This window comes from Hylobates moloch, unplaced genomic scaffold (genome assembly GCF_009828535.3).
Source record: "Hylobates moloch isolate HMO894 unplaced genomic scaffold, HMol_V3 SCAFFOLD_15, whole genome shotgun sequence".
Classification (NCBI taxonomy): domain Eukaryota; kingdom Metazoa; phylum Chordata; class Mammalia; order Primates; family Hylobatidae; genus Hylobates; species Hylobates moloch.
Genome location: NW_026652290.1, coordinates 42,215,764 through 42,349,829, shown reverse-complemented (window position 1 = coordinate 42,349,829; position 134,066 = coordinate 42,215,764). Strand labels below are relative to the sequence as shown.

The following is a 134,066-nucleotide window of genomic DNA, read 5'->3' as shown; positions in this document are numbered from 1 at the left end:
GTATTTTTAATAGAGATGGGTTTTCAGTATGTTGGCCAGGCTGGTCTCGAACTCCTGACCTCGTAATCCGCCCACCTCGGCCTCCCAAAGTGCTGGGATTACAGGTGTGAGCCACTACGCCTTGCCTAGGCTCAAAACTCTTATAATTCAATATGAAAAGTCAAATAACTCAATTTTAAAATGGGCAAAAGTTTGTAAAAGACATTATCCTAAAAAAAGATATTTTTTTTTTTTTTTTTTTTTGAGACGGAGTCTCGCTCTCTCACCCAGGCTGGAGTGCAGTGGTGCGATCTCGGCTCACTGCAAGCTCCACCTCCCGGGTTCACGCCATACTCCTGCCTCAGCCTCTCCGAGTAGCTGGGACTACAGGCACCCGCCACCACGCCCGGCTAATTTTTTGTATTTTTAGTAGAGAAGGGGTTTCACCGTGGTCTCGATCTCCTGACCTCGTGATCCACCCACCTCGGCCTCCCAAAGTGCTGGGATTACAAGCATGAGCCACTGCGCCCGGCCAAAAAAAAAAAGATATTCATATGGCCACTAAGCACATGAAAAGATGCTCAACATCATTATTCAGTGAGGAAATGCAAATCAAAACTATAATGAAATGCCACTTCCCACCCACCAGGACAGCTATACTCAAAAAGATGGACAGTAACAAGTACTGACACAGATGTGGAGAAATTTAAACCCTGATACAATGTTGGTGGGAATGTAAAATGGGGCATTGGCTTTGGGAAATAAAACTCCTCAAAAAGTTACACAGAATTGCCATATGACCCAACAATTCCACTTCTAGGCATATACCGAAAAGAATTAAAAACATGTATTCATATAAAAACTTTTTTTTTTTTTTTGAGACGGAGTCTCACTCTGTCGCCCAGGCTGGACTGCAGTGGTGTGATCTCGGCTCACTGCAACCTCTACCTCCAGGGTTCAAGTGACTCTCCTGCCTCAGCCTCCTGAGTAGCTGGGACTACAGGTACCGGCCACCACGCCCAGCTAATTTTTGTATTTTTAGTAAAATGGGCTTTCACTGTGTTGGCCAGGCTGGTCTTGAACTCCACACCTCAGGTGATCCACCTGCCTCAGCCTCCCAAAGTGCTGGGATTACAGGTGTGAGCCACCATGCCTGGCCTCACACAAAAACTTTTACGCGAATGCTCATAGCAGCATTATTGATAATAGTCAAAAAGTGTAAATAACCCAAATGCCCATCAACTGACGAATGGATAAACAAAACATGGTCTATCCAGACAACGGAATGTCATTTGGCTATAAAAAGAAATGAAGTACTGAAACATGCTGCAGCATGAGTGAACCTCAAAACATTATTTTAAATCAAAGAAGCCAGATACAAAAAGCCACATATGTATGATTCCATTTTACACAGGATAGGCAAATCCACAGAGACAGAAAGTAGAGTAATGGCTGCCGGGGGGAATAATGGCTGCCCTGGGGAAAGAATACGTGGGGAGGTGAGACTGCCAATGGGCACAGGATTTCTTTGGTATTAGAGTGGTGGCTGGGCGTGGTGGCTCACGCCTGTAATCCCAGCACTTTGGGAGGCCGAGGCGGGCGGATCACGAGGTCAGGAGATCGAGACCATCCTGGCTAACATGGTGAAACCCCGTCTCTACTAAAAATACAAAAAATTAGCCGGGCACGGTGGCGGGCGCCTGTAGTCCCAGCTACTCGGGAGGCTGAGGCAGGAGAATGGCATGAACCCGGGAGGCAGAGCTTGCAGTGAGCCGAGATAGTGCCACTGCAGTCTGGCCTGGGCAAAACAGCGAGACTCCGTCTCAAAAAAAAAAAAAAAGAGAGTGGTAATAGTTGCACAACATTGAGAATGCACTAGAAACTACTGAATTGTACTCTCAAAACAGTGTATTTTATGCCACGAGAATTGTATCTCCATAAAGCTGTTATTTTAAAATAAAGCAATACAGACATACCAAAAAAAGTGAAAAACTAGAGAAATGAAATGGCCATCATTTTACTATGTTAGTCAGAGTCCAGGGAGGAAAAAAGAAGATACACTAGGTGTATTTGTCCTTTCTTGCATTGCTATAAAGAAATATCTGAGACTGGATAATTTATAAAGAAAAGAGGTTTAATTGGCTCTTGGGTCTGCAGGCTGTACAGGAAGCACGGCGGCATCTGCTTCTGGGGAGGCCTCAGGAAGCTTCTAATCATGGTGGAAGGCGGGAGATGGAGTGAGTGTCTTACATGGCAAGAACAGGAGCCAGAGAAATAGAGAGGGGAGGGCTACACGCTTTTAAACAACCAGATCTCACAAGAACTCACTATCAAGAGAACAGCATCCAAAGGAATGTTGTTAAACCACCCTTACGATTTAATCACCTTCCACCAGGCCCCACCTCCAACACTGGGGATAAACTCCAAGATTAGTAACTGCAGAAAGCACCTATCATCCTTAGGGCTAGGTAGAACAAAAGGGAAGGGATGGTGTTCCAAGAATCTGGAATGACCTGGAAGTTTGCTTACTGTAGGGTGGGCTCTAAGGAGTATTAGGACAGCCAAGGTGGGGCACTGGGCTGGTCCCACAACCCTGGAGAGGCGCTGCTGGGCATGAGAAAGGATGCTTGGGGCCCTCTCTGTGCTGCTGCTGCTGGAGGGAGGGGTGCTCACAAAATTCAGAAACAGGAAGTGCCTCTCCTCCCCGCCTCCACTGCTCTGTCATCTTGCTTGCCAGAATCAGAACCTCGCAGGAGGCCAGCGAGGAGGGAAGTGGCAATAATTAGTTTGTGGGTCCCAGTCCCCTAGTAAATTTCTGCTGGTTGGAATTAGGGAGGGAGGACAAATGGGTCTATGATTGTCCACCACAAATCTGACACAAGTGAGGTAATGTTTTGTATACTGATTTCATTTGAAGGAGACACTGTTTTAGGTGTTGTAGTAATACTATATTGTATCTCCTACTTATACCTGCTTTTTTCTACTTGATGTTATATAATGACATGGAAAATGCTTATGATAGTCTTGACTATTTTTAAAAGATCAAATAGAATTTCAGTAAAACACCGAAGTAGTATTAAACATAATGTGGTCTAAAGACCACCAATACCTGAATCACCTGAAATAGTTATCCAAGAGGCAGGTTGCTGGGCTGTACCCCAGCAACCCGCAGGACTTGAATTTTTTAACATTTTAAATTTAAAATTTTACATGACCAAGGTTGGTAAACCATCCTTTATACAACTACAAAACCTACATAGTAAATGTTTTTTGTTTGAGACGGAGTCTCGCTCTGTCACCCAGGCTGGAGTGCAGTGGCGCGATCTCGGCTCACTGCAAGCTCCGCCTCCCGGGTTCACGCCATTCTCCTGCCTCAGCCTCTCCGAGTAGCTGGGACTACAGGCGCCCGCCACCACGCCCGGCTAATTTTTTGTATTTTTAGTAGAGACGGGGTTTCACCGTGGTCTCGATCTCCTGACCTCGTGATCCGCCCGTCTTGGCCTCCCAAAGTGCTGGGATTACAAGCGTGAGCCACCGCGCCCAGCCGAGTAAACTGCTCTTAAAATCAAAAGCTGTATTGTATTTTCATTTTGTTTCTTTTCCTAGAAAATTGTTGCTGAATTTCTTTCTTTTATTTATTTATTTTTTTTTTTCGTTTTGAGACAGTCTCACCCTGTTGCCCAAGCTGGAGTGTAGTGTGTGATCTTGGCTCACTGCAATCTCCACCTCCCGGGTTCAAGTGATTCTCCTGCCTCAGACTCCCAAGTAGCTGGGACTACAAGCACGTGCCACCACACCCGGCTAACTTTTGTATTTTTAGTAGAGATGGGGTTTCACTGTGTTGGCCAGGCTGGTCTTGAACTCCTAACCCGGTGATCCACCCACCTCGGCCTCCCAAGGTGCTGGGATTATAGGTGTGAGCCGCCACACCCAGCCAGTGTTGCTGAATTTCAATAGCCAATTAACTTTCTGTGGAAACAGGCTGGGTGTGGTGGCTCATGCCTGTAATCACAGCACTTTGGGAGGCTGAGGCAGGCATATCACTTGAGGAGTTTGAGACCAGCCTGGCCAACATAGTGAAGCCCATCTCTACAAAAAATTAGTTGGGCGTGGTGGCGCATGCCTGTAATCCCAGCTACTGAAGAGGCTGAGGCAAGAGAATCACTTGAACCCAGGAAGTAGAGGTTGCAGTGAGGTGAGATCGTGCCACTGCACTCTAGCCTGGGTGACAGAGCAAGCCTCTGTCTCAAAAAAATAGAAAAATAAAAAACCTTTTCTAGGAAAATAGCTCTGCCCATAATCATGGGTTACCCAAACTTTCCTGTAGATGTTTATTTCAGTGTTTGCCTCACTGGGTTCAACACTCCTAAAAGTTCTACAACCTAGATGTTTTTACTGTAGACACTATTTTAGCATCTAGTTGTACCTTCAGCCATCTCTTAATCATCTTAATTTTCAGCTAATCTGAAAACGGATAGAAGCCAGCAGCCATGAACTCAGCTAAATAACACACCAGCACACACTCTTTCCAATTCCTTTCTTTCTTTTTAATACAACTAAATCAGGGGTGAGAGACAATTTGATGAAAGGAAGGGGAAAGGAGTTTCCTTTTCACTGAAAAGTTTTTCACTGAGAAATTACACACAAGTAAATCTTGGGAAGATGGTTGTCTAAAGATCAAACATAAATCACATTTTAAAAAATGGAATTTCAGTGTATGTGGCAGTAGTCATGGAATCCCACATTTAATGATAGCTCATTGAAATTGCTCTTTTAACCACTGCCACTCAGCTGAATCTTTATATACAGGCCTTTTATCTTAGAAGGAAATGAAATTTTGACATCGCTTATTGTGTTACTCTACTTGCCTGTTCCCCTTAAGGAGCAGAAGGAACTGTGAGCTAATAACATCATTTCTATGTCCAAGATCCCATGAGGGCAAAGACTTACAGTCATCAAACTTCAACACCAGCTGCAGCAGCTTTTCCAACAATTTGCACAAGAGTCATTAATACCAGGTATTTTGAGATGGAGTCTCGCTCTGTCGCCCAGGCTGGAGTGCAGTGGCCCAACCTCGGCTCACTGCAAGCTCCTCCTCCCGGGTTCACGCCATTTTCCTGCCTCAGCCTCTCCGAGTAGCTGGGACTACAGGTGCCCGCCACCACGCCCGGCTAATTTTTTTGTATTTTTAGTAGAGACGGGGTTTCACCATGGTCTCGATCTCCTGACCTCGTGATTCGCCCGCCTCGGCCTCCCAAAGTGCTGGGATTACAAGCGTGAGCCACCGCGCCCAGCCTAATACCAGGTATTTTGCTTAGAAAAATTGCTCTTGTAAAGGAAGGGTAACGTCTTACACAGTTGTACATCGAAGGAGTCCTATGTAAGTCTAGGCATGAGTCACATGACTATGAGTGCTTGAGCTAAGTTGAAACATTTTTCTAGTACTTACTTGCTAAGAAATCCATACATTGTATAGAACTTTAGGATTTGTCTTCCTCTCTGTTTTATTAAACCCATTTATCTTTTGTGAGGGATCATAAACACCTAATCCAGAAAGGACTGGGGAACAAGCAGGCACTGTATGAAGGGCAGACAGGCCAAACCCAGGTCTTCCGTCTCTGCAGTGAGCAAATGTGTGCAAACATATCAAGAAAAGTTGACATTGTTACAGACACTGCTGGAGGTAAGGAGATAAAATCAACATCTGGTAAAAGCCATCCCAAAGCTTTGTACACACATCAAAAAAAAGGTTAATTGGTAGAAATTAGCTGCAAATAATGAAGTGGTCTCCAATTAACTGGAAATCACTATGGCTAAGGGAAAGCTGAATTGAGGGTAGATTTACTGATAAGTAGTTGCGTGGTTTGCAGTTGTCTCCATGCATGATTATTGCTGGCCATCTCAGGGCAGAAATGACTTCCAAGAATACCACTACCAGCCACTCATTCAGTGATATGACATGAAGTTTCAGAGCCAGAGAATATAATGGGATATGAATATAATCTTTGGAGCTCTGTTTCGATGAAGTAGTTGTGTAGTTCCAGAAGAATATTCTAAATATTCACATTCATGCCTAGTTTTTCAGTCCTAATTTTGTATTCTTAAAGAGGGCATTTGTCTTAGTCTGTTAGTGTTGCTGCAAATGAATACCTGAGGCTGAGTAATTTGTAAAAGGAAGAGGTTTACTTGGCTCACAGTTCTGCAGGCTGTACAAGAAGCATGGCACCAGCATTTGCTTCTGGTGAAGCCTCAGGCTGCTTCCACTCATCGTGGAAGGTGAAGGGGAGCTAGTGTGTGCAGAGATCACGTGGTGAGAGCACAGGAGAAAGAGAGAGAGGACGGAGGTGCTAGGCTCTTTTTAACAACCAGCTGTCTTGCAAACTAATGGATGGAGAACTCACTCATTCCCACGAGAACAGCATCAAGCCATTCATGAAGGATCTGCCCTATTACCCAAACATCTCCCATTAGGCCCCATCTCCAACACTGAGGATCAAAATTCAACGTGAGGTTTGGGGGTCAAACATCTGAACTATAGCAGCATTCAGGATTGAAAGTGCTTAAAGTCTATTTGCTCCTAAATAAAAGTTTATCAGAAGAATCTCATTTCTATCTCTGTCCTCACCACTTCATCAGCTCCCTCCTCAAATAGTTAACCATTTCCAAAAATTCCCCATTTCCTCTTCCTATGATACTTTTTATAAAATTAAGCAAATGTGAATATACACAGAATTTTTTTTTTTTTGAGACTGAGTCTCACTCTGTCTCCCAGGCCCAAGTGCAGTGGCACAGTATCGGCTCACTGCAACCTCTACCTCCTGGGTTCAAATGATTCTCCTGCCTCAGCCTCCCCAGTAGCTGGGATCACAGGCATGTGCCACCACGCCAGGCTAATTTTTTGTATTTTTAGTAGAGACAGGGTTTCACCATGTTGGTCAGGCTGGTCTTAACTCCTGACCTCATGTGATCCAGCCTCCTTAGCCTCCCAAAGTGTTGGGATTACAGGCGTGAGCCACTGCCCCCGGCCGACATAAATGTATTTTATTTCACCTTTTATTTTACACAAAAGGCAGCATGCTTATATACATTATTCCTATACAAAAAAACTAAGTAGTAGAATCTATCATTGTGTTAATTTGATTTCTTTTAGACTTTGAGTAATCAAAGTTTTTTTCCATTTTTAGGTTATAAAGAAATTATGCCATGTGTTCTCCTAGTACTTTTAGTTTTTACTTTTTATTCTGATATACACTGTGAAGTATGTATCCAATTTTACCTATTTCCAAATGGTTATCCAATTGTCCCAACACCATTTATTTAAAGTCCATCCCAGCAGATTGAGATGCCGTCTCATCTAAGCATACACTAATGTTTATACATACTGGGCTCTATTTCTGGGATTGTTCTGAACTTGCTATGCTGCTCTCTTGATCTCTTTGTCTATTTATGTACTAACACCACACTGTTTTAAGGTTTAGTAGGGCTAGTTCTCCCTCCTGCCTTGTGCTATTCTTGATAAAAACTTTGGAGTCAAGCTGCCTAGCCTCAAAAAATAATTTGTTGGATTTTTGACATTGTGTTAAATTTTACATATTGACTTGGAGAAAATTGGTATTTCTATGATGTTGAGTCATACTATCCAAAAATAAAGGATGTGTGTCCATTTGTTCTAGTCTACTTTTGTATCTTCAGAAAAGTTTTTAAATTTACTCATGCAGGTTTTGCCTACTTCTTTATTTCAAAGAGCTTTTTGTTTTCTGTTGTTATTGTAATTGGAGTCCATTATATCTTGTAGTTTGTTATTATAAACACGGATGAAGACTATTTTTATGTTAATTTTATATCCTGCTCCTATAGTGAATTCTCATATTGTTAGTATGAATTTAAGACTCAGTTCCGCTGAGTTTTCCAGGTATGCTATATCATCCACAAATAGAAATAGCTTATTTTGCCGGGCGCGGTGGCTCACGCTTGTAATCCCAGCACTTTGGGAGGCCGAGGCGGGCGGATCACGAGGTCAGGAGATCGAGACCACAGTGAAACCCCGTCTCTACTAAAAATACAAAAAAATTAGCCGGGCATGGTGGCGGGTGCCTGTAGTCCCAGCTACTTGGAGAGGCTGAGGCAGGAGAATGGCATGAACCCAGGAGGCGGAGCTTGCAGTGAGCCGAGATTGCGCCACTGCACTCCAGCCTGGGAGACAGAGCGAGACTCCGTCTCAAAAAAAAAAAAAAAAAAAAAAAAGAAATAGCTTATTTTTTCTAATTCGCGTGTCTCTAATCTTTTCTCATAAGCTGTAATTATTTTCTCCACAGCCAAGAAGGATGGAAAGATGGAAGAACTCCCTGAGGGAGGTGAGAGGATCTGGAGCACAGGTGGAAAGAATAACAAAAGAATGATTTTGACAAGTAAGAGGGATAGGGCCAGGTGTGGTGGCTCACGCCTGTAATCCCAGCACTTTGGGAGGCCGAGGATGGCAGATCACGAGGTCAAGAGATCAAGACCATCCTGGCTAACACAGTCTTTACTAAAAATACAAAAAATTAGCCAGATGTGGTGGCAGGTGCCTGTAGTCCCAGCTACTCTGGAGGCTAAGGCAGAAGAAAGGCGTGAACCTGGGAGGTGGAGCTTGCAGTGAGCGGAGATCACGCCACTGCACTCCAGCCTGGGCGACAGAGCGAGACTCTGCCTCAGAAAAGAAATAAATAAATAAGAGGGACACCTTTCAAACTGCTGATAGGGCAGTAGGGTATGGGCGTTTGGTCTGTTAATCCCTGGAGAGGGATTGTTAGCAGAAAGAGGGTCCCAACCCAGACCCCAGGAGAAGGTTCTTGGATCTCCGGCAAGAAAGAATTTGGGACAAGTCCACAGAGTAAAGTGAAAGCAAGCTTATTAAGAAAGCAAAGGAATGAAAGAATGGCTGCTCCATAGACAAAGTAGGGCATTCCAGAAAGCAAGAGGAGGAACGCATCCACCTTAGGTACAATGCTTGTGTAGATATAACAAAGCGAAAATCATGAGCACACGTGCTCTACTACCAAGGCTTGTGACAAACGACTTTGTGTAACTGTTACCAAAACACCACGGGTTAGGTCTAGGTCCTGCTGCTGGCCACAACGAAAGCCAATCACTGAGATGACAAGTATTCCCAAGGAAGAAGCCTTTAATTGGGTGCTGCAGCCGAGAAGACAAGGAGACGAGACAGGAGATCAGTCTCAAATCCATCTCCCCGTCTGACTAAAACTAGGGGTTTATATAGCAGGAAAGAAATGTAACATTGTGTAAGAAGACAAGAACAGGGAGGGGCAAGGAGGCATCTGGTGAGGTGATCTGTTGAGTTTCAGTTCTTTGATACTTTTTCTGAGAGGCCTGAAGGTCCTTTCCTGAGGAAGAAACTCAGATAAAACAGATACAGGTTTCAAGCTTTAACAGCAGAAGGGTCAGTGTCTATGTTTATCCAAAAACAACTGTCTATGGGACTATTGGGCCAGGTTTCATAACTACTGTCTTTCCCAATAATTTATGTTATTGTTTTTTTTTTTTTTTTTTTGAGACGGAGTCTCGCTCTGTCGCCCAGGCTGGAGTGCAGTGGCATGATCTCCGCTCACTGCAAGCCCCGCCTCCCGGGTTCATGCCATTCTCCTGCGTCAGCCTCTCCGAGTAGCTGGGACTACAGGCGCCCGCCACCACGCCCGGCTAATTTTCTGTATTTTTTGTTTGTTTGTTTGTTTGTTTTTTGTTTGTTTTTTGAGACGGAGTCTTGCTCTGTTGCCCAGGCTGGAGTGCAGTGGCGTGATCTCGGCTCACTGCAACCTCCGCCTCCCGGGTTCACGCCATTCTCCTGCCTCAGCCTCTCCGAGTAGCTGGGACTACAGGCGCCCGCCACCACGCCCGGCTAATTTTTTGTATTTTTGGTAGAGACGGGGTTTCACCGTGGTCTCGATCTCCTGACCTCGTGATCCGCCCGCCTCGGCCTCCCAAAGTGCGACCTCGTGATCCGCCCGCCTCGGCCTCCCAAAGTGCTGGGATTACAGGCGTGAGCCACCGCGCCCGGCCTAATTTATGTTATTGTTAAAACAAAACTTTAAGAATGCTTTTGTTCTTGGACGGGCGTGGTAGCTCACACCTGTAATCTCAGCACTCTGGCTCACGCCTGTAATCCCAGCACTTTGGGAGGCGGAGCTCAGGAGATCGAGACCAAATGGCGAAACCCTGTCTCTACTAAAAATACAAAACTTAGTATTGGTGGTGCATGCCTGTAATCCCACGTACTTGGGAGGCTGAGGCAGGAGAATCACTTGAACCCAGGAGGTGGAGGCTGCAGTGAGCTGAGATCTTGCCATTGCACTCCAGGGTGGGGAACAAAGACAGAATCTCTCAAAAAAACAAAACAAGGCCGGGTGCGGTGGCTCACACCTTTAATCCCAGCACTTTGGGAGGCCAAAGCAGGTGGATCACCTGAGGTCAGGAGTTTGAGACTAGCCTGGCTAACATAGTGAAACCCCGTCTCTACTACAAATACAAATACAAAAAAAAAAAAAAAAATTAGCCAGGCATGGTGGCACGCACCTGTAATCCCAGCTATTCGGGAGGCTGAGGCAGGAGAATTGCTTGAACCTAGGAGGTGGAAATTGCAGTGAGCCGAGATCGTGCCATTGCACTCCAGCTTGGGCAACAAGAGTGAAACTCCATCTCAAAAAAAAGAAAGAAAGGCCGGGCGCGGTGGCTCACGCCTGTAATCCCAGCACTTTGGGAGGCCGAGATGGGTGGATCACGAGGTCAGGAGATTGAGACCATCCTGGCTAACACAGTGAAACCCCATCTCTACTAAAAATACAAAAAATTAGCCGGGCGTGGTGGCGGGCGCCTGTAGTCCCGGCTACTTGGGAGGCTGAGGCAGGAGAATGGCGTGAACCCGGGAGGTGGAGCTTGCAGTGAGCCAAGATCGCGCCACTGCATTGCAGCCTGGGTGACAGAGCAAGACTCTGTCTCAAAAAAAAAAAAAGTAAGAAAAAAGAAAGCTTTCAGGACACCAGGACATCTCCTGGGTCTGTTAAGTCTTAGGTCTGTTTGGTAAACATTATTAATTTTTTCCCTTAAGTGTAAATATTCTGTGACTAAGCATGCGTAACCTTCTGGGAATACAGCCCAGTAGGTCTCAGCCTCATTTTCCCCACCCCTATTCAAGATGGAGTCGCTTTGGTTGGAATGCCTCTGACCGGATCATGTGGGGAAGAGCAACTGTAGAATAGCTGAGTCCTAGAAAACAGGCCTCAGGGAACAGCAAAGGCTGGGGATGAGGAAAGGACAAAACACCACCTGCTCTGTTTCTGTGCAGGACTGAGCAAGAAGCACAGGATCAAACTCAAAGTAAGTCCCAGTCCTGACTTTGGTGGTGAGACCCAAGGAAAATTCATTAACAAACATTGTGCTGCCAGATACATTAATAAACAAATCCCTAAAAGGGCCTGTAATTCAGTTGAAATGAGTTAGAAAAATCTTAAGGATCCTTATAAATTAAATAAAAACTCCTTGCTCTCAAGCAATCATTTGATTCATTCTATATCAACGATTGTGCACCTTAGCATCACCTGAGGATCTTTAAGAAAATCTGTGCCAGGCCTCATTTCCAAGGATTTGATTTGTCTAGGGATGAAGCCCCAGGACAGTCGTAGTTTTTGAGGGCTTCCAGGTGATTCTAAAGCATAGCCACGGTTGGAAGCCCTGCGCCTATCTCACAGGTGTGTGGGTCTCCACTATCTGTGTCTGCTTAGTTGCCAGGAGGCAGCAAGTTAGCCCACGTGTGCAAGATGCTTCCTTCCATACCAGGTAGGAATATTGCTCTCTTAAACTCAGAGTGTGCCTGGGCAGAAGCTCTGGAGCCCAATACCTGCATTTTACAAGTCAGATTGCTGCGTTTTGCTCAGTGCCTGTGTGCCTGCATACGTGGGTCTCCTGATACTCAGGCACGGCAGATGACTTTCACCTTTGTTTTAGTGTTTTGCTCACTGCTGCATCTGCAGAGCCTAGAATGGTGCCTGGTACACAGCAGGCTCTCAATGTCTTATTAATGAGTTGCCTTTTCCAATGCTGAAGTGATTATGGGTGAATTCCAGAAGACCCTGCATCATTTTTTTAATTAATTAATTAAATAATTTGAGACGGAGTCTCGCTCTGTCACCTAGGCTGGAGTGCAGTGGAGCGATCTCAGCTCACTGCAACCTCCGCCTCCCGCGTTCAAGCAATTCTCCTGCCTCAGCCTCCAGAGTAGCTGGGATTACAGGCAACGGCCACCACGCCCGGCTAATTTTTTTGTATTTTTACTAGAGACGGGGTTTCACCTGTTGGCCAGGCTGATCTCGAAATCTTGACCTCAATTAATCCGCTCGCCTCAGCCTAGGATTACAGGCGTGTGCCACCGCGCCCGGCCTAGAGGCAATTTTCTATTTCTGACTTGTTAGGCTAGTCAGAGCGAGACGTCTTTACAGGTTTAGACCGGCAGCTGGAAAAGGCACAGGGCCCCGAGCTCCTCCTCCAGCCAGCCCCACCCCTCCTCCGTTGAAGACCAGCCCTAATAAGGCAGTGACCAGAATTAGAACCAGGTGGAGTGCACTCCGGGCAGGACAGTGGGCAGATCCTATCTCGCGCATGCGAACAGCTTCTGTGCCGGTTCCTTGAAGAGCGGGCGCAGACTCAAAGCTGTTGCTTCCGCCCTTACTCCCTTCAGCTCGTCCTGGGCGGGGCGAAGCCAGGCTGGGGGAAGAGGCGTGGCGGCGCTGTGCGCGTGCACAAAAAGGAACTGAGGGGCGGGGGCGTTAGGGCACAGCTGGCTTGAGCAGCTGAACTGGAAACAAGATGCAGGTGAGCTAGGACGGGGCTTGGGTCTGGGGGCTGCGGCCCGTTCGTTTGTTTCGTTGGGCCCAGGCCGGCGGTGGACGCCCGCCCTGTGGGAAGCATCGGCCCCGCAGGCACGAGGGAGGCCCGGCGCGTCCAGGCCCTGCGCAGGCGCAGTGCGGGAGGGCGGGCGTGGTCCCACCAGGACTCGCGGCCTGGGCTACCCGCCTCGGTGTGCCCCGTTCCCCAAACCTCGTCCTCTGGGACTACGTCTCCTCGAGGTCTCTCCCCACCCGGGTCTGTGAAGGTCTTGCCGGATCCCGCCTAACAAAAGTTACCTCCTCTCCTGAACTCCCCTAAGGCACACCTGGGCAGAGGTGTTAGGAAGTAGAGGGTCCGGCCCGGGGTCTTCCGCACGTAAAGCAGCGGCGCAGCCGGTGTTTCTGGCTCCGCTGAGAGCCAAGTGAGGGCTTAGTTACACCCTCTTCACCCGAGCCCTGGGGTCCAGTTGGGGCGCGCTCCCTATCTGACCGCTCGGGTTCCAGAGCTCCCCGCGAGGGTCCTTCTGTTTCGTGTTTTTTTTTGTTTGTTTTTAATTGAATTAGGTAAAATTATTTTTCTGTAGCTGCAATTTACTAGCGGAATTTGGTTAAAGCCTAAAGAGAATGAATGAAAACACCGTGGAAACGGGCACCATTGTGGGCAAAAACCTATGCCAACTAAATTTTGTCACTGTCCAAGGATCTCGGCTGTGGTCAGAAATTCTAATCTCTGCTCAGTGGCGGATGGAGAGGAGATGGTGCGAGTTTTGCTGGGGAGGGACGCATTAGGGGCTGGAGGGGAGGGCGTGTCTGCCAGGAGCCAGACACTTTTTTTTTTTTTTTGGAGACCGGGTCTTGCTCTGTTGCCCAGGCTGGAGTGCAGTGGCTCTATCACAGCTCACTGCAACCTCGACCTCCCGGAGCTAAGCCATCCTCCCTTGTCAGCCTCCGGAGTAGCTGGGACCACAGGCGTGCACCCACCACTCTGGGCTACTTTTTTGTACAGATGGGGTCTCCCTATGTTGCCCAGTCTCAGCCTCCCAAAGTGCTGGGATTACAGGATGAGCCACCATACCTGGCCTAGACACTCTAAATGGTGAAGTGGGAGCTTGAGGGCTGCCCTGGCCTCCTTTGCATCCCCTGTCCTTCAGGTCCCTTGAGGCCTTCCCTGACCACCCTGTAGAAAGGATTCTGCTCTTTTTGTTTGTTTGTTTTTTTTGAGACAGTCTTGCTCTGTCGCCCAGGCTGGAGTGCAGTGGCGCGATCTCAACTCACTGCAAGCTCCGCCTTCCCGGTTCACACCATTCTCCTGCCTCAGCCTCCCGAGTAGCTGGGACTACAGGCGCCCACCACCACGCCCGGCTAATTTTTTGTATTTTTAGTAAAGACGGGGTTTCGCCGTGTTAGCCAGGGTGGTCTCGATCTCCTGACTGTCGTGATCCGCCCACCTCGGCCTCCCAAAGTGCTGGGATTACAGGCATGAGCCACCGTGCCCGGCCTGGAAGATTATTTTTAAGCCCCCAGACTCCTGTCACAGGTTGCTTTCCACCCTCAGACGGAATGTCACCTCCTCTGTAGGGAACATCCCTATCTACTCTGTGGAATGTGGGTCCTGGGTAATTCTCTAAAACGACAGCCTGTTTGTCATTGCACTTGCCACAGTTTTATTTCTCTATGTGCAGTTTGTATATATACTTGGTTGTTGCCTGTCTCTTCCTCTTGACTGTAACACAGGTGACTCTTGCATTCACCACTCTTCCCCATTGCCTACAATAATTTACGTGTGGTAGATACTTAAATTTTATCTGTTGAATGAATCACTCTCAGTCATTATTATTATTATTTTGAGACTGTGTCTTGCTCCGTTGCCCAGGCTGGAGTGCAGTGGCACAATCTCAGCTCACTGCAAGCTCTGCCTCCTGGGTTCACGCCATTCTCCTGCCTCAGCCTCCCAAGTAGCTGGGACTACAGATGCCTGCCACCACGCCCGGCTAATTTTTTGTATTTTTAGTAGAGATGGGGTTTCACCATGTTAGGATGGTCTATATCTCTTGACCTCGTGATCTGTCTGCCTCAGCCTCCCAAAGTGCCGGGATTACAGGCATGAGTCACCGCGCCCGGCACTCAGTCATTATTAAAAATATTGAACACAGGCCAAGTCAGAGCCTTAGTATCCGTATTGATACAGATCTGCACGTCCTATCCTAATTTTTACCCCAAGAATAGCTCCTCCATTCAGGGAGGCGTAACACAGGAAGAACAAAACAGGGGCTGTGGATCTTTTGACACTTTCTCAGAAAGTGTTCACAGACTGGTATGAATTCCTCCCTTCCTGTCACTTTTCCCATTTGGCCCCTTGCTCAATATGGCGCCCTACATACTAGACTTAGCACTCATAGTAACCTTGGTCCTGCTCTTCTAGGACCCCAACGCAGACACTGAGTGGAATGACATCTTACGCAAAAAGGGTATCTTACCCCCCAAGGAAAGTCTGAAAGAATTGGAAGAGGAGGCGGAAGAGGAGCAGCGCATCCTCCAGCAGTCAGTGGGTGAGTTCACTCGCTTTCCTCTGCATCTGTCTGGGTTAGGAGATGGCTCCCTAAGCCTCTGATTGCCAGGAGACAGGTCGGAGTGGCAGCATGGACACTCTGTGTCTGTGGGACCTCAGACAAGACACAGGGCATCTCTCACCTTCACCTTCCTGAGCCATAGACTTAGGGGACTTCAGATATGTCCCACAAGTCCTTGTCCGTGTCACATGAGCACAGAAGAAAATACTTCTTTCTGCTTTCTGGTCTGTGATTCCCATTGATAATGTCATGGAAATTCGTTCAAGGTTTTTATTATTTGTATTTTCCTGAACATATACTTTATTTATTTATTTATTTATTTTTTTGAGACGGAGTCTTTCTCTGTCCCCAAGGCTGGAGTGCAGTGGCGCGATCTCAGCTCATCGCAACCTCCACCTCCTGGGTTCACGCCATTCTCCTGCCTCAGCCTCCCGAATAGCTGGGACTACAGGCGCCTGCCAACATTCCCGGCTAATTTTTTGTATTTTTAGTAGAGACGGGGTTTCACTGTGTTAGCCAGGATGGTCTCGATCTCCTGACCTTGTGATCCGCCCGCCTCGGCCTCCCAAAGTGCTGGGACTACAGGCTTGAGCCACCGCGCCCGGCCTACATATACTTTATTCTCTGTGGTTTCATTGAGGATATTAACTAAAAATAGCTTCATTTGGGGAGGTGTAAGATGTTTGCAATGTGTGGGAGCCAGGGGGCGTTTTCTCAAAGGCAGTCGTACTGTCTGTATTGGAGTCCCTTGGAGTGCTGGTAACCCCACCCACCTAGTGTTTACTGAAGCAGTCTCTGGAATGAGGCCCAGAAATCTGCATTTTAAACAAGTGCCTTAAAGGATTCTGATGCGTGTCATAGTTTGAGAAGCATTGGTCACAGGTACTAGTACTTTTGTTCTCTGTTGACACATTAGCGCTAATTTAGTTAAGGATTTATTAGAAAGTATCCAGTGAGTGCTTACTGCATGATTATCACTGTCAGGTGCTTTTCTGGGGTTGGGGATTTAGCTCTGCATAAGCCAGACACAATTCTCTGCCCTCAGAGAACCAGCATTCGAGTGGGGGAGACAGTAAACAATAAAGAAAATAAGGCAGTAAAAGGGACTAGAAAGGGTTGGAGGAGAAGCCAGGGTCAGAGAGGGCCCCACTGAGATGACATTTGCATGGACCTGAAGGAGGTGAAGTTGGCATTTGGGTAAAGACCTGAAGGAGCTGAAGAACACATTTGAATAGACCTGAGGGAGTTGTTGAGACCTGAAGGAGGTGAAAAAGACATCTGGGTATTCCTGAAGGGGGTGACGTGAGCAAGTGAAATGTGGGCCCTGGCATGGCTGGGAATTCCTGAGGAGCTGGAGGCACTGGGGGAGAGTGAGTTCAGAGCAGCCTCAGCAGACCCAGTAGCTTCTAGTAAGGACCTTGGCCTTTACACCTAATGAGGCAGGAAGCTTTTGGAAGTTTAAACGGAGGAGTGACATTGTCTCTCTTTTTTTGAGATGGAAGTCTTGCTCTCTTACCCAGGCTGGAGTGCAGTGGCACAATCTTGGCTCACTGCAACCTCTGCTTCCCAGGTTCAAGCCTCCCGAGTAGCTGGGATTACAGATATGTGCCACCACGCCTGGCTAATTTTTTGTGGAGATGAGGTTTCACGATGTTGGCCAGGCTGGTCTCAAACTCCTGACCTCAAGTGATCCGCCCACCTCAGCCTCCCAAAGAGCTGGGATTATAGGTGTGAGCCACTGCACCCGGCCAAGGGATGCATTAACTTTGAGATCCCTATTAGACAAATAGCCACATTAAGAGGGCCCTTGGGTATGTTTTTCTCCACGTTAGAGAAGTCTGGGCTGGAGGCCTATACTTTGGGAGTTGTTAGCATATTGATAGCATTGAAAGCCATGAGATTAGATGCAATCACCGAGGGAGTGGGTGTGGGTAAAGCAGGAAAGTAGTCAAAGGTTTGAGCCTGGGGAATTTTAATAAAAAAAGGGTTCAAAAGTAGGGCGGTTGGCTCACTCCTGTAATCCCAGCACTTTGAGATGGGCAGATCACTTGAGGTCAGAAAGTTCAAGACCAGCTTGACCAACATGGTGAAACCCTGTCTCTATTAATGATAGAAAAATTAGCTGGGTGTGGTGGCACACGCCTGTAATCCTAGCTACTCAGGAGGCTGAGGCAGGAGAATTGCTTGAATCTGGGAGGCAGAGGTTCTCAGTGAGTCAAAATCGCACCATTGCACTCCAGCCTGGATGACAAGAGTGAAACTCTCAAAAAAAAAAAAAAAAAAAAGTGGGGCAGGGTGAGGCGGGGTAGGAGAAGAGAGGGGAGGAGGATCTGAGGGCTTGGGGAAAATGCTGTCAGTCAAGAAATTGGGATTACAGGTGTGAGCCACCATGCCCGGCCTCAGCTTCTAATGTAGTTGTGGTGCTGCCTTAAGTAATTTTTGTTTAGATGGGCTAAGGATCTGGTGTTGTGTGCATATCTTTAGGAGAAAAGAGAGAGGAAAAAAGAAAAATGCATGTTTGTTCATCCTTTTAAATTTTTGCTTTTTGCCAATGTAACTAAATTCAGTGAAAACATATGAAGATATGACTTTGGAAGAGCTGGAGGATCATGAAGACGAGTTTAATGAGGAGGATGAACGTGCTATTGAAATGTACAGGTAAGTGCCACCCAGAGGGGCTGTTTGTTTTTTTGTTGTTGTTTTGTTTTGTTTTGGCGTGGCAATAAAATGTGTGGGCTGAGCATGGTGACTCATACCTGTAGTCCCAACACTTTGGGAGGCTGAGGCAGGTGGATCACTTGAGCTCAGAAGTTTGAGACCAGCCTGTGAAACCCCGTCTCTATAAATATACAAAAACTAGCTGGGTGCAGTGGCGAACGCCTATAGTTACAGCTGTTCAGGAGCCCGGGAAGTGGAGGTTGCAGTGAGCTGAGACTATGCCACTGCACTCCAGGCCGGGCGACAGAACCAAACTCTGTCTCAAAAAATAAAATGAAATGTGTGACCTTCAAAAAATTAATTTTCATCTGAGCGACTATAGTTAAATAATAATATTGTGAATTTTAGCAAACTGATCTTAGATTTTTGCCATGAGACCAATAAATAAACCTGGGCTTTTACAAGGATTGCCTTCTAGAAGATGTGTGTGTACACTTGTTTGTGTGTGTGATGTAAGATGTTTCTCTCCGTGTTTTGTGCAGACGGCAGAGACTGGCTGAGTGGAAAGCAACTAAACTGAAGAATAAATTTGGAGAAGTTTTGGAGATCTCAGGGAAGGATTATGTTCAAGAAGTTACCAAAGCTGGCGAGGGCTTGTGGGTCATCTTGCACCTTTACAAACAAGGGTGAGCTGATCTTCCACTCCATCTATCAAATGTTAATTTGAATTTATGTCTTCAGGATCTCAGGCCTTACCTATATCAGAGGATTTAAAAATTTTTTTTTCTGGGCCAGGCGCGGTGGCTCACACCTGTAATCCCAGCACTTTGGGAGGCCGAGGCAGGTGGATCATGAGGTCAGGAGATCGAGACCATCCTGGCTAACACGATGAAACCCTGTCTCTACTAAAAATACAAAAACAAAATTAGCCAGGCGTGGTAGCAAGCACGTGTAGTCCCAGCTACTTGGGAGGCTGAGGTGGGAGAGTGGCATGAACCTGGGAGGCAGAGCTTGCAGCGAGCCAAGATTGCACCACTGCACTCCAGCCTGGGTGACAGAGTGAGACTCTGTCTCAAAAAAAAAAAAAAATTTCTAGTACTGAGTTTTTTGTGTTTTTTTTGCCGGTTTGCCCAAACGTTATTACTTAATTTTTTATCTTAAGACTTTCAATTTAATATCTGTGACTAATACGAATGCCTTTGTTAAAGTATAGCAATGAAGACTATGCTTTTCTGTTTTTAAAAAGGAATTCCTAAGTTATTTATTCCTTTACAGGAACTGTGACATTTCAACATTCTATGTAATGAATTTATCCTCATAGATGGCAAGGTTGGCCTTTACAGTAGTAATTGTCTGAACTGTGTGATACTGAGGGCCTCTGATGTTTCTCAGCTCTCCACTCTTGTCTTAAACTATAGAGTCCAGTGCTTATTTAGGAATTTCTTTTCTTTTTGAGATGGAGTCTCACTCTGTTGACCAGGCTGGAGTGCAGTGGCGTGATCTCGGCTCACTGCAACCTGTCTCTCGGATTCAAGCGATTCTTCTGCCTCCGCCTCCCGAGTAGCTGGTATTACAGGCGACTGCCACCGCACCCAGCTAATTTTTGTATTTTTAGTAGAAACGGGGTTTCACCATCTTGGCCAGGCTGGTCTTGAACTCCTGACCTCGTGATCCACTCTTCTTGGCCTCCCAAAGTGCTGGGATTACAGGCTTGAGTCACTGTGCCCAGCCAAGAATTTCTTTAAAGCAGAAAACATTTTCCGACATTTCACACTTTCTAAACCTTCAGCGTTTTCTCATTCAACTTTATAAGAAACGTATAGCCATTATCTTTTACATTGAAGCTGTTTTTCTGACTTGTTTTGTCAAATAAATTGGACTTTGGATTTGTGTTCTTCACTTTCCCTCAGCATATTAGGAAATTTTTAAGAAATGTTAATTCAGCTGGGCATGGTGGCTTACACCTGTAAACCCAGCACTTTGGGAGGCCATTGCAGCCAGATCTTGAGCTCAAGAGTTCAAGAGCAGCCTGGACAACGTGGTGAAACCCTGTCTTTACAAAAAAAAAGCAAAAAAAAAACCAAAAAATTAGCTGGGCATGGTGGTGTGTGCCTATACCCCCAGCTACTTGGGGGGCTGAGGTGGGAGGATTGCTTGTGAGCCGACATCACACCACTTCACTCCATTTAGCCTGGGTGACAAACAAGACCCTATGTCAAAACCAACAACGTTAATTCATCTTAGCTAGCAGCAGAATTACTTGTGAAACTGTTACAAGGTTTTACGTAGGGTAGAAGGGTCATTGAGCTTTGTTCTGTATAAATGTAGGATCATAATTGCTTCTGTTTTCTATATGTGTTTTATAGAATTCCCCTCTGTGCCCTGATAAATCAGCACCTCAGTGGACTTGCCAGGAAGTTTCCTGATGTCAAATTTATCAAAGCCATTTCAACAACCTGCATACCCAATTATCCTGATAGGAATCTGCCCACGATATTTGTTTACCTGGAAGGAGATATCAAGGCTCAGTTTATTGGTCCTCTGGTGTTTGGCGGCATGAACCTGACAAGAGATGGTAAGGGCTCTGGGAGACAGGTGGGGCCGTGAGAGATGGGAGGTGCATTTCTGTTGGAGAGAGTGTCTGTTTCCTGGACTCCTGTTATGATGGTGGGTCAAGTTCACCTCTGCCTGTGTATGAGTGACTGTTAAGAGGACAGAAGCACATTTAATCTCTCATCTTAGTTGCATTATCAGGAGCAGTTACAACTGGGCTCTACGGATTCTTAGTTCAAGGAAGGCATTGATAGACTTAAATATAAGCATTTTTTCTATTGGTGTGGAATATATTTTGTCTCTACAGTTAGATGTTTTTGTAGCTTGAGATCACAACATTCAGCTTTGCTTTAATTCACATGAACACAGGGAGATGTTAATGTATACATCTGTATTTTTCTATAGAAATATTCTCGGTTGAGTATCTTAGTAGCGTTTACATTTATTTACATATTTATTTATTTATTTATTTATTTATTTATTTATTTATTTATTTATTTTTGAGACAGAGTCTTGCTCTGTCACCTAGGCTGGAGTGCAATGGTACGATCTCGTCTCGCTTCTGCCTCCCGGGTTCAAGTGATTCTCCTGCCTCTGCCTCCCAAGTAGCTGGGATTACTGGCACCTACCACCACGCCCAGCTAATTTTTGTATTTTTAGTGGAGTCGGGGTTTCACCATGTTGGCCAGGCTGGTCTCGAACTCCTGGCCTCAAGTGATCTACCGGCTTCAGCCTCCCAAAGTGCTGGGATTACAGATGTGACCCACTGCGCCCAGCTAGTAGCTTTTATTTATTTTTTTTGAGACGGAATTTCACTCTTGTCATCCAGGCTAGAGTGCGATCACGTGATCTCGGCTCACTGTAACCTCTGCCCCCCAGGTTCAAGCGATTCTCCTGCCTCAGCCTCCCTGGTAGCTGGGATTACAGGCATATGCCAATATGCCCGGCTAATTTTTTTGTATTTTTAGTAGAAACGGGGTTTCTCCATGTGGTCAGGCTGGTCTAGAACTCCTGACCTCAGGTGATCCGCCCGCCTCGGCCTCCCAAAGTGCTGGGATTACAGGCGTGAGCCACTGCGCCTGGCCAGCTTTTAAATTAAATTAAAATTTTATTTAATTCTACCTGTTAGCTTGGAAGGAGGTGGTGTTTGTTTGTTTGTTTTTTGAGATGGAGTTTTGCTCTTTCACTCAGGCTGGAGTGCAGTGGCGTGATCTTGGTTCACTGGAACCTCAGCCTTCTGGTTTCAAGCAATTATGCCTCAGCCTCCCAAGTAGCTGGGGTTACAGGCGTCCACCACCACTCTTGGCTAATTTTTGTATTTTTAGTAGAGACAGGTTTTCACCATGTTGGCCAGGCTGGTCTTGAACTCTTGACCTCGTGATCTGCCCACCACAGCCTCTCAAAGTGCTGAGATAAGAGGCGTGAGCCCCCGTGCCCGGCTGTGTTTTTTAATTCCTTTCTACCTGTTAAACATGGAGGTATCAAAATACATATCCACACAGAATGTGAAAGAGAACCTCAGCCCAGAGGCATTCTTGCCAAGTGAAACTCTTGATCTCTTTATTGAAATAATATTTCCAACTATGCTTTACTAGAAAAACATTTTTAAACATGACTTTATATACTAGACCACTAAGATACTCATCTGGCGGCCAGGTGCAGTGGCTCATGCCTGTAATCCCAGCACTTTGGGAGGCTGAGGCGGGCGGATTGCCTGAAGTCAGGAGTTCGAAGTCAGCCTGGCCAACATAGTGAAACCCTGTCTCTACTGAAAATACAAAAAATTAGCTGGGCATGGTGGCAGGCACCTATAATCCCAGCTACTCGGGGGCTGAGGCAGGAGAATCACTTGAACCCAGGAGGCGGAGGTTGCAGTGAGCCGAGAACGTGCCATTGCGCTCCAGCCTGGGAAACAAGAGTGAAACTCTGTCTCAAAAAAAAAAAAAAAGATACTCAGCTGGGGAAAGTATAAATATACAAACACACACGTATAGGAGATACATCAGTACATATTCCAGTGTTCAAAGGCGTACAGCATTTCAAACTAAATACATGTTTTCATCTTATCTTGACCTTTTTTGAATGTACCATAAGGGGAGAGAGAAGTGTGTAATTGTCTTTATTTCTAAAAAAAAGTCTTGAGGTCTAGTGAACTTACATATAACGATTGCTTTGTGTAAGTGAACAGTAACATTAAATACATTTATGTACATATGTGTGGATATATAAAGATTTATATATATATATTTTTTTTAAATAATTTTTGAGACAAGGTCTTGCTCTGTCACCCAGACTGGAGTGCAGTGGCGCAATCTTGGCTCACTCCAGCCTCTGCCTCCCGGGTTCAAGCGATTCTCGTGCCTCAGCTTCCTGGGTTCAAGTGATTCTTGTGCCTCAGCCTCCTGAGTAGCTGGGACTACAGGCATGCGCCACCATGCCCGGCTAAGTTTCGTATTTTTAGTAGAGATGGGGTTTCACCATGTTGCCCAGGCTGGTTGTGAACTCCTGACCTCAAGTGATAAGCGATCTACCCGCCTCAGCCTCCCAAAGTTCTGGGATTACAGGCGTGAGCCACCACGTCCAGCTGGATATAAATTCTTGAGTAAGGAATTCGAAGTCTTTTTTTTTTTTTTTTTTTTTTTAAAGAAACAGGTTGAATTTGCATAACATTCAACCAAAGTACCTAGAGCTGAAAATACTGGTGTTACTCATCTTCGTGGTGCACTTTTTTTTTTTTAACCCAGCATGACTGAGGTATGATTGACCAAAACAATTGAATATATTTAAGATATACAACATGGAGATTTAATAGCGGTACAATGTGAAGTGATTACCACATCCAACTAATTAACCATCCATCATTTCACATAGCTGCCATGACTGTGGTGAGAATCCTTAAGATCTACTTTCCTAACAAATTTCGGGTATATAATATATTATTATTCACTGTAGTTACCATGTTCTACATTAGGTCTTCAGAACTTACCCATCTTATAACTGAAAGTTTGTATCCTTGGCCAACATCTCCCATTTCCACTCCTGCCCCCAATAACCACCATTCTATTCTGTTTCATGGAACACTTTAAGTTAATAAGACAAGTAAAATTCGACTGAGCACATTGGCTGACGCCTGTAATCCTAGCATGTTGTGAGGCTAAGGCTGGAGGATCGCATGAGGCCAGGAGTTTGAGACCAGCCTGGGCAACATAGCAAGATCCCATCTCTACAAAAAAGAAATTAGCCAGGTGTGGTGGTGCACACTTGTAGTCTCAGCTACTAGGGAGATGGGCGGGAGGATCATTTGAACCCAGGAGTTCAAGGTTACAGTGAGCTATGATTGCACCACAGCACTCTAGCCTGGGTGATGGAGTGAGAGCCTGTCTCCAAAAAAGTAGATTAAGATAAGACTTCAGTAAAATTTGTTTTCAGATTTTTTTTATTTTGAGACAGAGTCTCACTCTGTTGCCCAGGCTGGAGTGCAGTGGCGCGATCTCGGCTCACTGCAAGCTCCGCCTCCCAGGTTCACACCGTTCTCCAGCCTCAGCCTCCCAAGTAGCTGGGACTACAGGCATCTGCCACCATGCCTGGCTAATTTTTTGTATTTTTAGTAGAGATGGGGTTTCACCGTGTTAGCCAGGATGGTCTCGATCTCCTGACTTCATGATCCGCCCGCCTTAGCCTCCCAAAGTGCTGGGATTACAGGCGTCAGCCACCACGCCCAGCCTGGTTTTCAGGTTTTAATCGATGTGTCCAATTAGCAGAACGCTCTGCCTTGATGTTCCTTTAAGCGAAGCCATTTGTTGTAGAATCTCTTAGGTAGTCCTTTGGTTCTGCCGGGACTCTTCTCTGAAGTAGGCAAATACGTCACTTGATTTTGCTTCACTTGGTCTCAGACCGCAGGAATTTTGCTGATTTTAAGAGTGAAGTATTGGAGCTGAGTCTTCAGTTACTAATTCTTTATCTGGTGCTTTACTTTTTTTTATTAGTTGGAACAAATGCGTAAGTTCTAGGGTATCACCACATTCTTTGACCCCAATAGATTGAGATACTGGACATGAGGCTGAAGAGTTTATTAAAATTGGATTTAATGATTAGATTGCCAGCAGGTCTGTGAAAATTATTTCCTTCAAATTTTTCATGCTGATTTCCTTCCTGGGAAATTGTCCAAACTGGGAAATTGTAGTCATCAGAGGATAGGTTTATTCTTTGTATTTTTGAGACAGGGTCTTGCTCTATTGTGTAGGCTGGAGTGCAGTGACATGATCATGGTTCACTGCAGCCTTGAACTCCTGGGCTCAAGCGATCCTGCCACTTCAGCCTCCCAAATAGCTGGGATTATAACACACCACCACTGTACCCAGCGAATTTTTATTTTTATTTTTATTGTTGAGACAGTCTCACTGCTGCCCAGGCTGGAGTGCAGTGGTATGATCTTAAATGTCTGCAACATCTGCCTCCCAGGTTCAGGTGATCCTCCCACCTCAGCCTCCTAAGTAGCTGGGACCACAGGCACATGCCACCATGCCTGGCTAATTTTTCATCATGTTGCCCAGGCTGGTCTGGAACTTCCTGGGCTTAAGCAATCCACCCGCTTTGGTTTCCCCAAAGTGCTGGGATTACAAGCGTGAGCCACAGCACTTGGCGTACCCAGGTAATTTAAAAGTTTTTTGAGACGAGGGTCTCACTATATTGCCCAGGGTGGTCTTCAGCTCCTAGCCTCAGCTGATCCTCCTGCCTCAGCCTCCCAAAGTGTTGGCATTACAGGCATGAGGCATTGTGCTGGGCCAAATTTCAATAATTGTATTTTCTACTTAGAAAAAACTAGCTTGATGGACTTAGGGTGAGGGGACCTTTGCAGCACACTGCCTTAGGTGATTTGCTTTTCCTTTACCATGTAGAGTTGGAATGGAAACTGTCTGAATCTGGAGCAATTATGACGGACCTGGAGGAAAACCCTAAGAAGCCGATTGAAGACGTGTTGCTGTCGTCAGTGCGACGCTCTGTCCTCATGAGGCACAGCGATTCCGAGGGTGACTGAGGCTACAGCTGCTATCACATGCCGAACTTCCTTGTGACAAATTGGCTGGATTTTTTAAAAAAGGAAAAAGCAAGAACGAATCCTTGTGGTTTTTAGTTTTGTATAAATTATGTTTCAAATCTTTACATTTTGGAAATAATCATTGCTGGAGATTCTGTTAAATATTTTGGAACTCTTTTTTTTAAATTATAGTATTTCCTCTAAAAAAATTAAAACCAGCCATTTGTATGGCAAATGTCTGTTTTCCTCATTTATATTTTAAGCCATAAAACCTAGTCACTATTTTTTGACATATAACTATAAAAAGAAATAGTTTTAAATGTGAATAAATTATACAGTGGAAAATTGCAAACTAAGCCTTTAGATACATTGTTTATTTTTATTTTATAAAGAGCAATGAGATTATTAACTCTACAGGAATGGTCTCTAGGGCAAAAGAATCTTAGTATTGAAGAAAGAGACAAATTTTGTGAAACATTCCCTTATCGAAGCAATAACTGAAAGGTTCCAGTTTACTGCCATATTTGGTTAAATGTGTTTTCTTGTTAAAATAGTTTATCTCAGACTGTTAACTAATTTTTTTTTTGAGATGGAGCTTTGCTGTGTTGCTGAGGCTGGAGTGCAGTGGCACAATCTCAGCTCACTGCAACCTCCGCCTCCCGGGTTCAGGCAATTCTCCTGCCTCAGCCTCCTGAGGAGCTGGGATTACAGACCTGCACCACCACGCCCGGCTAATTTTTGTACTTTGAGTAGAGGTAGAGTTTTATCATGTTGGCTGGGCTGGTCTCAAACTCCCAACCTCAAACTCCTGATCCACCCGCCTCAGCTTCACACAGTTTTGGGATTACAGGTGTGAGCTACCGTGCCTGGCCTGTTAACTAATTTTGATTACTATAAGAGGACATTAAATTTATGGAAACACATAAGCATACACATAAATAAACTAAATCAACTCATTTTGTGGTTCATAGGTATCTCGTGTGTGAGATGTGCCCCCCTCAAATATTGTTAGGCTGTTGGCACATTACCCATATGACATGAAAAAAACAACATATCAAGATGTTTTGTCAACCAGATCCTGTTAGTATTTCTCACTTAACAAACAAACATTGATACTGAACAATTAGAGGAAATATTATTTTCTGATATTTGTGTTGAATGATGTACTTAGTGCTGGTTAGGATCTTAAGAATCAGCATGGAGTTCTTTTAGATTATGTTGTAAAATTTATTTTTGCTCTAATTCAAAGAATGACAAGCAACTTGGACCCATTTTATCAGAGGTGTCTGAGATTTGGATTCCACCCCCCCTTTTTTTTTTTTTTTTTTTTTTAAATAGAGACGGAATCTCCCTGTGTTGCCCAGGCTGGTCTTGAGCTCCTGGGCTCAAGCAATCCTGCCATCTCCGCCTCCCAAAATGTTGGGATTACAGGTGTGAGTCACTGCACCCCGCCCACATACACAAGAGCCAGCACTGCCAATAACATATTCACTGGTGGTGTACTTTGAAAGTGTTTCATGGAATTTTAATTGCAGGGTTGGAACAAATTTGGTCAGTCCTCTTACTTGGATGCTGGTTCCGTGGGGTTTGTAGGAGAGCTACCTTCTTAGATTTTGGTCTTGGTAGCTGACATTATTATGAGATCTTGAGGGAAGAACAAAGGTGGAAAGTTCAATGCTACATGTGCCTGAGAGCCTTAATGTGCACATTTACAAAGAAAAAAAGGTGGTGCATGAACGGGGCAGCGTCCACAGTGACAGATAAGAGCTTGAGTCCACTATGAAGCCCACACAGGATCTAATTCTAAATTATTAGTTGTGCCACTGCAAAGTGTGAAAACTGCACCCCATAATTTTGCCTGCACACCAGATGAAGGCATTTAGTTTGAGCACAGCAAAAGCTCAGGTGCCTGTGGCATTGGCAAATGAGCCCTGATTAATTCTCGGAGACTTCCCTGTAATACTATTATCTTTCTAATTCCTTTGACAGAGGTGATAAGACTTGGTGCTTAAGCACTGAGTTCCCCCAGTTCCACAGCAGTGACCAGTGGGGGACACAAGGACACCTGGAAGCTGTCTTCTGTGCTTGGAGGAAAGGGTTGTGGGGAAAGGTTAAGCAGGTACTAGGTAGCCACCCCTACCCCCACTTTTTTTTTTTTTTTTTTTTTTTTTGAGACAGGGTCTCCAGTTGCCCAGGCTGGAATGCAGTGGCATGATCTCATCTCACTGCAGCCTCAACTTCCCAGGCTCAAGCGATTCTCCCACCTCATCTTCCTGAGTAGCTGGGACTACAGGTGAGCACCACCATACCAGACTAATTTTTTTTTTTTTGTATTTTATGTTGAGACAGAGTTTCACCATGTTCCCTGCCTGGTCTCGAACTCCTGGGCTCAAGCGATCCACCTGCCTCAGCCTTCCAAAGTGCTGGGATTACAGTTGTGAGCCACTGTGCTCGGCCTGGGTAGCCCTTTCTTAAGTGATTGGTGGGAAATGGTTCCAGAAAATTGGGATAATAAATGATTGGGAATAGTGAAATTGATAGGATTGTATAATCAAATACTTCCTTCTTTTGTGGAGGAGAGAAAGGATGTGGATAGATGACATACACCTCCTTCATTGCACACCTAACTTCACCTTCTCACACCCTGAGTCATTGCTTCTGCAGAGACCTACAGCGGAGCCGCTTCCTGGTGGTTCAGAAGGACTTCAGAAAGTTGTGCTGGGCTGGGCGAGGTGGCTCATGCCTGTAATCCCAGCACTTTGGGGGGCCAAGATGGGCAGATCACCTGAGGATAGGAGTTTGAGACCAGCCTGGCCAACATGGTGAAACCCCATCTCTACTAAAAATACAAAAAATTAGCAGGGCATGGTGGCACAACGCCTGTAATCCCAGCTACTTGGGAGGCTGAGGCAGGAGAATCACTTGAACCTGTGAGATTCAGTAACTTCATGGGCCCGGCTTTTGGACTTCCGTTTCCAGTACTTGAAGAACACTGAACAACCCACCTGACGACGACTCAAGCTGTTAGATAAAACTTATTTTTTTTAAGTTGCAGTGGAGGTTGCAGTGAGCCAAGCACACCACTGCACTCCAGACTAGGTGACAGAGTGAGACTGTGTCTCAAAAAAAAAAAAATTGTACTGGCTATGAAAGGCATCTATGAGAGAGATGGAAGGGCAATTTAGAGGGGTGTCCCACATCAGGGAGGGCCAAAAGTTGTGGGTTTTTTTTGGCATTTATTACCTCCAGCTTTAAACTCAACCTTCTTATATAATCCCAAATATATCTATATATATATGTATATATATATATATATATATGTATTTTTTTTTTTGAGACGGAGTCTCGCTCTGTCACCCAGGCTGGAGTGCAGTGGCACGATCTCGGCCCACTGCAAGCTCCGCCTCCTGGGTTCACACCATTCTCCTGCCTCAGCCTCCCGAGTAGCTGGGACTACAGGTGCCCGCCACCACGCCCCACTAATTTTTTTTTTTTTTTTGTATTTTTAGTAGAGACGGGGTTTCACCATGTTAGCCAGGATGGTCTTGATCTCCTGACCTTGTGATCTGCCAGTCTCGGCCTCCCAAAGTGCTGGGACTACAGGTGTAAGCCACCGCGCCCAGCCTATAATCCCAAATCTTGACCAACTACTTTTCAGGTATGGCAGGCAACAAGTGTTGTGACTGCAGCACCTGGGTGAGAAACATGCTCCCATGAAAGGGGCTAGGTACAGTGGCTCACGCCCGTAATCCCGGCACTTTGGGAGGCCGAGGCGGGTGGATCACCTGAGGTCAGGAGTTCCAGGCCAGCCTGACCAACATGGTGAAACCCCATCTCTACTGAATACAAAAATTAGCCGGACATCATGGCGCCCTGTAATCCTAGCTACTTGGGAGGCTGAGGCAGGAGAATTGCTTGAACCTGGGAGGCAGAGATTGCAGTGAGCCAAGATAGCGCCATTGCACTCCAGCCTGGGCAACAAGAGTGAAACTTTGTCTCCAAAAAAAAAAAAAAAAGACAGAAAGTGCTTTTGTCCTGCTTACAGAAACCAGCTATTACTCACAGATATAACCTTGGAGACAGGTGGCTCTCAGTGTCAAGTGAAGACGTGCCTATCTCCAAGTCCCCTCCCTCCCTCTCTACCCCATTCTTTGCTCCAGTAATCATCCGTCTTGATTTCTGCTTCTCCCTGGACATGGGGCCTTCAGGTAGTAACAGTGTTAGGGTCCTGTGGCAGAGACTGCTGGTTGCCCACCAGTATCCAGGATTCTCCCCCCCTACTCCAGTGGCAATGGGACCAGCTGAAAGAGTAAACCCTGGCCTCTTTTGAGCTGTGGGTGGTTGGCTGGGAGTTCAGTTCTGGGCAAGCTGCTACAAGGGAGAGACAACTGCCATGTGCCCTTTGTGGACTTAACCCCCTTCTACTTTCTGACAGAAGTGTGGATGCGACTGCAGCCTACGTGGGCCATGAGGTATTTATATATAGAGGCAAAGCAGTAAGGACAATATTCCCGAAGATGCTGTGGAGCCACTATATCCCAGCCCTTGACTGTCCTCTCTGGACTTATGTCATTAGGAAAGACATAACTTCCGTCTTGGTCTCTGTTAGCAGCAGCTGATGCATTTCCTGATAAAACCACCTGTCAAAGAAAACCTCAAACAAAACATTCATTCTAGCTTTCTACTGCCCGATGCTGAATTACTTGACATAACACAAGAGTAGTCTGTATTCCCTGCCACTAGCTGTCATCATTGCCTTTCAGTAACTTCATGGGCCCGGCTTTTGGACTTCCGTTTCCAGTACTTGAAGAACACTGAACAACCCACCTGATGACGACTCAAGCTGTTGGATAAAACTTATTTTTAAATTTTATGTTCTTAACTGTTTCACTGAGTTGGTAAGAAAGGAAAACATTCTGAGAGGCCAAAAACGAAGTGAAAGCAGAACTCCAGGAAGGTAAGGGGGCATTCAACTTTTCTCCCTAGGGACACAAACCAAATCTTAGTGATGCTGTACTTCTATTAGGATGGACTTGTGGGGCCCAGGTGACAGGGGATTAGCCTGAGGAGTGCCTAAGTTGGGGGTCTGATTAGGAAGTCTCCCTGCAAACAGCTGGAATCCCAAAAGATTGCATTCAGTGTTAGGGGAAACTGGCACTAGTTGGGAGAGAACATAGTTGTCTCTGAGATGCCAACTACAAGCCTTCCCTCATGCAGGTTTGTAGTTCTAATTCTCGTGCTACATCAGGTCTAAAATCCTCTCAAACCAGGTTCTCAAAGAGGTCCTAGGCTGGGTGCGGTGGTTCATGCCTGTAATCCTAGCACTTTGGGAGGCCAAGGAGGGTGGATCATCTGAGGTCAGGATTCCAGACCAGCCTGGCCAACATGGTGAAACCCTGTCTCTACTAAAAATATAAAATTAGCTGGGCGTGGTGGTGGGCACCTGTAATCCCAGCTACTTGGGAGGGTGAAGCAGGAGAATCACTTGAACCTGGGAGGCAGAGGTTGCAGTCCAGCCTGGGCAACAAGAGCGAAAGTCTGTCTCGAAAGAAAGAAAGAAAAGAAAAAGAAAGGAAGGGAGGGAGGGAGGAAGGAAGGAAGGAAGGAAGGAGAAAGAAGAAAGAAAGAAAGAAAAAGAAAGAGAAGAAAGAAAGAGAGAGAGAGAGAGAGAGACCCTAAGCTGGTAGTACCTCTGAGTTCACGGCCAAAGCAACTGCATATCTATGCTAGAGCACACCTTTGATTTAACCTCAAACGCTCTCCACAGATAAAGCCCCAGCCAGGTGTGGTGGCTCACGCCTGTAATCCCAGCACTTTGGGAGGCTGAGGTGGACGGATCACGAGGTCAGGAGATCAAGACCATCCTGGCTAACACGGTGAAACCCCGTCGCTACTAAAAAATACAAAAAATTAGCTGGGCGTGGTGGCGGGCACCTGTAATCCCAGCTACTTGGGAGGCTGAGGCAGGAGAATCGCTTGAACCTGGGAGGCAGAGGTTGCAGTGAGCTGAGATCGCGCCATTGTACTCCAGCTTGGGCAACAAGAGCAACTCTGTCCCCCACCCCCCGCCTCCACGCCCCCAAAAAAAGGCCGGGCGCAGTGGCTCACACCTGTAATCCCAGCACTTTGGGAGGCCGAGGCGGGCGGATCACAAGGTCAGGAGATGGAGACCATCCTGGCTAACATGGTGAAACCCTGTCTCTACTAAAAATACAAAAATCAGCCGGGCGTGGTGGCGGGCGCCTATGGTCCCAGCTGCTCCGGAGGCTGAGGCAGGAGAATGGTGTGAACCCGCGAGGCGGAGCTTGCAGTGAGCCGAGACTCCGTCTCAAAAAAAAAAAAAAAAAAAGATGCCCTAAGCTGGTAGTACCTCTGAGCTCACGGCCAAAACAACTGCGTATCTATGCTAGAGCACACCTTTGGTTTAGCCTCAAACTCTCTCCTAGAAGCTCCAAGGAACATGAGCTTCTAGTAAAAATATCACAAACCCACAAAATCACAGGATGCCACAGATAAGGCATCCTGAATGAAAGCCAGCAGAAAACAGACAGCACAGCCAGACCTGCAAAGACAGGAGAGTGGAATTTTCAGGCATAAAATATATGATGAATGTTTTTTATATGTTATATAAAAGTGTAAAAACATATTTAAAAAAGTTTTTTATGTTATATAAAAGTGTAAAAAAAACAGACTACCTTATATAAAAATGAATTCCTTAAAAAAAAAACTAACAGAACAGCGAATTAATGAACTAGAAAGCAGAGCCAATTCCCCCAAAGCACAGGGACAAACGGGTGGGACAAATTTTAAATGTTACATTTAAAATCGTGATCCTGGCTGGGTGTGGTGGCTCATGCCTGTAATCCCAGCACTTTGAGAGGCTGAGGCAGGCAGATCACTTGAGGTAGGAGTTCGAGACCAGCCTGGCCAACATGGTGAAAGCCCGTCTCTACTAAAAATACAAAAATTAGCCAGGTGTGGTGGTGCACACCTGTAGTCTCAGCTACTCTGGAGGCTGAGGTAGGAGAATCACTTGAACCTGGAAGGCGGAGGTTGCAGTGAGCTGAGATAATCGTGCCACTGCACTCCAGCCTGGGCACAGAACGAGATTCCATCTTAAAAAAAAAAAAATGTAGTCTTGTGTTAATTTGCTTAAGAAAATAGATGTGGAAGACTGAGGTGGTCTTGCATGTCTCAAATTTTAGGAGAGAACTGGAAGTATAAAGTATTTGAAAATATAAAGACATTTTCCAGAATTGAGGCAAGACACCGATTCGCAGATTTGGAAACTTACACAAATCCCAAGTGAGTTAAATAAAATAAATCCATACCTCCATATATATTGAAGCTGCAGGATATCAGGCAGCGACAAAAGTCAGACAACCTATGAGATAGTAATGATGAGGCTTACTGACTTCCCAACAGCAGGAAGGAAAGCCAGAAGACAGTGGAATAGTGTCATCAGTGGCTTAAGGGGAAAAGCAACTCTTAACCCACAGTTGTTTACAGCCAGTAAAGCTGTATTGTACGGATGAACTAGAATGAACTAGATGAAATAGACATTTCAGACATAGAATAGATGTGTTTGTCACCAGTGGACACTCACTAAAGGAAAGTTAAGGAATTTGCAGCCAAGAGCGGTGGCTTACACCTGTAATCTCAGCACTTTGGGAGGCCGAGGTGGGTGGATCACCTGAGGTCAGGATTTCGAGACCAGCCTGGCCAACATGGTGAAACCTCATCTCTACTAAAAGTACAAAAATTAACCGAATGTAGTGGCAGGCACCTGTAATCCCAGCTACTTGGGAGACTGAGGCAGGAGAATTGCTTGAACCCGGGAGGCTGAGGTTGCAGTGAGCTGAGATCGCACCACTGCACTCCAGCCTGGGCAAGAATGAAGCTCTGTCCAAAAAAAAAAAAAAAAAAAATGAAATTTGCTTTGTGCAGAAGGATGATGAACTGATGAAAGGTCTAAGGTTCAAGAAAGCATGTTGGCCTAAAAAGGGGGAGTGGAAATCTTAATGAACATTGACTTCACATAGTAATGCAAAGAATGTCTTGTTTGGGACATAAAGAACCAAATACAACTAAAAAAAAGGACAAAAGAGTACACAAGCTGAAGGAGGATAAACTGGAGTTCAAGCATTCTTAGATCTTTACAAAGTATTCAAGAGGTTGGCAAAGTTATGCATGTTAAAAATATTTTATTCAAGGTAACAGTAAAAGAAAAAAAATTGAGTGTATAACTTTTAAAGTAATGGGGGAAAAAATCTCAGTTAATTCAAAAGAAGACCAGATGGAAGAATAAAAAGAAACAGGAAAGCAGGTCTTAGAAAGTCCAAAATAAGATTTTAGAAGGAAATCTAAAACAGTAATCACAGTAAACATAAATAGATAACACTCTTAATAGTCTTACCATATGATCCAGCAATCATGCTCCTAGGTATTTCCCCAACTACTTGAAAACTTATGTTCACATAAAACCTGCACACAAATGTTTAGAGCATCTTTAATCATTATTGCTCAAAACTGGAAACAATCAAAATGTTCATCAATAGATGAATGTGTAAACACACTGTGGTATATCAGGACACAACAAAAGGAAATGCGCTATCAAACCACACACACACACACACACACACACACACACACACAATGTGGATGCTAAGTGAAATGAGCCAGTCTGAAAGGGAATGTGGATATTTATCTCCTCATCCTCATGATGAAACTTGACCCCAATGTTGGAAGTGGGGTCTAATAGGAGGAATTTAAGTCATGAAGGTGGATCCCTCGTGGATAGATTAATACCCTCTGTTATGGTCTGGATCTGTGTCCCCACCCAGATCCCATGATGTTCAATTGTAATCCCCATTGTTGGAAGTGAGGACTGGTAGGAGGTGATTATGTCATGACAGTGGATTTCTCATGAATGGTTTAGCGCTATCCCCCTTGGTACTGTCCTCACAATTGATAGTGAGTGAGTTCTTATAAGATCTGATTGTTTAAAAGTGTGTAGCCCCTCTCCCTTCACTCTCTCTCTTGCTCCTGCTCCCACCATGTGAGGCGCCTCACTCCCGCTTTGCCTTCTGCCATGATCGGAAGCTTCCTAAGGCCTCCCCAGAAGCAGATGCCAGCATCACGTTTCCTGTACAGCCTGCAGAACCGAACTATGAGCCAATTAAACCTCTTTTCTTTATAAATTATCCAATCGCAGGTATTTCTTTATAGCAATGTGAGAACAGACTAACACACCCTCCCTGGAAGGGAAGGGGGTACCCGCAATGGGATGAATACTCACTCTATTAATTTCCGTGACGGCTGGTTGTTAAAAACAGCCTGGCACCTCCCTCCCCTCTCTCTCACCATGTGATCTTTGTACATTGGTTCCTTTCGTCTTTCACCATGAGTGGAAGCAGGCTGAAGCCCTCACCAGAAGCAGATGCTGGTGCCATGCTTCTTGTACAGCCTGTAGAACTGTGGGCCAAATAAGCCTCTTCAGAAATTACCCAGCCTCTGGTATTTCTTTCTAGCAACACTAAATGGACTAAGACATAACATTCTGGAAAAGGCAAAACTGTAGATACATTAAAAAGATCAGTGGTTGCCAGGGGTTCAGGGGAGAGTGGAAGAGTTGAATAGGTAAAGCACATGGCACTTTTAGGGAGTCAAACTATTCTGAATGATACAGCAATGGTGGAGAGATGATAATAGGGGTTCGTCAAAACTCATAGAACTTCATGGCACAAAGAGTGAATCTTAATATATGCAAATTTCAAAAAATCTTTAGAGGGTTGGGGAATGCCTGGATGAAATGCAGAATGGGACAAGACAATCTAACTGCATTACAAATGTATGAAACAACCTCACAGAAAGGGGCTGGGGGAAATGTGCTAACCTAAGCAGCACTGGAAATGAGTGGAGTCCATGAGGGGAAGGGCAAAAGAAGCTGTACACAAGCCCTGTCTCTAGTTGTTAAAGTCATTTATCACATGGGTGTGAATTAACAGTTGTAACACTGCTATACATGTACAGAGAATCAAACAGTTAAATACATAGATGGAAGATGGTGGGAGCCAGGTTTCTCACTGTTAGCGTCAGAGGTTACAGATAAGTGGGGCAAAGGTGAGTGTAAGTGAAAATAATCCATGTGGTAATGGATTAGAGTTGGAGTCATCACCATGAACTCCTGCTTAGGTTTTGTTTTTGTTTTTGTTTTTGTTTTTGAGACACAGTCTTGCTCTGCCGCCCAGGCTGGAATGCAGTGGAGCGATCTCAACTCACTGCAACCTCCGCCTCCTGGTTCAAGCGATTCTCTTGCCTCAGCCTCCCGAGTAGCTGGGATTACAGGTGCCCACCACCACGCCCGGATAATTTTTGTATTTTTAGTAGAGACAGGATTTCACCATGTTGGCTAGGCTGGTCTCGAACCCCTGATTTCAGGTGATCCACCTGCCTCTGCCTCCCAAAATGCTGGGATTATGGGCATGAGCCACCGTGCCTGGCCACTCCTGTTTAGTTTAATATAGATACAGATGCTTATGAACAGAAATATTTAGGTAATGTACATGCATGGGGTAGTATACACACGCATATTTCCTTGCTCTGTCAGTTCAGGGAGGCTTAAAAAGGAATGACACCCCAGTAGCAAAGAACACACCTGACACTTAGATCTTGATTTCTAATCTCATTCTCCAAAAAAGGAACCAATGCTCTTTGAAGAAATGGCTGATTCTAAAACTGGAGCAGGAAATATACAGGATAAGCCTGGAGCGTCTTGTAATTCCAGAATGCAAAAAACTGCTGAACAAACAAACACAAAACCACAATGATGAGAGTATGTCAGAGGTCCAGGAGCCAACTGACAGATCTCCCAATGGCTAAAGCTAGAACAATTTGAGCAATACAATAAATATTGGATTATAACCCAAAATGTAAAGTACATATCTATGAGTTCATACTGATAAAAAAAAAAGATTGAATAAATAAGTTGCCGGGCGCAGTGGCTCACACCTGTAATCCCAACACTTTGGGAGGCTAAGGTGGGCGGATCACCTGAGGTCAGGATTCCACGACCAGCCTGGCCAACATGGTGAAACCTCATCTCTACTAAAAATACAAAAATTAGCCAGGAGTGGTGGCAAGTGCCTGTAATCCCAGCTACTCAGGAGACTGAGGCAGGAGAATTGCTTGAGCCCGGGAGGTGGATGTTGCAGTGAGCCGAGATCACGCCTTTGCACTCCTGCCTGGGTGACAAGAGTGAAACTTCGTCTAAAAAACAAACAAACAAACAAAACACAAAGAAACCCATATATATACGTATATATACACGTGTATATGCATAATATATACGTATATATATATGAATGAAAATAAATAAGTGGAGGAGAAGAGACTGTCACCCAGGCAGCGTTCCAAATAACGTATAGATACTCTACTTAAGATATTCCACTCTTTAAGTGTGGGTTGTCCATAGTAACTTCCTTCCAAAGTGTACAATATGAAAAGGGAGGTGGGAAGAGTACCTTTTTTTTTTTTGAGTTGGAGTCTTGCTCTGTTGCCCAGGCTAGAGTGCAGTGGCTCGATCTCAGCTCACTGCAACCTCCGCCTCCTGGGTTCAAGTGATTCTCCTGCCTCAGCCTCCCCAGTAGCTGGGATTACAGGCACCCAACACCATGCCCAGCTAATTTTTTCTTTAATTTTTAGTAGAGATGGGGTTTCGCCATGTTGACCAGGCTGGTCTGGAACTCCACCTCAGCCTCCCAAAGTTCTGGGATTACAGGCATGAGTCACCGCGCTCGGCTGGGAAGAGTATCTTTGTAGTGTAGAATCCTAACACTATCTCAGCTGGGTGATCAAGGTCAAAATCAACAGTGACGAGTCATATTGGTAGTATGGACCCTGGGGATGATGTAATGAAAATGACCCTTTGCTTCTTTGGTCTTCCTCCAAAAAACCAAACCACAATTAAGACAAAAACATCTGACAAGTCCAAATTGAAGAACATTCTACAGAATAGCTGACCAGAAAAACTATCAAGGTCATCAAAAACAAGGAAAATCTGAGAAACTTTTATAGCCAAGAGGTGCCTAAGAAGACCTGACTAGTAAATGGAATGTGGTGTCCTGGATAAGGTCCTAGAACAGAAAAAGAGCATCAGTCAGAAACAACAGAACTCTGAAAGCAGGTAGACTTTAGTTACTAATTATGTATCAATACCGAATCATTAATTGTAACAGGTGTACCATGCTCATGTAAGATGTTAAGAGGAGAGAAAACTAGTGCAGGATATATGAGCACTCACTGTACTAGCTTCTGAATTTTTCTGCAAATCTAAAACTAAAAAAATTAAATTTATTTTAAAATATGGCAGTTCATGAATCACATCAAAATGGAAATTGTGCCAGACACAGTGGCTCACCCCTGTAATCCCAGCACTTTGGGAGGCTGAGGTAGGTGGATCACTTGAGGTCAGGAGTTCGAGACCAGCCTGGCCAACATGGTGAAACCCTGTCTCTACTAAAAATACAAAACATAGCCAGGTATGGTGGAATACACCTGTAATCCCAGCTACTTGGGAGAATGAGGCAAGATAATTGCTTGAACCCAGGAGGCAGAGGTTGCAATGAAGTGAGATCATACCTCTGCACTCCAGCCTGGCTGACAGAGACTCTGTCTCAAAAAAAAAAAAAAAGAAAAGGAAAAGGAAATCGTAACTCCTGTAAGAAAGGTGGTACTCAGTTCTTGATTGTCATGTGTCTATAGTAAAGTGCCAGAACTAAAGGGACACATAGGTGTTAGTTTGGGTCTGCCCAGATGCAGAGCCTGAGCAGGGACTTGGATATAGTTTGTTTGAGAGGAGATCCAAAGTTGCAGGCATGTGGTTGGGCACGGTGGCTCACGCCTATAATCCTAGCATTTTGAGAGGCTGAGGCAGGCGGATCACCTGAGGTCAGAAGTTCGAGACCAGCCTGTCCAACATATAGCGAAACCCCATCTCTACTAAAAAATACAAAAATTAGCTGGCTATGGTGATGCACGTCCGTACTTTAAGCTACTTGGAAAGCTGAGGCAGGAGAATTCCTTGAACCCAGAAGGTGGAGGTTGCAGTGAACCAAGATTGTGCTACTGCACTCCAGCCTGAGTAACAGAGCAAGACTCCGTCTCTCAAAACAAAACAAAACAAAACAAAACGAAAAAACAAAGATGAAGGCATGAGGGCTTTGAGAGACAGAGGCAGGGAAAGAGAAAAGCTGACAGAAGGATGGGAATGTGAGGTCAGGGCTGGTGGCAGTGGAAACCGAATCCCTTTGAAACCTCTAAGAAGCATGTAGATGACCTTCCAGAGTTGTCCACCCACAGATGGGATCTTGCTTTATCACCAACTCTGGCCTCCACCACTTGAGGGTGCCCCAGGGGAGTGAACTGCCCTGCACTTCGAGGCTGTCCTTATGCAAAGGCTGAGCAAGTGTCTGTGCCTTGGAGAAGGACTTCACAGACGACCCAGTGTGGATGCTTGTGGTGCAGCATGAGTCTGAACTTGCATGGAGCTTGGTTCTATATTTTTTTTCCCAAGCCAAACTGTACGCAGCTTTATTAAAGATACTTTCCATAAACAATCATGGTATTTCAGGCAGGACACGGGCAGACAATCGTTAACAGTACAGAACAACTTTCAAACTCTCTTCTTCGATGGACTACCAGAAATCAGAAAGCCATTATAAAACCCAATGAAGTCTTCGTCTCATGCTCTGAACAGGGGAAGTTTGGAGTGAGGGTTGACATTTCACATTTAGCATGTTGTTTAACAACTTTTCACAAGCCGACCCTGACTTTCCGGAAGTGAAATGAAAATGGTAGAATTTACCTGAAAATGCACAATCTAGAAATGGAACCACTGCTCTTTTGACAGGTGCCATCTCAGTGGCATCACTGGAAAGTCCAGATTGCCTGACACACTGGTAACCAATGATTGAGGGTCAGGTCCCAACAGATGTCTGGGTTTAAGGGAGTTAAGTCTCTGCTGAAAGATGGAAAGGGAGAAGAGGACATAAAAACGAATTTGTTTTCCATACCACAAGGCTTTTGTGCCAAGGTGGTCATGTGTGTCAAAGTCAGGGAATCCCTCCTCCTGGGAGCCAAAAGGAAGTCTCTCAAAACTGGAAGGGAAAGGTGTTTTCCCCACATCGATCCAGCTTCAGAGACATTCTATTAGTGACACATGCCCCGTCTCCCTAAAACAACAATGAAGTGTTCTGTGTGCTAACAACATAGCTTAAAAAAAAAAAAAAGTCAAACAAAATTCTGCATTTTTATAAAACATGGTAAAAAATAGTATTTCAAACTGTACAGTCACCAGAAGTACGTAGTTATCAAAAATGCACACACATGGGCCGGGCACAGTAGCTCACACCTGTAATCCCAGCACTTTGGGAGGCCGAGGCGGGCGGATCACGAGGTCAGGAGATCGAGACCATACTGGTTAACATGGTGAAACCCCGTCTCTACTAAAAATACAAAAGATTAGCCGGGCGTGGTGGCCGGCGCCTGTAGTCTCAGCTACTCGGGAGGCTGAGGCAGAATGGCATGAACCCAGGAGGCGGAGCTTGCAGTGAGCCTAGATCATGCCACTGCACTCCAGCGTGGGCCACAGAGCCAGACTCAGTCTCAAGAAAAAAAAAAAAAATACACACACTTCACTTGGCCTCTCCAGCACCTTCAGCTTTCTGTCCTGCCCTGTCTTGGCATCTCCATTTACTGCAGGGTTATTCCCCTCTTTGGCAGCATCAGCTTTTCCCTTTTTCCCTTGGGTACTTCTCTTCCTTCTTTGCAGAGGCCTTTTTAGGCTTGGGCTCTGGCTTTGGAGGAGCAGGTTTAGCAGACAACCTCGCAGATCTTCTGTGTGGTTCGTCCTTCACCTTGGTTTTATCTCCTTTAGCATCCCCTTCAGCCTTTCTCTTGGGCATGGTGGTGACGGCAGTGACAGTGGCAGGACGTGGGCGCTGGGCATGGGATGCAGCGGCACATGGGCTTGGTTGGTCAGGGGGTCATTCTCGCTTTTTCTTCTTCACACTGCTCCCTTGGTTCTGTTTTATATGTTTAAAAGATCTTGCTTGGACAAAATGGAATGTAGATTTTTGTTACATATCCCTCTTGTGCATACAGTTTTTAAAAGGTAAAATACAGACATAAGAGAGATATTGCAGGCTCAGTTCCAGACTCAATATTGCAATAAAGCAAGTCACACAAAGTTTTAGTTTTCTCAGTATGTATGACAAATATGTTTACATTATATGATTACTGTAGACTATTAAGCGTGTGTAAAAAAAGTTCATACGCTAATTAAAAAACACATTATTGATTAAAAAATGCTAACAATCATCTTGCCTTCAGCAAGTTGTAATATTTTTGCTGGTAGAGGGTCTTGCCTCAATTTGTGTGTATGTGTGGCGTGGTGGGGGGGGGACAGAATCTTGCTCTGTCACCAAGGCTGTAGTTCAGTGGCACAATTTCAGCTCACTGCAACCTCAACTTCCCAGGCTCAAGCGATTCTCCCACCTTATCCTCCCGAGTAGCTGGGACTACAGGTGTGCACCACCATGCCTGGCTAATTTTTTTTTTTTGTATTTTTTGTAGACATGGGGTTTTGCCATTTTGGCCAGGCTGGTCTTGAACTCCTGGCCTCAGGCAATCTGCCCACGTCGGCCTTCCAAAATGCTGGGATTACAGGCATTTAATCCTGTGGGAGCCACTGCACCCAGTCCTTGCCTCACTGTTAATGGCTGCTGACTGATCAGGGTGGTGGTTGCTGGAAGTTGGGGTGGCTGGAGCAATTTCTTAAAATAGATAACAATGAAGTTTTCCTCATTGATTCCTTTCATGATAGATTTCTCTGTAGCATGAAAGGATGTTTGATAGAATTTTATCCACAGTAGAACTTGTTCAAAATTGGAGTCAATCCTCTCAAACCCTGCTGCTGCTTTATCAAGTACATTTATGGAATATTCAACAGTGGAATGTGTCATTTCAACAATGCTCACAGCAATCTTCACCAGGAGTACATTCCGTCTCTCAAGAAACCACTTTCTTGGCTCATCCATAAAAAGCAACTTCCGGTTTGTTAAAGTCTTATCATGAGATTGTAGCAATTCAGTCCCATCTTCAGGCTCCACTTCTAACTCTAGCTCTCTTACTGTTTCCACCACATCTGCAGTGACTTCCTCTACTGAATTCTTGAACCCCTCAAAGTCATCCAGGAGGATTGGTATCAACTTTTTTCAAACTCCTGTTGATGTTTATGTTTTGACCTCCTCCCATCAATCACGAATGTCCTCATGGCATTTAGAATGATGAGTCTGGCTGGGCATGGTGGCTCATGACTGTAATCCCAGCACTTTGGGAGGCCGAGGCAGGCAGATCACTTGAGGTCAGGAGTTTGAGACCAGCTTGGCCAATGTGGTGAAACCCTGTCTCCACTAAAAATACAAAAACTAGCCGGGCGTGGTGGTGTGCACCTGTAATCCCAGCTACACACAAGGCTGAGGCAGGAAAATTGGTTGAACCCCAGAGGTGGAGGCTGCAGTGAGCTGAGATCACACCATTGCACTCCAGCCTGGGTGACAAGGACAGACTCTGTATCCATATATATATATATATATAAAATAATGAATCCTTTCCAGAAAGTTTTCAATTCACTTTACCCAGAAGCATCAGAGGAAACACTATGGCAACTACAGCCATATGAAATAAATGTCTTAAATGATAAGACTTGAAAATCAGAATTGCTCCTTGACCCCTGTGCTGCAGAATGGATGTTGTGTTAGCAGGCATGAAACAACATTCATCTCCTTGTGCATCTCCTTCAGAGCTCTTTGGTAACAAGTGCATTGCAACACGCAGTAATACTTAGAAAGGAATCTTTGTATCCTGAGCATTAGGCCTTCAAATATTTTGTAAACTATGCTGTAAACAGATATGCTATTATCCAAGCTTTGGTTTTCCATTTATAGAGCACAAGCAGAGTACATTTAACCTAATTCTTAAGGGCCCCAGGATTTCTGGAATGGTCAATGAGCATTGGTTTCAACTTAAAGTCAGTAGCTGCATTAGCTCCTAACAAGAGAATTTGTCTCCAAATAAAAGAGTATGTCCTTTGAAGTTCGAAGCAAGGCATTGATCCCCTCTTTAGCTATGCAAGTCCTAGATAGTGTCTTCTTCCTACAGAAGGCTGTTTCATGTACACTGAAAATCTATTGTGTAATGTAACCACCTTCATCAATGACCTTAGCTAGATCTTCTGGATAACTCGCCGGAGCTTCCACATCAGCACTTGCTGCTTTACCTTGCACTTTTGTGTTATGGAGATGGCTTATTTATTTATTTATTCATTTATTTATTTAAGACAGAGTTTCACTCTGTGTCCCAGGCTGGAGTGCAGTGGTATGATCTCGGCTCACTGCAACCTCTGCCTCCTGGGTTCAAGTGATTCTCCTGCCTCAGCCTCCAGAGTAGCTGGGATTACAGGTGCCCGCCGCCACACCCAGCTAATTTTGTATTATTAGTAGAGATGGGGTTTCTCCATGTTGGTCAGGCTGATCTCAAACTCCTGACCTCAAGTGATCCACTCACCTAGGCCTCCCAAAGTGCTGGGATTACCGGTGCAAGCCACCATGCCCAGCCGAGGTGGCTTCTTTCCTTAAACTTCACGAACCAACTTCTGCTAACTTCAAGCATTTCTTTTGCAGCTTTCTCACCTCTCAGACTTCATAGAATTAAAGAGAGTTAGAGCCTTGCTGTGGATTAGGCTTTGATTTAAAGAAATGTTGTGGCTAGTTTGATTTTCTATCCAGACCACTAAAACTTTCTGCATATCAGCAATAAAACTGTTTGCTTTCTTATCCATCATGTGTTCACTGGAGTAGCACTTTTAATTTTCCTTCAATAACTTATCCTTTGCATTTACTACTTGGCTAACTGTTTGGTGCAAGAGGCCTAGCTTTGAGCCTATCTCATCTTTTGTCATGCCTTTCTCACAAAGCTTAATCATTTCTAAATTGTGATTTAAAGTGAGAGATGTCCAATGCTTCCTTTCACTTGAACACTTAGAGGTCATTGTAGAGTTACCAGTTAGCCTAATTTCAATATTGCTGTGTCTCAGGCAATAGAGAGGCTCAAAGAGAGGGAGAGAGATAGGGAAACAGCCCATCTGTGATGCAGCCAGAACACACAACATGTATCGAGCAAGTTTGTTTATCTTGTATAGGTGTGGTTTGTGGCCCCCCAGACAATTGCAACAGTAACATCAAAGATCACTGATCAGATCATCCTAGCAGACATAATAATAATGAAAAAGATGGAAATATTGCAAGAACTATCAAAATGTGACAGAGACATGAAGTGAGCACATGCTGTTGGAAAAATGGCACTGATAGTCTTGCTTGATGCAGGGTTGCTGCAACCCTTCAATTTGTAAAAAACACAGTATATGTAACATGCAATAACATGAGGTCTTCCTGTAAGTTGGTGAAGGTATTCCTAAAAATGTCCTTCCATTGAGAGTCCAGCTCTAGTGTCTTTTCAGCTAGTTTTGATGCTGGTGCTTTCTTGATCCCACCAGAAGGTGGCATGCAGTGACAACTTCTTTTTTCTTTTTTTCTTCTTTTTTTGAGACGGAGTCTCGCTCTGTCGCCAGGCTGGAGTGCTGTGGTACGGTCTCGGCTCACTGCAACCTCCGACTCCTGGTTCAAGCGATTCTCCTACCTCAGCCTTCTGAGTAGCTGGGATTACAGACATGCACCGCCATGCCTGGCTAATTTTTGTATTTTTAGTAGAGACAGAGTTTCATCATATTGGCCAGGATGGTCTCAATCTCCTGACCTCATGATCCACCTGCCTTGGCCTCCCAAAGTGCTGGGATTACAGGTGTGAGCCACTGCGCCCGGCCTGTGACAACTTGATCACAGCTGCCACCTGCCACAGTAACCATAAGATGCACCCTGACCTCAGAGATACTGACAATGAGGGGAGGATGCTTAGAACCCATGAAATGTTGTAGTTTTATCCCACAATGGATGAAGGTATGTTAGGTTATTTTAACTTGACCCTTCTGGCTTTTAATTTTGAAGGCAGATCTTTAACTTTCTGAATCTGTTTATTGACATTTAAAATACTGAATATACCAACTTCCTGAGAAGAAAAAGGCTGTTAATATCCCTGGAATATATATAAAATACAACTTTTTAAAGAAAAGTTAAAAACCAATACTTTTCTTTGGTAAGTAACTCTCTCTGAGATGACAATCAGAACAATTTAAAGAAACATTGCAAAATACATCTACATGTTTTACATGAAAATTATAGTTAATAAAAAGTTGAATAATTAACAAATCAATCCTTTGTCTTTTAGCAAATGTTGCAGAAAAGCATCACAAACTTGCAACTTTTTGTTCTATCTGAGATTTGAGATACCTAAATAAAACAATGTATTACATGCCTGCACCCAGACACACACACACACACACACACACACACACAGTAACTGCAATAACTAGATCTATCATCCCCACATTATCTCTCTGGGCACCAAAGGCTTTCTGACTCTGATTTTGTTTCTCAATCCTATTGGGAACAAAAAAAGTGAGAAGTCCAGTACGCTCGGCAGTTATCTTTTCCTTTCTTTTTTTTTTTTTTTTTTTTGAGACCGAGTCTCGCTCTGTCGCCCAGGCTGGAGTGCAGTGGCGCGATCTTGGCCCACTGCAAGCTCCACCTCCCGGGTTCATGCCATTCTCCTGCCTCAGGCTCCCGAGTAGCTGGGACTACAGGCGCCTGCCACCATGCCCGGCTAATTTTTTGTATTTTTAATAGAGACGGGGTTTCACCGTGTTAGCCAGGATGGTCTCAATCTCCTGAACTTGTGATCCGCCAGCCTCGGCCTCCCAAAGTGCTGGGATTACAGGCGTGAGCCACCGCACCCGGCCGGCAGTTATCTTTCTTAAGTAGCAGTTCTATTTCTTAGTATAAATTAATGCTGCAGTTCCTAAACTATTTGCCGAAGTGCCTCAGACCCCAGTAGCAAGTTCGTGGGCACGAGATAAGTTCTCAAGGGAAGCGCTGCAATACCGAACATTTATTGAATACTTCAGGAACCACTAGCTCCAAACAGTTTGCAGTTCCAATATTAGCTTGTGCTACATTCCTTTGATTTTTCTGAAGTTGGGTTTTTAGCAGTTGCTGTGATAAGAGCAGGTACAGCTCAAATCAATGTGGAGCAGGATACGAGGGAGTGGTATCTCCAATTTCAAGGTTGGAGGACTTATACAGCATCCAACAGGTACTTACTCACATTAATAGGTAATTTTCCTTTCACTTTTCATATATATTTGGTCAAGCATCTAAAAGTTTAAGACATAAAACCTTATTAAATTGTTTGAAAAAATAAAAATAAAAATAAATTGTTTGGCGCTAACTGCTTAATAAAAGTCTTTACAGTCTCACTGAGTGTATGCGGGGAATCGGTGCCAGGACCATCAGCAAATAACCAAATCCGCGTACTCAATCCTGCAGTCAGCCCTGCAGAACCAGCCTATACTAAAAGGTCTTTTTAGGCTGGGCGTGGTGGCTCACGCCTGTAATCCCAGCACTGTGGGCGGCCAAGGTGAGCAGATGACTTGAGGTCAGGAGTTCAAGATCAGCTTGGCCAACGTGAGAAAATCCCATCTCTGCTAAAAATACAAATATTAGCCAGCCGTGGTGGTGCAGGCCTGTAGTCCCAGCTATTTGGGAGGCTGAGGCAGGAAAATTGCTTGAACCTGGGAGGTGGAGGTTGCAGTGAGCAGAAGTCATATCACTGCACTCCAGCCTGGGCAACAGAACAAGACTCCATCTCAAAAATAAATAAATAAATAAAAAGGTTTTGTTTTGTTTTGTTTTGTTTTTTGTTTTTTTGAGACAGAGTCTCGCTCTGTTGCCCAGGATGGAGTGCAGTGGTGTAATCTCGGCTCGCTGCAACCTTCCTCTCCTGGGTTCAAGCAAGTTTCCTGCTTCAGCCTTGCAGGTAGCTGGGATTACAGGTGTGCACCATCACACTCGGCTATTTTTTGTATTTTTAATAGAAATGGGATTTCGCCATGCTGGCCAAGCTGGTCTCAAACTCCTGACCTCAGGTAGTCCACCCATCTTAGCCTCCCAAAGTGCTGACATTACAAGCATGAGTCAATGCACCTGGCCCTAAAAGGTCTTGTAGGCAGTTTTGACATCCAGAGAATACTGTATTTTCTTTTCTTTTCTTTTTTTTCTTTTTTTTTTTTTTTGAGACGGAGTCTCGCTCTGTCACCTAGGCTGGAGTGCAGTGGCGCAATCTCAGCTCACTGCAAGTTCCGTCTCCCGGGTTCACGCCATTCTCCTGCCTCAGCCTCCCAAGTAGCTGGGATTACAGGCGCCCGCCACCACGTCCAGCTAATTTTTTGTATTTTTTTAGTAGATACGGGGTTTCACCGTGTTAGCCAGGGTGGTCTTGATCTCCTGACCTCGTGATCTGCCCACCTTGGCCTCCCAAAGTGCTGGGATTACAGGCGTGAGCCACCGCACCCGGCCTGAATACTGTATTTTCAACTGGCATTTGGTTGAAGAAAAGTCACATGTAAGTGGATCCAGGCAGTTCAAATCCTTGTTGTTCAAGGGTCAACTGTATTTCTTTTGACTTAGGGGCACAATGAAAAAAATACTGAGCCATGAACCAATGGAAGTTTAGGAACCTCTGAATTAAAAATATGGTATTCTGATTTATAATTAAATCTGAACCTATGTTAATTGGTATAATTCTCGAGACTCGATTACCTCTGAATTAACAAAGGAGCTTGTTGAATATGTCAGGCTGAGGACTAGACCCTGAAACCCAGGGTGACTCCAAAGTACCCCAAAAGGACCCACCTTCCTGGAGCAGATGGCTTCATCTTTGTCTTTATCATCACCTACAGCAGAGCTTGGCAGCCTCTCATGGTGCCAAACGAGTGTGTTTAACCTCCCTATGCCTCAGTTTTCTCATCTGTGAAAAGGATCCAACTCCTATGATTGTGTGGGGATTTAATGGGCTAAGATTTCTCAGTACTTAGCTAAGGTTTTGTTTACTTAGAAGAATTTCATTGTTGTTTCTCTTGTAATAATAGTGACCATCATCATCATCACTATCATCAGCAGCAGCATCTTAGTATTTGAAAGCATTGAAGCTTTGACATCATGAAAGATTTGCTAACTCGAGATTAATCGTTTGGTCTAGTACTTGCAGTTACAAACAGGGCCTTACGTGACTCATAACTCTTAAGGTAGGTTTTTAGTACAATTTGGGGAGACTCTTAAATGACATCTTTTAATGCTTTTATTTAGAGAATTTCATACAGTTTTCTTCCCTTTTATGTTTACACCATTACACCATCCTCCTTGTATAATCTATTTTTTCTAATCATACTCTCGTATTTTTCTTAGGATGTTAAAAAACACCCATCTCTACCTCTAGATCATCCTTTACCTTTTTGGTCTCTTAGCCAGAGGTGGGTCTTGCAGTATAAAGCAGAGGAGGGCTTTGTGTTGTCACAGTGGGACATTTATCACTTTCCAAGACAACTCTCCTCCACCTGCATTACATTCTGGGTCCTTTGACTTTTTAAAATCTACAACCTCTACTGCATCACACTCAACTGGGTTATCCCAGAGTATTCATAAGCTCGTGTAATGGACCCACCCTCTAAGTTACAGGCAGAGCATCAACATGGAAAGAGGTGGTTGGAGCCATGTTAGCCCACTTGCTGAGCTCTGTTGCATCTGGGTTACTCTTTTTATCCTCGGGGATTCCAAGAGGTGAATTATTTTAGAATAATGTCCAGCCCATAGAGGCACGTGACCACATTCAAAGAGAGTGGATGAAGGTCACTGGAGTTCAAGGTACATTTTCCACTTTTCTTGGTGTTAGAATGAGTATGAGAAAAATAGAACCAGAGAGGTGCAGGCCATGAAGCAGAATGGAAGTCTCTGAACTTGAGGACTCCCTACCACGCTCCTTGCTTCCCCTTCCCTAACTTGCCTCAGCAGATCCAGTGGCTTATATTCTGCCGAACATAATCTGGGCAGTGAGAAGTTTCGGGAGAATTAACTTTGTGTTAGTGGATATGATTTTATGCTTCAATCGGCAAGCAATACATGGGGAGGGAATCTCTTCAAAATGAATTCTGAGTCATACAGGATGGGCTTGAGATGATTTGTAAACCTGTGGCTTCTATCAAATGGATGCAATTTCCTCCCAGAACTTTCCCAGTGTTCTCCTGTATTTGTGACTTCTCATAGTTCTTACCCTAAAACTGGTAAGCACATAATTTAAAGAAAGAAAGGGGCAGGGAAGGAAGGGAGGGATGGAAGGAAGGAAGAACTGGTGATGTTTGAAAGCCCTCTCTTGGCAATTATGTTTAAATTAATGTTTGTATCTTTTGTTCTGCAAGTAGAATAGTAGGTGGGTAAGAAGCGACATCATTTTTTTTTTTTTTTTTTGAGACAGAGTCTTGCTCTGTTGCCCAGGCTGGAGTGCACTGCAAGCTCTTGCCTGCTGGGTTCACGCCATTCTCCTGCCTCAGCCTCCCGAGTAGCTGGGACTACAGGCGCCCGCCACAAGTCCGGCTAATTTTTTGTATTTTTAGTAGAGACAGGGTTTCACCGTGTTGGCCAGGATGGTCTCGATCTCCTGACCTCGTGATCCACCAGCCTCGGCCTCCCAAAGTGCTGGGATTACAGGCATGAGCCACCGCGCCTGGCGGAAGTGACATCATTTATATTCAGACTTTTATTTGTTTAAAAAAGATCAACTGGGCCTGGCATAATGGCTCATACCTGTAATCTCAGCACTTTGTGAGGCCGAGGCAGACAGATTTCTTAAGCTCAAGAGTTTGAGACCAACCTGGGCAGCATGGTGAAACCCTGTCTCTACAAAAAGATACAAAAATTATCCAGCATGGTGGTACGTGCCTATAGTCCCTGCTACTCAGGAAGCTGAGGTAGGAGGATCACCTGAGCCTGGGGAGGTTGAGGCTGCAGTGAGCTGTGATCCCTCCGCTGCACTTCAGTCTGGGCAATAGAGTGAAAGCCCATCTCAAAAATAAATAAATAAAAATAAAAATAAAGACCAACCAGGCCAGGTGCGGTGGCTCATGCCTGTAATCCCAGAACTTTGGGAGGCCGAGACTGGTGGATCACGAGGTCAGGAGATCGAGACCATCCTGGCTAACACGGTGAAACCCCCTCTCTACCAAAAATACAAAAAATTAGCTGGGCGTAGGTGGGTTCCTGTAGTCCCAGCTACTTGAGAGGCTGAGGCAGGAGAATGGCGTGAACCTGGGAGGTGGAGCTTGCAGTGAGCTGAATTCACGCCACTGCACTCCAGCCTGGGCGACAGAGCGATACTCCGTCTCAAAAAAAAATAAATAAATAAATATCAACCAAAGGGAAGGATTTTTTTTTTTTTTTTTTTTGGTGACAAAGTCTCCCTCTGTCGCCAGGCTGGAGTGCAGTGGTGCAATCTTGGCTCACTGCAACCTCTACCTCCCGGGTTCAAGCAACTCCTCTGCCTCAGCCTCCAGAGTAGCTGGGACTACAGGCGTCCACCACCATGCCCAGCTAATTTTCTGTTTTTTAGTAGAGACGGGGTTTCACCATGTTGGCCGGGATGGTCTCGATCTCTTGACCTCATGATCTGCCCACCTTGTCCTCCCAAAGTGTTAGAATTACAGGCATGAGCCACCGCACCCGGTGGGAAGGATTTTTAAGTATATAGAGTGGAGGAGACTTTTGTAAGTGATTTGTACATGATCTAATGGCACTCCAAGCAGGATCTGACCCCATGGCTCCAGGAAAAACTTTTAAATGGTGGAAGTAGAGTTAGGAAAAAGAGTTTCTGCTAGAAGGCCACAAAGCATTATACTTTATTGATTAGGATGTGCTAGTGGGTGTGTATAAATGTTTGTAGAAGCAGACACATCCAACCCCTAAGAGCTCCTGAAGGCTCTTGAAGGCCACTATCATGCAGTGTCCTCTTTTGGAGACAGCAGGCCTGCTGAGTGAGCTCACAAAATCTTGGGAACTCAATGTGTACCCAAAGAAAATGACTGCTAAATGGGAGCTTGCGGCTGAAGAAGCAATCTCTGGCTGCATGCGTGGCTGCAAAGATGTAAATTAGCCCCTGCCTGGGGCCTCCAAGAAATCAGGTCAGGACCAGAAGTCATCAAGAGGCTGGTCTGAAAGACGCATAATGAACTTGCCCTTTCCTAGGGAGATGGTACCTTTTTATTAGATTTTTTCTCAAGATATGCAAAATAGATGGGTTTCCCTGGAGTCCCCAATCACTTCCTATCAAGGCAAGGCAGGAAGAAACAAAGAATGCTGGGTGGTTACCAGAGGCTGTAGGTGGAGTCAATGCATAAAGATTTGAGCAGAAGCAAAGTACTTGCCAAGGGGTTTAAGGGCATGCATTCGGCCGGGCTCGGTGGCTCATGCCTGTAATCCCAGCATTTTGGGAGGCTGAGGGTGGGCAGATCCCCTGAGGGCAGGAGTTTGAGACCAGCCTGGCCAACACGGTGAGACCCCCCCCTCTACTAAAAAATACAAAAAAAAAAAAAAAAAAAAAAAAAATTAGCCAGGTGTGGTGACGGGCACCTGTAGTCCCAGCTACTCAAGAGGCTGAGATGGAGAATTGCTTGAACCCAGGAGGCAGAGGTTGCAGTGCCAAGATTGCGCCACTGCACTCCAGCCTGGGGGACAGAGCAATGCTCTGTCAAAAAAAAGAAAAAAAAAAAAAGCATGCATTCTGTGGCCTCAGTTTGAATGCTGCCTTTCCAACTTGGTAGCTGTGTAACTTTGGGCAAGTTACCTTACTTTTCTGAGTTTCAATGTCTTCACCTGTAAAATATAGGCAGTAATAGTATTGACCTCACAGACCTGTTATAGAGATGAATTTTAATCATAACACAAATTAATATTTGCATTTTGCTTAGGACAGGGTCTTGTACACAGCAAGCTAAATAAGTGTTTATTATGTAAACTCTTTTTTTTTTTTTTTTTGAGACCGAGTCTTGCACTGTCCCCCAGGCTGGAGTGCAATCTCGGTGCACTGCAAGCTTGGCCTCCCAGGTTCACACCATTCTCCTGCCTCAGCCTCCCGAGTAGCTGGGACTACAGGCACCCGCCACCATGCCCAGCTAATTTTTTGTATTTTTAGTAGAGATGGGGTTTCACCGTGTTAGCCAGGGTGGTCTCCATCTCCTGACCTTGTGATCCGCCCGCCTCAGCCTCCCTAAGTGCTGGAATTACAGGCGTGAGCCACCGCGCCCCGCCTGCGGAAACTCTTAGATCAGACCTGGAGTTCCCGTTGCTTTTGCTACCCAGCAACCCATCACAAACCTAGCGGCATGAACAACTACCCTTTGGGACATGCTCCTAAATTCCATGGATCAAGACCCATGTGGTCAGGGCTTGCGTTTGTTCCACAATGTCTGGGGCCTTGACAAGGGAGGCTCAAAACACTGGGAGAGGGCTGGGCAGGGTGGTTCACGCCTGTAATCCCAGCACTTTGGGAGGCTGAGGTGGGTGGATTACCTGAGGCCAGGAGTTGGAGACCAGTGTGGCCAATATGGTGAAACCCCATCTCTACTAAGAATACAAAAAAAAAATCTGCAGGGCATAGTGGTACATGCCTGTAATCCCAGCTTCTCAGGAGGCTAAAGCAGGAGAATCGCTTGAATCTGGGAGGTAGAGGTTGCAGTGAGCCGAGATCACACCACTGCACTCCAGCCAGGATGACAGAGGGAGACCCTGTCTCAAAAAAAAAAAAAGCAAAAAACCCCCAAAAAACAAAACCCAAAATAAACAAAGAGACAAAATACTGGGAGATACTCAAGTGGCTGAGGCTGGGTCATCCCCGCTGTGTCTGGGGCCAGGCTGAGGTGGCTGGAAGGTTGAGCTCAGCTGGGACTGTTGGCTGGAGCACCGGTACACCCCTTGCTCATGGCTCTGGCTCTGCATGTCACAGGAGCTAGGTTCCAAGAGGGAGTGTCCCAAGAGCAAGCAAGTGAAGAGCTCAAGAAGGTATGTAGCCTTTTGTGACCTAGCCTGGGACATCACAAAGCATCACACTCACTACATTATAGAAGTTGAAGCTGGCGCAAGTTGGCTGAGACTCGGGGGGAGAGGACATAGAGACCACTTCTCCATGACATTTGCTCTGACGGGGGGGTCCCAACTGCCCCAGTAGCTTTGGACATCCCATGTGCATTGCTTGAATGAGCAGGACCCCAGGGTTCTTCCAGAGGAGCAGAAGTCTCAGGTTGATTTTGTTCACTCTGCTGGGTAGACCCTAACTGAAAGGACTCTAAGAACCCATGCCTCTTTCATAGGGACTGCAGCTCAGGACTTTGAAGTGACTTGCAAAGGCCACACTGCCAGGACCAGAGCCTGCTTCTCCATCCCTTCCTCCTGGCACAGCCGCTGATAAATCCCATTACCTGAATTCCATGCTGAGTTGCTATTCTTATCCCACGGAGGCTGCCTGTGCGCCATTGTTTTAATTACAGGCTGTTATTTCATTTGAAAAGTCAGCGATAGGATTAAGGGTACTGTCATTTTAAAAGCCAGATTCCTGGCCTAAAACCGCTCAGTGAATCAGAGGACAAATGTTCCCATTGTGCTGGTTAAAAATAGGAGCAATGGAAAAAGTGACAGAATGCGATGAATACCATTAAAGTGTAATTACATTTACTGTAGATATGAGCCTCAGGAAGAGTCTATCCCAGGCAGGGAAGCTTGGTCAGAGCCTATGACATGAAGAACCCAAAGCCTCTGTGGACGGCCCCTTTCAGGTTTTGAGTGTTTATACTGTATATTGTTACAGATCGTTCTTAGGAGCCATCCACCTTATTAGGGGTACTTGAAAGAACTGTGTCTTTCCAAAGGAAAATAAGAACAACGTAGCTCACCTTGATTCTCAGAATGTAGCTTTCCTGTATTTCTCATGAGGAACGTTATACAGTTTCTGTATTTTTTTGCCTCAATAGTCAAATGTAGTAGCTGAGTTGGACATATCTGAAAGGCAGGGCTAATTTTTTTCTTTTAATGAAAACAGTTCGTGTTTTTCTAATTTTAAAACAACACATTCTTGCCATATAAATTTTTTTAAAATGTACGAAGAAAGTAAACGTTAGTCTAAATCCAGCCACCCACAGATAAAGCACTACTAACATTTTGGTGAATATCCTTTCAAACTACAATCTTTATGCGGATTTATAGACAGTGCTTTTTTGTTGCTGTTGTCAAAGCTCAGCAATATATTCAGAACCTACTTTTTATGATAATAAATGTAGAGTTACATTACTATGTCTAATGACTATCTGGTATTCTGTAGGATTAGCCTGTCAGAATTTATTAATCATAACATGATTGATCAAGTATAATTTTGGCTCACATCTAAAAATTATTCTTTTTCTCTAATGAATGACAAATTATTTCTAGTATCTATATATATAAAGATGTGTGTGTGTATATATATGTATACATATATATACACACACACCATGCTTTGATGAACATATATCCGAATGCACTTGGCAAATTATTTTCTTAGAGAAGTATATTTCTAGAATATATATTTCTAGAAATGGACTTGCTGGGTAAAAGACATTTGCATCTCCTTTTTTTTTTTGCGATGGAGGCTCACTCTGTTGCCCAGGCTGGAGTGCAGTGGTGCAATCTTGGTTCACGCAAACCCTCCCACCCCCCCAGGTTCATGTGATTCTCCTGCCTCAGCCTCCTGAGTAGCTGAGATCACAGGTGCCCGCCACCACACCCAGCTAATTTTTGTATTTTAATTTTTTTTTTGTTTGAGATGGAGTCTCACTCTGTCACCCAGGCTGGAGTGCAGTGGTGCAATCTTGGCTCACTGCAAGCTCCGCCTCCCGGGTTTATGCCATTCTCCTGCCTCAGCCTCCTGAGCAGCTGAGACCACAGGCACCCGCCACCATGCCCAGCTAATTTTTTGTATTTTTAGTAGAGATAGGGTTTCACCATGCTAACCAGGATGGTCTTGATCTCCTGACCTCGTGATCCACCCGCCTTGGCCTCCCAAAGTGCTGGGATTACAGGCGTGAGCCACTGCGCCCAGCCAAATTTTTGTATTTTTGGTAGGGACGGGTTTTACCATGTTGGCCAGCCTGGTCTTGAACTCCTGACCTCAGGTGATCCTCCCTCCTCAGCCTCCCAAAGTGTTGGGATTACAGGCGTGAGCCACCATGCCCAGCCTGCATTTGCTATTTTGATATCTATTACGAAATTTTTCTTTGGAAATGTGCCAGTTTACACTCCCACAAATACTTTTGTCAGCATTAGTTAAGTATTACATGTTTTTAAATCCTCATTAATTCAGCAATTTTATTTCAATTGTCATATAGCTTGCTATGCGTATGTCTCCTGAAGAATTACCTGTTCTTTACCCACTTTTATTGAGTCTTTATTTTTTATTGACTTGTAACTGTTCATTGCATCTTAAAAATAGTAGCACTTTGTTGTGTGTTTACTGTTGTTTTCCCTCCGTTTTTCTTGGTTTTGAACTAGTTTATTTTTGTTTTTGTTTTTTGCCATATAGAAGGGTTACAAAGTTAAATGTTTCCATGTTTTCCATTATAGCTTCTGGTAGTAACTAGAATTTACCTAAGCCCAGAAGAAAAAAAAAGTCACCTGTGTTTTATTCTGGCTTTACACTGTTTTCATTTGTTCTGTTATAATTTTAGTATAAGAAATCTAGGAATCTATTTTGCTTCTCAAACGGCTGTCCAATCAGGATTTACTTTTTACCGCTTGGTTGGAGAGGTAGGGGAAGAAGAGACTGGAAGAAATAGAAGCTGAAGACAGAACTAGATGTGTCTCCCTCCCCAGCCTCCTTTCTCTGCAGAGGTGGAGGAATCCCAGAAGCTATCGTGGCTTTAGGTGTTGACTTTTGTCAATGTTTGCTGAAGCCAGGAGTGAAATTGAGACAATATTCCGATTCTTGGAACCTGAGTTAGCGTTAGAGGGGATGACAAACAGGCTGTTGTCAGGAGGTAGTTCCAGGTAATAGGAAGAGTTTCCACCTTCCTCAGAGGCTGCCTTTCTCGTTTCTCCAAATGATTTCACGGTTGGCCTAAGTTTCCTTTCCTTCTCCCTACGATGGTGTAACATTACGTTGAATGCTGACGCTATGTGGTGGTGAGCGGCAGTGGGTGTATCTTGCCCATAAACCCTTGGAGGACAGTGGAGGACAGGGACTGACCAACTCACCCAAGGGTACTCTGCACGCACATGGCCCCTGCACATGGCACATAGTTGGTGCTCGGAAGGCCTTTGCTGGAATCAGGGGAAACACAAGCACCCACAGCAGTGATGGCTGATTTTGTCGGGTCTGCAATGGAGATTAGTCACCACTAGGTGTCATGGTGAGTCAAGTAAAATTTTGGCTCATGGTTACAAATTATGCGTTTACTGTATTCATCTTCGTGAATGCACACATGCAATGTTTTAAAAAGCATCTGTTGAGTGTCTACGGCACAACACACACGTTCTGGTGCTGGAGATCCTGCCCTGGCTGAGCTTCTGGACCTGGTGGGGAGAAATCCACAATGAGTATTGAGATGAGGGGCAAAAGCCCGGTGAAGGCACCCAGGAGGAGGGCCTGCTTACCCTGGAGGAGTCGGGAGCAGCTTCCAGAGCCAGGAGCCTTCTAAGGTAAGTTTTGAAGAGTGAGGATAGGTAAAACAAACCAACCAACCAAACCAGGTTATACTTTCTCCCAGGAAATTCAGCACAAAATGGCAGCCTGAAGGCTGGCCCAGATTTTGTTCTTGTTGAGGACGGAGCTTTTACATCTTGTCCAGTGGCTTTGGCAGAGGTTTGTGTGTTTTTGAAGAATTACCTGTTCTTTATCCGTTTTTAAAAATTGAGGCATTCCTCCATATTAAAGACACTGAACACTTTGCTGTGTGTTTACTGTTATTTTTCCTTCATTCATCTTTGTTTTGAACTTGTTTTTGTTTTGTTATTTTATTTTCCTGAGTTTCTGACGTTTATTTCATTTGCCTAAGTTTCCTTGACTTCTCCCTACAATGCTACAATATTAATGCTAGTGCTGACTCTATGGTTTCTTTTTATCGTCTGGATATTTGTTGCAGTTTAAAGTTCATATTTCTTTTTCTTTTTATTTCTTCGAGATGAATTTTGCTCTTGTTGCCCAGGCTGGAGTTCAACGGCACGATCTTGGCTCATCACAACCTCCGCTTCCCGGGTTCAAGCGATTATCCTGCCTCAACCTCCCGAGTAGCTGGGATTACAGGCATGCTTCACCACACCCAGCTAATTTTGTATTTTTAGTAGACACAGGGTTTCTCCATGTTGCTCAAGCTGGTCTCGTACTCCTGACCTCAAGTGATCCACCCACCTTGGCCTCCCAAAGTGCTGGGATTACAGGTGTGAGCCACCACACCCAGCCTAAAGTTCAGATTTCTAAGTTCATACTATCAGTATGACTACAGTAATTACCTTGTTTGTCCTGGCCACTGTTAGGAAACAGCGGAGGTGGGCTAAAAGCAGGTTTGAGGCAGGGATGCAGTTGGCCTGTTCAGGTAGAGCCTGGAAGACAGCGTTGGGTTGGACCAGAGTCCTGGTCAGGAGCTGAGACCAGATAACCCCCAGTGGGAGTGGGACTTACCCAGGGGCCTGGTCTGTGCCCTGACTGATAGAACTCTCACACAGGTCCTTTGGGACCCTGTTGATCAGGGCAAAGCTGTGGGAGGCAGGCTGTGGCTGGAGGTGGCAGGTATGGGGGTCCCAATGTACATGGTGTCAGACTGGCCCATCTCACTGCCCCTATGCCATTAGGACTGGCAGCCAGACCACCCTCAGCTTGACCTTTAGCTCCTGCCACCTGGCTTTGAGCACCAAGCTCTCAAGAGGCACATATTTACTGTCGCTTCTTAACTTTAGTAGTTATTGCAAAAATACTAAATTATTCCTGTGATTATTTTTGAATTTTCAATTAAAAAATACCCTCATTCATAGTTAATATCCAGGATTCATAGCCCAGTGGGTCTTGAGTGAATGGTAACGGTATGATTCACTACAAAAGGTTGAATTCTAGGGACACCCGCAGGTGGCCCAGCCAGGCTCAGCTTCCATCATCTTCTGAAACATGTTTTTGTCAATCTTACTTCCGATGGCGGAGGAAGTTTCCCAAACAAACTTCTCTCAAGAAAGTCAGGAAGATAGGACAGAATTTCCTCTCATTTTGCTTGAGATAATGGGGCTTTGAGGTCACTAACTCTTGAAATCTTCTTCCACCCAGAATTTTTGTTCTTTGTCAGCATAAGTACCTGGGATCTTACATGTAGCCCCTGCATCATTTCAGAAATGATCTCCAGTGCCCAGGCTCTGATGCCCAACAGACCCAAACTTACATCCCAACCTGAACCAGCAGCTTTTGCTCTCCAGGCCTTCATTGCCCCACAGTGGGAACAATAATAATATGCACCTTCTAGGTACCCACAAGCACAAGAGACAGTGAATAGAAAGTGCTTGGGAGCCCCGTGCCCAGGTGGTGCTGGCCCCAGCTGGACTGCGGGGATAGATGTTGAGTGTCCAGGTTCTAGCATCATGGAACAGAATCTGGCCTGTTGGGAAATCCTGCCTACAAGTATACCTCCATTAATTAGTGTCTTCCGTGAACATTTTTATTAAAAAAAGAAGAAAAGCTTCTCAACCCAAGGGCATGTTCAGATTTGTTGAAAGTAGTTGTAAGGCCATTTCATTATTCACTCTACTTTTTCATATGTTGGAAATGTTTTGTAAAAATAAATACAATAATATCAGGCTGTGTGCAGTGGCTCATGCCTGTAATCCCAGCACTTTGGGATGCTGAGGCAGGCTGGCCAACATCATGAAAGCCTGTCTTTACTAAAAATACAAAAAATTAACTGGCATCGTGGTGCACGCCTGTAATCCCAGCTACTCGGGAGGCTGAGGCACAAGAATTGCTTGAGCTGGGGAGGCGGAGGTTGCAGTGAGCTGAGATTGTATCACTGCACTCCATCCAGGCTGAGCGACAGAGTGAGACCTTGTCTCAAAGAAAAAAAAAAAAAGAAACACAATGATATCAGCTTAAAACAAAATAATTCATTTGAAATTTGCCAGTCTTTTAAATTTTGTTTTCTTTTTTTAAAAATATTTGTTTTTGAGAGTCTCACTATGTTGCCCAGGCTGTTCTCAAACTCCTGGGCTCAGGTTCCTCCCATCTCAGCCTGTGGAATATCTGGGATTACAGGCACATCCCACTGCACCCAGCTTCCTTTCCTTATAAGTTCAATGAAACCGAATTGTATGCTTTTGCTTTTTAAAAAGCTGTGCACAAAAATGTCATTTTATATATTAATAATTATTTCCGGCCGGGTGCGGTGGCTCACGCTTGTAATCCCAGCACTTTGGGAGGCCGAGGCGGGCGGATCACGAGGTCAGGAGATCGAGACCACGGTGAAACCCCGTCTCTACTAAAAATACAAAAAAATTAGCCGGGCGTGGTGGCGGGCGCCTGTAGTCCCAGCTACTCGGAGAGGCTGAGGCAGGAGAATGGCGTGAACCCGGGAGGCGGAGCTTGCAGTGAGCCGAGATTGCACCACTGCACTCCAGCCTGGGTGACAGAGCGAGACTCCGTCTCAAAAAAAAAACATAAATAAAAATAAAAATAATTATTTCCCTAAATCTATTCTTTTGCATATAGGTTTGGAGAACCTCTGGAATGATACCCCCAAAATAATATTTTTAAGAGATTATTTTTGGGTGGTGGCCTATTGGGTAAATTTTTCCTGAACTTTCTATTTTGTATTCTTTTCATTATTTGGATAATTTTACAGAAACAAAAGTTGTATTCTGTGAACACAGAGGGAGAAAGAGAAATAATAAAATTCTTTCACCTTCCACTGAGCTGTATGCAGCAAGAGTTTGGGGGCAGTGAGGTCCCGGGGTCGGTGGAAGGTGGGGACAGGGAGCCACAGGGTGGGTGCTGAGGTGGACACGGCCTTGGGGAGCACATTGCCTACCCAGTCCATGCCCCCGTCACACCCTTTGCCCGCAACGCACCTCCAGCTCTGGAACTCATCCGCCACTAACCCGGCACCCGCGGGCCGAGCTGTCACGCAAGGAAGCGGCCACGCGAGGGCGCGATCTACCAGGGATCCGTGCCTGGGTCTGTGCATCCTTCCTTCTGCAGCCAGAAGAAACCCCTTTGAAGAAGCGGGTGGATAACGAGAGCTTGCAATACACCAGGGAGGGGAGCAGCGTCCCCAGAGGCTTTTCCATGCACCCTCTTTCTGAGCAGCTCTGGATACCCTGGGCCAGCTCCCACACAAATTGCTCATAACTCATTAGTCACCCTTAAACTTAATCTCTCCAACAATGACATCCTGTACTCAGGCGGTGTCTTAACCCCCTGAAAATGCCTTCGTGGCAACATCCCTGTGGCGTAAGCATGCCCCATTTTGCAAGGGAGAGAATTAAATTTCAGAGAAGTTAAGCGATCCTGGGAATTTCAATAGCAGAAATAAGTCTAGAACGGAGACTACCCAACTTGACTCAAACAAATGGCAAAACGTTTGTCATGGGGAATTTAATTCTTTAAACCTTTTCGTTGCTTTATCTCCTTGCTTGGAATACTCACCATCCATGTGCCCACTAAATCCTGACTGCTCTAGGACCACGTTCTTTATGCCAGTCTTATCTCCCGTGCCTCCTGGGCTTAGGAATCTGATGAGCCTGATTGTGGATCTGGGTCCTGCCCCCTGACTGTGTGGGGTTACTTGGATTCCCTGAACTTCGGTCTCCCCTCACGGAAAATGGGGATGGTAAGCCTTCCTATGTGGAGGTGATCTCAATATAGTTACCAGCTGGCGACTATACAGGCAGTTGTCAATCAGCCTGTGGGACACACGGGTGGCTGGATCAGGCTGGCAGGAGCAGGTGGAGAGAATTACCAGGTGATGTGCTGACCCCACGAGGACCAAGGACCGCACTGCTCAAGCCTTCACCTGCCACTTGGCATTAAAGCCTCTTTACCCTTGTCTCCCCAACTGGACATACATTCCTAGGTGCCAGGGCCTCTGCCTTTCACCGCTGCTGTCTTGGAGCTGGGCAATGTAATTTCATGTATCAGATGATGGCTGTCAAGCACTAAGTTTTGTTTGCTCCTTCTCCTGTCTCCTAAGTTCACAAATAAGCAACAGCCCTGAGAATCCTCATGGCGGCTTTGGAACCTCGAGCATCATAAAGTATATTCGGGAGTCCGGAGGGCCTTGGCTCCCTTGTGCTCGTGGGGCAGAATGAAGCTGGGGGCATTGTGTGTGCCCTGCCAGCACAAGCGCTAGCATCCATCTCAATGCTGGGGATTCCTGGAGCACCCACTGTTCTCTGGATGTCCCCTTTACCATGGCAACATCTCTGGGCCATCGTGTATGTGGAGGACTTTTTTTGGACCACGACAGCTAATTCTGAGTCTTGTTACTTCCATGCATGGAGGAAGGCACAGGTCCACCTGTATGGACGGCAGCCCCCTCTGCCCCAAGGTGGGGAGCCCAAGCTGAAAGTTCACACTGCCAAGGTGAGGGTCTTGTTTAGAAAGTAAGAAAAGTGGCCAGGCCCGGTGGCTGATGCCTGCAATCCCAGAACTTTGGGACGCCAAGGCAAATGGATCACCTGAGATCAGGAGTTCGAGACCAGTTTGGCCAACATGCTGAAACCCTGTCTCTATTAAAAATACAAAAATTAGCTGGGTGTGGTGACTCATGCCTGTAATCCCAACTACCTGGGAGGCTGAGGCAGGAGAATCGCTTGAACCTGGGAGGCAGAGGTTGCAGTGAGCTGAGATCGTGCCACTGCACTCCAGCCTGGGTGACAGAGTGAGACGCCGTCTTAAAAAAAAAAAAAAAAAGAAAGAAAAGAAAGGAAGAAAAAAGAAAAGCCCATGGGCTTTGGACACAGGGCCTGGGGAATGCCCGTTTCGTCTCCACGGCAGCTCGTAGAAGATGGAAACACTTGATGAGGCAGGGAAGGTGGCCGAGGCGTGGGATCTGCCCATTCTACAGGCATTTAGAGGGCACCGAGCCACCCTTCTGGGCCTGTGCCCTCGTGAGGGCTGTGCTGGGAGGGAGGCTGGGGCTGGAAGCCGGGGCTCCCCACCTGGCAATGGGAAGGTCTGGCTGAAGCCAAGACCCATTGAGCCTGTAGGGTACTGTGTGCCGGATGGTTGGGAAAGGGTTGAGGCCGGTTAGGGGAGGAGGCCTTCACCCCACAGCCAGGAAGCTCTGTGCTGGAGGACACAGATGTAGATGTGAGAGCCTGTGAATGCTGTGGCCTGGGCTCCCCTGGACTCTGAATATCCACCTGCTGCAGGCCCAGGGGACCAGGACAATCTTCCCTCCTGCATGGGTTGAGGACAGAGGCTCAGAAAGGTGCAGTGGCTTGCCCAAGGTTGCACAGGGTTACCAGCACTGGAAACCAAGTCTCCTCACCACCTTCCCAGCCACTCCCCTTTCTACCACAGCTTGGTGCCCACTGCTCCCTACCCTGCCCCCTTTCCCGCCCTCCTCATACCCCATGGCCTCTGTGGGTACAGCACTTTCTAGCCTGGTGCCAGATGGCTGCAAGGCAGGCAGTGGGTGTGGGGGCTGAGGCCTGAGGTGCTGGGCCTGCCAGCCCTGGGGGAAATCCTGGGACGGCCTTCCTGCAGGAAGCGCACTGCTTCTCCTGGTGGTCTTAGAATCAAACTTTCTATAGAGGGACTTGGGAAGCCATTTTGTGCAAACTCCCTCTCAACACATGGTAAAAAGCCATACGTGGCCAGGCACGGTGGCTCACGCCTCTAATCCCAGCACTTTGGGAGAATCACCTGAGGTCAGGAGTTCGAGACCAGCCTGACCAACATGATGAAACCCCGTCTCTACTAAAAATACAAAAATTAGCCGGGCATGGTGGCAGGTGCCTGTAATCCCAGCTACTTAGGAGGTTAAGGCAGGATAATTGCTTGAACCTGGGAGGTGGAGGTTACAGTGAGTAGAGATCTCACCGATGCACTCCAGCCTGGGCAACAAGAGTGAAACTTCGTCTCAAAAAAAAAAAAAAAAAAAAAAAAAATTTGCACGTGATCAGAGCCCAGAAGATCCATTCTGAGCACTTCCAGCAACAAGGGGACCAGGTAAGCACACCCAAACCAGAGCCTTCGCTTGTGAGAAACTCCTTAGGTGGAGCCTATCCCTCAATCCCTCCCCACCCCTTCCCACCCCTCTGCCTCTCTGTGCCTTCCCAGGAGGGGCCACATTTTCCTGATGGCCCAGGAGTCTGAGTCCTGTCCTGGGGCTGAGATCTCAGGCACATCTCCCAGCATCCTTGGCTCCTCGCCAGCCCCACACCTCCAAACCCACTCCATCCTCAGTTCTTCCTGCTTTAATGCTGGTTTTCTTTCTTTCTCTTTCTTTCTTTCTTTCTTTCTTTCTTTCTTTCTTTCTTTCTTTCTTTCTTCTTTCTTTCTTTCTTCTTTCTTTCTTCTTTCTTTCCCTTCTTTTCTTTCTTTCTTTTTCTTTTTCTTTCATTCATTCATTCTTTCTTTGTTTCTTTCCTTCCTTCCCCTTTCTCCCTTCTTCCTTCCTTCCTTTTTCCCTTCCTTCCTTTCTTCCCCTTCCTCCCTCCCTCCCTCCTTTCCTCTTTTCTTCCTTCCTTCCTTCCTTCCTTCTTTCCTTCCTTCCTTCCCCTTCCTCTCTTTCTCTTTCTTTCTTTCTTTCTTTCTTTCTTTCTTTCTTTCTTTCTTTCTTTTTCTTTCTCTTTCTTTCTTTCATCTTTTCTTTCTTTTCTCTCTCTCTCCCCCCTCCCTCCCTCCTTCCCTCCTTCCTTCCTTCCTTTTGATGGAATCTCACTCTGTCGCCCAGGCTGGAGTGCAGTGGTGCAATCTTGGCTCACTGCAGCCTCCACCCCCCAGGTTCAAGCGATACTCCTGCCTCAGCCTCCCGAGTAGATGGGACTACAGGCTAATCCAGCTAATTTTTGTATTTTTAGTAGAGACGAGGTTTTGCCATGTTGGCCAGGCTGTTCTCAAACTCCTGACCTCAGGTGATCCTCCCACCCCGGTCTCCCAAAGTGCTGGGATTACAGGCGTGAGCCACCGAGCCTGGCCTACTGCTGGTTTTCTAATTGCCTTCCTGCTTCCAGTTTTGTCCCCTTGCAATAGATTCTCGGCAGGCCACACAGTGATGGCTCTGAGGTACAAACCCAATTGCATCACACTCGTGTTCCTTTTGGCCTTGGGCCCCGGGGCCTGTTCTCTGGAAAGTTCCTGCCCCTGCGCTTAGCGCTCCTGGCCTGCACTGGTTGCATGTGTCACAGGGCTTGGTCCTGGCCTGCGTGCTGCTCTGTCCCACCCCAGCAGGGAGGCCCTGGAGGGCAGGAGTCCTCCTCGTTGTGTGCAGAGTAGGTGCTCAACAATGTTACCCAGAGGAGGGCGGGATGAGCATGAGGACTAGGGGCGAGCTCGTCCGTGCAATCCCAGCCTGGTTCCGGGTGCCTCGACACATGTGAGACTTCTCTGGCCATTTGATGTGGCGTCCGTGCCTCTTCCCCTCAACGTGCCCTCAGTGGAGCAGGCTGTCCTGCCACTGTCTCAGGTACACATTGTGTACTTCGGGCACATGAGAGGGAGTGAAGAGGGGACAAAGAACTTCCAAGCTCTGGCTTTCCAGTCCCTGAGGATTTCCCATCGTCAGGAGAGTCCGGGTCCTCACGGCCTCAGATGGCTTTCGGGAGCCCCTGGCAACTTTTGCCTTTATGGGCCCTTCCTCCATAAAACATGATTAAAAATTCCACTTTATGGCAGAGCGGGTACAGAGATGAATATAATCATCTTTATTAATAAAATACAATTTATTATTTTGTATTCATTATTGTGATGCTCGTTTTTTATTCTTAATTGAAGCAAATTAAAATGAAAACATTTCTGTGAGCCCCTCATAGCACTGTAGTCCCCAGGCTCTGTGCCTCCAGAGGTCTTGGGAGTGGCATCTTCTGAGCATCTTCAGAGCTGCCCCTTCATGGAGGGGATCACCTTTCCCTGGAAGTGGAAGGCCGGGCAGGAGCCCTCCTGTGGCTCAGAGCACAGAGTCAGAGGAAGCAAAGGCAGGCTTTGCAGGATGTGTGTGGGTACATAATGGCAACCTGAAAGCACAGAGGCACGCAGGTATCCTGAGACCTCCCCCACACCTCCCCAGGAGCCTGTGCATGGTATGTTCATGTTTCTGTCCTCTACCTGGAGAGTGATCACTCCATCTCTCTCTCTGTCCTTCAGGCGGTCATCCATGCCGGGGCAGCAAACATTGCCCTGCGTCTTCTGCTGATGCTCTCAAAAGCAGCGTGTGACAAGCCATGACTCACTTATCGGCACCAGTCATGTAGATCCAGTCACAATTATGGAAAGGAGCTAAGGGTGACAGCTGCTTTAAATACCCTCTGGAATAAAGCAGGATGTGGGGTTGGGGGACAAGATTATAGCGAAGGGTGTACAGACAGCGATTGGTTAGTTCTTAGAATCCCTTTGACTAAGTTAAAAAGGCTTCGTAGAGAAGAAACTGCTTTTCGAAAGGGACATTTGGAATGAAATAAAAGCAGGTGTCAACTTTGTGTACTCCAGAGTTACAGCCATAATCGTGCAGTGTTCTGGCTTTTCTCCCTGGGCAGGGGAGGAGCCTGCCATCATCTACCCATCACATCTCTTCTGAGCACAAATGATGTGTGCAGGGCACGGGGCCATGTCCCTGGTGGAGATGGACAGCCTGGAAGTCAGAATCCTGGTGAGCTCCTTGCTTTGTCAATGGTTAAGCTGTGACACTCTGGCAACCTCACCGCCCTCAACCCCCACCCCATTTCAAATGCAGACTAACACTGGTATAAAGAGAACTTCCCAGGCCCAGTGCAGTGTCTCACGCCTGTAATTCCAGCACTTTGGGAGGCCGAGGCAGGTGGATCATTTGAAGTCAGGAGTTCGAGATCAGCCTGGTCAACAAGGTGCAACCCCATCTCTACTAAGAATACAAAAAAAAAAAAAATTAGTTGGGTGTGGTGACACATGCCTGTAGTCCCAGCTACTCGGGAGGCTGAGGCAGGGGAACTGCTTGAACCCAGGAGGTCGAGGTTACAGTGAGCCAAGATCACTCCACTGCACTCCAGCCTGGGCGACAGAGTAAGACTTGATCTCTCTCTCTCTCTCTCTCTCTCTCACACACACACACACACACACACACACACACACACACACACACACAAGGGAGAACTTCCTGAGAGATAAAAGAAGAAAGAAATTACTGGGGAAAATCCCAAATTGTATCATCTTTTGGTTTCCATGAATATCTGTGAGACCCAAACTGGCAGCGTTTTACCCGTGAGTTTGGCAAATCCAAAAGATTGGCTTTCCACCAAGAATGATGGAACCCAATTCTGCATCCATGTTCATTTTTGAAACATTTCCTAGGAGTGAGAATAGTTTCTATTGTTTTCTGCTATCTGAGGCCCCCTTACGGTGGAATCTCCTCTGTGGAGACCGCACACTGAGGTGACTGTCACAAGGTCCTTCTCACCATGCCCAAGCCCAGGGGTGCAGAGCATCCCATCCCCACATCAGGTTGTCCTTCTGTAATAGTCACATGAAAAGCTCACGTGGTCCTAAAGTGGCTTCGACGCATCACACAAGTTCGTGTTGGAACCAGGGCTTGTTGCAGAAGATGATCCTGTTGACCTTCCATGCAGCCTAGTGGAGAAGCTGCTCAGAGCCTCACATTGCCCTGGAACAAAAGCAGCTTCTAGTAGACTGAGCTGAGAATCTGATGGGCCTGGCTTGGTGCCTGGTCCTGCCTCTGAGGGTGGTCAACCTTGGCAAGTTCTTATAGACAAATGCAGATGACCACATTCCTGCATGGTCATTTATGAGGGCCTTTCAGACCACAGAGCCAACAGAGACCAAGTCCAGTTGGGAGGGAATTGAACTCGACTGTTGACACTGCCCCAGCCAAAAGCTTAGGTCCTGGTCAGAAATGAAGAGACTCAAGGCAAAAAATTCACAGAATTTCTGAGAACCTCATTCCAAAGTTGGCATGTTGACAAGCTGTGGATGAGGTTTTTTACTTTTGTTTGCATTAGTATAGGTGTTTGAAAGATGAGATCTCAAGTTGCATTATAAATTCCACTGTGATTCTTTGCAAACTTTGAAATGCATCTCACTGTAGCTGAGCTGGGTCCAGCCATCAGATCAAAGGGGTGCTTGTTCCTGTTGAAGTTTTTTTTTTTTTTTTTTTTTTTGGGACGGAGTCTCACTCTGTCGCCCAGGCTGGAGTGCAGTGGCGCGGTCTCGGCTCACTGCAACCTCCGCCTCCCGGGTTCACACCATTCTCCTGCCTCAGCCTCATGAGCAGCTGGGACTACAGGTGCCCGCCACCCTGCCTGGCTATTTTTTTTGTATTTTTAGTAGAGACAGGGTTTCACCATGTTAGCCAGGATGGTCTCGATCTCCTGACCTCATGATCCGCCCACCTCGGCCTTCCAAAGTGCTGGGATTACAGGCTTGAGCCACCGCGCCCGGCCACCTGTTGAAGTTTTATTGGCCTAAGATGGAATCTAATTTTTTCTAATTAGTCATCTGTATCCATGTTCTCTGATGCCCAAGGACAAGGTAACCTGACCACAGTCATCTGCCAGCATTTTCAAGGAGAGACCAGGCCATTGAAGGCAGTTTATTATGAACATTGCCACTGGTCTTACTTGGATAAAATCATTTTCTTTCTTTCTTCCTTCCTTCCTTCCTTCCTTCCTTCCTTCCTTCCTTCCTTTTCTTTCTGAATCCGCTAAAATGTTAACTGTTTATTTAGGATGTTGAGATTATAGCTGCTATATGTTTATTTATTTGGCATCTCTTAGCTTACTTTTCTTTCTCTTTTTTTTCACTCTTGTTGCCTAGGCTGAAGTGCAATGGCATGATCTCGGCTCACTGAAACCTCCACCTTGCAGGTTCAAGCGATTCTCATGCCTCAGCCTCCCGAGTAGCTGGGATTACAGGCTCCTGCCACCAGGCCCATCTAAGATTTTGTATTTTTAGTGGAGGCGGGGTTTCACCATGTTGGCCAGGCTGGTCTTGAAATCCTGACCTCAGGTGATCCACCTGTCTTGGCCTCCCAAAGTGCTGGGTTTACAGGCATGAGCCACCGTGCCTGAGCTTCTTTTTTTTTATTTTAATTTTTCCATAAGTTGTTGGGGTACAGATGGTATTTGGCTAGATGAGTAAGTTTTTTAGTGGTGATTTGTGAGATTTTGGTGCACCCATTACCAGAGCAGTATACATTGCACCCTACTTGTAATCTTTTATCTCTTGCTCCCCCCCACACTTCCCCACAAGTCTCCAAAGTCCATTGTATCATTCTTATGCCTTTGCATCCTCATGGCTTAGCTCCCATATATCAGTGAGAAGATACAATGTTTGGTTTTCCATTCCTGAGTTACTTCACTTAGAATAATAGTTTCCAATCTCAGCCAGGTCACCACAAATGTCATTAATTCATTCCTTTTTATGGCTGCGTAGTATTCCATTATGTATACCACAGTTTCTTTATCCACTCGTTGATTGATGAGCATTTGATTTGTTCCGTGATTTTGCAGTTGTAAATTGTGCTGCTATAAACATGCGTGTGCAAGTATCTTTTATGTATAATGACTTCTTTTCCTCTGGGTAGATACCCAGTAGTGGGATTGCTGGTTCAAATGGTAGTTCTACTTTTAGTTCTTTAAGGAATCTCCACACGGTTTTCTGTAGTGGCTGTACCAGTTTACATTCCCACCAGCAGTGTAAAGTGTTCCCTGATTACCACATCCACACCAACATTTACTGTGTTTTGAGTTTTTGATTATGGCCATTCGTGCAGGAGTAAGGTAGCATCACACTGTGGTTTTGATTTGCATTTCCCTGATCATTAGTGATGTTGGGCATTTTTTCATATGTTTGTTGGCCATTTGTATATAGTCTTTTGAGAATTGTCTATTCATGTCCTTAGCCTACTTTTTGATGGGATTTTTGCCTCCAGAATCCAAAGCATGATAAGTCATTCACTTGATTCTATGATTTTCCAGGTTAGGCCACATGTCCACTGGAGCCTGAGTCATCAGGTCCACCTGAATCAGATGAGTTGAGGAAGGGAAAGAGAGGGTGCATCAGTGAAAATCCAGGTACCATTGTGAAAAGAAGGCAGAGCAGATGCTGGTCAGGCAACACGAGCAGGTGCCCATGGAGGGTAGTGAGAGCCAGGCTGGGGTTGCTCCCTGTGCCGTACTCCTAACCTCAGCCTGCAGAGCCTCCCAGGTGGACACTGTGATGCCAGAGTAGGAAGACTCATGCCTTGTTCACTCACTCATTCATTCAACAGCCATTCATTGAGAACTGACGCTGGACAAGGTCCTGTGCTAAACACTGCCCAGGATGCAAAAGATGTAAGATGTGTTCCTGGTTCTTAAAGATCTCAGCTTTCTGGGTGGCTCATACTTACGTTATGTGTGATTGTTGAAAAAATGATGCCTTCTTTCTTGCTGGAGTTTCCTCATTTCCTCCTTCTAGCAAAGAGATATAAAGAAACCTGTGCAATTTTCCAGGAGGTGTCTGACGTTCACTGAGATAATAGACTGCTCTTGTGACTGGCATGGAAAGTCCGTTTCAATGACAGAGTTCACTGTGGCCATGATAAGTGGGATTGGGAGCAGGGTGGCAGCCCACAGAGCCACCCACGTGCTCATCAGGTCTCACGGTTTTCTCTGTATCCAGAGAGGCCCCTGCCCCACTGCAGCCAAAGAACCAGCCATGGCCGTGGGGTCTGGCCAAACGATGGCTGGGAGCTTGCTAGGCCACAACTGGGGTTTCCCTGACTTCATCAGTTTTTATTTCCCATCATGCCAACTATGTTTCAAATTTCAAAAAAAGAAGAATAAAAATCAATGTGTTTTTTTTTTTTTCTTGCAATGAACTTATTCTTTCAACTTGAAGATGGAAAAATCAAAGTCAGAGTCCACAAGTTTCTTAGGAGCTCTTGACCTACTTTTGGGGAAACCAGTTCTTGTTGGAACCACAAACCAGGGCACGGCTTCCAATGGCTTCATGCGATGTGCTGTCAGAAGCATATGTGAAGCTGGGTGCCAGGGGGGCCCCATCAGAAAACCCATGGGTGAGTGATGATGACCTGATGCTTTGCTGGGTTTTATCCACACAAAGTGTCCAGATTGACACTGTAGATCTCACAGGGAACCTACCAGGTCACCCTCCCTCTAGCCCTGTCCCCACACCTCCTGCTGACCTGCACCTGCAATGCAGCCTGTGGCTCTCACTGGCCTGAGTCAGGGAACACTTGAGGAGCTCCCAGCTTAGAGGCTGGGGACTCAGTGTCCCACACATCCTGCCCTGCCCTGTGGCTCAGTCATGCAACTGGGCTCCCGCCTTTCTCCCACCAAGTTCTCATATTGCTGGCAACTCCCCCATCTGTGCCTCCTTCCCCAGGTCCCAGGACCCAGACCCACTTCTGCGCCTCTGCATCAGGGCCTTGCCCATGGCCCTGACACCACGCTGACTCTCTGACACCTCTCAGACACCTGTGGGGCACGCTGCAATTCTCACAGCTCCTTCCTGATCTCCAAGGCCAGTGCTAGCACAGACTCCTTCTTGCATATTACACCATTCCTATGAGTCATAAACCCCAAAGCTATTCTCCTGGAGGGAAAAATTAATTTTCGCATTTTATGATTTCCTTTGATAGACCTTAGTGTTCATGTCACACACACACACACACACACACACACACACACACACACACACAATCTCTCTCTCTCTATCTCTATCTCTCACACACAGGAAACAAACTGCCCAGAAAGGCTCATACTCAGGACTCACAGTCCCAAAGGCCACCCTGTCTCCCCCATAGCTGCCTGCCCTTGGGGGACTTTGTCTCACTTCATACTCAGAGAGGTTTACTTTGCTGCCCTGAGTCAGAGCACTTTCCGGATGTTGAGCATCATCATGCAATTAGGAAGAATGAACACGGCCGTCCTCCTGCCTCCCCAGGTTCGGTCCCCGAGCTGTCTGTCTCTAGCTCAGTCCCATGGCTGGAGAGTAGGAGTTCCTTGTCAGTGTTCCCAGCCAGGGGAGCTAGAAATAGTTCAGGCAATTCTTATTCTTGTCCAAAGCAAGGATCAATGCAGCTGACCACAGTGGCCCTGTGTGGGCGCCACATGTCTGTGAATGTTGACTGACAGCAGAGGCAACTATTCCTGCATAGGCTGTCATGCAGCTAAGCTGGAGCAATGCCTTGCACTTATGAAAACAAAAAGCTCCTGGCAACTCCATCGTTCTGCAGTCCACGTGCTGTCGCTCCGGGGCAGGCTTCTCCCAGCTGCCCTCTGCCTGTGGCATTCCTCCTCCTTCCAGTAACCAGGCACAGGGGAGGGGCACATCCCAGGGTGACGGCTGTGGAGGCTGTGTGCTCTACAGTGACCACAGACTCCCAGATGTTCTGGAAATGCACTAATCAAAGTGTCAATGGAATAGCAGAAAAACTCAGAAAAGAAGACACAAAGAAACACCACCATCAAATTAGAAAGGGTTGGTGTGTCCATCTTCTACACATGTATTTCTGGATATGGAAAAGCCAACCAGCATGGTCATAGCCATTCCTGTTCTTCTTCTTCTTTTTTTTTTTTTTTTTTGAGACAGGGTCTCACTCTGTTGCCCAGGCTGGAGTGCAATTGGTGTGATCTAGGCTCACTGCAACCTCTGCCTCTGGTTCAAGCGATTCTCCTGCCTCGGCCTCCTGAGTAGCTGGGATTACAGGCGCCCACCACCATGCCCAGCTAATTTTTGTATTTTTCGTAGAGATGGGGTCTCACCATGTTGCCCAGCTGGTCTCAAACTCCTGGCCTCGGCCTCTCAAAGTGCTAGGATTACAGGCGTGAGCCACCGTGTCCGGCCATTCCTGTCCTTTTGACACAAGATTCTAATCACTCTTATTGAGAACTCTCTGAACAATATACACTGTTTTAGTCATGATAAATAATTCTTATAACCAGCAATACCATCTATGATTTCATATGTGATATGGTTTGGCTCTGTCTCCCTACTCAAATCTCATATTGAAGTGTAAGCTGCAGTGTTGGAAGTGGGACCTGGTGAGAAGTGATTGGATCATGGGGGTGGAATTCTCATGAATGGCTTAGCACCATCCTGTTGGTGCTGTCTTTGCGATAGTGAGGGAGTTCTCACAAGATCTGGTCATTTAAAAGTGTGTAGCACCTCTCCCACCCCTCTTGCTCCTGCTCTGGCCATGTGACATGCCTACTCCCCCTTCACCTTCCGCTGTGATTGGAAGCTCCCTGAGGCCTCCCAGAAGCTGAGCAGATGTTAGCACCATGCCTCCTGTACAGCCTGCAGAGCCATGAGCCAATTAAACCTCTTTTCTTTATCAATTACCCAGTCTCAGATGTTTCTTTATAGCAATGCAAGAACGGGCTAACACAGTGTGCTTTTCCATTTTGTATGGCCAGTCAATTCCAGATTACCTGGACGATGGCCCTGCATGGTGGGCTGGATTATAGAAAACTCCACAGCATGCAAACCTCGTTGCTACATAGCTTCGAAATATGCCATGTAATTTTTTACACAAGCATTTCCTTCCCAATTACATGATGATGTTTTATTATTTTCTGCATCAGTGCTATTAGCGACCACATATACAGTGTGGACTCTATGACCTTTGTGTTTACTCACTCGTCGAATGCTCTCAACACCTCCTGTGAGGTCGAGTTTTAGTGAGGATAACAATAACTGCTTTAAGAAAGTGACTCAACAGTGCAGTGGCTCTAAGCAGATTGAAGATTACTTTTATATGATGATCTCATTGTCCCAAGTTGGAAGGCGACAGGGTTAGGCTGATGACCATTGTTTATAGGTGGCTTGCAAAGCCACCCTGGTCACTGCTGCTCAAGCCATCAGAAACAGAGAACAAGGGTGTTGAGGTAGCATGACAGCTCTTTTGAGGCCCAGCCTGGTCATGGCACAAGTCACTTGCACTCACGTTCCATGGGAGAGGACATAGCCACATGGCCGCACTTCAGGGGGTGCTGGGAAACCCTGGCGTAGCCAGCCAGCACCTGCCAGGCCAGAACTCTGCTATTACAGAGAAGGGATAGCTGCTCACAACCTCCACCACTGAGAGTTGCTATCTGTCTTAGCTTAGGTAGCTTGAAAAATCAGAAATTTGGCTGGGCACGGTGGCTCACGTCTGTAATCCCAGCACTCTGGGAGGCCGAGATGGGCGGATCATGAGGTCAGGAGTTCAAGACAAGCCTGGCCAACATGGCGAAACCCCGTCTCTGCTAAAAATACAAAAATTAGCTGGGCGTGGTGGTGGATGTCTGTAATCCCAGCTACATGGAGGGCTGAGACAGGAGAATTGCTTGAACCCGGGAGGCGGAGGTTGCAGGGAGCTGAAATTGTGACATTGCACTCCAGCCTGGGCAATAAGAGCAAGACTTCATCTCAAAAAAAAAAAAAATCAGAAATTTATTGCTCACAGTTCTGGAGGTGGGAAGTCTAAGATCAAGGTGTCAGCAGATTCAGTGTCTCATGAGGGCCCAATTCCTGGTTCAGAGATAGTGCCTTCTAGCCATAACCTCACAAGGTGGTAGATAAGGCAGGGGCCTCTCTGGAGTCTCTTTCATAAGGACACTGATCCCATTCATGAAGACTCTGTCCTCATGACTTATCACTTCCCCAAAACCACACCTCCTAACACCATCACACCGGGGATTAGGTTTCAATATAGGAATTTGGGGAGGACAGAAACATTCAGATCACAGCATTATCTTATTGACATTTTATAGGTGAAGGAACTCAAGCACAGATCAATTTAAAAATTCCTCTGAGAGCACAGATAATCAGAGTGGAGATAGGATTCTTACTCAGGCTACCTGACTTTAAGTCCGTGCCTTTGATCACTATGCTACGTTAGATTTCTAACACAATATTAACTTTAATATATAATCAATACACATCTTCACATTTGACTGCCTACTGTATCTTTCTGCCCCAAAGCCTCAAAGTCACTCATTTGTCAAGAAATTTCCTTGAGATATTCGATGGTGGGCTGGAGAATTAGATGCCACCCATATTCTTAAGTCCGGGGTGAAAGCCAGAACTCAGCTGTGGTCAGGCCCCTGAGTAGCTGGCAGGGAGTGGACGGGCAGGGCATCCTGCTAGACCGGCCAGTGGATATGACCTGCTCCTCAAGGGCCAGTTGGGGGATCTGTGGCTCAAGGCTTTGTATGGAACATTGCCTCCTTTTCCCCCAACTCCAGGCAGTGATATTCCTTCCTGCTGCTTTGAGAGACCCCAGGGCTACAGCAAGAACTTGTGGTGCATGCAGAAGAGCCAGACAGCAGCCCAAACATCACAGTTCACAATCCTTCTGCAATGGCGAGGGGCTGGGAGGCATCTGCTCTGGTCGGAAGAATTTTAAGAGACTTTTTGCATCTTAAAGAGCTGATTGCTACTGTCATCAACTTCATCTCATTGTGGCCTCATTTTATATTTTTCCTTCATCCCTTTGTACCCCATCATTAGTATGGGATTAAGAGACAGAGCAATTGGGAAGTCAGAAAAACAAAACAGCAAGTTCCACTTTAGGGCAATTTGCTGTTATAAAGGCATGTCCCACGTGCTACCTGGAGGTAGCCAGATCTCCTTGGGCCCGTGGTCAGAAGGGGCATGGAGGCCGGCAGTGATCTGCAGGCTGCTGTAGATCATTAGGAGGTAGGAGCAGGTCTCCCCATCCAGGCTCTGACACCTTCACCCAGAACACACTGCTGCAAAGCCTCTGAACGGACAGCAGCTTTCTCCTTAATTAGATGGTTTTCCTGGCTAGGGGTTGGCAGGGCCAGCATAGCAGCTAGCCTGGGTTAATTTAAGTGAGTATCCTGATCCAGTGATCTATAACTTTCAGAAGGGTGAAAATCAGTGTTCCCCAGAACCAGGCACTCCCATATTCAAGCACCTAGGCAGCCTCGCTTACACTTTGGAGACTCCGGGTACCCTGAAACCCTTCCTTGGGCTCCCTACATAAGGATCTGGACTTCTCAATTCCTTCACTTTATTTGTTAATCACCGTAATGAAAATAGATCAACACAATTTTGTATCATTAAAGAGTAAATAAATTATAGTAAATCCATAGAAAACTATGCAACAGTTATAAAGAGATGGATATCATATAACAAAATAAAAAAATCTAAATGACAGTTGTTTGAAAAATAAAATAAGAATTAATTCATGTAATTAACAAATGTGCATGCGTGTGTGTGTGTGTGTGTGTAAAGACAGCATGAGAGAGAGAAAATATGAGTCTGCTACCCACTGGGGATACAGCAATGAACAAAACAGTCTCTTCCCTGGGAGTCAGTGCTGCTGGAGCCACACCAGGAAACAGGGCCAAGGATGGAATTGGTGGTCCACGCAGGACCACTGGGTTTTATTCTGTGAAGACAGGGAGCTGTTGGAGGGCTTGGAGCAGGGGCATGACATCCCTGCTTTGATTTTTAAAAGCTCAGTCTGTCTATTCCAAAAAGCATTGCTTCTGGGTGGTTTGAAGCAGGGAGAGCTGTCCAGTGGTCATTGCAGTGGTTTGGGGGAAGTGGAGTTGTGTTTGAACCATTGTAGTAGGGGTGGGATGGTGAGAAGCCAGCAGGCTCTGGGTGGACTTTGAGGACGGAGTCCCCAGGATTTGCTGGTGTTTCAGATGGCGGCAACAAAAGAGAGGAACCACAGAGGATTCCCAGTATTTGGCCAGTAAATGGTGCTGACTTTACTAAGCGGAACTGGGAGAGGAGCAGGCTTGGCAGAGGCAAAGTCAAGGGTTCTGCTCTGAACCAGTTTGCACGGCTGATTCAGACTGAGGTGTCAGGTGGGCAGTTGGTGGTCCAGCTTCAGGCTGGAGGAACATATTTGAGAGTCATCTTCTTTTTTTAAAAAAATAATTTCAGCTTTTATTTTAGATTCAGGGAGTATGTGTGAAGGTTTGTTAAAAGGGTTTATTGCATGATGCCGAGGTTTGGGGTACAAATGATCGCATCACTCAGGTGGTGAGCATAGCACCCAAGAGGTGGTTTTCAGCCCTTCCCCACCTCCCCTCTCTAGGAGTCCCCCGTGTCTACTGTTCCTGTCTGTATGTCCATGTGTACCCAATGCTTAGCTCCCTCTTACAACTGAGAAGAGAGCCGTCTTCTTCTAAACATTATGTAGAGTTGTGGGGCTAGAGGAATCAATGAGGGGAGAGCTGTGATTATCCCCTCCTTTAGAGGTCACTTATATGAGGAGGACCCAGCTTGGCAGGTGGAGGAGGACCACGGGGTGAGGCAGGAGAGCCTGAAGAGGTGGAGGTAGAAGCTGGAACCCAAGGGCAGAGAGAGCTTTGGGGAAGAGGGAGTGATCCTTGCTAATAACTGCTACAGATACCACTCATGGAGGCAGTAGGTATCCACATGGGTGACAGAGACAGACGGACTCAGCAGCAGACATGGGAGGCATGGAGGGCTCTGGAGGAACACACACCTAAAGAGCTACGGATTGGGATTGGACAGGGAGGGGTAAAGGAAGCATGCTCTTTGCACTCCTGTATCAGGGGTCTGTGCATTACTCGGGAAATTAAAAAAGAACAATATGTTAAAGGTGGAATTAACTGCAGTGCAGAGAAGGTCTCTCCCTACTTGGGCTCCTGCCTTTTACATCCTTCTACAGGGGCTGCTCAGGGTGACCCACCTCTCCTTCTCCTTCCACCCTGTAGAAAGGGCTTCCTTCCATCCACAGGCACCTGCCTCTCCCTCCTCCCCGACCCAGGGCCCACTCCATATTCCAATCCTTTTAGCACGTCCTTACTTCCCTGGCAGATGTGTTTTTCCTCCAAACCCATGAACACAGGCAGGAGGAAGCAATTCCATAATTGGTTGCAGTTCTCTGTGCAGGTAGAAATAATATGCAATGCTGTGATATTTGCAACTGACTGCCGTGTTGATTTGGTTTTGTTGTGATTGCTGCTTTATCAACGAGCTTTTCCCTGAGCTGTTTCAGGCTCTGTTTTGTGCAGATGATTGAAGACATTCTGAAAATTTCTTTATTTCTGAACAATCCATTCAATCCATACTTTCCTAACCCTTTGAGGGAAAACAAATACAACACTCCATACACACACACACACAAGTGCACACACACACACTTTTTCAGTCTCTATCAAGCTGAGAGTCTCCCGGTAAATGAGCCAATTTGTTTTTATTTAAATATGAAAATGGGATAAGGAGAAGAAGTATACCTCATGAACATGCATGAGAGAGTACAGAGCCGTAAGCTGGGGAAAAATAAAGATAAATTTGTCACATCTCTCACGATGAATGATGTGTGTGCAATTAAACAGAGCCAGCCTGGCGGCTGTGAGCACCTTGGTGTGTTATATTTTTATCTGCAGGGCCGTTACTCTCATGTTTCCTGTCACAGAATCTAAACATCACAGATCTGCAGAGGATGGGCGAGGATGCTGAGTGATGCCAAGCAGTTCTGAAAGTAGGTCAGTGGGTCACCATGCGGACCTGAACAGAAAGGACATGGACCTGACCCCTGAGAGGCCAAGGCTCCCACAGCCAGGGCAGTGGCTGGTGGAAACCCTGGATGAGGAAGCTGGAGTCAAGGCAGCTGCATCCCAGGGAGCAGGATTGCCCTGGTACACACCTGAGGAAAGCCAGGCTTTAAAGTGGGGCTGCAGGAAGAGCGAAAGATGGGGCTGGTAGGGTCCCTCTGGAGTTATGCAGCTGCAGACACCTTTGGCACTGAACAAGAGAAGAGTGCATGTGTGTTTGGGTGCCCACATTTGGAGGAAAGATACAGGGTCTATGCACATTGTGTGGAGCTTACCGAAGGACAAGCAGGTAAAACACCACTTAATGCAGCCTTTCAGAGTACGGAGGGAGCTTGGAGGCTTATTCAGCTCAACCTCTTGCTCAGAGCAGGAATCCCTGCCCCGAATCCCCAACCAAGAGCCTGAATGCCCAGCTCCGCCAAATTCAAGGTGGGAAGGGTGCCTCGGGGTGTTCAGGTGGGTCCCTTCCCATCTATCGTGCTGGAGCTTCGAGGCGGGCTGGGGCCTGCAGGTTCTGTCCACCCCCAGAGTGGATTCGGCTCAGCTGCTGGATGGAGCTGTACCCCTTTCCACTCTCACGTTTCCTGCACGAGTCTTCCCAGCCTGGCATTGCGCCTGCACAGCCTTCCCACATCGAGGCTGCGGGAACCTGCCCACAGGCTCAAGGTCCCCTTAGGTGGTGCCAACATCTATTCCTCACCCCTCAGTGGCCACCTGTAGGCCCTGCTCCGGCCCTTGGAGGTGCACGCAGGCACCCACCAGCTCTGAGGCCGCCAGCCACATGCCAGGTCCTCAGTCTTCTCACTGCCTGGCTCCACCAGCCATCTCTCCTGTAGCATGGTCTCTGGCGCTGTCCCTATCCCAGCCACTTCAGGTGCCTCCTTTTAATTCCTCAACTGTGCCATGTGCAGCAGGAGGATTTTTTACATTTTATTTTAAACAAACCAAGAACATTTTAAGGAAGAATGGGGTTTGGACTGAAACAAGGTAAGCAGTTTTGGTGATGTTTGCAGGACAGGTTGAGGAAGACTCACAGTGTTCCAGGAGTTAGACAGCAGGACACTTGGAGGAGGGTCGTCTCCTGGGCTCAGTCCCCAACAGAGAGGGGAGGGGGGCTGGCGACACTTGGCTCCAGTGGCTGTTCAGGGTGGGGAGGCCCTGCCTTACCTGAGTCCGAGCTGTTGCCCTAACTCTACTTTGATGCTGCTGGGATGACTTTTTGATCAGCAGAGGAGTCTCTAGACCTGGCGACTTTGGCTAAAGGGAAAAAGGGAGCTGCTGTCCACCAGAAGTCTCCCTGCAAACCTGCAGAAGATGATCTGGGTCTCCAACCCAGTGCCTTGGGAGAAGAGTACAGTCCCTGGGATGGTGAATTTCCACCTGGGGCAGGAGGGGACACAGGCCCACCTCCTGCATGCTCCTGACTCAGAGAGGAGAGCCCTGAGGGTCACAGCTGGCTTGGCTCTGAGCCCACTCGACCCCACCCCCTGCACTGAAGCCTCCTCTGGGCACGCAGGGAAACCCCCAACTCGGCCTGCAGGGCCTGCGCTCTGGGCAGGTCTCTGGCCCACAGCAGTAGCCTCTGATTCCTTCCTTCCTTCTTTCCCTCCCTCCCACCCTTCCTTCCTTCTTTCCTTCCTTCTTTTTTCTCTTCTTTCTTTTGCTTTCTTTTTTGGAACAAGACCTCTCCCTGTCACCCAGGCTGGAGTGCAGTGGTGCAATCCTAGCTCACTGTGGCCTCGAGCGATCCTCCCCCATCAGCCTCCGGAGTAGCTGACTCCTCCTGTCTTGACTTCTGTGTTTCTTTGGCAGATGTCTTGCAGATTTGCTGGGTAATTATCCTGATTCTTATTCTCAGCCCCTTTCTAGATTTCAGGTTGCAAAACATAAGCTGCAATTTCCTCATGACTGTTTTCCCTGCAGTTTCTGCCCATGGCCCCGGGGATGGGAGGACTTCATGGAGGTCTCAGATTCCCCTCTCCACCACCTACCAGGCTTCCTGTACAAACGACATTAGTCAAGAAAGCAAACAAATGGCATGCCTTTCTACTCCGTTATTACTCCTTCTGAAAAAGAACTCGCTATTACTATATGTGGACAAAATGTCCTAGAACTTCCAATAGACAATTCTAAGAATTTTCACCTCATATTTTAAGGTGTGATTTATTTTCTATCCCCATGTATTTCTCTGTGCAAAGGACACTGAATAGCTGTTGGGCACTAGCACTAAACACACCAGGTTCTGCCAAGTTTCAGGGTCACAGAGAGATTTTTATCTGAGAAGCAGTTTGGACCACAGGACAAATGAGTCTGTGGAAGGCACATTTCTGTGTCACAGCACCCCACAAAGCTGACTCAAAGCAAGCAGGAAAATGATACTTTGAGCTACAAGATTCAATTGCTCTGCCTCCCAGACACCCCCTGGTGCAGGAAATGGGGATTCTTCCTTGAGATAAGAAACAGCAACCGAAATCGCATTGTTCTCACACCAGCAATGGTGAGCAATAAGCAAGCTCCTTGTATTTGTGCACGAAGTTGGGGGTGTGATAATGATGGTTCCTCAACAAATCCCTCTCCTGGGACCACATCTGTCATGGGGTCTAGGGGAGAAAAACATCCTAGAGAAGAGCTCCTTCTGCAGCTTTGCAAACAGCCAAGTGCAATGCTGAACCAGCGATGAGACGAACAGAGGGAGGTGAATGGAGGGAGGTGAACGGAGGCCCTCATTGTGCTCAGCCGGCACTGCATGTGTCCCTGGCCAGGGCAGAAGCTGGTCACATTGTGAATGAAACCTGCCCCAGGCATGGGTGAAAGGCACTGCAACGACTAGCAGGCATCTGTTGGTGGCTCGCTGTCTACAGCCTCCTGAGTGAGGCCCAGATTTTCTCTTCTGCAGTGCCCAATGAGCCCTCTGCACACATGTCTATCACCCTCATTGGACTGAGAGCAGCTGAAGAAGAGGCTCCATGCCTTAGTCATCTTTTTTATCCTTGCTCAAATGATGGTAGCCAGTATTTATGAAGCACTTACTATATGCCAGGCTGTGTGCTAGGTAGGTCACATGAATTGCCTTTTATTCCCCACGCCAGCCCTGAGTGGTTGATACTATTTTCCTAATTTTAAAGATGAGGAATTAGCCCAAGTTTAGCTGCTGGTGAGTAGGGAAGCCAGGACTTGAATTACACAGGCTGACTTGGCCAGGAGGCTTTTTTCTTACTTTTTTTTTTTTTTTTTTTTTTTTTTGAGACAGAGTCTGGCTCTCACCCAGGCTGGAGGGCAGTGGTGTGATCTCAGCTCACTGCAATCTCCGCCTCCCGGGTTCAAGTGATTCTCCTGCCTCAGCCTCCCAAGTAGCTGGGATTACAGGTGACCAGCACCACGCCTGGCTATTTTTTTGTATTTTTAGTAGAGACAGAGTTTCACCATGTTGGCCGGGCTGGTCTCGAATTCCTGACCTCAAGTGATCCGCCTGCCTCGGCCTCCAAACTGCTGGGATTACAGGCGTGAGCCCCCGCACCCAGCCCACCAGCAGGCTTGTAACCATTGTAGCCCACAGTTCTTTCTATAAACCTTCTGTACAGAGTTGAGTGGCACCCCTAGGTGGTGGGTGCCAGCCAGGAAGTCAACTCTCCCAGGGTCCTAAGATGCCATATCAGTACCCACTAACAGCTCATTCCAAAGCCAGTCTTCTGCTATAGAATTGGCACAAAGATCTTCCCTGTGCCATTGTCAGCTGCCTGAGAACAGGCACCATGATTCATCTGTGTTTCTCCTAGAAACCCCTGTTTAGTGCCTTGTAGATAGAAAATGCTCAACATTTGGTTAACTGAATTGAATGCATTCATTTTTCATCTAGAGTTATAGATTAACACAATATAGGGCCCTTTAAGACTAAACAACATTGATCATTTATCACATTGTAGCCGCAATGAGCTTAATGATCAGCTGAAAGATGAACACGAGAAAGAAGCACACGCCCTGCAGAAGTTGGATTGCGAGGCTGTGTCACACCCAGCGATTTTTCGAGGACACATGGCAAGTGGCTCTCTGGTGGTTGCCATGAGAACGATCACTTGGGACTCCTGTATTAAGAATGCAGTGTTTGCAGTTGTGCGTGTGATGTGTATGTGTGTGATATGCCAACGGTCTTCTCAGGGAAGATCGTCCTGGGGAAAGCTCAGAAGCAGACAACTGAAACCCTCCCAGGTATCCGTTGATGAAGATCCTGATCATTCATGCCTACTCCATCAGGTGACATCACCAACCCTAGTGTGGGAATTCTCAGCCTTCACCGAGAATCTGTGATGTGAGGAGCTCTGTGCTAGGTGTTGTGTGAGAAATCAGAAGCCAAAGCAGATCTCTTGGACCTTGAGAGAATATGAGTCCTGCTGAGGACTCTGATCCCCTATACACTTTGCCCAGCTTCCCCAGTGGTAACATTTTGTTTTTTTGTTTTGTTTTTTGAGATGGAGTCCTCTCTGTCGCCCAGGCTGTTGTGCACTGGCATGATCTCGGTTCACTGCAACCTTTGACTCCCAGGTTCAAGCAATTCTCTTGCCTCAGCCTCCCAAGTAGCTGGAATTACAGGCATGTGGCACCATGTCCGGCTAATTTTTGTATTTTTAGTAGAGACGGGGAGACGGGGTTTCACCATGTTGGCCAGGCTGGTTTTGAATGCCTGACATCAAGTGATCTGCCTACCTCGGCCTTCCGAAGTGCTGGGGTTACATGTGTAAGGCACTGTGCCCTGCCCCCAGTGGTAAGATTTTGTAAAACTGTGTATAACATCATAACCATGTCATCAACATTGATACAATTCACTGATTTATTCAAATATCCCGTTTCCCTTGTACTGGTGCATGTGTGTTTGTGTGTATATTAGGTTCTGTATAATTTTATCACCTAAGTAGGTTCATGTCTCCACCGTAGTCAAGATACTAAATCCCTTTAACATCCTAAGAACCCCTCATGTTGCTCTTAACTCTCCTTAACCCCTATCCTTAACCTCTGGCAGCCACTAATTTGCCCATCATTTTAAATATTTTTTCATTTCAAAAATGTTATAGAGAAAAAATCATACAGTATAGAAGCTTTTGAGATTGGCTTTTTTTTTTTCCCCACTCAACACAAATTGCTGGAGATTCATTCACCTAAGTTGTGTGTATTAAGAGTTTGTTCTTATTTATCACTGAGTAGTGTTCCACGGCATGTATGAAACACAGTTTGTTTAACCATACACCTATTGAAGGACATCTGGGCAAATTCCTAGACTATAACGAATAAAGTTACCATGGACATTCATGTATAACATGTACAGGTTTTTGTGTGGATGTAAGTTTTCATTTCTCTGGGATAAAAAAGAGAGTTCAGTTGCTGAGTCATACAGCAGTTGCATGTTGCATGTTGACTTTAGTTTTTAGAGACAGGGTCTTGCTCTGTCACCTAGGCTTGAGTGCAGTGGTCCAATCACAGCGCACTGCAGCACTGAACTCATGGATTCAAGTGATCCTCCTGCCCCATCCTCCTGAGTAGCTAGGACTTCAGGCATGCACCACCACATCTATCTAATTTTTAATTTTTTTTTTTTTTCAGAGATAGGGTCTTGTTATGTTGCCCAGGCTGGTCTTGAACTCCTGGCCTCAAGTGATCCTCCTATGTCAGCTTCCCAAAGTGATGAGATTACAGGCATGAATCACCAAGCCTGGCCTGCAGGTTTAGTTTTATAAGAGATTTCCAAATTGTTTTCCAGAGTGCCATTTTACATTCTCACCAACAGTGTATGAATGATCCAGATTATCCTCATCCTTGCCAGCTTTTTGTATTGTTGCTATTTTTTATTTAAGTCATTGTGATAAGTGTGTAGTGATATCTCATTGTGTTTTTTTCTTTTTTGGGGGGGGTGGGGTGGGGCAGTCTCACCCTGTTGCCCAGGCTGCAGTGCAGTGACACAATCTTGGCTCACTGCAACCTCCGCCTCCTGGGTTCAAGTGATTCTCATGCCTCAGCCACCCGGGTAGCTGGGATTACAGGCACATGCCACCATGCTGAGCTAATTTTTGTATTTTAGTAGAGATGAGGTTTCACCATGTTGGCCAGGCTGGTCTTGAACTCCTGACCTCAAGTGATCTGCCCACCTTGGCCTTCCAAAGTGCTGGGATTACAGACATGAGCCACTGCTCCCAGCCTCATTGTGATTTTAATTTGAAATTCTTTAATGGCTAACAATGTTGAATATCTTTCCACGTGCTTATTTGCCATCTGTATATCCTCTTTGGTAAAATGTCTGTGTATGTCTTTTGCCTATTTTTAAATGGGATTGTTTGGTATTTACTGTTGAGTTTTGAGCATTCTTTATATATTCTAGATACTAGTCCTTTGTTGAATATGTGGTTTGCAAATATTTTCTCCCAGTCTATAGCTTGTCTTTTCATCCTCTTAACATGAGCTTTCACAGAGCAAAAGTTTTTAGCTTTGGTGAGGTCCAATTTGTCAATTTTTTCCTTTTATAGATCATGCTTTTGGTGTCAAGTCTAAGAACTTTTTGCATAGTCCTACTTTTTAAAGACTTTCGCCCATATGTTTTTCTAACAGTTTTATAGTTTTACATTTTTCATTTAAGTCTATGATCCAAATTGAGTTAATTTTGTATAAAGTGTGAAGTTTAGGTCATAATTCACTTGTTTGGCCTACAAGAGTCCCATTGCTCCAGCATTATCTGTTGAAAAGGCAATCCATCCTTTATTGAATTGCCTTTGTACCTTGTTAAAAATCAGATGGGCATGTATTTGTGTGGGTTTGTTTTTGAGTTTATTATTCCATTGATCTATGGTCCATCCCTCTGTAATACAATGCTATCTTGATTACTATAGTTACATAGAGGTCTTAATAATGGGCAGAATGAGTCCTCTCACTTTATTTTTATTTGTCAGAATTGTTTTAACTATTCTAGAGCCTGTACTTTACCATACATACTTTAGACTAAATTTGTCAAGATCTACAGAAAACTTTCCTGGAATTTTGATAGCAATTGCTTTAAACCTATAGATCAATTTAGGGAAAATTGACATATTTATTATGTTGAGTTTTCCAATCTGTGAACACAGTAAGTATGCTTCTCCATTTATTTAGGCTTTTAAAAATTTCTTCCATCAACATTTTATAATTTCCAGTATAAACATCTTGTACATGTTTTGTTAAGAGGACACCTAACTATTCATCTTCTCAGGAGTGATTGTAAATAGTATTGTATTTTTTATTGCAGTTTTCACATTTTTACAGTTAGTATATAGAAATGGAATTCATTTTTGTTAATCTTGTATCCTGTGACATTGCTGAACTCACTTGTTAGTTCTAAACATTTTTTCATAGATTCCCGGGGATTTTCTACAGAGACAATCATATCACCTATGAATATAGTTTTCGTTCTATGTTTTCTATGTGTATGTATTTTATGTCTTATCTTTACTGAAACTTCATTGGTTATAACTTCCAGTACTATGTTGAATAAGGGTGGTAAGAATGAGCATAACCTTGTTCTTGATCTTAGGAGGAAAACATTCAGTCCTTCCCTGTTAAGTAGGATTTTGTGGATTTTTTTTTGTAGGTACCCTTTATCAGTTGAGGAAATTCCCCTCCATTCCTAACTTGGTGAAGTTTTCATTATGAATAAAATTAGATTTTTGTCAATTGCTTTTTTTGTGTCAATTGATATGATATGATATTTCTACTTTAGCTTATTGATGTGATGCCTAACTTTCAATTATTTTTTGAATGTCGAAATAGCCTTGCATATCTGATAGAAATCACACTTGTTTATGGTATATAATTCTTTTTATACATTATTGGATGAAGTTTGTGGATATCTTGTTGAGAATTTAACATCTAACTTCCTGTGACTTGTTGGTTTGTAATCTTCTTTGTACTGTCTTTTCCTGGTGTTTGTATTAGGGTAATACTGACCACATAAAACGAGTTTTTAAATGTTCTCTCCTGTTTTACTTACTGGAGGAGATTGTGTAAAATTGATGTTAATTCTTCTTTAAATGTTTGGTAGAATTCCCCAGTGAAACCATGTGAGCCTAGAGATTTCTATCTTAAAAGCTTTTCATTTACTAATTTAATTTTCTTCATGGTTATAGGGTTATTCTGACTGTCAATTTCGTCTTGGTTGACTCGGTAGTTTGTAGTTTCAAGGAATTAGTCCACTTCTTTTAAGTTGTCAAATATGTGAGTTTAATGTTAGGCATAGTATTCCCTTGTTAACTTTGAAATGGTTGCCCAATCTATAGTGATATATCCCGTTTCATTCCCGACGTTGGTGATTTGTGTCTCCTCTCATTATATTTTTGTCAGTCTTGTTAGAGGTTTATCAATTTTATTGATCGATTCTAAAGAACCAGTTTCTGTTATCAATTTTCTCTATTCTTTTCTTTTTCTATTCTCAATTTCATCGATTTCTACTCATTTATTTTCTTTCTTTTGCTTGTGTTGGCTTTATTTTGCTCTTCTCTTTCTAGTTTCTTGAAGTAGGAACTTAGATTATTAATTTCAGATATTCTTCTTGTGTAATATAACATTATTGCCAAAAATTTCCTCACAGTACTGCTTTAACTGCATTCCACAAATTTTCATATGTTGTATTTTCATTTCATTCAGTTCTGTGTATCTTTAAAATTTTCCTTGTAGGCTTTCTTTCAACCCACAGATTATTTATAAGTATGTTGTTCAATTACTCCTTGCTTGTTATTTTCCTGTTGTTTTTCTATTATTGATTTCTTGTTTGATGCCATTATGGCTGGGTATCACACTATATGATTTCAATTCTTTAAAATTGTTTGAGGGGCTGGGCACAGTGGCTCACGTCTGGAACTCCAATGATAGGAATGTTGGGTCTTCTCTTATTGTCTCAAAGGTCTCTGAGTCTCTGGTCTTTTTTTCAGTCAATTTTCTCACTGTTTTTCAGATTGAGTGAATTCTATTTTTTTGTCTTCAAGTTCACGTATATCCTCTCTCATCTTCAGTCTACTATTGAGTTCATACAGTAAGTTTAAAAATCTCTGTTATTGTATTTTTTCAGTTCTTCATTTTCATCCAGTACTTTTTTATAACTTCTATTTTTTTCTCAGATTTTTAATTTTCATTTTAAGAGAATTTATAACTTGAAGCATTTTATGATGCTACTTTAAAATCCTTGTCAGATAATCTCAACATCTGATTCATCTTGGTGTTGGTGTCAGCTGCCTGTCTTTGCTCCTTTGAGTTGAGATTTTTTATTTTGGTTCTTGGCATAAATGGTGAGTTTTTAATTATATCTTGGATATCTTGTCTGTTATGTCAGGAGAGTCTGGGTCCTATATAAATATTTCATATTAGCAGTCAGTTACCCTATTTAGGTTTAGCACATGCATCTCGCCTTACCTTATGGACTCTGGTTCTAATGTTAGTTTGATTTTCAGAGCCTTTGGTCTGCTAGGTTTCTCTGGTGCTTCTGGATATCCCATTGGTCCCTGACGCTGCTGCCTGAGTGGGTAGAAGGGCTTTCCCTTGTCATGGAAATTCAGTTTCTTTCAGTGGGTGGTGTCCCCCGACCTGCATTCCCCCTATTCCTTTCCTCGGTATTTCTGGGTAGGGAAGGCAATTCTCTTAAAGAGCAAGAAAGTGGTGAGAAGAGAAGATCTAGGAGCAAGCCTTAGGAACCTCAACATTTAAACACTGTAGTGGAGGAGCTGCTGGCAATAGAAAAGGAGGGACAGGATAGCAGAAGTGCTGGGAGTGAGTATTTCAGAAGCAAGAGAGGAGAGTATTTCAAGAAGGAGAGCACGGACAGCTATGCCAAAGGCTGTTGAAAAGTCACGTAGGATGAACACTGAAAGGTTTCCGCTGGATCAGGCTACATAGTGGTCATCTGCTAGAGGAATTTTGATGGAGAAGTAAGGGTGGAGGCCAGAGTGAAACAGTTTGAATGTTGAGATGCCCCCTCTAGTTAAGGCTACCTAGGTTTCCAGCACGGAAAGTGAGAGGGGAATGACGCCTAGAAATCAAAGGCATCTCTGCCTGAACTAAGGAGGAACTAATGCAACTGTAGGAGAGGAGCAGGAGGAAGCTGCCACCGTTTGCATTAAAGTCAACAGACGTGAGCTTCTCTGGACCCCAGAGGCACCAGCACCATCCTCCCAGGCTCTGCCCCATTCTACTCTCCAATTCTCAGGGTCCACCACTGTTCGCTGCTGCCCACACAGATCCAGCATCCCTGCAGCCCTCCCCTCTCTGCCAAGGGGTTACCATGCCATCACTGATTATTTCATTCTCTGGCTCGTCTTCCCCAGCACTGTCAAGGTTCCCATTTCACCAACCAATGAATGCAAATGTTTAAAGAATATAACAGCTACTTTTAGAAGGGAATCATCTCTAGAATGATTTTAAAAGTCACTGCCTGTTATAGGAACATTCGTTGAGAGAGAAAGAAATCACCAATTTAGTCTCCCTGGACTGGACAGCAATTCTGAGACATTGGCTATCTAAATCATTTCCCCAAACCCACTAAATAAACACAAAGAAGGAAAAGTAATGATTGTTTTTACATGTTTAGTTGGTGAGTTTTATCACAAGCACATTAATTTTAGCTAGGTTAGGTTAACACAGATAGAGTAGAATTCTATCTATGCAATAGGAAGACTTCATAGCCATTGCAGCTACCTTGCAGGCAGTGTGCAAATACCCTTCTCAAGGACCTTTGAAAAGTGAGGTGAAACGGAAGGTGTTGAGATTATTTGCAAATGTGGGTTCTATTCTCAAACTGGCACCAATAAGGTGGGTTACTATAAATATTTGACATAATTATCTGGATCTTGTTTATCGTTTGAAAAAGTGCATTAAATCATCCCTAAGGTGCATTTTAGCTCTAATATTACAAGAGTTTACAAACACTTTTACTATTTAAAATGATTAAAGATTCATGGGTTGTAACCACTTGCTGTTACCTTTTTTTGTTGTTTTTAAATTTGAGACAGCGTCTCACTCTTTTGCCCAGGCTGGAGTGCAGTAGTACAATCTCAGCTCACTGCAACCTCCACCTCCCAGGTTCAAACGATTCTCCTGCCTCAGCCTTCCGAGTAGCTGGGATCACAGGCGTGTGCCTGCCACCACGACCGGCTAATTTTTTGTTGTTGTTGTTGTCTTTTGTATTTTTAGTAGAGACAGAGTTTTGCCATGTTGGCCAGTTTGGTCTCGAACTCCTGACCTCAGGTGATCTGCACGCCTCAGCCTCCTAAAGTGCTGGGATTATAGGTGTGAGCCACCATGCCCGGCTTAGCTGTTAACCTTTTCCAAAGCTTACTTTTTGATCAGAGCCCCACTCATAATTGTTAAATGCTTTCTATCGGGAATTGTGTTGTATGGAAGTTTCCAGAAAAGCAGGGACACTGCTTTCTCAGTCAACTGGCACAGAGATGGCCTACTACAGTTATGCTCCCAGTAGGAGCACCTGGCTGTCAGATGAAGGAGGTGTGAGACAATGCAGGATACTTTCCAGGGAAGCCTAACCTAGGCAAGGAATGACTAGTAGAGCTGAATGCTAGTCTGGCTTCCTCTCTCACCGCGTGCCTCTCTTTTCCTTCCTTTCTTTGTGAAAGGGAGCAAAACAACACTGCGTGAGATAATGCCTGTAAACCTGTAAACCCTGGGCAGTATCGTGATAGCCCAGCATGGAGAAGCCCAGCGTGGTGACCCCCGGGGGGCAAGAGCAGCCAGCACAGCAGCCTCAGCCCATGGAGCATATTCCCACGGGGCAGCCTGGGAACCAGGACCCGCCTCACGCCCAGACTCCCATGGGTGGGCCCAATCCTCACTGCCTTCCCCCTTCTGTCAACTGCCACCTAGAGGCCTTTTCCCCCGCGGAGCCTAGGATGCATCCAGCCCACTTCAAGCCAGTCGCTTTGGCACTGCACATTTTATTCCCCCTAAATATATTCATGGCAGCAACAAAGCTTTCAGCACAGAGCAGATGCAGGTCAGAGCAGAGTGAGCTGGAATGTGTTTTTTTCTAGAGCCCGGACTTTCTGAGGCTCTCCTGGACATCATCTGCCCTGCAGCCTTGCTCCAAACCTGGGTGGCACATAGGGCCCAGGGGCCCGGTGGTCAGACACACAGTTTTCTCTCTCATTCTTTCTGTTCCTTTACGGAGATTTCTCAGGATTCTCTTGCTCCTGTTCCACTGACGATCCTCAAGGTGGCCTACATTGTGTAGAACCTGGATTGAGAGGCTGCTCACCCCACTGGGCAGAATTATCATTTCAAAATGGAATTCCAAGGTCACGTGGTTAGCGTATGAAAGGCTCAGGCATGGGCATTCATTGATAAGTCAGCTGTGACAGCAGCCGTCCCTGCACAAAACATTTTCCCCTTGAAAAATCTCATGCAAGTTCAAAATAGCTTTACACAATACTTGTGCTTCTCCCAGAGATGATTTTTTTTTCTTTTTTAATCCTTGACCTACTTTTTCTCTATGTGCAATATACCTAATGAGTAATAACGCTTCAGAGAGGGCAGCACCAGGGGAAACAAAACTGAATGAATGCCTTGAGAGAATGACTCGGGAGCCCTCAGACTCGACAGACTTTCTTCTCAGGGCAGAAACGAGGGCGTTCGTCTGAACTGTAGGTTTGCTGAAGATTCCTATGGCTGGACGATGCCCTGGCGAAATAGTCAGGATATCACAGAGGTGGCTAGCAGTGGAGCCAGACAGAGGGGCTGACACACACGTGCACACACTTGCACACACTCACACTCTCACGCACACATGTGTTCACAAACCCACCCTGTCCCCACCCAAGCTAGACGGTGCTGTAAAGAGAATGCTTTGGGGTCTGGAACGTTCGCTGCCATCTAAAAATGTTCTTCTAAAACAGACTCTGTCAATGACAGGATCCGCACAGAAAGGGAACACGCTTCTCCGCCTCTGGAGTCATAAACCCAAACCCAAACCCCAGAAGGCTCGGGGGAGGAGAGAAGTGGCCACAGACTTCACTCACACATCGCTCTCCAGTCTGTGCACAGCAAAAACAGCTGCTGCCTCAGCCCCTCAGTGTATGTCAGTCCCTTCGAATGGGAAATCAGAAAAGATGTCCTTCTAAGCCGGAGATAGGATTCTTGAGAATTACATGAATAAGCGTCTCTTCTCTCCAAACCATCGGCCACTTTTCTTCAGCAAGATTTTTCCCCTAAGCAGGCCTTTGTGATGGAGGAAACACGCAGAGCTGCACTCGCTGAGTCTCTGTCAGGAGCAGGCACTGGGCTGGGGTGATTTCGAACCTCACAGATGAGTTCAAATCCCACCTCCAGCAGCTATGGGCTATGAAGTCTTGGGCAAGTCACCTTCTTGAGCCTTAATTTCCATGCCTGTTACAAGATGATAATAACATCTGACTTCAGTGTGGTGAGGGTTAATGATAACTGATATGAAGCCACTTCACACAGAGAATGCTCTCAATAAACGGTAGCTATGGTGATAAGCAAGACATGGTCCCTGCATTCGGGGAGATGCCATTCGGTGGCCTTGAGGTCAACTACAAGCCTGCTGGGATTGAGCTGGACCCTGAGGCTTCCTCAGCCCATGACTAGGACCAGGAAGCAAAGCTGTGTGTAGCAGGTGTGGCGGAATGATCGCATTTCAGCTCCGATTTCTCATACCCAATTTTTCAGCAGGCAGCTTGCATGACTTTACCCTGCTCCCCCACCGGCTTTTGTTTGTCTGGAACCCTAAGCTTCTCAAAGGAGAAAGAGAGAGTGAGAGAGAGAGAGAGAGCACGTAGTTCTGGAAAAGAATAGGTTAGAGGCTCTCATGAGGATAGACCCTCAGAGGAGAAACACTGTGTGTCCTTCAGGGGCTTGACCCCAGCCCTTGTGGCTGCCAGCACCATCTGAGGGCCCTGGTCCCCTGTGGCCTGGAAGCAGCAGAATCCCCCCTGTAAAGGACCCCGTGCATGGGGATGAGCTCTTCAGAGGCAACTCCATGACCTGAAGGGCTGTGGCCTCACCCCTATTTCCTGCCACTTCAAAAGCTGCCTGGTTCTTGTGCCACCCTGGGGGATGGAGGTTGGGGGGTTTGAATAGGGATGGAAAGTAAATATTAGGCCTCTAAGTCAGATTCAACTTGCTTATTCCCAAACCTATGCTCACCTCTGGGAGACACCAGGTTCTCTTCCTGACTGAGGGAGCTGAGTCCTCTGAGGGTTCCTGCCTCCTCCAGAGGGCTGTGAGGCATATGGGAACCTGGGCTCCCCAAGCTGGGCCAAGGAAAATGACCTCTTTCCACACTTCAACGTCCTGGAAGCTCAGGGAAGTCAGGGCCTGTCTCCTGGCTCAGCAAACACAGCAGGTCTCATTCAAATAGAGCGAGACTACCCCTGCCGGCCGCCTGCCCACAGTGCTCCTGTGGTAGGTACAAGGCTGCACTGACTCCAGCTTTGTCCTCTCCCCACCGCTGTGCCCATCCCTGACCCTCCAGGGCCAACTTCAGGTCCCTGGGGCCAGGGGTACCCAGAGCACACCCCAGCTGACCCCTGCCTCAGTGTTGGTGCCACTGCAGAGCCAGCAGGCAGGAGGAGCCAACCGGTAAGGGAATAGTAGGGCACAGGAGGGAAGAGGAGCTGGAACATTTGCCCTGGGGCCAGAGGTCTCCACGCAGACAAGTACAGCTGGACTAGTTTGCTAGGGCTGCCATGACAGGGTGCCAGGCAGGGCAGCTTGAACAACATTTATTTCTCCCACAATTCTGGAGGCTGGAAGTTCAACATCAAGGTGTCAGCAGGAGTGGTTTCTTCTGAGGCCCCTCTCCTTGGCTTGTCAGTGGCCATCTTCATGTTCTAATAAGAAGACCACTCATACTGGATTAGGGCCCACCCTTGTGACCTCATTTTACCTTAACCACCTCTTTCAGGACCCAATCTCCAAATACTGTCACAACCTGTGGGTACTGCGGGTTAGGACTTCGCCATGTGAATTTGTTGGGGGACTACATTCAGCCCATAACAGGATCACTGACTGAAACCCTAAGGGGCTGCATGATTTTATTTTCCTCAAGGAGAAAAAATCCAGGCCTTCTAGAAAGCTTGACCTTGTTTCTTTCCTTTTTGGTTTGCTCTGTTGTGTAATTAGGGAAAATACTAGAAAAAAAGGAAGGAGTCATATATATATATGTATATGTATATACACAACACACACATACACGCATGTGTTATCATTTTCATTCAATAAAAATACATTTTTTATTATTTTTTATTTTATTTATTTTTTGAGAGAGGGTCTGGCTCTGTCACCCAGGCTGGAGTGCAGTGGTGTGATCATGACTCACTGCATTCTCAGTCTCCTGAGCGACTGGAACCACAGGCATGTACCACCACACTCAGCTCTTTTTTTTTTTTTTGGCGGGTGGGGGGAGGAGAGATAAGCTCTCACTATGTTGCCTAGGCTGGTCTTGAACTCCTGGGCTCAAGTGATACTCCTGCCACGGCCTCCCAAAGTGCTGGGATTCCAGGCATGAATCACCGTGCCTGGTCTCTATGTGTTTTTAGCTGACTTAGAAGAGACCAAATAGCACCAACCAGGCTGTTTTCCAGCTACAAATGAGGATAGGCTCCTGCTGACTGACTCTCCTAGAGGTATCTTTTTTTTTTTTTGGCCCACAGATCAGTGTCTTAAGCCCACCCCCTCTGAGATCACCATTCCTTTCATAGGTTTAGCATTAGACCACCCACCGCACCTGCTCCCTTCCTCTCCTCCGTCCCTTCAGGAGGGGAGACCCCATCCCACCCTGGGAGTTGGCCCATGTAAGGATAGCTGATCGCACCCCCAAGTGGGGTTAGACCATCACTTTGCTACCTCTTATCTCAGCATCAGATCAGTGCTTTCATCAGAATAGGGCCCTACTGTGTGCTCCATTTCCAAAACCGTCTCAGATACGTTTGATCTTTGCACGTTTGATCTTTGTGTCTGCGGGAGGAGGAAGGAAATGAACTTTTACTGAGCTTGCTCCACATTTTAGGCTTATTGTTAGTGGTTTTTGCATCTGTGGTTTCTTTAATCATCATGTCAACCTATGGCATGATTGTGTATCAGAAAAAAAAAGTTATTATTCTGTGTAACCCTCAACTCAACCCCACCCCACTGATGTGCTGCAGAGGGTAGGGTGCAGTACCAGAGACGTCTGAATATTAATCTATAGAACACATTGATCTACAAGTTGTGTTGATCTACAGAACAAAGGGCATGGAGAGCTCAGGAAGAAGAAAATATTTGAGAGTGTGGTGGGGGATGGTGGGGAGTGGAGAGAGAGCTGGTATCCTATGGAATACAACTTTGAGGAGAGTTTTAGAAAGCCTTGCTGGGGATGACTGGTGCATTTCCCTCCTTGCTTTGTTATAAAAGAGGATTTCTGACTTGCCTATTTGTGTTTCCTTGGGGGGTATCAGAGTTCAGGCATTGGGCTTGTTACATTCAGGTACAGTTGCTATGAGCACCGTTTTATAAATGAGGAAACTGAGGCTCAGAGAGATGAAGTCATTGTTGGTCAGTGAAAGACCCACAGATTAACTTCCAGTTTGTCTAACTGCAGTCACCTGACTGGTTCTTCCTGCCCACGGCACAGGCAAAATCAGCTCACTGAGGCCGCGGCATTGCAATAGAGAAAGAGTTTAACTGACGTGAGGCTGACCCATGTGGGAGAACTGGAGTTATTGCTCAAATTAGTCTCTCCAAAGGCTTGGATATTAGGGTTTTTGGGATAGTTTTGTGGGCAGGGGGCTAGGGAATGGCTGCTGCTGATTGGTTGGGGATGAAATACAAGGGTGTGGAAAATGGTCCTTGTGCACTGAGTCTGCCTCTGCGTGGGGGCCACAAGACCTGTTGAGCCATGAGTCATGAGTCCTGGTGGGGTCAGTCTGAACGACATCTCAAAAACCAATCTTAAGTTCTACAATAGCAATGTTATTTATAGGAGCAATTGGAAAAGTCACAAATCTTGTGACCTCTGGCCACATGACCCCTGAGCAGTAAGGGACTCCAGAAACTATGCCTGTCTTGTCAGAATTTGGGCCCCTCTCATAATCTTAACTTTGCAGCCTTTCATTAGTTTTACAAAGGTGGTTTAGTTTGGGGACGGGCTATTATCACCTTTGCTTTAAATGTAAACTATAAACTAAATTCCTCCGAAAGTTAGCTTGTCCTATGCCCAGGAATGACCAAGGACAGCTTGGAGATCAGAAGCAAGATGAAGTCAACTATATCAGATTTCTAACTGTCATAACTTTTGCAAAGGCAATTTCCTAACCACAAAGGCCGTTTTGCAATGTAGTACATAGTCGACACTTTGTTAATATTTATTTGAGCCCATTTACTTTTTCATATTTTGGCCAGTTAGGAAACAGAGGCATTACTGAGTGTTTGGCACTCCCCAGGCCAACCAGCCTTCTGAAGTCCTTAGAGGTGAGATGACCACCTCCTACTCTTGGCACTAACTGTGCTGTGCTTTGCACACAGATTTTCATCAATTCCTGGCATCTCCATCCAACTCCCTCTTCTTAACTTGGACTAGACTTTCTTAAGTCTCAGGAAGGATGTCATCCATTGATTTTATACTGCAGAATGCACACACAGTTACTCTGTGATTTTTCACATTTTTAAGTATTTCCCACTTGCTTTTTATCAACAATGATGTAATAAGGCACACTTCTGTAAGTTCTGTTTCCAGGGAGAAGAATGGAAGCTTTGATTTCCTCTCTCAGCTTGACCAGAAAAAAACAGGTCCTAAAAGCCGGCATTCTTTAACTCCAATGCTAATAATTCCCACTCCTTATTGTGTTTTTAAACGAAAGGGTCAGGTGAAAAAGTAAAGCAAAAAATGCCCCAGAAACCCAAAGAGGGCGGATCTCACATTCAGAGGCCTGCAGGGAACAAAGCACTGCAGGGATAGACGATGAGGCCTCCCGCACTGAAGGATGCCAGCTGGAGTAAATGCGGCTGAGTGCTGCACTTACCTCCCAAGGAACAGTGCTCTCCTGACCTTCAGCTCCTCCTTCCTCCCACAGGGGATGCCTGAGGGAAGAGGGAGAAAGAAAACTGCCCAAGCAGAGCTCAGATTCTGTTACCTTCTAGCAGAGCTGACTTAGGAAACAGCGAATTGTGAGCTATAATTTCAGGGATGCTTGGAAGACACGCTCCCTCAAGCTAAATTATTTCTAGAATTTCCACTATCAACGTTTATTTCTTGGGTAGATGGATTATCTCTATCAAAGTGCAAATGTACCTTGAAAGGTATCACTTGTGCACAGGGAGAACTAATGGGTAGATGGCAGATTTTGGAACTAGACTTGTGTTCTTCCATCTCTTACCTGTGTGACCTTGTACCAGTACCTGACCTCTCTGAGCATGGGCGTGCTCACGTGACCCTGCCTCATAGAGGTAATGGACTTAAAACCACTTAGACATAATGCATGCTGGATAAACACTGGCTGCATCCCATCCAATTTAATATGTTGTGTTATCATTTTCATTCAATTCCATGTAGTTTTAAATTTCTTTTGAGAACATTGTAATTCAGAGCCTAAACTCTGAGAGTTAGACTGTCAGGATTTAAATGCCACCACCTCTGCCACTTGCTGGCTGCAAGACCTTGGGCAAGTGAATTAATGGTTCTGTGCCTCAGTTTTCTTATATGTAAAATGGAATCAAAATTGTACCTCCCTCATAAGATTGTGGAGACCAATGACTTGACATAGACAAAGCACTTGGAACAGCGTGTGGCACTTACTACATGAGTATATATTATCTTTAAGCCGTCAGTCATTGCCTCTTTCATGTGAATTACCTCAAGCGCACATTTCCATTTTGATAGTTAAGCTAAGTGTTTTAAAGAAAACTACATTTTTTTTAGCATAAATGTTAAGTGGATAAATATTCCCTTTTCTCTTTTGGATTATTTCCCCTTAGATGTCTTTGGTACATACATTGTCCCTCTCTCTTCCAATCCCCCAGCCTCCAAACCAAAAAACTCCACTGTTGTTTACCTGTTAAAATGACTTACCCTATTAAGTTATAGAACTCAGCAGACATTCCCAAGACAAGATCAAGGTAGCTGGAAGACTACCTCAGAGACAAGCCAGCTACATGGTATGTCCTGTACATCTTTAACTTAGCAATCCTAGAGGGTCAGAGCAGCAAATACTGCCCTCACTGGCCAGATGATGTTGAAGTGTCTATGGGACTTGGGATCACTTCCATGTGTTCTTACCACTGTCCCCAAAGACGTGTCTGACTTGTGAAAAATGAAAAAAGTGGCCTGGCTACAAGCTTAGGGGGTCGGATTTCACCTAGTGTTATTTTTTTCAAACAGTGCCCCTTGGCTCTCTGGGGTTCGTGGGATGAACTCTAAGGATTCTCGAAAATAAAGCCTAATTATTGAAAATAAAGTTCTATGACAGAACTCAGTGTCTCATTTCATTTTACCAGACCCTCCCCCAGCAGCCAATCTATAAGACAGAGAAAATTTCTTACTGGCACAGTCATACCCCCTCTTTTTCATCCCCCTGATGTGGGCAGGACAAGTCTTGTAGTGCTTGCCACTCCCATAGTCCTTTTCCCATGAGTTCCTCCCACTGTGGGCAGCCATGTTGGAACCATGATCATGTGACCACATAGCCACAGCTGATTGGACAGTGGATAGACAGCATGGCCAGTGCCTATTCTGCAGACTCACTCGTTGGACAGTATGAATATGAAACAGAGAGAGGCAATTGAGTGCTTGGTCATGGGAAAAGAAACTCAACCTCCATCAGAGAGAAGTAATACTCAGAAACTATGAGTTGGAGGATCTGTGAATAGGCACAGGCTGTAACTAGCAGAGGCCAGGATGTAGAGGAAAGAGAGAGAGTAGGTTGTAAGCAGTCATAGTGACAGGGACAGGAGGCAGGGAAATTCTGGGCAGAAGAGGGTGGGTCCCCAGTTAGGGTCCCACCTTCAAGCCTGGAACCATAGCCCAAAGTGAGAACATGCATTCCTGTTTTCCTGCTCAAATGTTGCACTTTCCAAAACCACCCATGGCCTGTGCTGTCTCTCATCTTCTGTCCATAAAAACCCTAGGCTGCACTGGCAGAGAGGAGAAGAGGAGAAGTGCAGGACATCAGAGACTACATTTGGATGTCAGGGAGAGGCAGTTTGACTTCAGAGGGATGGCTTGAGGGCGTTGCTTTGGACAGGAGTCTGGCTGGGGATGACTGGACTCCAGGGGAAGATCACCTTCCTGCTCCATCCCCTTTCCAGCTCCCCTTCCTGCTGAGAGCCACTTTCATTGACAATAAAATCTTTTGCATTCACCACCCTTTAATTCATTTGTACGATCCGATTTTTTCTGGACAGTTAACCAAAGCTCAGGTACCATAGGTGCAGATGCAAAAGACTGTCACACTGACCCTCTGCCCTCACTGGCTGAAAGCAGCCATCTCACGTGAAAAGGCAGAGGGCTCACTGAGCTGTTAACGCTTAAACTGTCCATGGACGGCAAAGCTAAAAGAGTGCTGACTGTAACACTCCTTGTGGGGCTTCGGGAGTCATGGGTATTCCCTGCTAGATGCTGCTGCAAGGCCTACATGGAGTTTTGCTTCTGCTGGTGCCCAAAAGCAATCACCCTGGCTCCCACACCCACTCACCTGCATGCTACCTCCCATGAGGAGTTGAGTACAATGGGTTCAAGTGAGTGGAGTTTGCCCCCATTGTCACCAAAGCATCTGGCTAGCTCCAGTGCCCGCACTCTGGTTCCCACCCTTGAAGGGATCAGGGAAAATTTCCTGCTTCTATAGGGACAATGGAAGACAGACCCTTAAGAGCTGAGTAAAGGTAAAGGCTAAGGGTGTCAGAGGGCTCCTACTGCTGAGGTGGTGATCACCCTAAGACCACCCTTCCTGGACCACTTTCCTATTCCCATGAGGCCTGGCTGTAAAAATATTTCTGCGGTCCCTTTGAAGCTTGTGCAGCGGCCTCTACCTGTCAGAACCGGGTTGCCAGGCAAAGTAGAGGAGGCCCAGTTATATTTGAATTTCAGCTAAGTAAGCAACAATTTTTAGTATAAGTATGTCCCCAATATTTCAGGGGACATATTTATACTAGAGATTTTTTTCTTGTTTATCTACAATCCACATTTAACTGGGCATCCTGTGTTTTTCTGGCAACCCCATCTCAGAGGGCTTGCTTCTTCCTGCAACAGCAGTTTTAACCAGCTGAGCACTTTATTTCATTTTTGCCATGGAAGAATTGATTGTCTTTTCCTCTGCTCAGGGTGGGGCAGTGGGGCACTGGTGCATTTTAAGAATTGAAAATGCTTCAGCGCTTGCAACTTTCCCAAGCTGGTCTTCCCAGCCTCAGAATTATTACTGTTACTTTTCTGCTTGGTTTAGGCTCTGAGTCCAGATTTGCCACGTTCTATCCCTTAGGCATTGCGAACTTACGAACTTACGTTTGCTTGCATCGGGGTTGTGTTCAGGGACCTCTCCTGGGTTAACTGGTGTCCAGGGTCAGAGTGAGGTGGATGAGGAGAAACGCATCAGCCCTCGGCCCCTGGATACTCCGCCAGTGGCTTCACACCTGGGAGTCACAGACCCTGCTGAGTGAAGGTCAGCCACGCTGGACAGTCCTTTTGAGAATGGGCGTTTTAACCAGCAGAGAGAGAGTGGTCACCAATAGAACACCAGGCCTTGACGATTGGAGGACTTAGCACAAAAGAAGGTGGGAGGGAGGACAGAGGACAGGGAAGCCTGCTTGGTCTCCTGTGGTGGTCCAGCAGAAGGACAGAAGTGTCCAGAGCGCTCCCAAACGGAGTCAAGCTGCATCTGCTCCAGGAAGCCTTTCTTGATAGAAAAAGAGGGGGCAGCATCCCCTCATTTATCCCCCACCTCTCCCAAGGGCATGCCTGGGCCAAGGCTCACCTGGCTTCATGTGTGATCTGTATCTGTGTTCATCCTACATCAGCTCAGTTCAACACATCTTTCTGAGCACCTGCTATGTGCTAAGCACAATACAAGGCTCACATTACAAAGAAAGATACAGTCCCTTTCTTCATGGAAACCATGTTCTCTTGTGGGAGGGAGATCCACAAAGAGAACAGTTCAGTCCGTGAGCTATGAGCGTGCTACGGGCAGGGCCCCACGCAAGCCCAGACTGCAGGTTCAGGGACCTGCACCAGGGCCCTCCTGCCTGCCTGTGGTGAGATCTTCCCTCACACAGACACCAGGAAGCAGTCATACCTGTCATTTCAAATCATGTATCTTAGTTTGAGTTGCTATAACAGAGCACCACAGTGGCTTATAAACAACAGAAATTTATTCCTCTGGAGGCTGGAAGTCCAAGATCAGGGTGGCAGATGGTTCGGTTCTGGTGGGAGCCCTCTTCTGGGTTGCAGACTGACAGCTTCTCTCTCTCTCTCTCTCTCTCTCTTTTTTTTTTTTTTTTTTTGAGAGGGAGTTTTGCTCTTGTTGCCCTGGCTGCAGTGCAATGGCGCGATCTCGGCTCACCACAACCTTCGCCTCCCAGGTTCAAGCAGTTCTCCTGCCTCAGCCTCCTGAGTAGCTGGGATTACAGGCATGTGCCACCACGCCCGGCTAATTTTGTATTTTTAGTAGAGACGGAGTTTCACCATGTTGGTCAGGCCAGTCTCGAACTCCTGACCTCAGGTGATCCACCTGCCTCGGCCTCCCAAAGTGCTGGGATTAAAAGGGTGAGCCACCGTGCCTGGCTCCTGTTTTTGTTTTTTTTTTTTTAATTTGAGAGGGAGTCTTGCTCCGTCGCCAAGGCTTGAGTGCAGTGGCACCAGCTCAGCTCACTGCAACCTCTGCCTCCTAGGTTCAAGCGATTCTCCTGCCTCAGCCTCCGGAGTAGCTGGGATTACAGGCACGTGCCACCATGCCTGGCTAATTTTTGTATTTTTAGTAGAGACGAGGTTTCACCATGTTGGCCAGGCTGGTCTTGAACCCCTGACCTCAGGGGATCCACCCATCTCGGCCTCTCAAAGTGCTGGGATTACAGGTGTGAGCCACTGCATCCAGCCACAGCTTCTTTGTGCCTTTACGTGATGTGAAGAGAGCAAGAGAGCTCTCTGCAGTCTCTTTGCTAAGGACACTAATCCCATTCATGAGGGCTTCATCCTCACGACCTAATTGCCTCCCAAAGCCCCACCTCCGAACACCATCACCTTGGGGGTGAGGATTTCCACACAGGAGTTTGCGGGGGAGGGCACACACATTCAGACCGTAACACCATTAGATTGAGGAAACAAATTTTTTTTAACGCTCACTTCTTCAGGAAATAACTTGGCACAGCTTACTCAGGGACACCTTTTGCCCACAGAAATCCAGCAAACGAAATTGTTCAAAAGCACACAAGCACCTACCACATCCCTGGGCACCCTTTCCTCATCCATCTCTTCCTCTCTCCGCCCGCAAACTGTCTTCCTGGGCTAGTTTGGGCTAATTACTGAGCAATAAAGTGTCTGATTTTTATATAGTGGCTCTGTTCAGAGCTGCCAAAAACATTAAAAGTAGGGCCAGGGTAGGAGAGATAAACATATTTTTTCATTATTTCACCTAAAAGATTCATTTGAGGGGGAGAAATAGGCTCCCTGCCCTAACCAGAGAGTTGGATGAGAACAAATTCCTCATTAATTTTAAATATGTCAACTGGAGAAGGAGATTAAAGTGAGGACGACTGATGAGTGGTGCTTCTGGGAACAGACAAAAGGGGATGGGGTCCCCAGTAGGCCCTCAGCAGAAACAGAGCTACCCTCACTAGCTCTGCAGGGACAGCAGCTCCGGAGGGCGCCCCTTGGAACAGGGGCACCATGCACCGGACACCCCCTCCTACGGCAGGGGCTGGCACTGCCCACTCGGCTGGCAAGACTATAGAGCGATGAGGACTTGGCTCTGATGAAGTCGGAGCTGGAGATGAAATACTGAGGGCTCTTGGCATCCTCCTCAGTGGCCTGGCAAGGTGTAGATAACAATAAGGAAGCATCCCCACTCGGTGTTTACATTCAGCTGTCTCTAGTAGGCAAGTTGCAAATGTTCGCCTTTATTAACGCATGTGTCTTCTCATCACTCTGTGAAGCAGACGGGTCTATGGTGTCTTCAGGAAAGAAATGCTGGCTGGTTTCTTAGAGCAGCTTCGAATTCCAGCCCCTGGTACCATGCTCAGATTGCTGTGCAACTTAGAGGGGGCTTGTTGGCTCCTGCCAAAGTGGCAAGAGGTGAGTGTTGAGGGAGTGGTTGGCAGGACAGGTGGCCAACATCAAAGGAAAGCTGAGCTACTGTTCAGAGCTGCTGTCTATCCAGGCCCTTTGTAGGTTGCCCTCCGATTTACCTGGGGGTTCTTGTGGGAGCCCACGCAGGTGTGTTTTCTGTGTGCTCGGCCTCCCTTGTAGAACCAGTCCTCCCTACTCCTCCCTACTCTCGGTCCAGATAATTCAGGTCAAGGTGGGCACGTGACCAGGACCAGGCCACTTACAATTGTCTGTATTCCTGGGTATGTGACTCAAGCCAGAAAAGTCAGAATCAATTTAGGACCTTTCTGTAGGTATTGGAAGAGGGACTCTTCTTATGGTTTGCTAAGTTGGTGGAATGTAAAATATCTTTGCCATTGTTTGGGAAAAGCCTGCCTAGAAATAAAACCAATGCAAAAGAAAGCAGGGCTAAAATTGAGAGGTGGAATCCCAATTACATGGTTTTAGTACTTGGGTCAAGCTGTGCCTGAAACCCATGACTTTCCGTTACCTGAGCCAATGCCACCTTTTTGCCTTAATCCAGCTTGGCTTTAGTTTCTATAGTTTACAACCAAAAGACCTCTGTTTCGTACTCTAGGTGTATAAACTTGGACATGTTCTATTTCTGAGACTCAGTTTTCTCATAGGTAAAATAGAGATAATATGCTCCATCTACAGCTATTGAAGAGAACCAGTCACAGAACCAAGAATATGATCTTTCCTTGGCCATATTAACCATTTTGGTCCTAGTTTTCTCTTGCAAAATGGGCTAACAAGACTGCTTGACCTCCCAGGAATGGAAGCAGTTGGGGTAATGGATGTGGAAAGGAATCTATACACTTATATGGAATTTTTTTTTTCTGGGGGTAACCACATTTAAAAAAAAAACTTTTTATTTTTGAGATGATTGTACATTCACATGCAGTGATAAGAAGCAACACGGATGGGCACCGTGGCTCACGCCTGTAATCCCAGCACTTTGGGAGGCCAAGGCAGGTGGATCTTGAGGTTGGGAGCTAGAGACCACCCTAGCCAACATGGTGAAACCCCATCTCTACTAAAAGTACAAAAATTAGCCAGATGTGGTGGTGCGCACCTGTAATCCCAGCTACTCAGGAGGCTGAGGCAGGAGAATCGCTTGAACCTGGGAGGGGAAGTTTGCAGTGAGCCGAAATCATGCCACTGCACTCCAGCCTGGGTGAGAGAGTGAGACTCCATCTCAAAAAAACAAAAAAGAAAAAGAAGCAACACACCCTTCACCTGGTTTCCCCAGTGGTAACATCTTGCATTACTATAGTATAATAGCAGAATTAGGAAACTGGCATTGATGCAATACATTGACCTTCGAATTTCACCACTTTAACATGCATGCAGTTGTGTGTGTGTGTGTGTGTATACTTAGTTCTATGCAATGTGAGTTCGTATGACCAGCACCACAGTCAGAATATAAAATACAAGGATCCCTTATGCTATCCTGTTTTAGCCATGGCCTCCTCCTCCCCTCTCATCTTGCCAAACCCCTGACAGCCGCAAATCTGTTCTCCAGCTCTGCAATTTTATTATTTCAAAAATATTGTATACACAGAATCACATGATAAGTAACTTTTTGAGACTGGCTCTTTTCACTCAGCATAACTCCACTGAGATCCATCCAACTTGCCGCATGTATCAGTAGTTTCTCCCTTTTATTGGTGAATGGTGTTTCATGGTATGGACGTAGCACAGTTTAATAGATTATTAAAAGGCATTTTGGGTGTCTCCAGCTTTTCTGGCTATAATAAATAAAGTTGCTATGAACATTGTGTATAAATTTTTGTAAAAACATAAGATTTTGAAATGAAAATTTCTCTGGGATGGGGCCAAGAGTGTAATTGCTAGATAAGTCCATTTTTAGTTTTAAAAGAAACTGATAGCCAGGCATGGTGGCTCATGCCTGTAATCCCAGCACTTTGGGAGGCAGAGACGAGCAGATCGCTTGAGCCCGGGAGTTCAAGACCATCCTGGGCAACATGGCAAAATCCTGTCCCTACCCAAACAAAATACAAGAATTAGCTGGGCATGGTAACACACACCTGTAGTCCCAGCTACGTGGGGGGCTGAGGCAGGAGGATTACTTGAGCCCAGGAGGTTGAGGCTGCAGTGAGCCATGATGGTGCCACTGCACTCCAGTCTGGGGGACAGAGTGAGAATCTGTCTCAAAAAAACCAAACCAAAACAAAACAAAAACCAAAAAACTGACAAACTATTTTTCAGAATGGCTGTACTATTTTTCGTTTCCACCAGCAGTGTATAAGTGGTCTGATTTTTCTGCATCCTCAGCAGCATTTGGTGTTATCACTATATTTTATTTTAGCCATTCTGGTAGGTGTGTAATGCTATCTCATTGTACTTTTAATTGGTATTTTTCTAATGGCTGATGATGTTGAATATCTTTTCACATGCTTGTTTCCCATCTGTACATCCTCTTCAGTGAAATGTCTGTTACATGTCTTTTTCCCACTTTTTAATTGGATTATTGAGTTTTGAGAATTGTTATGTATTCTAGATACAAGTCCTTTGTCTAATATGTGATTTTCAGATAATTTTTCCCAATCTGTAGCTTGTCTTTTTGTCCTCTTAACATAAGCTTTTACAAGAAAAGCTTTTAATTTTGATAAGATTCAATTTATCAATTTCTTCTCTTTTTCTGAGACAGGGTCTCATTCTGTTGTCCAGGCTGCAGTGGCATGACTATGACTCACTGCAGCTTTGACCTCCCAGGCTCAAGCAATCCTGCCACCTCACCCTCCCGAGTAGCTGGGACTATAGGTGCCCACCACCATGGCTAGCTAATTTTTAAAAAATATGTTTTTAGTAGAGATGAGGTCTCTCTATGTTGCCCAGGCTGGTCTCAAACTCCTAAGTTCAAGCAATCCTCCTGCCTCAGCCTCCCAAAGTGCAGGGATTACAGGCATGAGCCACCACAGCTGGCGTCTCCATAAGTATTTAGGTCTTCTTTGGTTTCTTTCATCAGCACTTTGTAATTTCAGCATAAGGATACTGTGTATGCTTTGTTTGATTTGTTTGATAACTATTTCCCTTTCTTTGGGCAATTATTAATTATGTTGCATTTTTAAATTTTGTTTTCCACTTGTTCATTGTCAGTATATAGAAATGCAATTGATGTTTGTGTGTTGATCTTGTATCCTGTGATCTTACTGAACTCAATTATTAGTCCTATGAGGTTTTTGTTTTGTTTTGTTTTGTTTTGCAGATTCCTTGGGATTTCAATCATATTGTCTGCAAATAAAGACACTTCTGTCTTCTCCTTTTTTACTCTAAATGACTTTTATTTCTTTTTCTTCCCTTATTGCAATGACTAAAACTTCCAGTGCATTGTTGAATAAGAGTGGTGAGAGCAGGCATCCTTATCTTGTTCCCATCTTAGAAGGACAGCATTCAATCTTTCACCATTGAGTATGATGTTACCTTAAGGTTTTGCAGATGCTGTTTATGAGATCAAGCAAGTTCCCCTTTATTCCTAATGTACTGAGTGCCTTCAATCATTGATGGGTGTTGAAGTTGTCAAATGTTTTTCTTCTTTGGCCTGTTGATATGGTGAATCACATTGACTATCAAGTATTGAGCTAGCTGTACATATGTGGAATAAATGCCATGTGGTCATGGGATTTATACATTGTTAGATTCAATTGGCTAAAATTTTGTTCAGAATGTTTGCCCATATTTTAATTGGAATTTGTTTTACTGTTGAGTTTTTTGAGATTCATATATTCTAGATACAAGTTCTCTGTTAGATATGTAGGTTGCAAATATTTTCTCCCAGTCTATAGCAAGTATTTTCATCCTCCTTACAGGTCTTTTGCAGAGCAAAAGTCTTAAATTTAGGTAAGGTCGAATATATCAATCTGCTATGAACTGAATTGTGTCCTTCAAAAATTCCTATGTTGAAGCTCTAACTCCCAATGAGACTCAGTGTGACTCTGTTTCGGCCTGAGAGGAGGTGATAAAGGTTAAATGAGGTCATAAGGGTAGGGCCTTAATCCCATAGGGTTGGTGCTCTTACAAGAAGAAGAGAGGGGAAAGAAGAGCAACAAAGAAAGCTTTGAAAGAGCAGCCATTGACTTTGAGGAAGCCCAGGAAAGGACGGTGTCCAGGAAGTGGGAGAAGAAACTTTTTCAATGTGGAGAGCGATCCTGATACTTCAGAAGCCCCTGATAATTCAAATCTTTTTATACAGAAACAACCAGCTATGCCTTGTGATCAAAATCCAGAACAATCAAATGGAAATTGCAGTGAAGATGAACAAAAGGGAAAGCAGAAATGTAGAGAAGGAGGAGGAGAAGCAGGAGGAAAGAGAGAGCGACAAAAAGAAGAGGAAAATGAAAAGGAGCTGGAAGATGAACCGGAAAAAAAATGGAAAAGGGAAATGAGAAACAGAAACAGTATCCCAAGAAAAGATTAGTCAGCAAATCCCTCATGGACACTCTCTAGGCAAAGTTTAAGTTAAACAGGTGCCCCACAATACGAGAGTCTATCAGTCTCATTTGAATTTGGCATGACACATAAACAGATAAGTCAATGGTTTTGTAAAAACAGGAATAAATATAACAAAGAAATGTCCAAGAGAAAGCATAAGAAAACACATATGAGATGGAGTCTGTCTGTATTGCTAAGGCTGGTCTCGAACTCCTGCCTTCAAGCGATCTTCCCACCTTGGCTTCCAGAAATGCTGTGAATCCAAGCATGAGCCATCGCACCTGGCTAAGACATTTTATATGACACCATTCTCACCAATAAATGGAGTTCTGAAAGGATAAACAAGAAAATATTAACAATCCTTAATTCCGTGGAGTAGAACTAAATGAGGGGAGTGCAAAGGAGGTTTTATACATTTTATTTTGACCCTATTGTAGATTTAAAGTTTTTATAATGGATGTTAAAATGGATTTTATTTAAGAAAAAAATCAATAAAAAAAATAGAGACTAGAGCTCTCTCTCTCTCACACAAGGACACTGTGAGAAAGCAGCTGTCTACCAGCCAGGAAGGTAGCCCTCACCAGAAACTGAACCCTTTCGGGCCTTGATCTTGGACTTCTAGCCTACAGAACTCTGAGAAAATACGTTGCTGTTGTTTAAGCCACCTAGTCTATGGTATTTTGTTATGGCAGCCTAAGCAGGCTAATATATCATCTTTCCTTTTGTGGGTCATGATTTTGGTGTCAAATCTAAGGACTCTTTGCCTAGTCTGCATTTTAATTCAAGTGTGTTTTCAAGTCATAAGGAAATCAACCTGTAATTATGGAATTTCAGGCTAGTAGCAAGGACATTCGGCATCAGAAAAGGACCTCTTTGAACCGTTCGTTATCCTACACCCGGCTCAGTCTCCTGAGCTGGCTCCTTGTAAGTAACCTCAAGAAGTAAGATCTGTGTAGAGATCACGAGGAGAGGCGCGTGATGCTTACCTGTTGGTACAAAAGCTCAAAAGAAGAGTAAGTGGGTCCAATAAATTGCAACTGTTCCTACGGGAAATTATTGTCTTCTAAGTTTAAGATTCCTTTCCACATCCATTATCCCAACTGAGCTCTAATCCTCTGAGGTGAAGCAACTTTGATAGCCCTTTTCACAGAGGAGTGGACTGGGGCTTCCACAGGATCACATGGAAACAGGAAGTGATTTTCAGCTAAAAACTATCCTCAGGGGTTGGCTGCTGCTTTTTAGGAGTAATAAAAAGAAACCTCTCCGCCGGGCGCAGTGGCTCACGCCTGTAATCCCAGCACTTTGGGAGGCCGAGGCGGGCGGATCACGAGGTCAGGAGATAAGACCATCCTGGCTAACACGGTGAAACCCCATCTCTACTAAAAATACAAAAAATTAGCTGGGCATGGTGGTGGGCGCCTGTAGTCCCAGCTACTCGGGAGGCTGAGGCAGGAGAATGGCGTGAACCCGGGAGGCGGAGCTTGCAGTGAGCTGAGATCGTGCCACTGCACTCCAGCCTGGGTGACAGAGCGAGACTCCATCTCAAAAAAAAAAAAGAAAAGAGAAGAAAAGAAAGAAACATCTCCAGCTAGCTAGAGGCCCAAAGGGCTCTTTAGTGGACATATATTGAGATACCTCCTGGGTCCCAAAGTGGGAGATCTCCTGGGCCTCGCAGGTGTGGGAACCTGTCCTTACACGTCTTTCTCTGCTTTTCTCTACACCTTTGCTCCATTCACTGGGCCTCTCACATGGATGCATCCTGGTTTCCCTAAAGTAGAGCTCCTGTAACACAGTGCCCAGTTCCTTGGAAAGGGAGTGTGATTGGCCCAGCCTGAGCCATGATTAGGTGAGGAAGGAGATTGTTTAAGTACAGTTTAAGTCACGTGAGGCCCTCCTGCATGGGAGTGGAACTGGATGAGCTGCGTCGACCTGAGCTGTTTGGAAAGAGATTGAACTGAACTGAACAAATTGAACAATCCTGCAATACTGGTACTTCCACCCCTCATCTTACAGATGTAGAAACAGAAGCGAATGGAGTCAACTAAATTGCCCATCTAGGTCCAAATTAGTTCAACAGGAAGTTCCTCATCAGAACAAATTAATAAAGTCAGGCTGTTCTTTTCACAGCCATGATGACCCCAAGCTGGTCCTAAAGTTGGTCCCTGATTGATTTCAGGGAAGATTTTCTTATATGGAATTGAATGTGTTAAGGATAATGGCTTAAGTTCAGCCTATGGCATTTGGGTCAGTGGATTTCCAATGACACTCATGCAAAGGGCTTCTGAGTTTTGGTAGAAAGAAAGAGCATAAAATGTTAGGGAGCGGTTTTCAGGAATATTTTGGAGTATAAATGATCAAAACTAAACTCAAACTGCTTTAAGGAAATATACTGAGAAGTCCCAGAGTGCAGGTAGCTTCAGGCATGTTGGAAAGTAGAGATTCAAACAATGCTATCAAAGCTCTCACTCCACCTCTCAGCTCTTTCGTCTATACTGTCTTTGCTATCCAGCAGGCTCACACCACAGTGTAGCAAAGGCGGCCACTGGCGGCTCTAGGCTTACACTGTTCTCAGGGCTACTGCACCCCATGAAACAGAAAGCGTGTCTATTCCCAAAGCTTAAACAGAAGCCCCAAGGTGTGATCTGATTGGCCCAGCTTGGGTCTGTGCCCATCCTGACCCGATCATTGCATTGGACAGGGGAAGCAGAGATAACCTAATGGTTAGGCTGAGGACGCCAAACTACATGAATGGTTTCCTCACAAGGACAGGAACCTGTATATTTCTATTCCTAAATTGTATAAAACGAGCCTGGGAGGAGATTGCAGAAAAAAACAGAGTAGGGCAGTGGTCACTGTGTACTTTTCTTTTGCCGTATGAGTTACCCAGAGGTAACTTTGGGTGGTGTGTAATGGTGCCTTATTCACAGTCTCTGCCCAGCTCCTGCCAGGCTGTGGGTTCTTCATCACTTCCTATTGCTGTGTGTGATGGTGCCATGACGGGAAGGCAGGCCCTCCATTTACTCTGGCCTTCAAGAGTTGGCTATCTCAAGTGGCCAAGGTTGAGAAAAGATGCAAAGGAATTAAACCCCAAGATTCTTCTTTAAAAACAGCAATCAATGAAATCACTCCAGGTGAAGGTTCTAGAATCTAAATCAGTGGTTTGCCCGGCTTTTGGATTGTAAGGACTCTAATGTTCACTGCTCTTCCCTCCAAACTGGAGAACCAACAAAGGGCTGACAACTTTTTTTTAATGTCATATAAGGGCGTTAAAGAAAAAAACAAACCCTGAACCCCATCAGCTACCATTACTGTCATGACCATCTCCTTTCCTAAAGTTAGCAGGACATCATGTCAACAAGGGCAGCCCTTTAAATGAAATCCATGTACATTTTGAAAAACAAAGCACATTGCTCCTTCTCGGTGCTCATTCCAGGGGGGACCTGTGAAAGCAGCACCCAGGCAGGCGTGGAAGTCCCTATCTTGTCACCATCACCTGGTGACCTCAGATGTCCCAGAAGCGATGCCTCAGCCCCAGTGGGGCAGGGCCACCCCGTTTCAGCACCTGCTTCACCCAGAGCTTTCCTCTGGGAGTGTCTCCCAGAATTTCCATCTCCTTCAGGCTGCCTCTGTGAATCCTACAACAGCAGCCCAATTTCCCCCGCCTGCCCTCACCCTGAAGCCGGGAAAGAGGCTAACCTGACATACATCACAATATGCTGAGGAGCAAGGGGACACAGAAGGGCAGGGCTTGGTGAAGAAGGTTCTGCGGGGGTCTAAGGAGCCTGGCTGGGTGGCTTTGCTGTGGGTGCTCTATTAGTGGCGCCATGTCAGGGCGCTCCACCTACGGCACCATGCAGGGCGCCCTACCTATGGCACCATGCAGGGTGCTCCATCTGTTCTAATCCTGGAGCTCTCCATTCCCCCTCCCATCTTACATGTGCGGGGTGGCCCTGTTTCTTTTTCTCTATCCATCCACACACGATCCAACAGGGGGCCTGCAGTACCCTCGAAGCAAAGCTGAGGGTAGAGGGTCACACAAGGCTTAGTGCTCCCAGGGACAAGCTAGGAAGACACCTTCAGGGTGAAAACCCCCAAACAAGGGTGCTGTACAGATTGTCTCCCTCCACGCAACACCTGTCAGCAGTGACAGTGAGGAGAGGAGCAGGGGCTGCGTGAGATGTGGCTGGGGAGGGGGTGGCCTCTTTGTTTTGTTGACCCCATTCAGAAAGAATGTGCACCAGGAGGGAGGCCTCCACGGCCTTACTTCCCTGCTGCCCAGCCGGGGTGGTTCCATTAGTGTGTCAGCTTGGCCAGGCCACAGTGCCGACACTTGGTTCACCACCATTGAGATGTTGCTGTGAAGGTATATTTTAGATGAGATTAACATTAAAATCAGTAGACGTTGAGTAAGGCAGATGACTCTCCATAATGTGGGTGTGTGGGTGGGCCTCATCTAATCAGTTGAAGGCCTTGGGAAAAAGACCAAGGTTCCCCAAGAAAGAGGAAATTCTGTCTCCAGACTGCCTCCAACTCGAGCTGCAATGCCAGCTCTTCCCTGGGTCTCCAGCTTGCTGGCCTGCCTGGCAGATGTGGGATTTGCCAGGCCCCACAATCACATAAGCCAATTCTTTAGATTAAAACCTCTGTCTGTTTCTCTCTATGTGTGTGTGTCCTAGTTTACACACACACACACACACACACTCACATCCTGCTGGTTCTGTTTTACCAGGAGTCCCTTTCCAGACCACCTAAATCACAATCCCTGTGAAACTAGGGTTAGAAAGATTGGGGCTAACACTGTGGTTCTCACCTGCTGGGGCTAATGCAGAAGTCTATGCAGAATCAACTGGAAGTGGCTTGCTAAAGATGGTTGGTCCCCACCCACCTCCATGCTTTCTGAGTTGGTAGGTCCAGAGTGCGGCCTGAAAATGTGTATTTCTGACATGTTTCCAGGTGATGCTGATAGTGCTGGTCTGGGGACCACATTTTGAGAACCACTCAGCTAAAGGATTATGTCGATAGTGAGGGTTTACTTGTTATGTCAGGAGATGACAGCCACATCCTCTGCCTGGTAGCCAGTGGTCATAGCAGTAAAGGCAGTACCAAATGGCAACCAACACCCAACAATCACTGAGTTCTGTGCCTGGTACACAATATGACTCTTACAAGCTCTATCTCATTTCATCTTGATGATCACCGTCTGAGATGGAACTTGCCCAACTCACTAAGTGGGCTCATCAGGCCTGTCTAACTCCCAAATCCACAAACTCAACCATCTTACAAATAAGAGACCAAGGCTCGGATGCTCTGTGGTTACTTGGGGTCACCCAGCACCTAAAAGTGGAGTTGGGACCTGGCTCATTAGCCAGTCATCTTTCCATTCTGCATCATTTCCCATCTCACATGAACTAATAGATCAAGGTTGGGATGAGGGCTACTGGGCATACATGTGGTTAATTACAGATAATGATAGAGTCATGTGCCACATAACAAGGTTTTGGTCAACGATGGACTGCATACACAACAGTGATCCCGTAAGATAATGGAGATGGAAAATTCCTATAGGCTAGTCACATCATAGCCATCATAACACGCCAATGCAATATGCGTTTGCTGGGATGCTGGGTAAACAAACCCACTGTGTGGCCAGTTGTATAAAAGTCGAGCACATACACTTACACACAGTATATAATATTTTGTCATGATAATAAATGACTATTACTGATTTATGTATTGGCTATATTACACTATCATTATTTTAGAGCGTATTTCTACTTACAAAAAAAACCGTAAACTATAAAAGAGTCTCGGGAAAGTCCATTAGGAGGTTTTCCAGAAGGCACTGCTATCATAGGAGATGACAGTTCCATGTGTGCCCCTGAAGACCTTTCTGTGGGACAAGATGTGGAGGTGATACTGAGGACCCTGACCCTGTGTGGGCCTAGGTTAATGGATGTGTTTGTGTCTCAGCTTTTAGCAAAATAAATTAAAAGGTAAAAAGAAAAAAGTTTTCAAAATAGAAAAATGTTTATAGAACAAGGATAGAAAACATTTTTGTACAGCTTTACAATGTGTTTGTGGGTTTGTTTGTTTTTTTTTTTTTTTTTTTTGAGACAGAGTTGCTCTGTTGCCCAGGCTGGAGTGCAGTGGCGCGATCTCTGCTCACTGCAAGCTCCACCTCCCAGGTTCACGCCATTCTCCTGCCTCAGCCTCTTGAGTAGCTACGACTACAGGCGCCCGCCACCACGCCCAGCTAATTTTTTGTATTTTTAGTAGAGACGGGGTTTCACTGTCTTAGCCAGGATGGTCTCGATCTCCTGACCTCGTGATCCGCCTGCCTGGGCCTCCCAAAGTGCTGGGATTACAGGCGTGAGCCACCGTGCCTGGCTGTGTTTGTGTTTAAAGCTAAATGTTACTACAAAAGAGTCAAGAAGTTAAAAAAATTAAAAATTTTATAAAGTAAAAAAGTTACAGTAAGCTAAGTTTAATTTATAATTCAAGAAAAATATTTTTGAATTTATTTAGTGTAGCCTATGTGTACAGTATTTATAAAGTCTATGGTAGTGCACGGTGAGGTCCTAGGCCTTCATATTCACTCAGCACTCACTCGCTGACTCACCCAGAGCAACTTTCAGTCCTGCAAGCTCCATTTATGGTAAGTGCCCTATACAGGTGGACCATTTTTTATCTTTTTTTTTGAGATGGAGTCTTGCTCTGTCACCCAGGCTGGAGTTCAGTGCTCACTGCAACCTCCGCCTCCCGGATTCAAGGGATTCTCCTGCCTCAGCCTCCCAAGTAGCTGGAATTACAAGCGCACGCCACCATGCCCAGCTAATATTTTTGTATTTTTAGTAGAGATGGAGTTTTACCACGTTGGCCAGGTTGGTCTCGAACTGCTGACCTCAAGTGATCCGCCTGCCTCAGGCTCCCAAAGTGCTGGAATTACAGGTGTGAGCCACCGTGCCTGGCCATTTTTTATCTTTTATACCATATTTTTGCTGTACTTTTTCTATGTTTAGCTATGTTTAAATACACAAATACTTACCATAGTGTTACAATTGCCTACGGTATTCAGTCCAGTAATATGCTGTGCAAGTTTGTAACCTGGGAGCAATAGAACATGCACATAGCCTAGGTGTGTTGTTGGCTGTCCAATATAGGATTGTGCAAGTACACTTTATGATGTTTACACAATGACGAAATCACCTAGCAATGCATTTTTTAGAACATATTCCCATCATTCAACAATGCAAGACTGCATCCAGTTCCTCAGAATAAAAAAAAAAAATCAAAACTCAGGAAACATCAACGGCCTTTCCTGCCCACCCCCCTCCACTGTCTTGGTAAAGCAACAGCCTACAGTAGCAACCCGAGGAGATGCCTTGAGCATGGACCAGTGCGATGATGGCTGCCCAGAAGCCAGAGTCAACGCCTTGTGCACCCACCAAGGCGCACAGGCTGAGCGGCCAGAGCTTGAATTCCTTTGTGGATTCAGATGCCGACTCGTGAGGATTCAGAGGGCCTACTCGACCCAGTTGCTGTTCTAACTCTGGACCACCTAGTGATCAGGACAGGCTGGCCTTTGTCTCTGGAAGTTTACCTTCTGGCAGAGGAGGAAGAAATAATGAAGTCGTTGCAGGTGAAGACTTTGAAGGCTTTATGAAGAAATTACAAAGGTCAATGTCATGGTGATTGGCTTCAGAGTATAATTTAAATTGGGAGGTAGGGAAGGTCTCTCTGAAGAGCTAAGAGCTGAGCTGAAATCTGAGCCATGGGACGGAATCAGCCCTTTAAAGAACTGGGGAAAGAGCCCTGCAGCAGAGGGAACACCTGAGCAAACCCTTGAGGCAGGAGCACACCGTGTTTCCCAGCAGAGCTCTGGAAGCTGATGTGGCCGGTGCAAGTAGTTTGGGAAGAGGAGGAAGAATGGTCAATCCCAGATAAGAGGGCCTCATGGACACTGAGTCTGAATTGCATACTCGAGGTGACAGGAGGCAGTGAGCAGACACAGCTGGGAGTGATGAGGTTGGGGGACAGGATAGGCGTGCACTGTGGGGCCAAAGCCGAGCTTGTGCAGCAATGGATAGGTAACACAAGGGTTGCAGACCCAGGCCGGCGCGGGCCCCCCTGCAGAAGCACACCTGTCTCTTTGCAGACATGGGGCCAAGTCCCTCTCACTTTTTTGTTCACAAACAGCATCTCCACATCCCCTGGGGAAGTGGCACTTCCTTTTTTGCAGTTTGGCACTCAGCAATTCTCTGATTTATGAACTTCCTAGCTCTGCATCCTGGCAAGGTGTAGATTTCAGAGGAAGCTTCTAATGAGGAGAGGAGGGGAATTGAGCCTGGTGACCTGTGCATCCAAGAGTACTCTCACCCGACACAACTCATCACTGATGAAGGGGCAGGCACTCTCTGCCCATGCTCTGTGGTCCAGACACACCCCTGCTCCAGAGACAGAGACCAGCGGTTTACGACAGAGTCCAATTAATGTCTTGCCTCCACTTTTCCAAACTGAGGAGTGAGTTGGGAAAATTAGTTAATCTCTTTGAGTCTCAGCCTCCTCAATCACAGGATGGGTTGTTGAGAGGAGCAATTCAGTTAGTGCATGTGAGGAGGGGCCCAGAAGGAGCCCTTGGCAGAATTGTTATCCTTATGCCTTTTTGCTCAGCAGGGCAAGCTACAAGTTACATATCAATTGTAGGCTTGGTTCTAATAGTATCTTCTATTATTTCTCCTTTCCCCAACTATCACTGACAGAAACATTTAATAAAGTAATTATCAGTAGTACAATAAAAACTAACAGTTATCAAGCAGTGTCTTCATCTTTCACTCTGTAAACTCTTTACACATTGAATGTCCGCATTATATGATGGAAGCTCCACACAACCCTATTAATCCCATTTTATAGATGAAGACTCTGAATCCTGAAGACAGCAACTTGTCCCAGGTCCGGTGGTTAATGGGTGGCTTCTGTCTTAGGTCACCAGTTCTGTGACTTTTAGGACAATGCTTCTTGGAGCCCCATGCTCTTTCTCCAAAGACAATGCTGTTGTATGCAATAATTAACTTCATGCATGCTCCAGCTGCAGGGAAGTATAAGATATTCCTAACCCTCACCTTGCAGAGCAGTTCAGGTTTCATTCCTTAAATACCCCTTTGCCTTGATCAATTGAGTGGCGATTAGGTCACTTACATAAATTATAAACCCAACAGTTTCTGTCGGTGGGAGAGGCTGGAATCAGTGCTCTGTGAAGATAGGGTTCAGGGCTCTGTGGCTGGTTTGCCTAAAACCCTCAAGCCTGGTTTTTCTCCCTGGGGCTCCTTAAGGCAACAGCTCTTCACCTTTTGGGGGATTACGTGACCTTGTGGATCTTCTCCCCATAACAGTGCACAGACATGTGCAATTTCAGGGCTTACTGTGACCCTACAACCTCAGTAATGCCCAAGTTGAGATGGCTTGTATTAGCGTTCCCCAGGCAAACAGAAAGCCATGGTGCAATTCAGCTCACGCCCAAGGGTCTGAGAACCAGAGGAACCGATGGTGAGATTCCCAGTCTGAGAACAAGAGAAGACGAAATGAGATGTCCCAGATCAAGCAATGAGGCAGGGGGAAAAGGGGCCAATTCCTCCTTCCTCTGCTTTTTTGTTCTATTCAGGCCCTCAACAGACTGGACGATGCCTGCCGACATTGAGGAGTGCAATCTGCTTTCTCAGTCCCTCAGTTCTAAAGCCAGTCTCCCCAGAAACACCCTCACAGACACACCCGGAAGTAATGTTTAATCCATGCACCCCATGGCCAGTCAAGTGGACTTGAAAAATGAGCCACCACCGGGCTTTCTAGGGAAACACAGGAACATCAGCCCCTCTGCCCAGGGCTTAGGGGAGAGGGCTGCCCCAGGCCCCTGCAGGTAATGATCTGCCCTTAGGTCGCTTTCCTAAGCAGAGGTGTTATTCAGTCTTTGCCAGAACACTTTTCTTCCCGTTCAGCACAGTCATGATGCAGCCTCAATAGAGGCTTGCACCTCAGCAGCCTTCTGTCCTTTCTAGCTCCCCGCGGGCTCTCGCCACCCAGAGTATGTGCCCTCCCATATGCCCAGAATGAATTCCCCACCTCTCCACCCTCCTCCTGCATTGCACTATGAGGCAATGTCAGGGTCTGGCAACAGCTTTTTCTAGAACCCTGTCCCACAAACCCTCTGCCTGGTGTCCAAATACAACCCGGCAATGCTATTGAAGGCTCAAACTCAGCCTTCTCACCTGCACCTTTCTTCTCCTCCCTCACCCTGAGGATATCCTCTTTGGTACTCCGTGGGACTGTGTGTCTCGAAATCTCCATCGAGGAGCCCAGAACAACGGCGAACTCCGCAGGCTATGGGGATATAGGCCAAAGCAGGGCAGAACCTCAGAGTTTCTTTGAAGTCTTCTGGTTTCTATTTAGAAGTGATGCAATGTTTTGCATCTCATTCCGTGAGATATACAAGTTTACTTAAACTTGTTTTTTTTTTGAGACAGAGTCTCACTCTGTTGCCCAGGCTGGAGTGCAGGGGCACCATCTTGGCTCACTGCAACCTCTACCTCCCAGGTTCAAGTGATTCTCCAGCCTCAGCCTCACAAGTAGCTGGGATTACAGGTGCGCCCCACCATGTCTGGCTAATTTTTGTATTTTTAGTAGAGACAGCGTGTTTGGCCAAGCTAGTCTCGAACTCCTGACCTCAGGTGATCTGCCTGCCTTGGCCTCCCAAAGTGGTGGGATTACAGGAGTGGGCCACTGGGCCAGGCCTCACTTAAACATTTTAAGAGTTTTCTATTGATTGCTCTCAGGTAGAATCGATGCTCTTGTGCCATGTCTTGCCTATAGCTTTGTCTGTTCCTACCCAGCACACTGACTCCTGCAGAGAAGCAGAATCCAGTTAGCAAGACCTGCTGCTTAGGGGTTATCAATCATTTGTTCATTTCTTCTGCACGTATTGAGGGAAGCCTGCCATGTGGAGGATGGCACAGATGTTAAGCTCACGAGTTCAGAGTAAGGACTAACTTGCATTCAAGTCTCTGCTCACTTACTAGCTGTGTGATTTTGGGCAAGTGGCTTACCCTCTCTGAGTTTTCATTGTATTATCTTTTAATTTTTTTCTTTTTTTTTTTTTAAGAGAGAGAGTTTCACTCCTGTCACCTAGGCTGGAGTGCATTGGTGCTATCATGGCTCACTGCAGCCTCGGACTCCTGGGCTCAAGCCACCCTCCCACTTCAGCTCCAGAATTGCTGGTACTACAGGTGCATCACCACCACACCCGACTTATAGTTGCATTACCTATGGCTCGAGGGCTATAGGGGCATCTGTCCCATGAGACCCGTGAGAATTAAATGAAACAATGTCTGTAAAGCTTCGGTACCTTTCAGCACAATGTTCCCTATAGGGCTTAATTGTGTTCGCCATGATGGCATAAGATGGCATTGTCTATAGAACTGTCCTTATGGAATTATTAACTGAAGAGTTAATCAAAAATATTAAGTAGGGAATTATAAACAATAATAAAGATATTAAAATTATTTCATGTAAGAAGCAAAAATGCACACTGATTTGCCTATCTTTTGATGTAGGGTCAAGGCCCTGGCTTGTGCCTTGTCTTTCTGCAGGGACTTTATGTCTTCTTCCTTATACAAACTACAAGTGTATAAACAGGCTATGCTCTGCAGTTTTGATTCTAAAAATAGAGCAAAGGTTTAAAGGAATATATGATGCAAGAGTCCTATGAATATTCAATTTTTCTCCCAAACATGTAAACTTGTCCTGCCCACACCTATGTCAATGCCACTGATTGCTAGAGACTCATCTTTCTTGGGTTTTTTCAACAAAAAAGCTGTCACTTTCACATTCATGTTTCATTAATTTGTAAGTGCTGAGTTAAATTGTGTAAGTGTGATAGCACATACATCTGGCAGAGTGGGTTTGGGAGGAATCCCTGTGACTCTGGGTGAAGAGCACTTCAACTGGTGGGGCCAGAAGGGAGTGGTCTAGGTAATCCTCCAACACATGAAACCCCAGGGCACGAACACAAGTGGAGGCCCACATGCCATGCTGCTGAACATTTGAAAGTTACAAATCAAGCTAACTTGGTCAGGCGCGGTGGCTCATGCCTGTGGTCCCAGTGCTTTGGGAGGCTGAGGCAGGTGGATCACTTGAGGTCAGGAGTTCGAGACCTGCCTGGTCAACATGGTGAAACCCTGTCTCTACTAAAAATACAAAAATTAACCTGGCCTGTGCCTGTAATCCCAGCTACTCGGGAGGCTGAGGCGGGAGACTCGCTTGAACTCAAGAGGCAGAGGTTGCAGTGAGCCAAGATCCTGCCGCTGCACTTCAGCCTGGGTGACAGAGCGAGGCTCTGTCTCAAAAATAAATAAATAAATAAAATAAAAATAAATCAAGTTAACTCTAACAAAATATAGTCTGCCTTCCTCTCCCGACAAACCCAGAAGGCCAGATTTTAACACTGAATTCTTGGACTCCACAGGGCTCCATGCTAGGATGAGGTAGTCAGAGATGGCCAGTTCTGAGGCTCCAGCCCAGGTGTACCTCATTCCTCTTCTCATCCCCATTTCTCACACACCAAGGGGCCTGGCAAGTACTGTGGAAGCTCCGTCTACATCCCCTACAAACAGTTGCCCCTTGGCCATCCTCAAGAAGAAAACCTGTCCCGTGATGGAAGGGGCTTGGGGCCCTGTGGGCAGGGAATGCTGGGGTCCCAGGTGCACTAAGAATGGTCTAGGCCCAGGATTGGCAAGTATTTCTACAAATGACCACATGATAAATATTTCAGGCTTTGCAGGCCATACGGTCTCTGTCGTTAACTACTCAACTCTGCCGTTTTGTGGTGAAAACAGCATAGACGCTATGCAAACAAATGAACATGGCAATGTTCCAGGAAAACTTTACTTATGGACACCAAAATTTAAATTCCATGTAATTTTCGCATATCATTCTTCCTTTGATGTTTTTACAACCATTTAAAAATATAAAAACCATTCTTAGCTTATGAGTTGAATGGAAACTAGTGGCCCAGGAGTCATTTGCAAATCCCGGTCTGTAAGGGTGAGGCAAAAACTCTAGGTGGACACATCCCAGTGAGCCCTGGACCTCTTACCCTGTGGGGTGGGGAGTGGGGCCCTCAGGGACACAGGGCTGAGGGAGGATCCCCTCTTGCCCAGGCATCAGGATGGTACTAAAACTGCCTGCCAGGCCTGAGCAGTCATGGCGTTCTGCAAAGGTTAATAAGGGGAGTTGATGAGGAGGAGCTTCTCCTGTCAACTGGAGCTATTTTGGTCGTGATTCTTGACCAGGCCCCTTCTGCAGTATCCTGGGCCAGCAGCTCGCCTTTCCTCTCTGACCTGCTATTGCCAATACTCCAGGCCTCCTAAGAGATGCAAAACATGCAAAGGGTCTCATTCGCTATGACACATAGAGCCAGGGCTCACAAAGTACTTGATTTCCAGAAAACCCACCCTGGGACCCACAGTGGAATGAATGGGCTTCTCACTGCAACCGCTCAGCCCCTCCCAGGGAACATCTCCAAACAGTAACCAGCCAGACCCGCCTTGAGGGCACTGGGCGCCGTCGATGTCTCCCCTTCTGCTGGGGCCTTGCATCTGCCGGGCCAGCCAAGGGACAGAGCATTCCTTTTCATTTCAGTTCAGCAGCTGGATTTAGGCCGTTGTCTCAGACATTGGTTGATGTGGTTGCGGGACGATCTATTTTGCGTTTGCTCGCTTACAAGCGATTTCTAAAGCTCTTGTGGAAATCATTGTTAGTCATCCCTATATTTAGCCTTAAGCTGAATCAATTTGATAGCTTCGAGGCAGAGAGAGAGGGGAGAAAAAAAGAGGGGGCTATTTTGATAAGAATGCACTTTTCCTCAATTTTCACTTTTAAAAATTGCGATGTATACTCTGGAGGTGGGTGTGATTTTTGATAACAGATGTAGTCAAAGAAAATTATTTTAAAACATATTTTATGTCTAACTGACCATGCAGTGATGAGCTGCTTCCCCCACGATTTGACTCAAATTACCATGGGAACAGTCTGAATCTTCAGAAAGGCGCTGCACAGAGAGCCGCATCTGGCAGACGATAGCTTCTGTCCCAGCCCTGCGTTCCCTTGAAGAATGAGCTCATTCATTTGTCCTTCCAGGAGCTCCAGTGGCCCTCAAGATCCGCCTCCTGTTTCTAAGCCTGAGGGTTCTGTCAGCGTCTTCGGGTAGGTTACAGGGGAGCAAGGCCATTGGGTGCAGGGTCCTTGGTTAGCAAGGCCAGCCCCGGCTGAGCTCAGTGGAGAAGGACATCATCTGATTCTGAGCCTTCCCTTCCTTCTGCATCCAAAAATTCAAGCGGGGCCTGCCTGGCAAGTTTGTTCAAAATCGGCAAGCCTACAAGAATAGGAGCCCTGCCTCTTGCCCTGGCCCCCAGCTGTGCTCTCTCCTCCCTCAACTCTTAATGCCAGATTGATGCCCCTCCAGGAAGCATTCCAGAAGGTTACAGGGGTTGGAGGGCCAGCCTGCACCCCCAACTCCCGTAACTAGGACTTCCCCGTCCAGGCTCCATATGCCATGTGAAGTCCTTCTGTCATTCAGGTTCTATGCTAAGCATTAGAGCACTTGTCCAGAGCCCAGCTACGTCCACTCATAGGAGAAAGTTTAAATTCACATTCTCAGACCTCACCCTCAGGTCAAAGAATGTGGAATGTGTAGGGCTGGGGGACTGGGCTTCAGTCATTTTTAACAGCTCCCTAGGAGATTCGAACATGTGGCCCAAGAAGGCAGCTACCGTGTTAGAGATGCAAAAACAAATGACTCTACTTAGAGTCCCCGCCCCCCAAGCCCATACCCTGCTCCAAACCTAGTGGTCCCACCCTGCTGCCAGCTCAGTGAGCAGCATCTACACCCCACAAACCAGGTACCCCTGTGGGCCTCCAAGTGTGCACATCCACATGCCTCTCTAGATGGTCAGGCCCACAAAGGCAGAGGCCGCGTTTATGTTGCTCGCCTGGCACTGCTCCTGCCTTGTAGTAAGGCTTTTCTATAGGCACAAATCAGTGAATAGAAAGACACGGCCCTTATCCATGTGGAGCGTATCCAGGAACCTTGAAGCATTTTATCTTGGCCAGAGTCACGTGTAGGTTTCTAGATCCTCCAATCCAGCAGGTCAGTTGGTTGGAACAGTGTCTTCTCCCCACAACCCTTCTTGCAGGATTGATATTTGCAGGAGCTGGCTGAGCAGGGCTCTGCTCACCCCGGACGGGCCCAGCCCTTGGCTGGAGTCTGTGATCACCACTGGCTGCTCCTTGGCTCAATACCCAAGGGGAGGCCCTCGAGGGACCATGTCTTGGACCCCCAGAGAGTTGCCTGCACCTCTCTGCTAGTCTCAGAGCCACCGGGCATTTCCTCTGTCACCTATGATGTCACTATTATATTATCTATGATGTCCTCTCTTCCAATTAGATCCTCCTAAGGCAGGGTTCTCAGCTCTGGCCACCCCTGGGAAGCTTTGACACATTTCAGTGGCCGGGACACTACAGGCCATTTCTGTGAGAGTTTCTGGGAATGTAGCTTAGCTATCCATAGCTATTAAAGCTCCCCAAGTGATTGCATCGAGCTGCCAAAGCTGAGACCCACTGAGCTAGGATGAGGCCCAGACATGGGTATATTTTAAAAATTCGTCAGATTGATTGAACAGACAGCTAAGGTTGTGAGCCTGGCCAGGAAGTGACAATTTGTATGTCCTGCTGGTTTCCAAGGGATAACAGCAACAAACATTGACTAAGCATGAACTTCCATGCTGGTCACTGTTCTGAGTGCCTTCTGTGCATCAGCTCATTAAATTTTCACCATGCCCAGAAGAAGTAATAATAATAATAGCTAACGTTTATTTCACACTGCATATGCCCCTGGCACTGTGCTAAAGGCTTCACCTACCTCAATTTATTTACAGATAAGGCAAACTGAGGCACAGAGAGGTTAAGTAACTTGCCTGAGGTCAAGAGTTGAGAGGTGGTATTAAGAGGAGACACACACCCAGGTCATAGGCTCCAGAGCCGAAGGGCTCTTCCACTGCAGCCTGGGTGAAATATGGTGGCCAACAATCTGTGTAGATGAAGGACTAAGAGAAGGCACCACAGAGCTGACGGTAGGTCTGATGGGTCTGCCTGCAATGCGTTTCCTCAAGGAGGAGCACGTCCCTGGGTCAGAGCTCGGGTCAGGGGAGAAGAGTGGGCCCGGATGAGGGCTTGGGAGGGGCCCTAGCATGGGGAGACATCCTGAAGCCTCAATTCTAACACAGGAGGAGGCGCAGAAGAAGCATCCTATGGTGTGCATTTCCTCCCCACCTACTTTCTGAGTCCCCCTAATTTCTGTTCTGTGTTCTCTAGCACAAATCCACATACATATGCCACGAGCTATGAGGCCTCTGTACAAGAGGAATAAAGATCTGCTTTCCATTCTCCCCACCTGACAACTTGGAGATGGTGCAGGGTTAGGACAGAAAAGGGCTGTGTGGTTAGAACCTGCTCCTGGGTCAAGGGACGGCTGGGCTGGTCCTGTGCATCCCCACTCAGGGCTGAGCATCATTCTGCCTTCCCACCGTCGCTTCCCCTCCTACCAGAAACACGCCCTCGGACTTGACTTCAGAGACAACGCCGCCCCTATTCAGGCCCTGAGGCTCAGGAGCACTGTCTACCCCGCTCCCCGACTGGGGGAGTGAGTGTTCCGGGGTAAGCAGGGTGTCTGAGTTGCTTGGGCTGCTATGTCAGAATCCATACACTGGCCAGCTTAGAAGCTACAGAAAGTGATTTCTCACAATTCCGGAGGCTGAGAAGCCTAAGGATCAAAGTGTTAGCAGATTTGGCGTCTGGTGAGGGCCTGATTCCTGGTTCATAGACGGCTGTCGTTCCACTGTGTTCTCACATAGGGAAAAGAGTTCACCGCAGCCTCTTTTATTAGGGCACTGATCCCATTCATGAGTGCTCAACCCTCAACCCTTATGACACTGTCACCTTTCAAGAGGCCCCGCCCCTAAATAGAGGGTGAAGTTTTGACATATACATTTGGACGGGGGCACAAACACTCAGACCACAGCACATGGTGTCTAAGCCAGGCCAGTGAGCTTCTGTTCTGGACCTTTGGTGGAACACTGAGAGAAGTCCTTTTCCTGCTGGGATAGCTGAGAGTGTGAGATGTCAACTGGGAGTGCTGGGAGCCCTCTGGACCCTACGAGGTAAGGAAGGGCCCACCTGGGAACAGAGGGAGCGTGAAACAGATCCAGGCCGAGTCCTGAGGACAGCATCTCAGCCTCTAGGTCCTGCTGGGTTGGAAGTACCGACATCTCTCAGTTATGGGAATCAGGAAACCACTCTTTTGCTGAGCCCGTGTGAGCTGAATTTCTGACACATAGAACTGAAAAGTTTCTGCCGTGGGGATTAACCCCAGCATTGCTTCGTGCTGGGTATTTAACCTCTTGGAGCCTCAGTTTTCTCATCCATAAAATGAGAAGAATATTATCCACCTCACACGGCTGCTGGAAGGATGAAATGTGATTCTTATATAAAGTGCTGGCAAATGGTAGGCCCACAATAAATGTGAGCTCCCTTCCCCCGGTTCCAAATTTAAAACTGAAATCTGGATCTAAGAGACACAACATGTGGCGAGAATTAAGAAAAAGATATAAAAGCATAGCAAGATGACCCTTGCCTCAGGTAACAGAATATAAGTAGGCACGAAAAGTTCACTTAGTAAGAACCAGAAAATTCAGACCCCAGTTAGAAAATTAGCAAGTATTTTGAGCTATCTTGAAACTCCCACGACTTAAATGTATAAGTAGAATGCATTTACCCTATAAAGTTCACAAGTCTTTTAAACAGACTTCCGTGAACTTTGCCTGCAGTGTGGGAAATTGAAGAGGGGATGGTTGGAGAGGGGAGCGCAGGACAGAAGACCCCCTGTCTCCGGTCTTACTTCAACTGATTTCATTTTGGTCCTTCTCATGCAGGGTCTTTACCAGCTAGTGTTCATGTTGTTTTATTGTTCTTGTTCCTATTTTAGTAATTTTTCTCCATCCAATAGTATTTTCCTTTCTATCTCTCTGGAGATCTATACAGATCTAAGAAAAGAATTGATCAACTCTGGTTAATAAAATACCAATCTTGAATGCAATATTTTGAGTCATGAAAACTTTGAACTGGCCCTAACTGAAGATTTATGTTCCAGTCATCTATGAAGGAAATTGCAAAGTAAATCAATGAAGGCCTAAAATGTTGCTTCAGTTGTAGTTGTCCTAGATCAGCGATCAATCATGCCATCAATTATCAGTGATTTATTGAGCACTTATTTATCCCATCACTATCCTGGGAGATGCAATGAAACAAAGGTGGTATAAGGTGCTTAAAATCTAGATGGGAAGGAAGATGAATTGTCACAAAATAGAAAACAAATCAGTACTTAAAGTAGAAGTTAATGTAGGCTATTGCCGTATGCAAAGATTCATGGAAGAGGAAAGCCGATACTCAAACTGGTCCTTAAAGAGTGTACACAAGTTGGAAAAGCCCAGAGAAAAATGAATGGATATCAGGAGTTGGATATGAGAAGCCGAAGCCTGAGGTCTGCAGAAACCTGGAATACGTGGCGGCCAGTGGGGAGTCCATCCTGACCATGATGAATGAATCAATCATGAGAAAGAGTGAACCAGGCCAGCCATGGCCTGTCCTGTGACGGGTCCTGTGACAGCCCGTAATGGGAGGCCTGGGGCAGCTGGGCTCCGCTGGTGCAACAGTGCAGCAGTCCCATTGAGGGCCGCAGGTCCAGTCATCTTCCATCCCATCACCCGCCAGCATGGTGGCTTCTCATCCACAGATTTGTCACCTCAGGCCACAGGACAGCCACTGCAGCTCCAGAAACAACTGCTCAACCATATCCAATTGCAGGAAGCAAGGGAGTGGCAGATGCTAAGACAGGAATAGGTGTCTCTCTTTTGATTGGGGGGGAGTATCAGAACCCCCCACTTACCAGAAGTCATCCCCTCATTGGCCAGAAATGGGGGCCCTGCCCATCCCTACCTGCAAAGAAGGCTGAAAAAAGTGTGTATCTGGCATTTTTAGCCTTAACTGTGGGAATTCACACTCTGCCAGTTGGAAAAAAAGGACTGGAGCTGGGGAAGACTATTGGGTAGGCCAACCACAGCATCTGCTCGGAGGGCTCAGGGGGAAATAAGTAGGGTTTGAAGAGGGAGTCAGGTCTTGCAATGCCTTGAAAGCCAGGCTAGATGTTCAGCAGTAGGACAGTCATTCTAAAACTCAGAATATAATATAAGAATATACTCACGCCTATAATCCCAGCACTTTGGGAGGCTGAGGCGGGAAGATCACGACATCAGGAGTTCAAGACCAGCCTGGCTGACATGGTGAAACCCCGACTCTACTAAAAATACAACAATTAGCTGGGCATGGTGGCGCATTCCTGTAATCCCAGCTACTGGAGAAGCTGAGGCAGGAGAATTGCTTGAACTGGGACCTGGGAGGCAGATGTTGCGGTGAGCCAAAATCACGCCACTGTACTCCAGCCTGGGCTACAGAGCGAGACTCAGTCTCAAAACAAAACAAAAATGAATATAGGGATCATCTGAGAAAGTTGATGAAAATGCACATGCTTGGGCCCTTGCCACAAAGATTCTGATTCAGTAGGGAAGGAGTGGGGTCTGGGTATCTATCTGCCTAAGTAGCACCCAGGTGACTCTGGAGCAGGTGGCCTGGCAATGCCACTGTGACAGTTGCTGCACTAAGGAGGCATTGCAAGGTCTTCATCATGAGGAATCCAGAAGCCAGTGGAAGGCAAGAGGCAACCTTAACTACAGGCACAGGAAGCCAACCAGAGGCTCCTGCAGCTGTCCAGGCGAGATGTGCTGAGGCCCAAAGTAGGGTGACCACAGGGGATGCAAAGGGAACTTCTAAAGCTATGGAGAAGGGATAGGACTAATGGCAGCTTCAATGGGGAAAAGCAAAATGATCAAGACAAACAGAGGATTCCTAGGTTTCTAATCTAAAAAAAGGAAAGGAAAATAGCATAGAGCTTTCCCTGGCAGTGACCAGGCAGCTGAGTGTCAGGGTTCCTTGTTTGCTCCAAGGAATGGATTCACAGGGAGAGACAGATGCTGTTAGCACTATCCAGCAGTCTCAAGGAACACTGCTATTCACTGCCTCAAATGTCAAGCAGGGAGGGACATAACATTTGAAGTGGTCCAAAAAAGTGAAAGCACAACCTCCCCAAACCTAATGTAAAACAGACTGCACTCAGACTCTCTGCAGGTCAAGCCTCCTCATGGTAACAATCATTATCATAGGCCAGACATGGTGTCTCATGCCTATAATCTCAGCACTTTGGGAGGCCAAGGCGGGTGGATCACTTGAGGCCAGGAGTTTGAGACCAGCCTGGCCAACACGGCGAAACCCCGTCTCTACTAAAAATGCAAGAATTAGCCAGGTGTGGTGGTGCATGCCTGTAATCCCAGCTACTCAGGAGGCTGAGGCAGGAGGATCACTTGAACCCAGGAGGCGTAGGTTGCAGTGAGCTGTGATCGTGCCACTGCACTCTAGCCTGGGCAACAGAGTGAGACTGTGCCTCAAAAAACAAAAACTTGCTAATGTTCAGAGCTAGTGCAGGCAGAGTTATATCTGAACTACTGTTTAATTCTAAAACATTCCATGTTTAAAGTCAGCCCCTGAAGCAGGCTGCTTTACAACTTCTCTTCACAGTCTCCTGTGATGGCTCCCAAGGTAACTAAATCAGAAGTCATTATGTGGATTGAAGAAAACAGTGCCATGTTTCTTTGTTAGAAACTATGGCTTTTCCTTTCCTAATAGCATTTCCCCCCTCCATCAAACAGAATCTTTTAAAAACCAATGGGATTGGAGACAGATTTTCCCAGTGAAGATCTTTCTCTTGGTTCTAAATGGTTAGATCTGTGTAAAGGGCTAAATTCTGCTGAAGGCCCACATAGTAACTTAAAAAATAGATATGGTGGATGACTGAAATGGGTGGCTGATTGACTGTAATAGTTTATGGATAAGCAAAAAAGAGATGCAGGTAACATGTTCAAGACTGAAATGAAATGCTTGCCAGCTTGGAAAACTAGCTTGTGACAAGACTAAAGCACAAAAGGAAAAATCCTCAGGGACAGAAACTGATTATGACCTTCAGCCTTTGGGTACCTGGCTCTGCTCCCTCAGAGCTTCCACAGCTGACTACCTTGTTGGCACCTTGGAGGTGGGCAGGCAGGCAGGCAGCCTCCAGCATGGGCTCTGCCTGCCATCCACCTTTCTCAACACGTGCTTTCTTACCTAGTGCTTCCTTAATTACAGAACAGAGGATAAGGGAGCCAGTAATTCATAATTTCGTTGCTGACTTACATTTTCATAAGGTAAGGGGAAAAAATAACATAGCTAGAGGAGGGAAAGGTATTTATAGAACTGCATAGTGATTCAGAGATATTAATAACACCTGGGACTCATCAAGTGCCATTGCCACAAAATGCTTTAATAAACAAAATAACTCAAGCTCGCCATGTGCATGGAGAGAGAAAGCACAGCATTTGTCAGTCACCCACCCTCAGTTCCCAGAGTCACACTGTGATGTGCTCACCTCTATGGAGCAAACCTCTACAGCAGGCACATTCTGAGTATGGAACATTTGATCATTGCAAACCCCTCCAACAGTTAGTGTTTTTACCCACCTGTTAAAGATAACAAATGGGGGTAAGAATATGAAGAAACTCATCTAAGGTCAATCAGCTGCTAAGTGGAGGATCTCATTCCCACCGAGGCCTGGCAGACCCAGAACACTGGCTGGTGCACTTTGCTATCTACAAGTCTCCAAAAGATTGAAGCATGAGCACAGGACACAGCAGGGACAAGAACAGGAGACTCTCACTTTCGGGACTCCCATGCTCTGATATAACATGAAATGTGGCAGAGAGAGACCTAAAAGGAGAGGTAAAAATCAGGGCTGTGGTCAGCATTCTGACACCCACCGCTTGAGTGATCTTGACTGGGCAAAACAGAAGAGGTTGCTAAGCCTCCACATTCCCATCTGTAAAATGGGGGGGCCACAGGAGGCTTCCAGTCAGTCCATGATGCAGTGTTGGGTATCAGACTTACAGTCTTGCCATAAACAACTACAAAACTGAGAGAAAAAGGGAAGCAACTCTTTTCAGCCATTGTACAACAGATAGTGTGGGGCTGTGGCCCTTGAAAGAAGAACACATGGAATGATGTCACATTTATGCCAGATTCCTGCCTAGAGCATATTCTAAATTGTGACATGAAAGTGGAACTGAACTAGACAGCAGCATTCTGCCTGAATGGAGAAAAAATACTAGTTCAGTGCTGATGAGGCAGCTGGAATTTGAGAGAGAGGACACCAAAGAAGAGGAAGCATGCAAGAAACCTGTTATCCAGAAATTTGTATAATGACATCTTGAGTCTATGGACAAATACTAAACTACATGTGTAAACATGAAATTCCACAAGGCCTGAGACAGAACAACTTCTGGGAACTGAGAATGCATGAAGATTCCAGAGAAGGCATAGTGCTTGGAAACTTTGGCGGTCTCATCAGCCTGAGGGAAGAAACCTTGCTACAGATGGAAGAATTCTAGGTATTCAGTTAAGATTGCAGAAAAGCTATGCCCCAAAGTAGGACCTACTGCAGCCTGAGCTACCAAAGCCTAAAACCAACCTGTTTTGCCAGTAAATTAACTTCCTGCCAAAATAAAACTCAACATTCTTTCAAGGAAGAAAATTTAATTTAGGCCCTCAACAATATTGCACTCACAATGTAGAGCACACAATAAAAATTCACTACAAAAATAAAGAGGTAGGAAATATGATCTAACACTGGGGAAAACAATCAATAGAAACAGATACTGAGATGACACAGATAATGGAATTAACAGACAAGAAATCTTAAAGGGCTGTTACATATTTGTTCAAGGATTTATAAAGAAAATGTGGATATAAGAAACAGAACTCTCAACAGATAAGTTAATACTTTTATTGTATGTAATTACAGTCTCAGAAAGCGAGGCAAGAGATTTTACATGAAAAGTATTGAAAATATACTGACAGAATTTTTTCCATATTTGATGGAATATGTCAAACTAACAAGTTCAGATTCAACGGATTCAACAAATCCTGAGTATTATAAACAAAAAAAGACTACATCTCGGGATATCTCAGTAAAATGTCTGAACACCAAAGACAGAGAAAATTTTTAAATCAGTCAGAGAAATGAGACACAATGTATAGAGGAGAACATTAAGAGTAACTGAAAATGGAAAGGCGTCTTTAAAGTGCTAAGGAAAAAAAAATCAATCTAGAATTCTTCCAGCAAATATAACTTTAAGAAATAAAGTGAAAGAGATTTTCAAACTAAACAGAAGCTGAAAAGATTTGTTGATACACTGTACTACCAGAAATGTTAAAGAAAATTCATTTGACTGAAGAGAAATGAAAAAAAATAAGAATATACAATGGGGTTGGTAGAATATTTAGAATTAAACTGTAGGAAAAATAGCACAAAGATGGGAAGGATAAAAATGGAAGAATATTATTATTGAATTTTTACATTTTACATGAAGTGTTATACTAAGTAAAGATTGACTGGGATAAGTTAAGGATATATATTTTAATCTCTAGTGAAACCACTATCAAACCCAAAGTCAACCCAAAGAATAGATAAAATGAAATACTAGAATTTATTCAATTAATTCAAAAGAAAGGAGGAAAGGGGGTGGAACAACCAAAGAATGGATGGGATAAATAGAAAACAAGTAGGAAAGTTGGTTAAACATTTCAGTTAAAAAGTGGAGCTTGTCAGACTGGATAAAAAGAAAAGATTTGATCATAGGCTATTTACTAGACACACACTTTAAAATCAAAGGTACAGAGGAATTAAAAGTAAAAGATAGAGAAAAATATATCTTTCAATCACCAATTACAAGAAAACATGAGTAGTTATTAATATAATGTGGGGAAAAGAAAGAGAGATCAGACTGTTACTGTGCCTATGTAGAAAGAAGTAGACATAAGAGACTCCATTTTGTTCTCTACTAAGAAAAATTCTTCTGCCTTGAGACGCTGTTAATCTGTAACCCTACCCCCAACCCTGTGCTCCCAGAAACATGTGCTTTGTCGCTTTGAGGTTTAACGGATTTAAGGCTATGCGGGATGTGCTTTGTTAAACAAATGCTTGAAGGCAGCATGCTTGTTAAAACCCATCACCATTCCCTAATCTCAAGTACCCAGGGACACAAAACACTGTGGAAGGCCACAGGGACCTCTGCCTAGGAAAGTCAGGTATTGTCCAAGGTTTCTCCCCATGTGATAGTCTGAAATATGGCCTAGTGGGAAGGGAAAGACCTGACCGTCCCCCAGCCTGACACCCGTAAAGGGTCTGTGCTGAGGGGGATTAGTAAAAGAGGAAGGCCTCTTTGCAGTTGAGATAAGAGGAAGGCATCTGTCTCCTGCTCATTCCTGGGCAATGGAGTGTCTCAGGATAAAACCCGATTGTATATTCCATCTACTGAGATAGGAGAAAACTGGCTTAGGGCTGAAGGCGAGACATGCTGGCGGCAATACTGCTCTTTAATGCACCGAGATGTTTATGTATGTGCACATCAAAGCACAGCACCTTTTTCTTAACCTTGTTTACGACACAGAGACATTTGTTCACATGTTTTCCTGCTGACCCTCTCCCCACTATTACCCTATTGTCCTGCCACATCCCCCTTTCTGAGATGGTAGAGATAATGATCAATAAATACTGAGGGAACTCAGAGACCAGTGCCGGCGCGGGTCCTCTGTATGTTGAGCGCCAGTTCCCTGGGCCCACTTTTCTTTCTCTATACTTTGTCTCTGTGTCTCTTTCTTTTCTCAGTCTCTCATCCCACCTGACAAGAAACACCCACAGCTGTGGAGAGGCAGGCCACCCCTTCAATATAAGTCACTTATAAGTCAATATAATATGTCAAGGCAAACTTCAAAAACTATTGCTAGAGATAAAGAGATGAAATGAAAAAAGGGTCAATTCATCAAGAGACATAAAAATCCTATTTGCGTATAGTCTTAATAAAAGAGCATCAGAATACCTTCAGAAAAAAATGGACAGCACTAAAGAGAGAAATAGACAAATTCAAAATCATAGTTATATATGTTTATACTCATCTGTGAATAATTAATAGAAAAAAGAAAAAAATTTAAATAGCAATGTCAACATTTAATTGTCATTTATAGAACACAATGTCTCACTCCATACACATTCATTTCAGGCACACATGAAACATTCACTAAGATGGATGATATATGGGGCCATTTAAAAAAGTCTTGATACATTTTAAAGTGTTGAAATCGTAAGGATCATCTTCCTTGAACACAACAGAATGAAATTGAAGATTAATATTAAAATAATATCCTAAATCTCCAAATATTTGGAAGTGAAGCTACATATTTCTAAATATTCTATATGTCAAAGAAGAAGTCATAAGGGAAATTAGAAATATTTTTAAATAAATAATAAAAAATTGAATATTAAAATTTGTGGCATGCAGCTCAAGGAATGCTTAGAGGGAAATATATAATATTAAATAATTATATGAGAAAAAAGGGTTTAAAACTGACAGTATAAGATGCTATATCAAGAAGTTAGGGGGAAAAAGAGATGATTTAACAGAAAAAAGCAGAAAAAGTTAATAAAAATAGGAAAAGAACATAATGAAAGGAAAAACAATAGGAAAATCAATAACATAAAAAGTTGTTCTTTAAAAAAATATTAATAATATTGGTAACTCCATAACAAGACTCATTTTAAAAGAGAGAGAGAAAAATTGCCAATCTCAGGAATTTAAGAGGAGCCATCACTATAAACCCTACAGGCATTAAAAAAATAGTCAGAGGAAATTTATACCAACAAATTTAATATAAACATATTGATATTTTAAGTATACAAAATTAATAAATTCCTTGAAAGACATACAATTAAACTGAACTAAAAAGAAATAGAAGAATCAAATTTCCCCTTATTTTCTAAAGACATAGAACTTGTAACTAAAAGCTTTCCTTCAAAGAAAACTCCACACTCACATGGCTCCATGTTTCAATTATACCAAGAATCTAAAGATGAAATACCACACCATTTACATGTATAAATGAGATTTTATACAAAATTTTTTTGGAAAATAAAAGGGTAAATATTCTCTAACTCAATTTACCTGGATACCAAAGTCGTATAAGTATACCACAAAAAAGGAAAATATTAGACAAAAGAAGAGACCAAGGCAAGTTTCAGAGCAGGAGTAGAAGTTCACAAGAAAGTAACCTGGTATCTCCCTTTCAGTCAAACTCCCATCTATTCTGCCCACAAAAAGCATCAAGGCTGTAGACTGAATATCTATGTACCCCCCAACATTTATGTATTAAAACCTAATTCCCAAAGTGATGGAGGAGGTGAGGCCTTTGGGAGGTGATAAAGTCATGAGGTCCTTCATCCCTTCCTCCATGTGAGGACACAGGGAGAAGGTGCCATCTACGTGCCAGGAAGCAGGATCTCGTCAGACACAGAATCTGCCAGCACTTTGATTTTGGACTTCCCAGCCTCTAGAACTATGAGAAATAAGTTTCTGTTTGTAAGCCAACCAGTGTGTGGCATTCTGCTATATAGCAATCATAACAGACTAAGACAATCACCGATTGACAATCACCATAGATTGGTTGTGCCTGTTCTAGAACTTCATATAAATGAAATCACATAGAACATACTCTTTTGTATCTGGCTTCTTTTGTTCACCACAATGCTTTGAGATTTATGCATTTTGTTGAGTCTACTTGTAGTTTATTCCTTTTATCACTGAGTACTATTGCTTTGTATGAATATTGTAGATATCACTCATTCATTTGATGGACATTTCAATTGTTTCTAGTTTTTGACTATAATGATTAAAACTGGTATGAACATTCTGTGTTTGTCTTTTTCTGTGTGTGGACATATGTTTTTTATTTCTCTTGATATAATACCTAGAAATGGCATTTGCTGGAGCATAAGAGAAATATATGTTTAACTTTTATAAGAAACTGTCGAAGAGTTTCCCAAAGTAGTTTAATCATCTTACACTCCCATCAGTCATGAATGAAAGTCCCAGTTGCTCTGCCTTCTTTCCAGTCACCAGTGTTGTAAGGCTTGGTAATTATAGCCATTATAGCGGGTAAGTAGTGGTATGTCACTATGGTTTAATTTGCACTTCCCTGATGACTAAAGATGTTGAACAGTTTTCACATGTTTATTGACCATCTGTATATCTTTCTTTCTAAAGTATCTGTTCAAGACTTTTGCTTCTTTTAAAAAAAATGGAGTTTGTTTTTTTAATATTGAGTCATAGGAGTTCTTTATATATACTAGAAACAGTACTTTTGTCAGATATATGGATTGGGACTATTTTTTCCAGTCCATGGTGCTTTTTTTGGAGCAGAAGTTTTTTGCTTTGATGACATTTAATTTCAACATATCTTTGCCTACCCCCAGGTCGTGATATTCTTCTATGCTTTATTCTAGAAGTCTTATAGTTTTATCACTTATATTCAGATCTGCAATCCACTTTTAATAGGCTTTGCATATGATGTGTGGTAGGGATCCAGCTTACCCCCACCACATAAATGCTCAGTTTTAGCACCATTTAATAAAAAACTTCCTTTCCCTATTACATTGCTTTTCTGTTGTTAAAAATC

The 134,066-nt window shown here is 45.5% G+C and overlaps 1 protein-coding gene, 1 long non-coding RNA gene and 2 pseudogenes across 3 annotated transcripts; all 4 read left to right on the top strand.

The window, feature by feature from the left end:
* Nucleotides 1–12,707: 12,707 nt before the first annotated feature.
* PDCL3 (phosducin like 3) lies at nucleotides 12,708–25,912 on the top strand. Of its 2 annotated transcripts, none has more exons than XM_032176731.2 (6): nucleotides 12,708–12,840; nucleotides 15,277–15,403; nucleotides 17,992–18,082; nucleotides 18,625–18,768; nucleotides 20,449–20,657; nucleotides 25,534–25,912. In XM_032176731.2, exons 1-6 carry the CDS (start codon nucleotides 12,835–12,837, stop codon nucleotides 25,671–25,673), a joined length of 717 nt encoding a protein of 238 aa, XP_032032622.1. In that variant the 5' UTR covers nucleotides 12,708–12,834; the 3' UTR covers nucleotides 25,674–25,912. The 2 variants fall into 2 exon arrangements, with proteins under 2 accessions (XP_032032622.1, XP_058284637.1); XM_058428654.1 differs by lacking the exon at nucleotides 12,708–12,840 and adding an exon at nucleotides 13,504–13,612.
* A 713-nt stretch (nucleotides 25,913–26,625) lies between these two features.
* LOC116484410 (small nucleolar RNA U13) lies at nucleotides 26,626–26,711 on the top strand (annotated as a pseudogene).
* Nucleotides 26,712–29,868: 3,157 nt separating this feature from the next.
* On the top strand, nucleotides 29,869–106,477 carry LOC116484220 (NANOG neighbor homeobox-like; annotated as a pseudogene).
* On the top strand, nucleotides 52,872–58,480 carry LOC116483731 (uncharacterized). Its single transcript, XR_004252349.1, has 3 exons — nucleotides 52,872–53,024; nucleotides 56,251–56,449; nucleotides 58,062–58,480. It is a non-coding gene; the product is annotated as an uncharacterized LOC116483731 (long non-coding RNA).
* Nucleotides 106,478–134,066: the final 27,589 nt, after the last annotated feature.

What these genes read in the sequence shown, in the direction of transcription:
- PDCL3 (XM_058428654.1), top strand. Translation starts at nt 13,526, where the DNA reads ATGCCAACTAAATTTTGTCACTGTCCAAGGATCTCGGCTGTGGTCAGA. An exon ending in TGGCGGATGGAGAGGAGATG is followed by an intron (nt 13,613 to 15,276) that starts GTGCGAGTTTTG and finishes CTGCTCTTCTAG; the next exon opens with GACCCCAACGCAGACACTGA. An exon ending in CGTGCTATTGAAATGTACAG is followed by an intron (nt 18,083 to 18,624) that starts GTAAGTGCCACC and finishes TGTTTTGTGCAG; the next exon opens with ACGGCAGAGACTGGCTGAGT.